Source organism: Anabrus simplex, chromosome 7, assembly GCF_040414725.1.
Source record: "Anabrus simplex isolate iqAnaSimp1 chromosome 7, ASM4041472v1, whole genome shotgun sequence".
In the NCBI taxonomy this organism is placed as follows: domain Eukaryota; kingdom Metazoa; phylum Arthropoda; class Insecta; order Orthoptera; family Tettigoniidae; genus Anabrus; species Anabrus simplex.
In genome coordinates this window covers 201,183,723-201,305,618 of record NC_090271.1, presented here as the reverse complement: position 1 = coordinate 201,305,618, position 121,896 = coordinate 201,183,723, and the positions used below count along the sequence as shown (strand labels likewise).

Below are 121,896 nucleotides of genomic sequence, written 5' to 3'. Positions count from 1 at the left end.
GAATAGCCCTAACTGTTATTCTAGACCAGGGCCTTTCAGGGTGCATGCACCGCATGTGGTGCATGCACTGTGCACGGTGCAAAAGACGACTTGGTTTGGTTGGCCAGAGTGCAGACTCCTCGATTTGGAGCAATAGTGCTTACTCTCTCTTTCCTCACGCCTGTCTCGCTCGCTCCGCCTGTCTCCCTCTGCCCCACTTGCACCGTAGCGCTCCAAATCCGGGCTGAGTTGAGCCGAGTATAGCCGAGTATAGCTGAGCTTAGCCGAGTAGCCCAGAGACGAAGCGTTGATCCGAGTCATGCCAAGCGGCACCGATGCACAGTGCACGGAGCTCTTGCACCTCGCTCTGCACGCGTGAGATTTTGGGTGTTTGAGAGGCCCTGTTCTAGACCATGCTGCTGCTGCTGCTGCTACTACTACTACTACTACTACTACTACTACTACTACTACTCTACTAAGTGAGCCTCTGCCTTAAGTATGCCCACTGCTCATTCAAAACAGCGCGTCAGAGTAGGGATCAAATAGCTAGAATACTATGATGTACCACTGTGTGTTACATACCAGCTGTATCAGAAAATGTATGAACCAGAGGAATGGCATGTTAAAGAAGAAAGTTTTCTAGCTCCCTGGCTATTTCCCGCCAATATTCAGTCAAGCTGTTATACTCGGTACGCAGCAGTAATCCCATCTATTGGAGTTGAGAGGCAGCATAAGAGACAAAGAACATCACAACAAACAATGGTCAATGTAATGTTATTGTTGATCAATGTTATGCACTTTCGATATTGTAGGCCTTCACATTTAGTTTTCTTCCGACTCTGAAATACCACTCTTATCATAGTCGGTATGTTAAAACTGAATAAAACATAAATGACCACAAATTGTGTTCTTTATAACTTTTGTTATGTAGTACTTTTCGATAGGACCAATGACATAGGTATTTAAAAATTACATTTTAGGCGCCTTCCCCTAAACTACAATTTCATCCAGGGCGAATACAATTAATTATAGTTTAGACTGTAGTTTCTTATTCCCCGACTCTATATACCAATTTTCATTAAATTCTGTTTACCTATTTTCTCGTGGCTCGGCGTCGATATGGACTTAGCAACAAAAATACAATTTAATGAATATCTGTGTTATCATAGCCAGTGCGATAAAAATGTATAAGACATAAATGGTCGGAAATTTAATTTTATATAACGTTGGTTATGTAGTATTTATCGATACAACGCTAATATAAATATTTGAGAATTAAATTTTTGGCTTCCCACTAAACTACAATTTCACTCAGTGTTAATATTAAATGATTTTTAGCCTTAGATTGTGGTGGCTCATTCTCCGACTTCACATACCAATTTTCAATGAGATAGAACCACTAATAATGCAAATATTTAAGAACTAAGTTTTAGGCCTTCCCCTAAACTACCATTTCACTCAGCGTGATTAAAATTATTTATAGCCTAGATTGTAGCGACTTATTCCCCGACTTTGTATATCAGTTTTTATCAAGATAGGACCACTAATAATATAAATATTTGAAAATTAAATTTTAGGCCTCTCCCTAAACTACCATTTCAATCAGTGTGAATAAAATTATTTATGGCCTAGATTGTAGCGACTTATTCTCCGACTTTGCATACTGATTTTCATTAAATTCTCTGTAGCCGTTTTCTAGTGATGTGTGTACATACATACATACATACATACATACATACAGACAGAAATTACGGAAACATAAAAAGTGCATTTTCTTGTTACTGTGGACATGACCGATACAGAAATACCATTCTTTTCAAATTCTGAGCAATGTACAGACAAAACTCTTATTTTATATATATAGATGACTCATACTCAATCTTATCTTCCACAGATAATCATAACACCAATGCACAGCTGCAGATGGGAAAGAAGCTACCACCTTGGGTCTAATGCCACTCAAATTTTATGAATGTCACAGGACAAAATTACTCGATTTTAACATAAAACAACAAGATTCAACACACAGCAGAGCTGTATATACACATTTTTATCCCAGTTGTATCTACACGCCTGAATTTTTTTTATTTCAAAAAGTGTTTTATTCTATGCATATATATGAAGACAAAAATCTTTTATATAAATAATAGGATAATTTTACAGCAAATCATATTATTTAAGCTCAAAAGCATCGACCAAATACACAACCATGACAAAAGACTCAAATACAGAAATCAACTGATGAACTGAGCAATACGCAAGATACGAACATTTATGTGCATGAAGTGTTATACACTGACTGACAGAGCAAATGCAACACCAAGGAGGAGTGGTTCGAAAACGGAAGAATAATTGATGTTTATTTCAAACCGATATGCAGGTTACACAATGCGCACGGCATCGACTCAGTAGGATGTAGGACCACCGCGAGCGGCGATGCACGCAGAAACACGTCGAGGTACAGAGTCAATAAGAGTGTGGATGGTGTCCTGAGGGATGGTTCTCCATTCTCTGTCAACCATTTGCCACAGTTGGTCGTCCGTACGAGGCTGGGGCAGAGTTTGCAAACGGTGTCCAATGAGATCCCACACGTGTTCGATTGGTGAGAGATCCGGAGAGTACGCTGGCCACGGAAGCATCTGTACACCTCGTAGAGCCTGTTGGGAGATGCGAGCAGTGTGTGGGCGGGCATTATCCTGCTGAAACAGAGCATTGGGCAGCCCCTGAAGGTACGGGAGTGCCACCGGCCGCAGCACATGCTGCACGTAGCGGTGGGCATTTAACGTGCCTTGAATACGCACTAGAGGTGACGTGGAATCATACGCAATAGCGCCCAAACCATGATGCCGCTTTGTCTAGTGGTAGGGCGCTCCACAGTTACTGCCGGATTTGACCTTTCTCCACGCCGACGCCACACTCGTCTGCGGTGACTATCACTGACAGAACAGAAGCGTGACTCATCGGAGAACACGACGTTCCGCCATTCCCTCATCCAAGTCGCTCTAGCCCGGCACCATGCCAGGCGTGCACGTCTATGCTGTGGAGTCAATGGTAGTCTTCTGAGCAGACGCCGGGAGTGCAGGCCTCCTTCAACCAATCGACGGGAAATTGTTCTGGTCGATATTGGAACAGCCAGGGTGTCTTGCACATGCTGAAGAATGGCGGTTGACGTGGCGTGCGGGGCTGCCACCGCTTGGCGGTGGATGCACCGATCCTCGCGTGCTGACGTCACTCGGGCTGCGCCTGGACCCCTCGCACATGCCACATGTCCCTGCGCCAACCATCTTCGCCACAGGCGCTGCACCGTGGACACATCCCTATGGGTATCGGCTGCGATTTGACGAAGCGACCAACCTGCCCTTCTCAGCCCGATCACCATACCCCTCGTAAAGTCGTCTGTCTGCTGGAAATGCCTCCGTTGGCATTCTTAGCTATACACGTGTCCTGTGGCACACGACAACACGTTCTACAATGACTGTCGGCTGAGAAATCACGGTACGAAGTGGGCCATTCGCCAACGCCATGTCCCATTTATCGTTCGCTATGTGCGCAGCACAGCGGCGCATTTCACATCATGAGCATACCTCAGTGACGTCAGTCTACCCTGCAATTGGCATAAAGTTCTGACCACTCCTTCTTGGTGTTGCATTTGCTCTGTCAGTCAGTGTATATGTTGTTTTTAGTCACATATACTTATAAGTTAGCTTTAAGTTAAGGTAGTGTTGTACAAACCAATTTTAAGTTTAAAGTATGTTATATTATAGACATATACTTACAGTGTCACACATAGTGGCACACATGTCAGTTCCCGATTGGACATGCCCCACTTGGACGTATTTAAACATTTGTTATCATATGGCATTCCCCAGACAAAGTAATAGCAATCATTGTTTGATGTACTAAATGTGAATGTATTGTTCAGCTGAGGATGACCCAAACCTGGGTGTCGAAACCAGTACTGTAGTATAATAATTATAATAAACAAGTATTGATAAGGTGGAATTCCTTTCCTATTTATAATTGTGTAATTGAACCTGGAAGACTCTGCGCTATCTTCATGTAGTCTACCGTCTTGGCGGATGCATTCATAGAATTGAACTTACGGCACGCTTCCGGGTAGGAAAGACAGTCCAAGGTCTTGATCTCTTCAATCTTCTTCTCACCGAGATATACAGGACAGTTCCGATCTCAGGGTGAATGAAGACCAGGGAAGTTAGTGCACCTGTAAAGAGTTGTGCACTCTTCTGTGCCGTGAGCTCCTCTGCCACATGTGCCGCACACAGACGGATTCGAGCAACGAGATTCCATATGCCCGAACCTCTGGCATTGATAGCAGCACATAGGAGGCCGGATGTACGGCCTCACATCGCAGTGATAAATTATTACCTTGACTTTTTCTGGTAACACTGACAATTTGAAGGAGATACCATAATGATCGCACCCGTGATAACGTCTTCGCTGTTGACTTCGCACGCATTGCGCCAGACGTGTGTCACGCCATGGTGCTTCATGTTTTCCATCAACTCATCATCAGTGTTCAAAATGAGAACACGATGGAAGATAACTCCACGAACCAGATTCAAGGGGTTGTGTTCCTCCACTTTGATGGGAATATCGCCAAAATGGCCGCCCTTGAGCAACCGATCAGTTTGCATGGCTGTGCATGTCTTTTGCAACAAACTACCATTGTGCACTTTTTCAGATATTCCAGTATGCTGTATACACTTTCTATGTGCCTACTAAACAAAATAGACTTTACCAGCTTGACGTCACTCCCATCAATTCTGGTAGCAAGCAGAAACCTAGGGAAGCTGCATCCCATTCCTTCACACTGTGCTTGTTCCCAGTGGGTAGAACCCCTCAAGAAATCAAATGTTAAAGACTTCGGTGGGGGACCACTTTGGGCAGGCTGAAGACATTTTGAAGCCATGCCCAAAATCATCCTCCCCGAATGCCACCCACTCCGATCAGAGGACTCTGTAGCTGAACCAAGCACCCAAAGCAATGCCCACTTTGTCGTAGCAGGTATTGCCCGGGGTCTGATGTTGGATTATGCCTAATACGCGATGACTGAGGTAATGAGCACTAAGGCTCCCTTCCTCCAATCACCCGCAATAGAATGTACCCCATAGCATGTACAGAGTAATCAATAGAGGCCTGGCCTGTCACCCGGTGGCCCCAGGTTTTATTCCCGGCCAGGTCAGGGGTTTTTAATTGTAAAATTAATATCCTTGGCCTGGGGACTGGCTGTTTGTGTTGTCCTTAATGTTCCTTTCCTCACATTCAACACTTTACACTTCTGCCATTTTCATAATACACGAAGGTTCCTCACATATGGTGCAAGTAGGGGCAAAAGATCCTCATAGGTCAACGCCCCGAACAAATAGCATTCTTGTTAAAAAAGCATTCGGCTGTGCGGGGACCTGGGTTGTCAGGCAGATACTACTGCACGGGTACATGGCACTCCCACCCGAAGGCTTCCCGGGGTCACCAGCGGGTTTTCGAGTGTAATTGCACATGTAAGATGCCCATCTCCGAGCAGCACGCATATCAAGTTTTTTGAATCGGTCTACAACTAACCCTCTAAAAAAATAAAAAATAAAGTGGGGACCAATGGCCACATGACCCTTTTAGTCCAACACATGATAGCAAACCACAATCCATGTTCGCGTCAAGGTCGCCCCCTTTAGTCGCCATTTACAACAGCGAGGGGATACTGGGGGTGTATTCTACACCTGTGTCCCCCACCCACAGGGGTGTTCCCCTTTTAGTCACCTTTTATGGCAGGCAGGGGATACCGTGAGTGTATTCTTCATCTGAGTCCCCCACCCACAGGTGCGTGCGTGCGTGTGTGTGTGTGAAAATGGGAAACTATGGAAAACCATCTTCAGGACTGCCGACAGTGGGGTGTAAAGAAGTACAGTACAGTATATATGAATTCATATTACAGGGCAGATTCACTTAACTTTATTTCGAGGTATCAGTGATTTATATCATTCTTTATTTTTAATTATCTACTGTTGATTTTATAACATTTTGTATTTTGGGTTGTTCTAACATATAATAACTAGAATACATTTTAACAGTTCTCTTTAAAACCCCTATCACTATATTAGGTTCATTTACCCCCATACTATTAGAAACATCGATCAGTATGACTATTTATTTCTATAATACTACTAATTACAGTTTTAACATTAAAATCAACTGTTTTATTTTAAAAAAGGACCCCTACTGATGAGTAAACATTATCTTGGTAATCGGCCAAGAACCTTCTTCCCTGTGGAATCTTACCCAAGATGTCAGTTCCGCATGCTCTCTAGTAGCTTACACATACGGAAAAGATAACCAAATTGGCCTATAGTCATGCACAGACTTTAGATCCTTCCCTGCTTTATGTTCTTGACATACAATTCTTCCCCCACTTTGTATTCTACTGCATAAGGTGAGTTAGCTCTTGCCACTCACATAGTATAAATGCCTTAATGTTTATATGAACATCACCTAGCCCATAGGTCTCAGCAAAGTGTGAATATATGTGAGGTTATCCGTCTATGAGAGGCAAGTTATAGAAACTGAAGCAACTGTAAAATGCACAACTAGAAATTGCAATGTATTCTGCAATAAAAAATTTAATTTTGTAACCAGCTTGGAAAAGCAGCACAAAACAAACAATTTGTCAGTCTCCCCTTCTTTCCCTCCCTGTTACTTTATTTTCCTTGATGTGAGACAGGAGAAATGAGTTTAAAAGAATCACAAATGAATAAATGTAAAGCTTAACCAAACATAATATTTATTTTTCTTTGTCTCAATTAAAAGGTACAGTACATAAGAGCACTACAATGACAGATCATCTGGTTTATTTACCCAGTCCACTATCCTCCGATCCCACCAGATATATGCTCCTCTTGGGGCCTCAATGTTTGCAGGAAGTAAAGCCAAGTAAATGGCAGCATCTGCACCTACAAAGAACAAAAACAATACAAAGCTTCAAAATTTTTTCATTCACAAAGGTTTTTGTAGGACATTCAATGTAGTCTAAAACACCTAAACTGACATTCTGTCACGAACAGTCCTGATCATTCAGTGTACCCAGATAAAATGAATAGGAGAATCAACACACTGACTGCCACCTGTCATGTAAAGTGCAGCATACGAAGTGTTACCAGCTACACTGCCCAGTACACCGCCACCACTTGAGTAAGCACTCTGGAGGATACAATAGCAATACCAAACTTCTGCTAACAACAATACTGTAGACTACTTTGTTATTATTACAAGGAGACTTCTCTTCTAGAATGGCCAAGTGACAACTGACTGAACAGTGATAACATACAATGTCAAACTTTCCTTCAGTACATCTAAGGATGATAATATTTTGCTAGAGCAGAGTGATCTAGATTCATCAAACAGTGAATATTATTCCAGTCCTCTAAAGATGAAGGACAGTTAACAGCATAAGTCAACCCTACCAATGTGGACAACTAACCCATGCAACATGAAAGAAATTCCATTCTCAGTGGAACAGAAAGAGCTTATATTGTTAGCTCGCCTGGTGGCCATGATCGTTAAGGCATCAAATTATGGTCTGACGCTGTGATTAGCTGGTTCGAGTCCCAGTGGTGAAGAGAAACAAAAAATGTAAGCTGGTATAGTAGGAGAGGCACTGGTATTCAATTTCTAACCATTACATTGCGTGCCAAAAGCCTGGATTCAATTCTAAACCTTTCCACAGTTATGAAGTGAAGGCATACAGCACTGTTGATGGCGATTCGCCTGTCGCCTGGAAACGTTAAGCCTTGAGCAGAACTTTTTTTAAATGTATTATTTATAGTATCTACTGTCTGTGTCAATTTTAAATGAACTATTATCTGAAGATGTCCTATGTAATGTAGGGCAAATAAGGTACTGAATAGTTGAAACTCTTACTCAATTTAAGTTGATTAGCAGTCAATATGGATTTTATCATGAAGTTTATAAACCTGGATTATTTAGTTGTTTATTCCCATTCCTTTGATGAACACATCGCTCACTTACATGAAGTTTTAAGCTACCTGAAGAGGCATGGTTCCATGGTCAACCCCAACAAGATCTCTCTGTGTTTAAAACGTATGAGTTTCCTTGGGCACACCATTTACGACTCTGGCATCAGTATGAACCCTGACAGAGTGAAGTGCATCAAAGATTTCCCTTGGCCTAAGAATGTCCATCGAGTGAGGAAATTCCTTGGTATGGTACGGTTCTATTGACAATTTTTCTGACATTTTGATTTCTTTATCAGTTGAAAATGAAGAACACCCATTTCATTTGGGATGAAAGCCAGGAAAAAGCCTTTTGCCAGTTGAAAGATGCTCATTGTAAGGCTCCTGTTTTGCACAGCCAACATTTTTTGAAAGATTTTGTCTTACAGTGTGAAGCCAGCAATATTACTGTCTTGGCTGTTCTAAATCAAACAATGAGTGATGAGTCTTGCTCCAATCGCTTATTTCAGTAAATTGCTCCACGGAGCTGAAATCCGATATTCAATTTATGGGAAGGAATGCCCGGCTGTTGTCCATACGGACAATTAAGCCTTATCTTGAATGTCTGCTAACATAAGAAAGCTTGGCAGGACATCTAGATAGGTACTGCATCTGTCAGCATTCAAATTCACTGTTGTGCATGTAAGGGGTAAAGAAAATGTTGTTGCTGATTTTCTGTCCAGAATGTTTGACGGAATCAAGACATCTGTTGATGAATCAAGAATTTTATGGATCCACCAATATTGAATATTTTAATGAACAATTAGCGTGGATCAACTACAAGAGGATTTAGAACTTCTATTTTAGCATTCACAATTTATCATTCAGTTTTTAAATGTTAAGTTTCATCTCAGCATTTTTAGCTTTTATCTCACCATTTTTATAAATTTAATTTCTTGTATCTGATATATATATAGATTACTCTAACTGATGATGTCCCCTAGGGGACAAAACATGTACTAGTTTAAGGTAACAACATGTATTGAACAGACAGATTCTTTGATGTTGATGATGATGATGATGATGATGATGATGATGATTATTATTATTATTATTATTATTATTATTATTATTATTATTATTATTATTATTATTATTGTTGTTGTTGTTTAACACTTTCAACACTACCATATTTTAATATGGACCATGGCAGGGCACTGGGTCTTTTTCCTGAATTTTAATATGATATTGCACAACAGCAAAACATAGTACTGCCCCCATTTTTCCCGAGCTAAGCCCAGCCATCGAGCGAGGAATCCCAAGGTGGACCGTTCGATCGTTGGCTATCACTTTCTAGAGGCATTTAAGGGTTGTTAAGGATTGATGACCAAGCAGGATAAAAAGAAATATTAAAACAACACTCTGACATTTATTCACATAAGCAGACAAACAAATAAAATATTCTTGCTGATATTTTTCTTTTAACATAACAGAAAACTTTCATAATATTGGATTTCTTCCTCGATTTAGAGTGACACGTGTTCATATCTCCAGCCTTACTGTGCTGTAATGAAACCAAAGAAGTAATCAGGCCACTTGCCTTTTCAAACCAAACATTTGACTGAAAGAATTAAATAAATTAACATGTGTTCAAAGCTTTACCAATTTAAAGTAGTCTCAACACGTGGTTTTAAGATGTATTCAACTGAATTTGTCATTTACAGTATTTAATAATGGTCAATGACACCAACATGAACTTCAGTAGAAAATGAAAATTGTTTCCAAAATTCTCAAAATTAATTAATCATTATTCTGATTATTATTATTATTATTATTTTCTTATCATTCAATTAACCTGTTTGATTGTCACACGATCGTGTTCTTATTAATTTTCCACTGCATCATTTACTTAATGATCATCATTAGCATTTCAGAGTAATTATTTTTAATTAATTATTAATGACTTATTTTCACAATGTTTCAAAGCAATCATGCGGCTAACGAATTTCTACCTCTGATCTTTGCATTTCATTTCTATTCAAATTAATCTTAAAGTATTTCAGATTTTTAGAAATTTACATTACCAACGTGTGAGCTAGTTAAATAAATTTTATTTACAAATCGAGTGCCTTCATAAAGTAACGAGATGATCTTTCCTTTTAAATCTCGCTAATTAAGAAAATCAATTCCTTCCTAGTCTTCCTTGACTTAACTTAATTAAACTTTCCCTTAAGGGCATGAAATTATTTCTTAAGGCGACACACAACGATGAGTGTGATCTGCGTCACAGCAAGTGCATGACCAGATCAAAATTAAATGAAATCAACATGACACAAGAGAAATATACACATTTACACACACACATTCACACTAGGGAAACACGTTTTTATGTACACTATTTACATCGAATCCTGATTTGGCAAATTTATTCATGATTTTTATTGGTGGTCGGGACGCGTAATGTCTAGCAGAAATAATCCGTGTACTGAAATTCTCCCTCATTACTGGTGGCTAGTGATCGAAGTCATGGGTATCACTTGATAGAAATACATTTCACATTTCAACGCAAGTTCATCTAATTCATGAAATTATAATGGAAGATTCTAGTAAAATCCATAAGCACTACCATCATGTGGGCTACAGGTTGAATTTACCGCAAGCGTGAGCCTTACTCGTATTATTTTTACTTCCTACTTGTGAAATACACTCGCAACACGTGCTCCAATAATTATAATCTATCTTGCGCTCCCAATACACAAGAATAAATCAAATATCACCATTAATTCATCAATTGCTCAATTATACAACAAATATCCCTCAGGATAGGCCATATTCCAGACCCTTCATGAACAGAGCACATTCCATCTCACATTTAGGAACTCTACAGTAGTTTTATGGCTCACGAGCATTTACTTCTGTTTTACCCGATCTTTAGTCAATATTATTATTATTTAAGTGATTATTACATCTACTGATCCTCATGGAATATCGTAAAATTAGATGACTTCATCATAAAAACAACAAGTGATCTTAAAAGACACTAGGTTCGACCCTATTCACTCAAAATGAACACGCAACTTCTCCGTCCGGTAACTTTCAATATTGCAAGGAAAGTAGATTTATCGTGTGGTCAATGATTATTAAATATAAAGCTCCTTAAGCATGGGAAATCATTCAAGGACAACCTACATGTCTACTCTAATAGATTCAAAATTTCATTCACACGTACCTAGTCTACCACGACACCTTAAGAAGTAGGAAAAATGAAATATTTCTAACTACAGCAATCTAATAGATCTACGACTTAAGAAGAAAGACCTCTAGTTGTACAAAAGGTAAGACAGATAAATTAAATTAAAAAGGTACTCAAGTTTTTGTGAAGTTCGATTCCCGTCGACAGTCAGTTATTTCAGCATACTCCGGCCAGTCTCCTTCCAATTACCAGAGACGCCTTATATTTTTACAGCTCCATGGAGGCTCTGCAACGGGTGTCCCTCGATGAAATTGTGTTGCCGGTGATTGCGGAATTCTTCATCTTGAAGTTCAATTCTAAGACGTCTTCCGTAGATTGCTGGTCACAAGCTGTAACTGAGATGACAAAATTAAGTATTTTGCACAAGCACACGCAGAATATAAACAGCTCGTCTACACTGTCACACTTAACTTGGCTCCTAGGCGTTTTTATTCCACAGAATTCACTAATTATTAGACTAAATTCTGGTAGAACGGGCGTCGACTTGACTTGAAAATTTTCTTTCCACGTGGTCCGGTAACGTGATGTCTCACACAGCGAAGAATATATTCAGAGAGAGCTTCAGAATAAGCGCATAAAGAGAACAAGCATTAAGAGAGCGATTCACTCGAAGCAAGGCCTTTTATCTAATTAGCCAGGGAGGCGTGTTCTTCAGCGAGAACGGTAATTGGCTGATGGTCTCCTTTAATTTGCGCAGACTATTCCAGAAACAAGCTGGGTTGTGCGCGTGCGAAGGCAGTCACGTGGTTTGGCCTGACCTTGGCATAGTCTCGCGGTGTATCTCACCCCTCTGAACGACAAAAAAAACTCGTTCTCGGCTCGCCACAACTTCCCAGATGACATGCTGCGGTTTTAAGCAGACAATAAAATTTTTGCTTTCCACTTGTTAAAATATTCGTAATATCGCCAATTTTCACGGGGACATCTCTCCCTTGGTTGGAGTATAATTTCGTTTGCAGATGAAATTATAACATAACAGTGTCCATTTCTATTGTTCCGGAAAATTGGCTGATAAATCACCTGGTAGTAATGTAGTTGAGCTCGCGACAGGTGTCCGTCCTCCTCAAGACTCGGAGTTCTTCGTTCCGCTCCTGGCATCCAGTAGCCTAGTCTCTCCATACAGGGTGTTCCATAAGTTTTATTTCCATCTTCAGTAACTTATTTTTCCCTTTTAATTAGGTGGTTACACGGTATCAGTTAGTGGTGTAGGTGTTCGGTAGAGTCTTAAATTAGCGGCATTGTGGACAGCCTCGTAAGATTTATCCAGACTTTGTATTTTATAGGAGTTGTTGCCAAAGACTTTAATGATCTTGTAGGGTCCCACAAACAATGGTGCAAATTTAGCATAAAATTTGCTCGTAGGCTCGGACACAGCAGGTCTCCTCAATAATACGTATTCGTTTAATCGGAGAGGCCGGTGAAATTTTCTCCCTTGAACCCTTCGGTTACGCCTCTCGGCGTGGCGTCTCAATGATTCCGTTGCCTTCTCAATGTTTTCCTGGGGAGTAGGTCTTACGGTTCCTGGACACTGAATGATGTGATCCCAAGATCTCACAGGGTAATTATTAAAATGAAGCACTGATGGAATTTGGGAGGTAGCTTCGTGAACAGTGCCATTAGAACACTCCATAATAATTGGAAGTACATCTACCCATTTCCAATGAGCATTCCCGCAAAATATTCTACAGAACTTGGCCAGCTCTTGCATTACACGTTCCGCTGGATTACTGGACGGATGTCTCACGGAATTTAGTACATGTTTGATGCCCAGTTGGGTCATGGCTTGCTTGAATTCGGCCGAAGTGAATTGTGGTCCGTGGTCTGTTAGTATGGCTTGAGGCTTTCCCATGTGAGGAATTATATTCCGGGTGATTCTCCACAGAACGGCTTTAGTAGTGGCCTTCTGGATTGGATATAACGTCACGTACTTGGAAAACACATCGATGGTCACAACCACATGACGGTTCCCTCGCTTAGAAGTTGGAATTTGACCGAACAAGTCCATTGCATAGAGTTCTTTCGGAGCAGATGGCAAAATAGGAATGGGACTTTGCTGTAACAAATGAGAGCTTGGTTTGACTCTCTGACAAGTGTCACACGTCCTGATGACATCATTTACAAAAGTTCTCAATCCTTCCCATGTGAATGATTCTAATATCGTGGCGACAGTCTTATCCACTCCACCATGACCTGTAATTCTATGGACGTGCCAAGTAAGAAGTTCCCGTAGCTTCGGTGGTATAACAGCTCGTAATTTCGTCCTAGCAGAGTCAATGAACTTATACAGGATTCCATTGATATAGCGGAAATTTCTAGCTTGCCTCCTTATTTTCCTAAATCCTGGCTCGTTTGGAGTAAGTTTGTCTTCAAGACAGTCAATGATAGGCCGTAACTTAAGGTCCCGTTTCTGTGCCTGTCGAAGGTAACCAAGTTTGCGTAGGAACTCGTGGTCTTCCTGTATTAACGTTATCTGATGTATCTCTGCGACTTCAGAATTAGGGTTTCGACTTAGGCAGTCGGCTAACAAGTTGTTCTTCCCGGAGCAATGTTCTAACTGGAGGTTAAATTGTTGTACAAAGAGTGTCCATCTGAAGACTCGTTCGGAAGCCATAGTTGTTTTTAACATGAAGGTTAATGCACGATGGTCAGTCCTGACAATGATGGGAAATCCGTAAATTAATTTCTGCCAATATTTAAGAGCGTAGACTATGGATAACATTTCCAGTTCAGTCACGGAGTAATGTTTTTCGTGCTTCCTTATCTTCCTGCTGACGAAAGCCAAGTATGTCCTGTTTTCAGGGTTCTCCTTATCTTCTTGGAAAAGAACAGCTCCTATCCCAATGTTTGAGGCATCAGTTTGTAGAATAAAGGGCCTAGTAAAGTCAGGGTATCCCAGCTTAACGTTGTTTGCGAGCATTTCTTTCGTCTTAGCGAAGGCTTTGTCACATTCGGCGCTCCACTTCCATCTGTTGCCCTTCTTTAGGAGATCCTGCAACGGAGCAACTGTCTGAGTGTAGTTAGGACAGTGGTTCGAAAAGAACTGGGCCATTCCCAAGAATTGTCGGACCTGTTTCACTCTCACAGGCTTAGGAAAATTACTAATGGCTTCGATCTTGACTGGGTTGGGTTTCACGCCATCGCCGTCTATGACATGTCCCAGAAATAGGATCTCGGACTTGCAAAAGTGGGATTTCTTCAGGTTCACGTGGAAGCCAGCGTCGGATAAATTCTTGAGGAGTTTCTCCAATTTAACGAAGTGTTCCTCTAATGTCTCACTCGCTAGGAGGAGATCATCAATATACCTCGTCGTAAAGGCTTTAACCTCGTCGGTTAGGCATCTTTCAAGTGCTCGGATAAGCGCGGAGCGAGCGTTATGGATTCCAAATGGTAGCCTGCAGAAAACATAGGTTTGTTGGTCGTATATGAACCCTGTCAATAGCCTGGATTTTTCTTCAAGCAGAATATGGAAGTAGGATGATGTAAAGTCAACAGAAGAGAAGTATCTCATACCCCTGAATTTTCTAATGATGTCTTTAATCGTCGGAGGCTGATCATTCTCCGGAATTAGCTTTTCGTTCACAGAACGAGCATCCAAACACAAGCGCAGTGATCCGTCTGGCTTAGACACGACTACTAAAGGGTTAATGAATGGACTGCTAGCTTTCATGACGATTCCATCCCTCTCCATTTCTTCAATAATCTTGCCGACTCTGGAGTAAAATTTTTCCGGTATCGGATACGGCTTCTTCTTGAAGGGTAGCCAGTCTGTCACAAGAAGTGAGTACTGAAAGTTGGGAATAAGACCTGGTTTGGAATCGAACAAGTTCTTATATTTAAGTAGCAAATTCTGCAGCTGGATCTGTTCCTCTTCCGTACCGATAGCTTGCCTTGACTTCTCAGAAATGAGATCGAAGGGGTGTACGTCGTTATCGCCTTCTTCTAATACTTTATCCATGGCCATTAAAATTTCCTCAGAGGCCTCATGGTCTTCGGTTTCCCTCGGAGATAAGGCGTCTGTTTCCCCGCAATAAGCATATGGATCGTTTACATCTGAAGGGTTTAACATAGCAGTCTCGGAAAAATCCGCCTTCCTGAATTGAATGGAATTTGACTGCATGTCAATCATGGCTTGGTAAGACATTAGGAAGTCTGCACCTAAAATAATGTTAAATTTAATGTTGGACATGGCTAGGAATACTTGAGGAAATATCGTCCGTCCAATCTCGACATCCAACAATGTCTGTTGTTTACACATGACAGACTTGTCCGGTATTATGCCCTTAATTTTCACATGAGATACCGGTATGACAGGTATATCATTTCTGTCCCTCAGATCTCTCAAAAATGCCGTCGAAATGACGCTAATCGTCGATCCAGTATCTATGAGACATTTTACGTGAACATTGCAGATCCGTGCTGAAATAACGGGTAAGGTGATGGTATTTCGCTGTTACACTGACCAACTTCATCCAATAAGTCTTCAGGCTTGGTAGTCCATGAGTCGACCTGTACCACAATCCATTCTTGAAGTTTAGTGATCTTGCCTTCAGGATTCAGGCTATCTCCTCTCACTGGAGATGGAGTTTTTTTTTATCGGCACCTTGGCTGTGCTCCTGACTCAAGTTGTTATGTTGGCTTCCCCGAGCCTTGGCCTCTTGATATTGAAGGCTTTCCGCCCCCACGATATCAGGGTTGGTATCCTGGGTTTGGATTGCTCTTCGCCATCGTTCGCTTTCCTGGGTCGAGTTCTGCAGGTCCTTTAGATATTTTTCCTTTTCTTCTTCTCGCCAGTCTCTCCTTCCTCTTGATTGGCGGAAGTCCTGGTTTCGTTTCCAGCTCCTTCGGTAATCTGAGTATGGTCGCTTCCTCTCGTTACGTCTGGAATATTCCCAGTTTCTAATGGGTCTATTTCTGAGTACGGGCGATCGATCACGAGGTGAATCTTGCCCTCCAGGGTTACGTTTCCACGTTCTCCCTTGGTTGACTGGTTTCGATTCCTCCTCCTTGTTCGTTGTCACCTGATGGATCTGAGGTTCCGAGTTTCGCCCCTGATGAACTGGTTCCTTGGACGTCATGTCTAATTGTCTTAGTAACGCCTCAGCCTGGATTGCAGATTGTGTATTTGAGGCTATCATGATCCTCTGCACATCTGGTGGTAACTGACGTGTGATCAACTTAACCAACTCAGGTTCTGATGGTGGTGAGTCTAGTTCTCTTAATTTTCTTAATTGACTGGACAGAAAATCCGCATATCTCGTGGGCGTAGATGATGCATATTTCCTGGCGTATAACTCCGTCCTAAGGTTGTATTGGACGTCGCTATTCCAGTACTTCTCCAGGAATGCTTTCTTGAAACTTTCGAAATCGTCAAACGAAAATCGAAATGCGACAAACCAGGTATGAACTGAGTCTTCCAGGAATTTTTCGGTGACTCTTAACTGCCTTTCTGGTGGAATTTTCGCATCGCGAAAGTAATCCTGCAGTTCCCGAATGAAGCCTTTCGGAGTCACGTTTCCTCTAACGTTATTGAATTTCTTGGGCTGGTCTTCGTGAAGACGAATTATATTTACTATTTGCGTCTGGCCAGTTGTATTCATTTGAGACGCATTTACTGTCGGCTCTGAAGAAATGTCAATTGTGTTCGCAGCGCCTGTTCCTACAGCTGCAAGTGGAGTTGACGTCTGACCCGTGCCAGTTACACGTTGCTCCAGTAACGCCTGCTTTTCTAGCAATGAGTTGGTGACCTTGCTAGTGTTCTCGTTCTGGATTTTCAGGAGATGCATTTCATGTACAAGCTCCTTAATTCCATCCGTGTACTCCTTTCGAATCCCTTCGGTTTCAGTTTTTGACTCAGTCGTGACCTTGTGTATGGCATTCATCAGGGTGGTTTTGATTGTTTTTATTTCGCCCCAACTATCCTCAAGTGACTCGTGGATATAATCCATCCGTTCTGAGTTATCGACTTGGGATGTCTCGATTTTGTCGAGAATGCCCTTTTCGACTTGTTGTAGCTTTTCGTTTAATCCAAGGAATTTCTTTGCCCAAGCCGTTTTCGTAACCTTAAGGTCCTCTGAATTTGTGTCAATCTTTTCCTCAATATTCAGGAATGATTGTTCGACTTCGCCCTTATATTTGTCGATTCCAGTTAATATGTCCTGCTGAACGTTCGCTAGTCGTTCACTGAATTCATTGGACATGCCCGCCATAGACTTGGCAATGTTTTCGTTTACTTCCTTTTTCATAGTAGCGAAATCATTTTTAACTATCACGAGCTCGCTCTGCACTGAGGCTAGCTTGCCGTTAAAAAGTTTAATGTAAGAACATATTTTTCCTAAACCTTCTTCAGTTTGGTTTTTAATGTCCGTCAATTTTTCTTCAATAGCTTCCCCGAGAGATTTTTCGAGATTTATTTGTGCGTCACTGAGATCACTGAGTCCTTTCTCTAAGTGTACCTGAGTGTCACTAAGTTTCCTCTCTAAGTGCAATTGATTTTCACTAAGTTTTTCCTCTAAGTGAGCCTGATTTTCACTAAGTTTTTTTCTCTAAGTTAGTTTGACTATTATTCAGTTCAGAGAGTCCTTTCTCTAAGTTTACCTGATTTTCACTAAGTTTTTGTTCTAAGTTAGCACTGATCCTCTCCTCCATAGCCAACAACATCTGCCTTAAGTCCTCCATAGTTACAATTATTCATTAAATGGCTATTCTGGTACTGGAAGGATTCTGATCGGAATACTGGAATGTTGGGAATCGAACTCCATCAAATTTATGAAGGCAGCGATTTGTCGATATCATGAAAGTTCCGAATTTTCACCAACATCGGTCGCAATTATGAATTTAACTTTAATTAATTATCATCGCAGCAAATTCGAATTTCTAATTACCAGCAAGAATTTTTTTTTTTTGTAAACAAAATTCATACAAGTTACATTTAACATGTGCTTATGTTAGCCACAAGAATTTGGGCGAATAAATGTGTCAGAGTCAGCCTAATTGAATTGGTCATCTGATCTTGTCAATGTCATAAACACTGGACAGCACAAGATCATTTTCGAGCTTGGATAAGCCAATCTCGAGCCCCACGTTGGGCGCCATCTTAAATGCCCCCATTTTTCCCGAGCTAAGCCCAGCCATCGAGCGAGGAATCCCAAGGTGGACCGTTCGATCGTTGGCTATCACTTTCTAGAGGCATTTAAGGGTTGTTAAGGATTGATGACCAAGCAGGATAAAAAGAAATATTAAAACAACACTCTGACATTTATTCACATAAGCAGACAAACAAATAAAATATTCTTGCTGATATTTTTCTTTTAACATAACAGAAAACTTTCATAATATTGGATTTCTTCCTCGATTTAGAGTGACACGTGTTCATATCTCCAGCCTTACTGTGCTGTAATGAAACCAAAGAAGTAATCAGGCCACTTGCCTTTTCAAACCAAACATTTGACTGAAAGAATTAAATAAATTAACATGTGTTCAAAGCTTTACCAATTTAAAGTAGTCTCAACACGTGGTTTTAAGATGTATTCAACTGAATTTGTCATTTACAGTATTTAATAATGGTCAATGACACCAACATGAACTTCAGTAGAAAATGAAAATTGTTTCCAAAATTCTCAAAATTAATTAATCATTATTCTGATTATTATTATTATTATTATTTTCTTATCATTCAATTAACCTGTTTGATTGTCACACGATCGTGTTCTTATTAATTTTCCACTGCATCATTTACTTAATGATCATCATTAGCATTTCAGAGTAATTATTTTTAATTAATTATTAATGACTTATTTTCACAATGTTTCAAAGCAATCATGCGGCTAACGAATTTCTACCTCTGATCTTTGCATTTCATTTCTATTCAAATTAATCTTAAAGTATTTCAGATTTTTAGAAATTTACATTACCAACGTGTGAGCTAGTTAAATAAATTTTATTTACAAATCGAGTGCCTTCATAAAGTAACGAGATGATCTTTCCTTTTAAATCTCGCTAATTAAGAAAATCAATTCCTTCCTAGTCTTCCTTGACTTAACTTAATTAAACTTTCCCTTAAGGGCATGAAATTATTTCTTAAGGCGACACACAACGATGAGTGTGATCTGCGTCACAGCAAGTGCATGACCAGATCAAAATTAAATGAAATCAACATGACACAAGAGAAATATACACATTTACACACACACATTCACACTAGGGAAACACGTTTTTATGTACACTATTTACATCGAATCCTGATTTGGCAAATTTATTCATGATTTTTATTGGTGGTCGGGACGCGTAATGTCTAGCAGAAATAATCCGTGTACTGAAATTCTCCCTCATTACTGGTGGCTAGTGATCGAAGTCATGGGTATCACTTGATAGAAATACATTTCACATTTCAACGCAAGTTCATCTAATTCATGAAATTATAATGGAAGATTCTAGTAAAATCCATAAGCACTACCATCATGTGGGCTACAGGTTGAATTTACCGCAAGCGTGAGCCTTACTCGTATTATTTTTACTTCCTACTTGTGAAATACACTCGCAACACGTGCTCCAATAATTATAATCTATCTTGCGCTCCCAATACACAAGAATAAATCAAATATCACCATTAATTCATCAATTGCTCAATTATACAACAAATATCCCTCAGGATAGGCCATATTCCAGACCCTTCATGAACAGAGCACATTCCATCTCACATTTAGGAACTCTACAGTAGTTTTATGGCTCACGAGCATTTACTTCTGTTTTACCCGATCTTTAGTCAATATTATTATTATTTAAGTGATTATTACATCTACTGATCCTCATGGAATATCGTAAAATTAGATGACTTCATCATAAAAACAACAAGTGATCTTAAAAGACACTAGGTTCGACCCTATTCACTCAAAATGCACACGCAACTTCTCCGTCCGGTAACTTTCAATATTGCAAGGAAAGTAGATTTATCGTGTGGTCAATGATTATTAAATATAAAGCTCCTTAAGCATGGGAAATCATTCAAGGACAACCTACATGTCTACTCTAATAGATTCAAAATTTCATTCACACGTACCTAGTCTACCACGACACCTTAAGAAGTAGGAAAAATGAAATATTTCTAACTACAGCAATCTAATAGATCTACGACTTAAGAAGAAAGACCTCTAGTTGTACAAAAGGTAAGACAGATAAATTAAATTAAAAAGGTACTCAAGTTTTTGTGAAGTTCGATTCCCGTCGACAGTCAGTTATTTCAGCATACTCCGGCCAGTCTCCTTCCAATTACCAGAGACGCCTTACATTTTTACAGTTCCATGGAGGCTCTGCAACGGGTGTCCCTCGATGAAATTGTGTTGCCGGTGATTGCGGAATTCTTCATCTTGAAGTTCAATTCTAAGACGTCTTCCGTAGATTGCTGGTCACAAGCTGTAACTGAGATGACAAAATTAAGTATTTTGCACAAGCACACGCAGAATATAAACAGCTCGTCTACACTGTCACACTTAACTTGGCTCCTAGGCGTTTTTATTCCACAGAATTCACTAATTATTAGACTAAATTCTGGTAGAACGGGCGTCGACTTGACTTGAAAATTTTCTTTCCACGTGGTCCGGTAACGTGATGTCTCACACAGCGAAGAATATATTCAGAGAGAGCTTCAGAATAAGCGCATAAAGAGAACAAGCATTAAGAGAGCGATTCACTCGAAGCAAGGCCTTTTATCTAATTAGCCAGGGAGGTGTGTTCTTCAGCGAGAACGGTAATTGGCTGATGGTCTCCTTTAATTTGCGCAGACTATTCCAGAAACAAGCTGGGTTGTGCGCGTGCGAAGGCAGTCACGTGGTTTGGCCTGACCTTGGCACAGTCTCGCGGTGTATCTCACCCCTCTGAACGACAAAAAAAACTCGTTCTCGGCTTGCCACAACTTCCCAGATGACATGCTGCGGTTTTAAGCAGACAATAAAATTTTTGCTTTCCACTTGTTAAAATATTCGTAATATCGCCAATTTTCACGGGGACAGTACATACTTAATTTTTGTATCATATGAAGATATCAGCCATCCAAAATGAAGCTGTCAATCAGGAAGTACATATCTAATGTAATTTACTTATCCTAGTCTTATGAAAAACATAAAAAATGTACGGAAAAAACTTTTACATTCAAGTTATATCAATAAGCCGGCTCAAACAACAAAAATGAATCATTTACTGTGGCTACGTAAGCAAAAAATAAATGCAATTACTTCTGAAATATAAAATTTACCCATTTAGGAATAGTTTGTTTTAGTATAGTAGCCCTGAAAACATTGGGCTATGCACAGTCCAACCTTGCACTCCTTGCACCACCATCTACTTTCTTTTCATGGTACAGGTGAACCATGAGCCTGCGTCTCTTCATCTACACAAAAAATAAGCCCAAATTTCTGGAGAGGCGAAGTATTTTTTATTGTTTATATTTGGAGTAAAATAATGCAGCTAAAAACTTGCAATCGACGTAACAAATAAAAATCTTGCCCGAATTATCACTTGATATGTGATCTGGTTCATAAACAGAGTCTTCATCGCTGTCATCTACAGTATTTCTGAACCCGCTTCTCGCAATCAAATATCCAAGATATCACTATCATTGTGTCGGCGTGAGGACATGTTTGCACAGTAACACAACTCACAGTGCGATGGATTTGGCGTGCTCAGTACCTAACACATTGAGCGCTTTGGTAGAGGCCATGGCAAGGAGAATCTATCCTTTTTATTGTTTCAGTCTGAACTTCCTGATAACTGCTGCATTCTAGTAGACACTAGATAAACTACTTCCCCCAAGCAAGGGACCAAAACCGTGTGAGATGCCAATAAACATGCACGAAAATTATGTCCATATGGTATACAGGTGCCATCCACAACCAGGAAAGCAGTTCACTCGTATCCTGTACGGGCATAATGCTGAAAGTGTTTAAGGGGTCTAACAGCTAGGTCATCGGTCCCTAATGGCACGAGGTGAAACGAAATGAAATGATAATTAAAACTTCAAAACGTGTCCACTGACTAAAATCTAAAATGAACGATGATGATAAATGACCACGAATCCAAAACAATCAGTGGATCCCATTCACAATGCCTCATATTCTGTAATTATGCTTGTTGTCCAAAGGGGTCCAAAATCCTGATCACCAGCCCCTCATTGTACTAATCACTGGTAAAGCAGTACCATGGTATTCCTCCTACAGTGGTACTAATCACAGATAATACAGACTCATGGTGATACTAATCAAAAGGTAATGTAGATCCAAGGTATGTCACACATAATGGCACCACTCACAGGTAACACAGACCCATGTTGTTCCTCACATAAGTGTACAACCCACAAGCAACGCAGACCTGTGGTGCTACAAACTTAGTGGGACTAATCATGGGCGCCGGTATTCCTCACATGGTGGAACTAATCACAGGCCAGGTATACTCATGATGTTGCTCACATAGTGGTACTAATCATAGGCAATGCAGACCCACGGTGTATCACACATTATGGTACCACCCACAGGTAACACAGACCCATGGTGTTCCTCATATGCTGGTACTGCTCATAGGGAACGCAGACCTGTTCTGAACATAGGGGAAGCAATGCAATTCAGCACAGCAGCTTCTCCCGCACAGATGCCAGTCCATGTCCCGAGCGCCCATTCCCCCGCCTCGGTGGAATGCACACGATGATACTAATCACAGACAACCCCCAGACCCATGGTGTTTCTAACATAATTGTACTAATCGTAAGTAACGTTGATCCACAGTGTTCCTCACTTAATGGTACTAATCACAAGTAATTGCATGGTTCCAATTCCATCATCCCTTGGTCGCCCCTTTTAGTCGCCTCTTACAACAGGCAGGAGTTACCGTGAGTGTACTCTTCATCTGCGTCCCCCACCGACAAGGGTGTGGTGGATCCTTTAATAGAATATCTGAGTGTATTTTAAAATATTTCAACTTGATTTTAAGTCAATGCGGATGTTACAACAGAGCTATTAAAGCTCTTTACTTGTCCCAGGATACTTTTGGAGTTTGCGCCCCCCCCCCCCCCCCCCCCCTGTAAATACCTAGCTTCAGAAAATGCCTCCATTTTTAAGTATGCAACATTTCATCAGTTGTGACTTTTCCTGGGGCATTACCCATATTTTGTTAAGCCCTCATCAAGCCCTGATCAACAGTACTGGCTTTTTAATCAACTATTTTTATGTAGCTTTCAACAGCGCTGCTTTGCACGAGTCGAATGGATATACTCCTGCAGATACGGGGTGAGTTAGCCGTGCGGTTAGGGGCTCGCAGTTGTGAGCTTGCATCCAGGAGATAGTGGGTTCAAATCCCACTGTCGGCAGCCCTGAAGATGGTTTTCTGTGGTTTCCCATTTTCACACCAGGCAAATGCTGGGGCTGTACCCTAATTAAGGCCATGGCCACTTCCGTTTAACTCCTAGTCCTTTCCTATCCCATCATTGCCATAAGACCTATCTGTGTCGGTGCGATGTAAAGCCACTAACAAAAAATACGCCTGCGGAGCTGTTTTTCAGGAGGAGTCTTACCAATCCACTAGAGCTCCAGTGGAAAATTTACTACCTTTTGCAGCCATCTTGAACTAAGGGCCAAAAAGAGAAGTGGAAAGATGCTGCTGAACATCTGAAGAAAGCAAAGGGACAAATAGTGGTCAAATTGCTTCCTGTCAGCTCAGCTGTTGACCATATCAGTGGAAAACTACGTCAACGATGGTCTACCCCCAAAAGGATTGTTGAATTATTGGGACCTGTGACTGTAAGGTTGCAGGACATTGAATCTAACAGTCAGTCAAAAGCCCCTATGTCCTTGTTAAAAATTTATCACCTCAGAGAGGTGAGACTGATACATTTCTTCATGTTTCTAAACTGTTTTTTAAATTCTATTTCTAATGTTATATGTTAAAACATGTTGCTTGACTTGAAATTATGAGTCCTATTTCTGTTTCAGAAGGTTGAAATGTATGGATATTTCAAATTGGATCGTGTACCACAGCAGAGGAATAGTCTATAACACAATTTTTTTGACAGGAAACGTAATGAATATGAATATCAGTTTATCAGGGTTGGAAGAATTTCCTCAAAAAGTTTTAAACTGACTAGTTTATGTGAAGGAAGGCAGTTGTGTATTAATGTTAAAAGTGAAAAACTCATGTATATAATACATAATGTTGGTAGGTTAAGTAAACTATAAGGTGCCTAGTTTAGTGATGCGCACACATCAACTGTTTTTCTATTTGGATAAATGAAATGCTTCTGGCTGATGAGCGGAGAAGCATTTCATTCCTGCCAGCTGTGGGAATACTGATCCAGTTTGCTTTATTCAACTGACTCAGTTAGTGTTTTGAGTTCTCTGGTCTTGAATTGAAAACTACTTTGTTAGTTTCAATTCTATGTAACTTTCTTAGTCTGTATTATTATGTCCCTTTCCTTATATTTGTCACATCTCCCCTGCCAGATGGCAGCAATTTTCCAATTTTGCAGATAATATTGTTTTATTCCTTTCCATCACTGTTGTGGTATTCTTTTGGGATTCTATCTACATTTCTGAAAGAAGGAAAAATGAAGGCTGTACTTTATAATGTAGAATTTTTACGCTATTGCCTGATTTTATCTCAATTGAAGCCATTTCCATGTTGTGGCCCGCCTACTTAAATTTCATGGTGTTGTAAGTAAAGTTAGAATATAATTTTTTTTAAATATCTTCAATGATTTTTTGTTGTGTTTCCTTGGCATTTCCCTTCTTAATTAAGAGGAGAATTCCTCAAGGCAGTATTATTGGACCTTTAAGTTTTCTTATATATATAAATGATATGCGTAAAGAAGTGGAATTAGAGATAAGGCTTTTTTGAGGATGATGTTATTCTGTACAGAGTAATAAATAAGTTACAAGATTATGAGCAACTGCAAAATGACCTCGGTAACGTTGTGAGATGGACAGCAGGCAATGGTATGATAATAAACAGAGTTAATAATCAGGTTGTGAGTTTTATAAATAGGAAAAGTCCTCTCAGTTTAAATTACTGTGTTGATGGGGAAATCATTGTAAATACCTAGGTGTTAACACAAGGAAAGATCTTCATTGGGGTAAACACATAAATGGGATTGTAAATAAAGGGTACACACCTCTGCACATGGTTATGAGGGTGTATAGGGGTTGTAGTCAGGATGTAAAGGAGAGGGCAAATATGTCTCTGGTACGACCCCAAATAGAGTATGGTTCCAGTGTATGGGACTCTCACCAGGATTACTTGATTCAAGAACTGGAAAAAATCCAAAGAAAAGCAGCTGGATTTGTTCTGGGTGATTTCCGACAAAAGAGTAGTGTTACAAAAATGTTGCAAAGTTTGGGCTGGGAAGACTCAGGAGAAAGGAGACAAGCTGCTCGACTGAGTGGTATGTAAATGTTAAAATACAAGTGTTTATTTGTAAGTTCACCTATTCAATACATAAAATACATTTATAATTAGGACTTCATCCTTGTTATAAATTCTATATTTGGTACATGTTTTGCCCGTCTACCAGGCATCACCAGCCATAATAATGTCTCAAGGTTAATTTAGTATCCTGACTTTAATCTTTAATAAGTTATATGTACTTAATTATGATCTTAAAACTAATTTACAAAAATTATATTGTAATTGAAGATTAGTTATTACATAGTATATAAAATAACAGCTTGGCTGTGAACAAGAAAATTGGCAGTTCTGTAAACTTTCAATTAAATTAATTACAATTAAATTTATGAATTCTTTTAAACACTGAATGTATAAATCTCAATAGCATCGTTCAGACTTGAAATGGTGAATGAAGGCAATTATGTTTTAAAACACTTTAAAGTGAGAAATCTGGCTAAAAGTTTCATGCAATTCCTGAACTTGTAAAATTCTTAATAGTCTTATGGGCCTTCATCTGCACATTACGTACTACTTATTTAATTATTGTAGCTATGATATTCATAAGAATTTGTAGTTTGTTTCCAATAAATTAATTATTAACAGAATGAACCATGTCATACTGATGATGTTTACTATTTAAAGACCTGAAAGTAATCAGTTGACATGGTAGAGTTTGAGGCTGGTAGTTATTTTCAAGAGCGTCAATCGAAAGGGATTTTCCCTCCCCGGCTCACCCCCCCTCCTACAACTTCCTCATTCCTACAATACAAGAAGTAGAAGCGCGGCAGCAAGCAGTCGTTATGCTGCATTAAACACCACCAGACAACCTAGCTGTAGTAAAAGGTGTAAGTGATGTACCATTAACACGACCATTTAAAAACAAGGTCCAACACACAATAATTTTCACATAGTTTTCTCTTGTTACAAACATATCAACATGTATTGGCATAAATAGCAGCAATTAATTCAACATCTAAGGTTAAAAATTAATTATCCCTTTCGACCGACGCTCTTGTAAATAACTACCAGTCTCAAACTCTACAATGTCAACTGATTACTTTCAAGTCTTTAAATAGTAAACATCATCAGTACGACATGGTTGATTACGTAGATGTTGATTCCCATAGGGAACTTAAAATATTTGTCCTGAATGAGTAAATTTATAATACCAATATAATGGTCCGTTATTGGACATTATAAATTTTCCAGCTAACTCATTCTTGGTTGCCTGCGTTTCGCCCTCGTGTGCTAAGTTGGGCTCGTCAGTTGGGACTTAGCACACCTCCCAAGACGCAAGGCTAGTGCATACCGTGGAGGCCACTGCATAGGCTACTTGAAGCCACCAGCAGTGCCAATGCACTATGAGAGCTATGTCTCATTTCCAAAAATTGATGCCTGCCTGGCCATCAGATGATGTAGATGTTGATTCCCATAGGGAACTTAAAATATTTGTCCTGAATGAGTAAATTTATAATACCAATATAATGGTCCGTTATTGGACATTATAAATTTACCTCCCTAAGTCCCAACTGACGAGCCCAACTTAGTACACGAGGGCGAAACGCAGGCAACCAAGAATGAGTTAGCTGGAAAATTTATAATGTCCAATAACGGACCATTATATTGGTATTATAAATTTACTCATTCAGGACAAATATTTTAAGTTCCCTATGGGAATCAACATCTACATCATCTGATGGCCAGGCAGGCATCAATTTTTGGAAATGAGACATAGCTCTCATAGTGCATTGGCACTGCTGGTGGCTTCAAGTAGCCTATGCAGTGGCCTCCACGGTATGCACTAGCCTTGCGTCTTGGGAGGTGTGCTAAGTCCCAACTGACGAGCCCAACTTAGCACACGAGGGCGAAACGCAGGCAACCAAGAATGAGTTAGCTGGAAAATTTATAATGTCCAATAACGGACCATTATATTGGTATTATGGTTGATTACGTCAATAATTAATTTATTGGAAACAAACTACAAATTCTTGTGAAGATCATAGCTACAATAAAATGAAATAAGGAATACGTAATGTGAAGATGAAGGCCCATAAGACTATTAAGAATTTTACAAGTTCAGGAAATGCATGAAACTTTTAGCCAGATTTCTCACCCTACACTTTAAAGTGTTTTACAACATAATTGCTTTCATTCACCATTTCAAGTCTAAATGACACTATTGAGATTTAGACATTCAGTGTTTAAAAGAATTCAAGAATTTTATTGTAATTAATCTAATTGAAAGTTTACAGAACTGTCAATTTTCTTCTTCACAGCCAAGCTGTTATTTTATATACTGTGTAATAAATAATCTTAAATTACAATATAATTATTTAAAATTATTTTTAAGACCGTAATTAAGTGCAAATAACTTATTAAAGATTAAAGTCAGGATCCTGAACTAACCTTGAGACATTATTATGGCTAATGATGCCTGGTAGATGGGCGAAACCTGTACCAAATATAGAATTTATAACAAAGATGAAGTCCTAATTATAAATGTATTTTATGTATTGAATAGGTGAACTCACAAATAAACACGTGTATTTTAACATTCATATTGAATATCAATACGGGCTCAAACATGAGAATATTTACTTGTAAGTGGTATGCTCCGAACTGTCAGTGGAATGGCAATTAGTAGACGAATAAGTTTGAGTGGTGTCTTTAAAAGTAGGAAAGATCAGAATATGAAGATAAAGTTGGAATTCAAGAAGACATATTCATCTATAGGAAGGGGAGTTACGGAATGGAATAACTTACCAAGGGAGATGTTCAATAAACTTCCAATTTCTTTGAAATCATTTAAGAAAAGGATAGGAAAACAACAGATAGGGAATCTGGCACCTGGGCGACTGCCCTAAATGCAGATCAGTAGTGATTGATTGATTGATTGACTGATTGACTGATTGATTGATTGATTGATTGATTAGTTGGTATTTTTCTGATCGGAGACGGTTAAAGTTTTATTAACATATGGTTTTATATTTGCATCAAGCTAGACATGTGGCCCTTTCTATACTTAATTTGTTGTCTCTTGGCTTATGCAATTATGATGTTTTTAATCTAGCTCAGAATTTTTGGCTGTAGTACATGACATGGTTATCATGTATGAGGGATGGATGTGTGGTCGAGTGACTGTCGACCCTTGATTTTTATCTTATTTCGTTCTCTACATCTGGGATTTTATTTGTGTGGTTTATGGCTCTGGGGAGATGAATCTCGCAGTTATGTACCTTGACCAAGTTCTTACTTCTCGAGGCTATTAGTAAGAGGTTATATTTGGTGATGAGTTGGGTACGAGATGATTTTATGATGCTATGTTTAGTGATGACAATGTCTTTGGGTACAACACTGGTTATGAATAATAAGTCATTGGTCCGCTGCTGTGATCTATCCTAGGATCTGTGAGAACACTTTGACTCCATTTGTGGGTTGCATGAATATATTCTTTTATGTCTGGTGGCCCCTGGTTGGGAGTGGACTTTTATGAATGATAAATCATATGCCATTTTTTGTGCTCCAGTGAGGATTGTTTGATTTATTTCAACTCTATTTCCTATTTCCCTCCTATTTTATTTGGTGTTTGCACTATTCTCATTATTTCTTTACGCTGGATGCCATAGAACTTTATTTAACTTCCTTTATTATTTTCCCATGACCTCCATTTCATGATTTTGATCTGAACAGACCACATTTTTCTCTCTGTAATTGGCCCTGTTTGTACATCATGTTTCCTTTTCTCTTTCTCATTTTGACATTCCGTGGAAGATGAATTGTTGGCAGGGGAATTACTCACTTATTTTGGGGTGGGTGTTGCACAGAATGGTGTGAAATTTGTACAATTGATCAAAATTTCTATAAATTTTTCAATCTTGTCTGGATTTATCAGACTATGTGATTGTTGTTAGAACTGAAGCAATCTGCTAAACTGCTGGCATTGGATTTATTTACAAGGGTTCTCTATGTGTACGTGAAGTAAGGTAAAATGTGTCCACCTATTCAATACATAAATATAACTATATTTCATAAAAATCAGTTATGTTATCATTAAAACATTCATTCATGGTACTAGTTTCAGCCTTGCTTGAGTCGTCTTCAGCGGTTACATAGATTGGCACATTTAAAATAATGAAACAAAAACATCTAAAAAAGAAAACAATTTAAAAATGAGTCTGTGGTGAAATATACTGTATCTTGAAGATTCACACCTTGTCCATCAGTCACAAAATGATGTACCGGTATCAAAAAAAAAAAAAAAAGAGTTTATTATATTAGTGGCAATGTATTAGTCACGTTGTGGAATCAGTCTTAATCTTGATTTATACTGTAACTAGTAGTGACAATATATGGTACAATAGAAAATTAAAATAAACTTAATAACATAATTACTACGGTAGGCTACCTACTACAATAGAAAGCCCTTAATAAGTTGCCTGTCGATAAACAAGATGAAATCCAGTATGAGGCCAGAAAGAAACTTTAAAAAAAAACATTGTTGACTTACAAAAAACAATATTTTGAATGATGATGATGATGATGATGATAATAATAATAATAATAATAATAATAATAATAATAATAATAATAATAATAATTTATTTTATTTATTTATTCCTGACTTACATTTGTGGGGAAGTTAGGGCTCAGAGCCCTCTCTTAAACTGAACCACTATAAACAACAAAATTTAAAAATGTAAACATAAAAGTAAGACATAGTAATTCTAAAAAGAAATAATACTATGGACAGATAATTCTAAGTTAAGCCTACATATCAGTACAGCAATTAGTGTGACAATACTAATACTAATCTATATATATAAAATAACTTGTCCTGAGTGACTGACTGACTGATTCATCATTGCTGAGCCAAAACTACTGGACATAAAGAAATTAAATTTTGGGGATACATTCATATTAACATGTAGGTGCTCGCTAATGGATATTTCGTCGCTAACGGGGTGAAAAAGGGGGGGTGGGTGAATTTTTAAAATATGGATATCAATCTCTCAAAAACTTAAAAGTTTACAGATGTAAAAATTGGTATTTGGAATCCCCTTTAAAAATAAATAAACATGTATTTTTTGTATTAAAATCTCATTAGGGGGGGATGATAAAAGGGGGAAAAGGGGTTGAACACCTATTAGGAGGATACTTATATTTCAAAAACTGAAGATGTTACAGACATGAAAATTGGTATTTGGAATCTCCTTTGAAAATATAGAAACACATATTTTTGTGTTTTTGGATAATCCGATGAAGAGGGGGTGAACATCAGTGACAAATGGGGTGAAATTTTTAAAAGACTATATCTGCAAATTATCTCAGACACATAACATATTACAGATTTGAACACTGGTATTTGGAATTTCCTGTAAAATTAAAGAAACAGAAGTATTTTTTTGGAAAATCCACTTAAGGGGAACTGAAAAGGGGGTGAAATTTGAAAATTAGCCTATCTAAAGTATATCTCAAGAACTTAATATGTTGAAGACATGAAAATTGGTATGTGGAGTCTCCTTTAAAAATAAGGAAACACGTATTCTTCAGTTTTCGGAAAAAAAAACCCTTAACGGGGGGGGGGGTGAAAGGATTGAAAAATTAGATGAATTATTTGTATGAGAATGTATATATACATACCAAGAAAATCTAAAGATGTTAAAAACGTGAAAACTGGTATTTGGAATCTGCTTTAAAAATAAGGAAACACACATTTGCGGGAGGGGGAATCAAATTGGTATAGGAGGGATAAATATGGAGATGAGTTCCTTTTATGAGGACACATATATCTCAAAAAGTGAAGATGTTACAGAAGTGATAATTAGTATTTGGAAGTTGTTTTAAAGAAAGGAGTAGTTTGTTTTTGGAAAATTCACTTGAGTGGGGAATGTGAAAGGAAATAAAAAAAAAAAGGGAATACTTTTACTGGAGAAACTTATATCTCAAAAGTGAAGGTTACGGATGTGGAAATAGAAATTTTAGAATCTCCTTTAAAAATAAAGAAACACGCATTTTGGGTGGGGGGAAACCAACTTAAGGGGCAGGGGTGGAGTGATAAAGGAGTTGAATTCTTTTTATGAGGATACTTATATCTCAAAAACTAACGATGTTACAGATGTGAAAATTAGTATTTGGAATCTCCTTTAAAAATAAAGAAACACGCATTTGGGGGGGGGGGGGGGGGTGGATCAACATGGTGGCGGGGTCGGGGAGAAAGGAGTTTAATTCCTTTTTATGTGGATACATATATCTTAAAACCGAAGATGTTACAGTCATGATAATTGGCATTTGGAAGCTCCTTTCTAAACAAAAATAACAAGTTTTTTGGTTTACGGAAAATTTACTTAAGGGGGAGGGTGAAAGGAAGTGAAAAAATTTAATTCTTTTTATGGTGAAACTTATATCTCAAAAACTTAAGGTTACACACGTGAAAATTTTTACTTGGAATCACCTTAAAAAATAAAGTAACACGAATTTTTGGAGGGGGGGGTTGAATCAACTTAAGGGGCCGGGGTGAAAAAGGAGTTGAATTCTTTTTATGAGGATACTTATATCTCAAAAACTGAAAATGTTAGAGGCATAAACATTTGTATTTGGAATCTTCTTTGAAAGTAAAGAAACAAGTGTTCTTTTGTCTATGGAAAATCTACTTAAGGGGGTGAATGAATTGAAAAATTAGTTGAAATCTTTGTGTGAGGATACTTATATCTCAAAAAATTAAAATTGTTGCCCGGCTCCATGGCTAAATGGTTAGCGTGCTGGCCGTTGGTTACAGGGGTCCCGGGTTCGATTCCCGGCAGGGTCGGGAATTTTAACCATCATTGGTTAATTTCTCTGGCACGGGGGCTGGGTGTATGTGTTATCTTCATCATCATTTCATCCTCATCACGGGAGTCACCTACGGGAGTCAAACCAAAAGACCTGCACCTGGCGAGCCAAACCCGTCCTGGGATCTCCCGGCACTAAAAGCCATACGCCATTTCATTTCAACTAAAAATGTTAAAGACGTGAACATTGGTATTTGGAATCTCATTTAAAAATGAAGAAACACGCACCTTTGGGGAGGGGGAATCAACTTAACGGGTAGGAAGGGGGGTGAAAAAGGAGTTGAATTACTTTTTTTTTTTTTGCTATTTGTTTTATGTTGCAGCGACACAGATACTGTAGGTCTTTTGGCGACGATGGGATAGGAAAGGCCTAGGAAGTGGAAGGAAGTGGCTGATGCTTTAATTAACGTACAGCCCCGGCATTTGCCTGATGTAAAAATAGGAAACCACGGAAAACCATCTTCAGGGCTGCCGACAGTGGGGCTCGAACCCGCTATCTCCCGATTACTGGATACTGACTGCAGCTATCGAGATTGGTAGTTGAATTAATTTTATGGCTATAATTATATCTCAAAAACTGAAGATGTTACAGACGTGAAAATTAGTATTTGGAATCTCCTTTAAAAATAAAGAAACACGCATTTGTTTTTTTCGGAAAATTGATGTAAGGGGTGTAGGTTTGAAAATAAGTAAATAAAGAGTTGAAATACGTTTATGAGGATACTTTATCTCAAAAGCTGAAGCTTTTACAGATGCACAGACATGAAAACTGGTATTTGAATATCCTTTAAAAATAATTAAACATGTAATTTTTGTTTTATTGTTTTTTTGCTTTAGGAAAATCCAATTGAGGAGCTGAAAAGAATTGAAAAATCAGGTGAATTTTTAAAATGACTACCAGTATATCTACATTATATGTCGTCCGGTTCCATGACTAAGTGGTTAGGATGCTGGCCTTTGGTCACAGGGGTCCCGGGTTCGATTCCTGGCAGGGTTGGGAATTTTAACCATCATTAGTTAATTTCCCTGGCATGGGGGCTGGGTGTATGTGTTGTCTTCATTATCATGTCATCCTCATCATGACGCGCAGGTCACCTACGGGTTCCAAATCAAAAGACCTGCACCTGACGAGCCGAACCCATCCTGGGATCTCCCAGCACTAAAAGCCATACGCCATTCCATTTTACATTATATGCCAAAAACTTAACATGCTAGAGACAAGAAATTTGGTATTTGGAAGGTCCTTTAAAAATACAGGAATCTGTACCTTTTTGTTTTCGGAGAGGGCACTTAACAGGGGGTGAAAAGTAGTGAAAAATAGTTGAATTATTTTTTATAAGGATACTCATATCTTAAAAACTGAAAATATTACAGACGTGAAAAATTGATATTTGGAATCTCCTTTAAAAATAAGGAAACATGCATTTTTGTTTTCGGAAAATACACTTAGATCGGGGTAGGAGGAGTACTGATCAAGGGGTTGAATTCTTTCTATGGGGATACTAATGTACATCCCAAAAACTGAATATGTTACAGATGTGGGAATGGGTATTTGGAATCTCCTTTAAAAATATAGAAACGTGTATTTATTTTTTGACTTGAGAGAAGACTGTTTCTCACAAGTAGAGTTCTATGTCACATGGTCGTCTTAGCCCCATTTCTGGGGTAAATGAAACTCAATTTTTGGGTGAGCTTTTATACTTTATGAATTTTCAGGTAGTCTCTTAGTACAATGCCGCGGAGTGATTACTCTGACCAAATTGCGAAATCCACGTGAGCAAAGCCACGAGTAATTGCTAGTAATAATAATAAATGAAGAAAACCCATTCACACAACATACACACAACGACTCGCACAACTCAGTTTTATGTTCCCAGGAAAAACTTTCGGTAGGCAGATTTGAATTTATTAGAGGAAGTAAGGTGCCGAATGTCCATTGGGAGTGTATTCCAGAGTCTTGATGCAGTAACTAAAAAAGGAATGATTGTAGGAATTCGTTTGACTTAGTGGAATTTTAAGTAGGGAACCAGAACGGGTACTAATTTCATGGAATGAGGAACGGAAACGAAAATTAGAAGAGAGGTAAGTAGGAGTGTTCATCGAGAGCACTTGGTAAACAAGTGTCATTAGGTGAAAATTCCTTCATTCATTTATGCGTAGCCATCCCAGTGTTTTGAAATAAGGTGTATCATGAGTGGCATGTCGCATGCATATCGTATGCATGAGTTTTGTGTTCCCTGAAGTCTCAAAGCTTGTTCAATGTTTAGATTGACTAGTACCATATCACAGTAGTCTAAAATTTGGAATAGTAGTGCTTGGATTAATTTTAATTTAAGGTTTTGAGGAAAAGAATTCTTGTGACGTTTCTTGCTAGTTGCTTTACGTCGCACAGATGCGTCTTATGGCGACGATGGGACAGGAAAGGCCTAGGAATGGAAAGGAAGCGGCCGTGGCCTTAAGGTACAGCCCCAGCATTTGCTTGGTGTGAAAATGGGAAATCACAGAAAACCATCTTCAGGGCTGCCGACAGTGGGGTTCAAACCCACTATCTCTCGGATGCGAGCTCACAGCTGTGCGCTCCTAACCGTATGGCAAACTCGCCCGGTTTGTGATGTTTCAAGACATATAGAGCTGCATGAACCTTTCTACATACATCGGTTACGTATTCATTCCAGGTCAGATTCTCATTGATGGAAATTCCAAGATTAGTTACATTTTTAAGGTACGGTACAGCAATGTCATTGATTATGATTGGAGGAGGATTGATATTGCTTATTACATGTAATAATTTAGAGTTTCCTATGATAATACTTCGTTTTTTACAAGGATTTAGGATTAAGTGGTTGTTTTCAGCATATCCAAATTAATATGCTGAACTGTTTCATGTAAATTGTTTGTAGTGGTGTGTTTGTATATCTGCAGATCATCAGCATATAAGTGGCAATACTGAAGTGTGGAAGATATGTCATTAATATGCAAGACGAACAGTAAGGGCCCTAGAACAGACCCTTGAGGGACACCGGATGATGATGATGATAATGATGATGATGATAATAATAATAATAATAATAATAATAATAATAATAATAATAATAATAATAATAATAATAATAATAATAATAATAATAATAATAATTTCTTCAAAACAAATTTCAAATCTTAAAAAGAAAATCAGACAGGGATAAAGGTAGTAAGTACTACTATTATAATAAATAAAGATTAACAAAACCAAAAAGTCTTTTTTCAGATGGTTCATTTACAATTATCAAAAAAGACTCTACTTCCAAAATCCATCATAATTTAAAACACAATTTTTAAAAAATTCATTTTTGTCAAGTTGTAACATTGTCAACTCACCTCTGCTGCATTTGTCACTTTCCGGTGCTTTCTTTCCGATGTCTGACATCCGCACATTGCCACAGCTATGGGACTACTGTTAGCCGATTACCTATGTCAAACCTGGATGACGTCCTCGACTCTATACTCTCCATGAACGTTTTTGGCGTTTCTAGTGCCGTGTGTCATGACTTCTCCTGTACCTCCGCTCTCCATCTGACCTATATAAGCAGCTCTCTTTGCCTACTACTTCGAGGCATTTTTCGGCTGTTGGAGAGAAGTAAATTTTTCGCACCTGTATGGGACTTATTCTTTGACCATGAGGTATTTGTCATGGTTGTACAGTTGGTTGGGAAACATCTGTTCTCTTTAAAGAATTTAATTGTAAATGTTATTTGGATGATATCCGAATTGTCACTATCACCAAGCTTTGCTATATTTCCTTCGTAGTTTGTTGTGACAAGTGTTTTAATCTTTTGTTGCTGTACTATTCTTAACTTGTTGTGTCTTGTGTTGCAATACATCTACTTTTCGTTCATCTGAACTTGCTAATTCTTGTTCATCCCCTAGTGTCCTTGTATTTTGCTGACTGCTTGTGCATTGCTATTTAAATCTTCACCCTGTGTACCATCCACAATTTATCTCTCGTTGCCCAGCACTTCAGTATGTCGCTTCCATGATCCCTTTTTATCTTTCGTAAATAAATAATAATAATAATAATAATCATAATAACAACCTACCCATCACAAACTGAAGAAGATTGTTAAAAACTTACTAACATTAACCCAGGTCTTCCGAAAGCTAAAGCTCTGTCTAAAGACCCCAAAGCCGGAGCCCCCATGAGGCCCATGATAAATTTCAGGCCCAGTTCACTTTACAAAATTTCTCAATTTATCGAACTTTTCTAAAAATGTTTTTTTCAGACCAAAAAATCAATAAGAACTACCATAGAGTTATGAAATGGTGTAAAAGATACCAAAATTCTATCATACCATTCTATCCACTCTTTTGATATAGGTAATATGGTCCCTAGCATCTCTAAAGTAGACACAATAGGCACTATTAGCAACAATTTGAAGAAATTTAGCAAATAAGCAAACCTCAAATCGAAGAATTTTTAACTATATTAAGATTAGTCCTACACAATTATTATTTTAGCTATAACATCATCATCTATCAGCAAAACGGGTTGCCCACAGGTTCTACGGATTCAGGGATTTTAGCAGATATTTATTTAGATAACCTTGAACAAGACAAAATTCTTAATAATAACTTCAATAACATATGCTATTGGGCCAGGTATGTTGATAATGTATTTGTTATAATAGACCATATACTAATGCAACCACCACTCTTGCTAACTTAATGCCTTAGAACCACACATTAAGTTTACTCTGGAATCTGAAAACCACCAATCTTTGACATTTTTAGATGTAAGCCTTACTAGACACTCTAACCATTTGTCCTATAATGTACTGTACCAGGTAAAGTTGCTGAAATAAGGAGCATGAGAAAGGTCTTAGGTTGTGTTCAATTCTTAGGAGCCGGTACAGAGAAAGGAGTTTGCAGAGCAAAATAATAGATGTTATTTTGCAAAATTAAAATTTATTCAAATGACTTCGTGAATAAATAACTTTATTATTACATCACACTGAAACTTGGAAATATCTTCTATCAAGTTTATTCTTGAATGTTTCAATCAAAATTTGAATTCTGAAAACTCTTGTGATGAAATGAAAGTTGAAAATGAACTTATTTTCTTCATGAATTTTGGTAAAGTAAATATCAATTTTCTGGAATAAACACTTGTAGTCTTTCTAGATTATTCTCTTGTAAGACCTACAGTCTCTCTAAATCATTAACTGGTAAAGCCTACAGTATTTTTAAGTTAGGAACTTCACATTATTATTATTTGTATAACCTACAGTCTCTCTAAGGTGAAATTACTTTAAATTTCCTAAAGTCTGTTTAACTTATCACTTGAAATTAATTATCACTTGAAATTAAATTACCAGTTGAAAGTAAATTGGCACTTGAAATCAGATTAGCATTTGAAGTTAAAGTATCACTTGAAAAGAATAACTGTTGCTTACGTCCGCAGGTATTACCTACCACTACCCTGCACGTCCCCCCCGGGTGGTGCTACGATCAAGATGAGACCGAACTGTCATAAACGACCTCTTGGTCATGATAACCTATATCCGTCGAACAGTCCTTCTAAGGACTATGAATTTCAAACATGGAAGATTGGCCCACAGATCAACATGTGCCAGTTTAACATCGAAGGCATTAGTAGAGCCAAGAGTGAGTACTTATCAAGCATTTTACAGAAGCACTCAGTTGACATTGTTGTACTACAGGAAACTCACACAGAGAACACTGAACAGTTATTGGCAAGGGGAAAGTTACCAGGATTTAAAATGATAGCAGCTCACGACCATGCTAAACATGGAATTGCTAGTTACATTAGAAATAACATTTGCAACTACAGCACCGTACCAGTAAGCGATCATCCAACCTATTTCTCCACCTCAGTACAAATAGAAGACATCATCGTAACGAATATTTACAAGCCACCCAATGAAACATGGCCTAATCCCATTCCCATAATATCCTCTCAAACTAACAGCATCCTTGGAGATTTCAACAGCCACCATACATCTTGGGGCTATAAGCAAGACAATGAAAATGGAACTAAGGTCTCAGAATGAGCTGAAGTAAACAACCTTGCACTGATATATGACCCCAAAGATAAGGGAATGTTTCACTCTGGCCGTTGGAAATGTGACTACAGCCCAGACCTTTGCTTTGTCTCGCACAATTTTGTGTCACCATCTTTCCGTGTTAGGAGACAAGTGCTCAATAACTTCCCGCACAGCCAGCATAGACCCATAATCTACTGAATAGGAATTCAGATTCCAGTTATACAATCTACACCCAGATCCACTGGAACTTTCAGAAAGCAGACTGGGTTGCTTATGTCAAGTCTACTGATGCCAACATCAGATGGATTAAACCTGTCCCAGAGAACTACATGAGGTTGTTGGCTTAATAAAATCAGCAGCAAAAACCTGTATTCCTAGAGGATTCCATAAAGACTATATACCGGGATGGAGTGAAGAGTCCAGCAGACTCAGTAAGGAATTTGAAGAAAATAGCAGTCACGAGAAAGCATCAGATTTACTACAATCACTTGATCTTGCTAGAAAAGAGAAGTGGGTAAAGACTATAAAAGATATGAATTTGAACTTAGGAGATAACGAGTAATAATGATAATAATTAAATGATTAATTAATTAATTCAACAAATGTGTGTCATGATTACAGTGAGAATTATTTAGTGAAATACACTCATTTGTAAACACGATCGTGTGATGATCAATGTAAATGTTACCCAGATAATACTGGAAATTAATAATAATTAATTAATCATGATCTTGGAGGCAACTCAGATTTCCATCAGAATTTCTACTGATATCATTAACAGACATTACATACCTTAGTTAATGAAATTTATCAGTATCTAACAGTGACCACGTGTTGAAATTGTAATAAATTACCGGAAAATTTAGTTTACTTTTGTTATGGAAATAATAGGCGAGATAGCTGCCTGCTAATTTCTTTTGTGAATAATTATAGGAGGCTCAGGATAAATTTTCATTTAAAATATTTTTCTTTTAATAGGCAGTAAAGGCCTAATCTTTTTAATTTTTTATTTTGATTCCAGAGCTTAACCATAGAGATGGAGGATGAAGATTATCTTTGATCGATTGTAAATTGATACTGGAAGATAAGACATCATGAAATAGCATTGTATTTAATCTCAGCAAGGATATTTTGTTGTTCAATGATGCTTGTGTCAATAAATGTCAGAATGTTGTTTAAAATTTTTTTTTTGCTTGGTCGTCACCCCTTGTTTTCTTAAATGCCTCTAGAAAACAGAAAGCCATGAACGAATGGTCCACCTTGGGATCTCTCGCTCACTGGCTGGGCTTAGCTTGGCAATAAAGGGGGCAGTACGTAATCAAAGTACAGCTATGTGAAAGGAAGTAATTTTGTTTGATGCTTCACTATTTCAGAATTAAGTACTTGTCAGATAGACACACGGCTTTAATGATAAGCTGGTTGTGGTGGAGAAGGCAAGGGGGAACAGGGGACGTGCTCACATGCGGAAGGATACTTTTCCTAAGCTCTTGAGTTGAATTTCAGTATCAAAAGCTGTGGTCCAGCTACAAGAAGATGACTCGCTGCATTCTTCAGCTCCATACTTCAGTCAGGAAGACTTCCCCCAATCTTCAAGAAGTCAAAAATTATTGCCCTTCTCAAACCAGGAAAGGATCCAACTCTCCCACAAAGCTATCAACCTATAGCTCTACTCTGCGTCACCTACAAATTTGAAAGACATACTGAACCGAATAGCACCGGCCATCGAAGCATTCCTTCCAGTTGAGCAAGTAGGATTTCGACCCGGCCGTGACTGCAATGACCAAGTACTGTCCTTGACCACATATCTGGAGGTTGGTTTTGAGAAGAAATTGAAAAGCGTCTCTGTCTTCTTAGATCTTACAGCTGCATATGACACAGTCTGGAGGGAAGGTCTTATGCTTAAACTGATTAAAGCTGTTCCTTGCTTAAAAATTACTACACTAATTGACAGAATGTTAAGCAACCGACTATTTCAAGTTCACTCAGAACACAACAGAAGCAAATTCCACAAAGTCAACAATGACTTGCCTCAAGGGTCAGTTCTATCTCCTACTCTCTTCAACTTACACATCCACGACCTGCCTGAAACAGTGTCCCGAAAGTTCATATATGCTGACAATATTTACCTTACAATTCAACGACCAAACTTCACAGAAGCTGAAATAGTTCTTAACCGACACCTTGAACTGTTGGATGACTACTTTCAAAGATGGTATCTTTATCCCAACCCACAGAAAACAGTGACATCAACATTCCATCTGAACAACGTAGAAGCTAACTACCATCCAAGGGTGTTCTTCACGGGTCATGAACTACAATACTGTGCCAATCCCAGTTACTTAGGAGTAACATTGGATAGGTCTCTTACGTACAAAAATCACCTGCAGAAAACCACCAACAAACTAAAAAGTCGAAATAACATTCTCCAACGACTGGCTGGAACTTCTTGGGGAGCAGATGGAAACACATTACGGACAACATCTCTGGTCTTGGTCTATTCTGCAGCAGAATACTGCTCTGGTGTCTGGCTTAACAGTGCTCACACACAGCTAGTAGATTCACAACTTCGTCAAACCATGCGGATCATAACTGGTACACTTCGTGCTACACCGATCCAATGGTTACCGGTTCTCAGCAATATACTACCTCCATATATCAGGAGACAGAAGGCCCTTTTTCAGCTATGGATCAGAATGCTGAAGAATGAACATCTACCTGTTCATGAGGATATCAGACAGAAATACAAACGCCTGAAGTCTCGCCGGCCTGCTTGGAAGACTGCCGTGAAGATAACATCCAGCGACTTCAAATCCACCTCTAAATGGTCAACAGAGTGGTCTTTATCCCCACCTCAGGCAATAGTGGATATTAATAACCCATCCACAAAACTGGCAGGTTTCAATCTGCCACGCTGCACCTGGAGTAAACTAAATCGCATGAGATGTGGAGTAAGTAGAACAGCATCTACTTTACACACCTGGGGCTGGTCAGTTTCTCTATACTGTGTCTGTGGGGAGGTTTGACAAACAATGAAACATGTAGTGCAGGAATGTCCACTCCGTGCTTTCACTGGCACCATGGAAGACCTCAACTCAGCAACACCCGAAGCAGTGAACTGGGTGGCGGGTTTGGACATTCACATTTAGTGCAATGTACATCACTCGCACTCAATGTATATATATGAACTGTCAGAGTTGATAGGTGGATAGTGATGTAAATATATTGTGTTTTCTTCTCGTTCTTTCAAACTTTGTAAATTGCTTTCTTTGACTGTATAGATATGATAATTTGTATTATTTACTTTGTACTTATCTTTCACTGGTTCTGTAAATAGTTTATAGGTTGTCATTATTCATCAGACGCCATATAATACAAGAATAAAGTGCCTTTTCTGGGAGTTCGTAAATGTCTAGTGCTATGAATGGTTTCAAAATAATCACTGCTTTCAAAAGTTTAAAGCTAAATGCACCCATATCACCTGAATGTTCATGACGCTGAAACTGGAGAATGCAGTTCTACGAACAGCATTTGGAACTCCATCAATGTTGTGAACACCATGTTGTACCACGTTCCATTTCCCACGCTGTATCACATACCATATCCCATGCTGTACCACGTACCATCTCCCACGTTGAGTCAGGTGTTAGGTTGATATGAGGATTAAACACTCGATTAAGATTTCTGGTGTCACTTAATTGTGAAGACACACGTTTAGGTTTTCCATTCTGACCTCTTTGCTCATATATTTGTTTCGCAATCTGCTTTCCTTATCTTTCCTCTCATACTTCTTAGGTATTTAAATTTGATGGCCTGAATTCTACTCTCCTCCCTACTTGTTCAGGTCTCAGCTGCATAAGTCATAATGGGTGCATAATACATTTGGTACACTATTTCTTCACACATCCTTGGTACTTCCTTACGCTAGACAAGGGTTCTAACACTCCAGAGGAATGCATTGACCTGTTGCACCCTCTTGCTAATCTCCATGTCCAGCCTTGTATTCTGCATTAATTCACTCCCTAGATTTTGAAACTCTTAACAATTTTGAGGCTTTGACCACTTATCATCATCATCATCATCATCATCATCATCATCATCATCATCATCATCATCATCATCATCATCATCATCATCATCATCATTATTAATTGATTAACATTATTAACAAGTGTAAAAAAATTATGTTAAATTTATGTGTATACCAACATAATAGTTTTTAAATATTTGAATTTATATTCATACTAGTCCAGCTACAGTACACTTGTCATCACTTGTCATCATATAGGCTTTTATTACGATGGGTTCGCCACTCCCAAAGGCATTTTAGAGCTACTGTCAGCCGAAACTTGTAGGCCGCTCCTAACATGGAGAACAGACACCTTTTGTAGCCGCTCCTCTGGAGTACAGACGCAACAGCTGACATAGGGTTTCAGTGGCATTTCCTTCACTGAGGGCCTATTTCCCTTCTATAAGGACTCCTTCGCCCTTAGCCGTTGGTCCTATAGTGGAACAGGCTATTTATCGCCGCCCCACACTCGGTGTGGAGACACTGGCTGAATGGTTTACTCCATTACCATAGCAGATTTAACTGGCCAGACTGGGAGTGCTTAAACTTTAAGAAGAGATTGATATAGCAAAGCTCAAATGGTTTGGACACATGATGAGAATGCCAGGAGAGAGAATATCAAAGAGAACATTCATGGATAAAGAGACTGCAAAGAGGCCTAGGGGATGGCCTAGAAAGAGATGGAGGAGCTCTGTTGTGGACTGTATTGCAAATACAGGAGTCGATAGAAATAAAGTACTAGAAGAGGAATGGTGGAAAGATCGAGTAAGGTGGAGGGCATTGGTACACTACCCTACCCAAAGAGAATCTGAAAAAGGGAATGGATGAAGAAGAAGAAAAAGACTAGTCCAGCTAGGAGTGCACTGCTTCATCCTTGTCTTCATGTCCGCTGGCTTGTTTACCGGTAACATTCAGTTACGCAAGGCTCTGGTGATGTCACTGGCTTTTGTGGAACTGTACTTGTAGTCTATTTTTTTTTTTTTTTTTTTTTTTTTTTTTTACAGTCTGGTCTTATGGTCAAATAGGTCTTATGATGACAATGGGATATGAAAGAGTTAGGAGTTGGAAGGAAGCGACCATGTCCTTAATAAGGTACAGCCCAAGCATTTGCCTGATGTGAAAATGGGAAACCACAAAAAAACCGAGAGCTGCCAACAGTGGGGTTCGAACCCACTATCTCCCGAATACAAGCTTACAGCTGCGCGCCCCTAACTGCACGGCCAACTCGCTCAGTCATCACATATTATTATGAATAATGAAGCGAGAGCAGCTTGTAAAAGTAAAACAAAAAGGAGGCGCATCAGAAATGGTTTGGAACAAGGACTCATGAAGACACAGCACTGTACGAAGATGAAAGAAACAGAACCCAGGAAAAGAATGAACTCTGTTATGGAGGGGAAAATAAGTAGAGGGAGACAAAGACGATGATGGTTAGACTAAGTTTCTAACAATTTAAAGATAAGGGGTATAGACTTAATGATGCCACAGAGCTATTTAAAATAGAGGATTGTAGAGGTGGTTAATAAATTCACAAAGGCCCGCAGAGTGAATGCTGAAAGGCATGACAGTCTATTAATGAAGATGTATGCAGATTTTTTATTAATATTATTATTATTTTGGAAATCATTTAAGGGATATTTAATGAGCACTAATAAATTATATTATAATTTAATGAAGTTTGGATTGTGTTTTATAGTTATGTTATTTAATTTAATAGAGTGAACAGTAGGGAATCATTAACGTGTGTGTGATCATTTAGGTTATTCTGGTTGCAAAAGCCACTGATATTATCCACATAAACACAAGAACAGAAGGAAAAAGATTTTTATAATAGGATGGTTTTTGAGAGAATAATATGAAGTTGTGCAACAGTAAATGAAATGTTTGTTCACATGTTCTTATCTCCAACAAAAGACCTTTTCAACCCATAGTAACTTTAATGAACAAAATTACAAGTACAGTGGAACCTAGGATGAGATCGTGGGTCCGAGCCCCACCGCCGGCAGCCCCGAAGACGGCCCCCCGCGGCCCCCCACCCTCACACCAGGCAAACTCCGGGGCTGCACCCCAACCAAGGCCACAGCCGCTTCCCTCCACTTCCTAGGCCCTTCCCATCCCATCGCCGCCACAAGACCCACCTGCGTCGGTGCGACGTAAAGCAAAAAAAAAAACAACAACCTAGGATTGCGAGCATAATTCGTTCCGGCAACATGCTTGTAATCCAAAGCGCTCGTATATCAAAGCAAGTTTTCACATAAGAAACAATTGAAATGCGGATGATTTGTCCACAACACAAAAATACTTATTCGCATACCGTTTCTAAAACAAAATATACCGTAAAAAAATGAAAGTGAACTTAAAGTTCAAGTGACAATTAATTGTGAGCGTTAAAAATACACTATCTGATAAAGTGAAAATTAGCAAATCACTGGTAAACAGTACTCAGAATCGCACTTTGAATCATAGTCTGTTATGTAAAATTCAAAGTAATAATCACACTTTGATATAATTATGGCTTTTGAGTGAAATTAAAGCACAGTCTGAAACATTTATGGTTTTGAAGCACACATCAATGTTCGAAAGTTTCCACAGTTTTAGGTAGTCACACTTTCTAAGCACAGTTCAAGTAATATGAGTTTTTGAAACACTATTCATATGACTTATACTATTTACACATGAGAATAATGTTTCTGTCAGAACACGTTGTACTTGGTTCAAAATAAAACCTGAAGTTCAAAACTTTTCGGAATATCAAGTGTCAGTTTAGTCCATGTACTACACAAATAAAGTGTTTTCAAATGTTTCTAATTATTACTAACACAAATATTAAGGGGATATTATGTGTTGTTTCACTTCACTGGAGTTAATATTTCAAAGAATTGCAATAGAATGTCCTTAAGATTTACTAAGTTATTTGATACCACTGTTCAAATACAAGTAATATTTGGGAAAAATTGTCCCCACTCGGTTACGACAAATACTAAGTTCCGAGTTCTCCAAATATCCTAAGTTCTGATATGTCACTGTCCAATGTTAAACCTTCATTCTAGCAAACGCTGAAATTTTACTAAGTTTGGAGATGTCACCGAAAATATTCGAATTCAACTTAGCACAAGCTGGATTTTCTAAATCCGTAGCACTGCAGAAATTTTTTAAGTCACCGAAAATATTAAGAGTACAACTTAGCACACGCTGGATTTTTCTAAGTCCGTAGCACTATAGAAATTTTATAAGTCATCAAAAATATTAGATTCCGTCTTAGTACACGCTGGATTTTTTCGAAGTCCGTAGCACTGCAGAAATGTTATAAGTCAACGACTAACTTTGTGTAAATTTCTATAAAATAATTTTCCGCCTTGTCAGTACTTTATACACTTTATTCTATTTAATTACCGTACATGTACATGTTTCGAGAGCCTCTGCTCTCTTCCTCAGCGGTGCCAAATACTAATTATCTTAGGACTATGGTTCATTGGTATCATATTTCAATTATATATTAAAATATATGAATTTTAAATTAGTTACAATATTACTCTAACTTTTTCTTTTGCCCATTTACATTGTCATTTGTGACATATTTTACCAGAATTTTACCAATCATCAATGATAAAATCTAATTAAATTAATCTCTCTATGTTAATTTATGTCCTTATTAATATCTGTAAATAGTAACTCTTTCTTCATCTTCATCTTTCTGATTCATAAGAAGTCTAGAAAATTAAAGCAGACGTTAAGAAAGAAGAGAGAAGAAATATTTTTAAAAAATGACGAACTTCATAAATGTAGTTTATTAATTTAATTTACAAAGTGGCTATTTATTATTTGTTATTTTATAATTCAGGATAGAGATAGATTTATAGATTTTATAGAAGATGAAGAAAGAGTTACTATTTTCAGATATTAATAAGGACATAAATTAACATAGAGAGATTAATTTAATTAGATTTTATCACTGATGATTGGTAAAATTCTGGTAAAATATGTCACAAATGACAATGTAAATGGGCAAAAGAAAAACTTAGAATAATATTGTAACTAATTTAAAATTCATATATTTTAATATATAATTGAAACATGATACCAATGAACCATAGTCCTAAGATAATTAGTATTTGGCACCGCTGAGGAAGAGAGCAGAGGCTCTCGAAACATGTACATGTACGGTAATTAAATAGAATAAAGTGTATAAAGTATTGACAAGGCGGAAAATTATTTTATAGAAATTTGTATATAAGTCAATACGGACCAAAATGGTGAAAATACCGGGCGAGTTGGCCGTGCGTGTAGAGGCGCGCGGCTGTGAGCTTGCATCCGGGAGATAGTAGGTTCGAATCCCACTATCGGCAGCCCTGAAAATGGTTTTCCGTGGTTTCCCATTTTCACACCAGGCAAATGCTGGGGCTGTACCTTAATTAAGGCCACGGCCGCTTCCTTCCAACTCCTAGGCCTTTCCTATCCCATCGTCGCCATAAGACCTATCTGTGTCGGTGCGACGTAAAGCCCATAGCAAAAAAAAAAAAAAAAAAAAAGGTGAAAATAGTAAATTCTAACTTCGTGTAACGCAACAAACTTTCAGGTTCGACACCTGCACACGGCGACCGTACAATCGATCATAGTTGAGTTGTAGATTGCAACTGATTATACCTGTCTCGTCGTGGCTCTTATATACCCAAAGTCGAGGCTGGCGGTCTGCTTCTCGCGAGAAAATATGTTTCCTTTCCACCTCAAAATCTTGAAAATCTGTAGGTCAATTTAAAATATGAGCTTTATGGTGATATGCTTTATTATTTTGTAGCTAAAAGGGTTTAGCAGATATAAAATATGTTCTCATACGTTCTGAACTGGTGAGCTGGCTGCACGTGGAGATTACATCATCCGGCCTGCTCCCCGCCTGTGACGTAGCACTCTCCCTCTCACACACATAACTTGCAGCTGTATCTCAAACATTCACTTTGCACGTTGTGCCCCGTGGTAGCACGGTCACATATTATTTTCCCAGCGGCTCAATTTCTTCTCAGGGTATTCCATGTCTCTCATAAAATCTGTGATCTTACATTTGGTCGCGCTTAACGTGAGCTCTGAAGAGTATCAGTCCATCGCAGACGTATCACCGAAGTATTAATTCATATGAGAGTACCGACTACCGAAAACCTCGAAAAAATTCTTAGCATTCGTCAATCCATTCAATTGCTTAGGCCTATTTAACTTAACAACTAACTTATGAGCTAAGCGTTCCGAGAAAGAATTCATTACACAGACACATTCTAGAAAAATAATATAATAGTATTTATTGAAATAAAATATCAGGCTCCGAATAATTAATGTGAATTTGGGTAGTAGTATCTTGATATCATATACGCATAATAGTTCAGAGTCAGCGCTGGCTCAAAATAAAAGAAATGTAATTTGAATTTCAGACTATTTACACACTCACATACTCAAATTTATGTTTTTGTTCATTCATATTCAATATTTCTATTTTATGTTCCATATTTACAATTATTTTGATATTATTATTCTGAAATGAGATCAAAATGACCCTTAATATGTACACCTGATCACTGAGCAATCACATTCTTGCTTAAAATACTTCTTTAGCTTGACGTAAATACTGTCATGTTAATTGTATTATCTATTCCCAACACACTCAAGTCAGTTACTTCTGAATCAAACATATAGTTCACCATAATGAAGCATAATAATAATTAAATAGATTAAAATCAGATTGCAAATATAAAACCAGGCATATCTTTGGGTATATGCCTCTGAAATAAACCCTAGCATGAGTATGAACTCATAAAATTGCTCTCCTAAGTTGGCATTCATAAATCTGAACTCTGATTATATAGTCCTTCTTCTTTAATACGCTTCAATAACAGCTTACGGGCTAAGGCAATACCTTCCTAGTGCCTGTGAGACACGGCTCCTAACCTACCACTTCCCTACTCATTATATTTTCTAAGAACGTCGTCTCAAAATAATCTCTGTTTTAAAAGAAATAAATCACCTAACTACCTATTTACGTAGTTTCTGATCCACACACACATCTACCTCAGGTTCAATATGCCTTCCTTTTCTCACATTATACAATATCTCGTATCCTTACGGGCTACTAAACTCATATGGTCAGTTAGAATGAAAATAACACGCATTCATGTTTCAAAGTATGTCACCACATCAAAGAATATCATAATTACACTTGGTCATGAGCGCATATAACATGTCAATGAACTCTTGTATTTAATACACAACCTTTACAACTGTCAGATAAATACTGTCATGAATCTCAATTCTACTACGGCACATATCAATCTTACCTCAAATACGTCATCCGCGCAATGTACTCTCTTTCACGTACTCTTTTTATTTCAACACGGCATCTCTCCTCATATTAACGTAACATAGCGTTTCCTCAGCAAATAGCAATTCATATCAACACCGAGGCACATAAATAAATATCCGCGTTTCAATATTCCTTACTAGACTCCGTCGAATAATCACATTACAACTTCATTTCAATGTACTACTATCACTTCATTTGCATACTCTTTACCATAAACATATCGCCGATTACTTTTGTGCCACTACACTAAGCATCTCAGAATTGCCTTTTTATAAAACGCATTTCAATAACCTTGTATATTTTAACATAAGACAGAGTTCAATGCCCTCATTCAACAGACCAAAGAGTATGTAACTCAAATACAATCATATCTGCCGCACGGGTCAAATGTGACATAACCATTGTACAATTAAAACGAGATCTATTTAAGTTCCAACAATGTGTGTTAACTCATTGCTATCAGATATTAGAAAAACACTTCTTTCATTTACTCATGCCACTTTATACTATTTCTGACCAAGTACGGTAGCGCGTATATAATGTAATATAGATCTTATTCTACACTGCCATCTTATATTAAAGCCTTAAATATCTCAGACTTCACTTGAATAATTCACTCACATTCTTAATTAAGTAGTTAATATCTCCAATTAATCGACACACGCCGAGGTTGGAGTGTGGATGCAGATCAAAAAGGAACTACGTAACTAGATAAAAATGTAAGGACTTAGCTCGTTAGATGTTATATGTGTGTGGTCCAGTAGTCGCTCCAGTGCTTGGATGGGGTTAGACCCGCGGTTGAGATCCGGGTCTGGTCACCCTCCGTCCACGCGTTTGGAATCGGCTCCTGGTGGGTTGAGATTCTCGCTCGTCATGGTCTGAACATCAGGTTAGACATCGCCTTCCACGTCATCGGCTGGTCGTCTGGTTGGCCGTTGCCTTCCTCCGCCGTAGGTTGGTCATCTGGTTAGGATGTACCTTTCCCCAGTTCAGTCCATCTTGTAGATTTAGCAAACAGTCATTACTTCAGTTCTGTAGGCATCAAAGATATACATTTCGACGAAGAATTCAGTCATAATAAATTCCATTTTTATAATTTTTAATTTTCAGTTGATATACTCTTCTTTGTTCTTTGGGATGAAGTTTTTGCTTTGGTCGGAATTAAGTTCTCCGTATACGCGAATTTATGTATCTGCCTTTCTCTGTAGAACTCCAAATTCACTCTCGTTCTTCTTAAATTGAGCAGGAATAATCCTCTTCCCGATTGAAATTGTCGCTCCTCTTTTACAGTTGGTCCTCCTTTCCCAAAACGTGGGATGGTTGCTTACGGGACCCTGTTAAGATGTAGATCTCCGTATTTTATTTATTTATTTAATTTTTTTTATTCCTCGGCTCTTCTTATATCGTCCAGGGGTGAATTATTTCGTCAGTTTCTGAACGACGATCGTAAATCTTTGATATCCTCTTCTTAATCCTTCTATTATCTTCCGATACGAAGTTCGACTTGCAGTTGTGTCCTTCCTTTACCGATGCAAATTTTTAAGAGTGAAGTTTTTTAACAATCACCTCGCTGCTACATTTTTTTCAAACAATACAGTTGACCCTTTACTGTCCCGTAGTGCCTTCCAAAATGGTCCATTCCGTGACTACATCGCCTTCTATAACATCACATTACTGAGAAGTTCATTTTATCTGATAGATCGCATGGGCCATACCTTCCTACGCCGCCATTTTGCAATCGGTCTACGAGATGCGAACGGGCACAACGTTGTCTTCAAGTGCTAGTGCCTTCATGTCGCAAATAAATTGCAAATTAAAAATACAATGTGCCAGGCCGTAGGCATTCCTGGTACAGTATATATAGAAAACCTACACAAACTGCAAACACTAATCAGCAAGACTCTTTACATACACATTCACACAAAAAAAGCTGCTTATTACAGCTTTCACCATCCCTTTATCCAAAAGAGATCTTAAAAAAGAACTGAACACTATTCGTGCAATAGCTAAAAATAACGGGTACAGCAGACACTTTATTGATAAAATAATTAATAAGATATAGAACTGATCTTCATCCATCTTAACCAAAGAAACGTGAATGAAACTACATATACTGAAAGACCATGTGCCTTTATTGAACTGATTACAATATGGGATGAAAGAGACAAGGCCGTTGACAGTTACAGGTGGAATGTTGGCACACACACACACCCAGCTGCAATGCATGTCCTTATGCAGTTCGGAATGGTGTCAAACAGCCTTTGGATCCACTCCTGAGGCAAGCTCACCAACAGTTGTTGCAGCTGTCCCTCCAGATTCGCAGGTTGGTACTGGGACGGAGTCCCCTTCCAATGTCGTCCCATACGTTTTCAATGATGAAGAGGCCCGGGGATCTTGCTGGCCACGGGAGGACCTCAACATGCTCCAGGTAGTTCATAGACACATGTGCTGAATTGTCCCAGAGTGCTGTGCCATAATGGGTAGGATGTGCGGACGCAGAATGCCTGTGACGTATCGCTGTGCTGTCAAAGTCTGCCGAAGCACTATTAGAGGTGACCTGAACGCATATCCTATGGCTCTCCACATCATGATGCCAGGGACTACACCTGTGTCTTTCCGCAATATGGGCAGGATCTGCCCTCCGCCTTTGACGCCGCCAAACCTGCACAAGATGGGATGGTCATTGGAGGTTATGGAGAAGCGGGACTCATCACTGAACACGATGCGTCGCAAGTCGTCCTCTGTCCCTGCCTCCCGGGCAAGGCACCACTCCAAATACAGGCACTGTTGTTCTGGTGGTCAATGGCAACCGACGCATGGGCGGTAGGATCCCAATCTGGTGAATGCAAGTCGAGACATTGTGTGGGAACTCACAGGATGTTGTAGTTTCCAGTACCTGTTCGTGGATGGCGGGTGCCAAAGTTATGGTATTCCACAATGCCTAGTATTTCATTATAGATTTCTCAATTCTGAAGTCTATAAACTTAAGTGTAATAAATGTGACGCAACACATGTGGATCAAAGAGGCAGAAACTTCACTATGCGTTAATTAGAACATTTGAGGTCCTCCCTCAGGATGATATTTCTTGGTCGATCCGAACCTGCACATCGTGATTGGGTGCCCTCATGTACTCATTGAGTCCAACATTGGGCCACTGTGACATCTGAATGGCCCACATGCCTGCCGCACTGTACGTAGTCCTCTCCGCATGTCTTGCTTAACTGTATGACTCACAGCAATTGACTGATAACAACTTATCAACAACAGGACGGTGCCATCATGAATGCACTCTGCTGGGGGGCGGTTTCTACACATTACAAATCCTTGTAAATCTAATCATTTACTCACACATCAATGGTATGCATGCATACCGTAATGAGATAATATTGGACCACTCCTTCTGGGTGCTTAACTTTTTTTTTTTTTTTGTTAGAAATATAATCTGAATATAGCCTTTAAAACCAGTAAGGCCGGGCTGAGTGGCTCAGACGGTTAAGGCGCTGGCCTTCTAACCCCAACTTGGCAGGTTCGATCCTGGCTCAGTCCGGTGGTATTTGAAGGTGCTCAAATACGACAGCCCCGTGTCGGTAGATTTATTGGCACGTTAAAGAACTCCTGCGGGACTAAATTCCGGCACCTCGGCGTCTCCGAAGACCTTAAAAAAGTAGTTAGTGGGACGTAAAACAAATAACATTATTATTATTAAAACCAGTAAGAATTCTTCCATTGTTTATAACGTACATTTAATCAACCCTCATAATAGATTTCTCAATTCTGGAGTCTATGAACTTTAGTGTAATAAATGTGACACAACATATGTGGATCAAATGGGCAGAAATTTCACTATGCGTTAATTAGAACATGTTAACGCTAAAAAATACAACTGTTTTCTGCCATGAACCAACATATGTTTGACTCCAACCATCAGTTCAATCCATTAATCAAGACATGGACATCTTGAAGGTCACAGAAAAAGGCACTCGGCTCAATATTCTCGAAAACTGCTTTATCCACTTGGAACAATATTTCAATCCTAATTACAATTTAAATGAAATATCTGAAAAGCCTAATATTTTATTTGATATAATCATTCCTATTTATTAAAAAATTATACGAACAAGAATTCCATTATTCCTACCAGCCTCTCACCCCCCCCCCCCCCAAACATCCCCTCACCGCTTCACACACACACATACACACACCCCCCCTCCATCCCTCCTGCAACATGAATTCTTACCGCCAGCCTCCGCTTCGACTTAGCAATCAATGTGGCACACACTGCCATTGGTGAAAGATGCCCTTGAAACTCTATGAGGGAGTAAGTCTCGTATAATATATCTTTTCATTTCCACTTCTAAATAACTGTTTCATTCTCTTTTATCCTTTCTTATCCACACATCTATTCTGGTACATATGTGATCCATATCATCATCCTTAAACGTCTGCTAGGCCACCGTTTCCACTGTACTAATTCATAGATATCACCCTCAGCTAATTTTCAATTTTACCGTATACTGTCACTACTAGTTACAGTATAAATCAAGATTAAGACTGATTCCACAACGTGACCAATACAGTGTTACTAACTTAATAAACATTTCTTCTGTACATCATTTTGCGACTGATGGATAAAGTACCAATCTTCAAGATATATTTCAAACGAAATATTCAAGGCCGGCGCGCATCAGATAATACAGTTCCAATACTCACTTTAAAAGTGTTTTCTAAAAAAATGTTTTGTGTGTGTCAATGTTTTTAACCCCTCAGTGTCGCAGCCATTTAAAGAGCTCCCTACCCCGCGGCCGGATGAGATTTCAACTACGCGCGACAGAAATACATTGATTCACTTCAAGCGTTACTACAAGTATAAGAGTAGCCCGACATTCACGAAATTTGGAATTCCTTATGATAGAACTATGTATATGCAGATAATTACATAATTGTTTCACATTTCCTTAGTAATTTAGTTTCATGTGATAGAGTTCGAAGCACTCTTCGAGACAGAGACCCAAGTCACACTCCTGGCAGCAGTACACCGACGTCTTCTTTTCACCGTGTTTTGAACATATGATACAACGTCTCTGAGGTTTGGATTTCTCACTCTTGGGTGCTAATTTCCTGGTAAAATGTCTTTCCTACAACCTTGGAACTGTATTATCTGAGGTGCGCCGGCCTTGAATATTTCGTTCCCCGCCCGAGCAAGTGTATTTTGTAAGCAAACCTTCCATCAGCTGAACCCGATAAGATAACTGCTCAATGTTTGTCCCTGTGACTTGTCTGAATATTATTAGAGAATTTAGGAATCAGAATTCACTGTTGAAAACTTCCCTTTGACCTGTATAATTATCCATAGCCTCCCACACAAAATTTCCAAGTACTGGTTCCTCCTGCATCCGCTACAGTCACATCATCTATTCCATTATCACTGCTGCTAATACTGTCACTACTACTTTCGACTAAACTTTTGTCTGAATTATACAACATTTCAAGCACTTTACTATCAATCAAACCACAGCCGGAGCTAGCCGTTGAGGGTGGCGCGTCACACGGACTGATGAAGCTGCAGCGAGACCAAAAGCAGCAGGATGAAACTGAATGAGGGGAATACCATTTATGACAAAAAAAGCAACTTGATACATATTTCAGATAAAAGGTCAAAACATTGTCTTTCAAATGAGATATATACCATGAACAACTGGTTCTCGTATCGTATGACAGAAAGCAGTACTAACTCATGCCTACACAGTGCGCTCGTGGAGAGTTATGAAAATATTAAAAACTGAGAAATAAAGACAAGTATAATAAATAAACTGCACTCTTAATGGAAAATTAGAGCAAAGAACATCGTGCAAAAAGACAAACTTCTCAGAATATCAATTTTTTATTTTATTCTTTGGGAAAGAATGAACCAAACAGACTTTTTTAAACAGCAGAGATTAGTGCTCAGACTTACTTGACAAATACTTATCCTTGCAAAAAGAACTACATTTTAACGATTTCCAATTCTTATTTACAATACTGATAAACTGGAATATGTCTTCTTGGAAACAAAACAATTTGCATATCCATAACTCGAAAACTCTTCGCGCTATAGCCATAAATGCGAAACCATGTATGGCTCTATATCACGTATAGAGGTCGGCGGCTACGGAAGAAAAGAGGGTCTATACCACGTATAGAGGTCGGCGCTGAGGGGTTAATGTGCCAATCTGACTATGTATTGGCTGAAGATGACCCAAGCATTCCATGAATTAATGTCTTAATAAGAATATAATCAATTTTTACACAATATTGTAATATTCGACATTAAAATTTACTTTATTTACTTTGATTATATGGATGTGTGTGTGCTCACCATCTTATGAAACAAACTAATTTGCTGTGAGTAACCCTGTATTTTTCTTTACGATTTGTTTGAGACCTATCCATTTTATTTTATTTATTCTTGATTTAACCAGCTCTCTTTTTGTTTTTAATAAACTTCATGTTTTAAATCCTTTTTTATTTAGTAGCTTGACTTGCCCTAGATAGATTTTTGTTTATTTATTAGGGATTTATTTATTAAGGATAACTGGGTTCAAATTCTGCCAGTGTCTTAGTCTGCTCTGGATGATATCCATCGGCTTAGCCTATATTAATACACCAGCTTCTTCTGCTGTGTTTGCAATCTCTGTTTCTGTTTATGTTTTATGACTGATTGTGATTATTCTCCCATATTGACTGGGTAGTTGGTCCATCTCAAAGCTAATTTTCTTTAAAACAGAGCCAATAATTTTAGAGCAAAGTTAAAGTATTTGTTTGCAATTTTAACCAAGAAATACAGAAGATAAGAACAGAATTGACTCTAACAAGAATAACATTTATTTATGCACTAAAAATACCTTGTTCTGGGGTTAGATCACCCTTGTTGCTGCTCATATCTGTTTGCACATAACCAGGATGTACAGCATTCACAACAATGTCTTGTCGAGGATCACTGTTAAAGGCACGCTGTTGAATGAATGTCAGGGCACTAACACCAACTTTGGATACTTGATAACAGCTATTTGGCCATCCTTCAGCCTGATGGTTTCCCTCTTCTACAGACCTAATAAGGAAATAAGACAAATTCATATAGGAACTAAAAAAAGACACTGTGACTTTTATTTATATTGTGTCAATCTTTCTTTTGAATCAAGTCAGCCAAAGCAGATTTAAAATAGTGAAACATGTAAATGTTACCCATTAATGGGGAAAACAGTTTTTAATTATACAAATAGCCAGCAAGCAAAAACTTATTCTAAATTTAGTCATATATATACCAGTACTGATAAATAACTTTACCAAACGGTCAAATAAATGAGTATGGATTCAGTAGTTGTATTCCGAGCCCCTAATTCCTGTGAGTATGCAAGGAATTAACAATTCTGGAGCTGTTATGACAGGAGGTGATGCAGGATACACAAACAGCTAGAACTACTGTTCTGTTGAAGGAACATTGGTAAACCCATATGGAAAAGGGCGTTAAATACAGCACAGTATCCTCTGCCTATTGTAAGAGGTAACCAATCGGGGGAACTCCAGGACTCTCAACTTGGGAACCAGAAGCCTAATGACCTAGATGTTAGGCCCCCCTTAAAACAACAACAATCCAACTTGGATGTGTGCGTGCAGGACCACGGAGAGTTTGACACTGTTTCCAGTTGTTCGTGCCAGGTGCCTCACTTTCATCTTCACTATCTAACCTTGATCAGACAACTCTTGTTCCCTTCCGACCCCAATGGTATTAGGTTTGTGTGGTCTAGGAAGTCTTATTTTCATTCCTTTCCTTGACCTTATCTTTCTTTAGTCAGTACCCTCACGGTCATAAACTTTCCATTTTTTCTTTTGATTAATGTTAAGAGTTATGGTTTCCTAGATGTACTACCCCCACAGAACATTGGCTCTCTAATCCCATGGTTGGGCAAACTTATTCTTCTTTTTCTTTTGCCACTTTTTTATTTTAATTTTATTTTTACAATTGGCTCCAGAAAAAAAAACCACCAATTAAAAGTCAATAAGAAAGAATTGATCTTGAAGGGTTTCAACCTGTCATATCATAAAGAACACAAACTTTTCTACAGCATGATATTTCTGATGTGATTGCTACAAGACTTCAAGAACAAGTGTTTTTTTTTTTTAAATATATTTTCCTTATGATTTTTGGTCACATTTGTGAAATTCACTTTTAATTTTAAAGCCACCAATGATAACAGGACTTACAGCCAAATGCAAACAGTGGCCAATAAGAGATATACCCCCAGCAACTCATAGCGACCAGTTAAGAAAAGTACTTTTGACATTCGCAGCAACATCCTGAAATGGTGAGAGTTCCAAAACAATTTTTAAGTTCTGCAACCAATGACTAAAATCGGGAGAAATAATCAACTGATTGGGAGGTTGGAAAACAATGTAAAAATCAGGAGTCTCACACCTAAATCGGGAGTTGGGAGGAATACTCCTGATGCTGAACGTATACCCAGGTGGTAGCTTCTGACCTGAAAACTTGGCCCGCCCTAGTGATAATAAGGGTTGTCACTTGGCCCCCCCTACTGATAATGAGGGCTGTCAATTAGTTTCTTTCCTCTGGACATAAAGGGAGCGTGTTGTTTAAAAGACAAAGTGAGTGCTGTCAAGAGCAAGGCTGTCATATTTTGCATTGATTATTTAAACATATTATTACCAAGAAAAAATATAAAGATCTGATCATGAACCACTGCACAAACTAATATCGCACAATATTTTGTCTTGTGCATAACCCATGCAGTGGTTGCAGATGTCAGAAGGAAGGAAGAAAAAAAGAAAGAAAAACAGAGAGAAGGAATTGGCAAATAAACTCTACAAAGAACTTTCAAATGATTGCCATAAACATACAAATAGGTCTCCCAAAATACTAAACTTAAATTCATATTAAAGTTGGCCTATTAAAATATTACTTTTATACTGCCAATATCAGTGACTTGCTTTCAGTAAAGAAAGGATCAAATCAGCTAATATCCGTAACAGGTATGCTGTAGAGGAGATCACAGCCTCATTCAGACACAAAGTGTTGTGACTCCCTCCACATCACTGCACTTTAAACCCCACAAAAATGATCTGGTCTCAACTGAAGTTGTACGTCCGGAAAAGTAATGTTACCCCAAATCTGAGTGCCAGCCCTGGCTGCCTCCAGCATTCAATACCATAATACGCTTGCCTCACGTACTGGTGCTTTCAACATGCAATTACAAGTTTCATTATTCCACCCTTTCTTCACAATGTCATGAGTGTCATATGAAGTTTCATTTAGATAGACAACTCTGCACCCCTCGGAACGCAACTTCCGGAGACGGTCTATGAATTTATATCGCCAAGCTACTATTCTAGCAGATTCCATTACAGTCTGGTTTTTCCTCAGAAAACAGAAATAAAACCAATGTTTTATTAACAGTTGCCGTAGAGTGTTTTTTCATAAGGAAAACCAAACACACACACTTTTCAAATGTTTTAATAGTTCCTGTATGGTTAGTGTCTTACTTTTAGTAAAGAATGTATATACTTCGCATCTCACCAAGTCACAGCAAAAATCATCAATTTTATTAAAAGTAACCCTATTATTACCACACTTTTTCAGAGTTGTAGGACCCATTTTTTACAATTTTACTAGTAGTTTTCCTGTTAAATTTCAAAATTTTAGCTGTCTTCGAAATATAACCTTTGGGTACGTCGTTCTTCGTAACGTATTCGTATGCGTTACATACCAGCCATTGACTTTGCTTGCCTGAAGTTTTAGTCTCCTTTCTTTTCTCCACAGAACTACTACTACCCGGCTGAGTATCACTTGCAGGCACAGAACCACTACTACTCGGTTGAGCATCACTCACGGACACGGAACCACTGCTACTCGGTCGAGTATCACTGGCACGCACGGAACCATTATTACTTGGTCGACTAGTGCTTGGTTGACGATCATTTGCGTGCACTGGCAGATTTAATTCAAGATCTACTGATGCGTTAATTTCCAGGTTTGATTCCCACATTATTGCATGCAGCTAAGTGAAAAGCAATACACTTCACAAATATTAATAAAGTAAGTAAACTCGTGTCCTCATCCCGACGTGGTGCAGCTCTTTTCAGGCATACTCCCATTGGAGGTGAGCTGCATGTACCATTTTAACCACATACCCTCGTGCCATTCTTAAATTTCTGGCAGTACCAGGAATCGAACCCGGACCTCCCGAAGGACGGCAGCTAATAGTGCTAACCGTTACGCTACGGAGGCGGACACAAATATTAATTAATGAAGCAAACAAATATTCCAAGACTTTCAAACAGCTAACAAAGCACATGTGAATTGTCTGAACTGAAAAAAAAAAAAAAAAAAAAAGATACAGATGTCTATTTAATGAAAGAAATGAAAACCTACAACCTGTTTTCCAGTCAATGACCGGGTCAGGGATGGGATGAATGAAGCCCCCAACTTGCAGCGAGGATAGGAATTGTGCCGGCTGCCGAGGCCTGTCGCACTCCTCTGGGGCAATGATTAATGACCGACAGATGAAATGAAATGATAGTGGAGAGTGTTGCTGGAATGAAAGATGACAGGGAAAACTGGAGTACCCGGAGAAAAACCTGTCTCGCCTCCACTTTGTCCAGCACAAATCTCACATGGAGTGACCAGGATTTGAACCACAGTATCCAGCAGTGAGAGACCGGCACGCTGCCGCCTGAGCCACAGAGGCTCAAGGATGTCTATTTAATAAGAGGTGCTATGCGACAGAGTTGTAAGGATTTCTTGTTAGGGAATGAGAACTTCCATTTTAAAGCCTACTACCGTCATAAATCACCCCCTGCTGGGGCAGCGAGTGGGAGGGTAGATCAAACGTTTCCCAAACTGTTTGAATACCGCTGGGTAAGTGTAGCCATTTGCAGTTATATGCGTGTTTGTATCATGGAAGAATGAATATATAAAAGAAAGTGACCAAATTTCTTTTTTGAACACTGCATAACAGAAAAAACATGACAGGTTTATGCCTAACATCTTTTCCTATGGTATAGCTCCTTCATGCAAACAATAAGCAAATAAGTACTTCAGATATGGTACTATATCCCAATCCATTGTCTTTAGTATATCCCCTATAATCTTATCACCGAGCTCGATAGCTGCATTTGCTTAAGTGCAGCCAGTATCCAGTATTTGGGAGATAGTGGTTTCAAACTCCACTGTCGGCAACCCTGAAGATGGTTTTCCGTGGTTTCCCATTTTCACACCAGGAAAATGCTGGGGGTGGATCTTAATTGAGTCCACGGCTGCTTCCTTCGCACTCCTAGCCTTTTCCTGTCACATCATCGCCATAAGACCTATCTGTCTCCATGCGACGTAAAACAGCTTGTAAAAAAAAAAATCTTATCAATTCCAGGCGCTTTTCTAGTTTTCAACTTTTGTATCATATTGTAAATGTTGTTGTTATCATATGTAAATTTTAATACTTCTTTAGTATTAGTCACCTCCTCCGCCAATATAGTTGGTCCGTTACTGGACATTATAAATTTTCCAGCGAACTCCTTCCTGGTTGCCAGAGTTTTGCCCCAGTGTGCTAAGTTGGGCTCATCAGTTGGTAAATAGCACACCTACCAAGATACATGGCTTACCGTGGAGGTCACTGCGTAGGCTACTTGGAGCCACCGGCAACATAACCTCCTCTATAAAGATCAGTTCAGTTGAAATGAAAGGATATTTCATTATCAACCTAAGTTAACCTAACCTTGGCTTGTCTTGTCTGGTCTTGCCTACGCAGTGACTGCTTATATTTTTAACAAGATAATGGACAGCTTATGTTAATAAGCTCATAATCTGGAAAGTTTCCGCTTTTCCTTGGTTTAAACTACATTGTAGCGTATGTCTGTTTCTAAAATTGTCTCATATTTAGGGATGTACAGTAATGAATTATTCTGGAGATTATTTCCTCTTTGTGTTTACTGCATATAAGTTGGGACGCAGTTTCTTCATACACACTTGTCGACTTGCGCCATCCGTGTTTTTCTTCTAGAAAGCTTCTTCAGTTACAGATAAAAATTTTGTACAAGCATTCGCATATATTACCTTTTTGCTCATTCTAAAATGTAATGAACTCATGTAAAAAAACTGCATTGCATGCAGAGTGACAAAGGGCATCTGTATACACAGAACACTCTGAAAACTTTGAAAAGCCTTTTGTGATAAATGTAGTTACATAAAAATATATACATTCAACTGCTTCAAATATACAATAATCATGAAAAACTATTTCATCACAGTCTCATAAATGCTGACTGTCCAGTTTATTCTTTAAATTACTTATTGGTGATGAGACTTTATGAGCTCAATAAACACTTGTTAAGTCATTGATAATATAAGTTCCTTTATTTTTGTATTTGGTTTACGTCACACCTCAGACAGTCTTTATGGCAATGATGGGATAGGACAGGACTAGAACCGGATAGAAAATGACCATGACCTTAATTGTGGTACAGTCCCAGCATTTGCCTGGTGTGAAAGTAGGAAAGCAATGAAAACCATCTTCAGGGCTGTCAACAAGTGCAGCTCGAATTCACTATTTTCCAAATACAAGCTAACAGCTACACACCAAGAACCACATAACCAATTCACTTGGTAATATAAGGATTATCTTCATTCTGTAGTGTGTCACAATTCCTGAATGATGGTGGCTTTAATAAAATGTGCACAAATGGCAATTTACACAACTGTAAAAATGTTGGATGATTATTCTGGAAACCAAGTGATTTTATAATTCTGAAGAACTTTTTGGAGGAATCCTGATTGAATTTTTCAGATAATACATAGTTCAATAACGCACCATTCTACTGAACATTTTGAAATATGCATAGCTGATTTAAGGTTTCCCTATACTATGTTACTAATTAAGAAAATGTTCTTATAATTCTTTCTGAAACTAATCCAGTCATTTTAATCCTTCTTCAATTGCTTTAAAAACTGTACTATATTTTCTTATTGCTTCTGAGTTAAATTTTCTATTTAAAGTGTCAAAGGAATAGTTCATTTTTAAAGTAAAAGTGGTTGTCTCAGTATTCTCTAATCAATAAGCATATCGTGTTGAATAACATATAAATCCACCGGCAGCTGAATTAATAAATGATTGTAATATATACAGTATGTTATTCTCCATTTTTCATCTGAAATTTTAGGATTTACTTGTGCCTAGGTCAAATTAGGACATATTCTTAGAAGAGTTGCAGGTGCTATGTCATCAGCAAACAATCTTTCATAGTGACACCACATCATAATGTTTCCCTCAATAATTAACTGTTTATTTTATGTAGACTGTTTCATATGCACATAAAGAGATAGGGTGCATCAGAAAAGAATACATTTCTATCATCATCTGATGGATTTGTAAAGGAATTATTTAAACGTTCCTTCTTCCCTCTTTTTTTTTTTTTTTTTTTTGCTAGTGGCTTTACGTTGCACTGACACAGATAGGTCTTATGGCGATGATGGAATAGGAAAGGCATAGGAGTTGGAAGGAAGCGGCTGTGGCCTTAATTAAGGTACAGCCCCAGCATTTGCCTGGTGTGAAAATGGGAAACCACGGAAAACTATCTTCAGGTCTGCCGACAGTGGAATTCGAACCCACTATCTCCCGGATTCAAGCTCACAGCCGCACGCCTCTAACCGCATGGCCAATTCGCCTGGTTACCAAGTTCTTTCAATCCTGCTTTGTTTCACTGACACGTGCTCCAGATATTATCATCATCATCATCATCATCATCATCATTATTATTATTATTATTATTATTATTATTAATAACAGTAAACAATACTCTGACACCAGGTAACATTTCAGCAATCCACATATTAACATATTATGTATTGGAAGAAGGAATCAGGCCGTAGGTCTTGATTAGGCCCACAGAACACACTTCCATCTAGCGGATGCCACTGAACTAAGTGACATTAAAGGGACAAGCTTTCAAATAGCTAGAAGCAGACCACTTTTATCACCTATCCTTCTAACACCATGCCTCCATTATTGATACTTACATTGAGGTTAGTTTCTTGATGGTTATGTCTCGTGATTTCTATATGTAACTAGTCAAGTTGGCAGCAGTGATGAGCCATTAAAAAAGAGAACAGTGCGGTGATATTTGCTTTTTAGTGTATAGCCTTATGTGATGAGTATTATATGAGGCAAGATTTCTATAATTTGCTTATTGTAACTATGACATTTATGTTTAGGACCTATTCTCTGGTTTTAACAATTCAACAACAGTAACAACAATATTAAACACTTTCATCCATTAATCTACCTCACGAACTATGTTATGGTCTCAAAATGCCTCGTAAAATATGTAATAAGATCAACTTACTTAACAAATGCATTCATAAGTCCAGAAAGCTGCTCTTCTGTTAGACTTGAGCTAGATAACTTGTCTCTTAACTTCTGTCCAGGGATACGACTCAAATGTCCATAAGAGCTCGAAAGATTTACCACTCGAGCATGAGGTCGTAACAATGGAAATAAAGTATGACATGTGGCCAACAGAGAGAAGTAATTTACAGCAATTGTATTCTTTGCTTGCTCAGCAAATGGTTCTGTTGCATCTACCTATCAAAATATACAAAAATAAATCAGAATACCATTACTTTATGATCATAATAAAATTTCAGAAGAGGAATTATATTAAATTTCCTAAAATACCTTGTATGCTATAGCAGCATTATTAACCAACACATCTAAACCACCGTAATTCTCCTGGAGGTACTTTTTGAAGTTGTTCAGGCTCTTCTGGTCAGTAATATCCAACTGATGGAATTTTGGTTTCAATCCAAGCTGAAAAGACATTTGAAAAACCACTGTATCTTCAGTCATTTTTATACAACTAACTTATTCATAATTTTTTTTTTTTTTTTTTTTTTTTTTTTTTTTTTTTTTTTACAATTTGCTTTATGCTACACCAACACAGATAGGTCTTATGGTGACGATGGGATAGGAAAGGGCTAGGAGTGGAAAGGAAGCAACCGTGGCCTTATAGGTACAGTGATGTGAAAATGGGAAACCACAGAAAAACCATCTTCAGATCTGTCAACAGTGGGGTTTGAAGCCATTATCTCCCGAATGCAAGCTCACAGCTGCGCGACCCTAACCGCACGATCAACTTGCTCGGTTCATAACATTTCACCAGTAGCCTATAAAAGAACATGAGTTTGCTTCAGAGGGAGGGGGGATGAAACTTATAAAGCTGTTGATACCAACATGTAGCTAATTACAATTAACTCTCGAGTCCATTGTTAGATCGTGCTGATTGTCTTCACCGCTTCACAGATAGCAGTAACATAATCATGATTTGAGTACTTGTATAATGTGTGTGTATTTGGATGATATATTCAGTATTAACTAGTAAAACCTCCTCTCTTGTGCCATTAAAAATTAAATTAGGCTTACAAAACGCTGATTTTGTGAACATTTCTGTTGCTATTTTCTTTCAGTAAATTGTTGTCGCTTAATGAATACTGTAATGAAAGTTTGCCTCATTATTTTGTTCTTGCATTCTTTACCAGTAAGCATCGATGGCTCAGGTGGCAACTTGCCAGTCTCTCACTGCTGGGTTCCATGTTTCAAAACCCGGTCACTTCATGTGAGATTTGTGCTAGACACAGCAGAGGCCGGACAGGTTTCTCTCTGGGTACTCCAGTTTTCCCTGTCATCTATCATTCCAGCAAAACTCTCCAATACCATCTCATTTCATCTGTCAATCATTAACCATTGCCCCAGAGAAGTGTGACAGGTTTTGCCAGCTGGCACAGTTCCTATCCTCGCTGTTAAATGGGGGCTTCATTCAATCCAATCCTGACCTGGTTGAATGACTGGAAACAGGCAGTGGATTTTCATTCTTTACCAGTCAGTTTCTAACTTCAAATACCTTGGAAGTATCATTTCAAAAGATAACACAGTAAACCAAGAAATATGTAATAGGACTCAGAAAGCTTCTGAATTTTATTTTTAAATGAGAAATCTACTTTGGGATGATAAAATACCCCCAGAAAACAAAACTGACTATGTTTTATACCTACTTCATTCCAATTCTCACTTTTTTTTTTTTTTTTTTTTTTTTTTTTTTTTTTTGCTATTGGCTTTACGTCGCACCGACACAGATATGTCTTATGGCGACGATGGGACAGGAAAGGGCTAGGAGTGGGAAGGAAGTGGCCGAGGCCTTAATTAAGGTACAGCCCCAGCATTTGCCTGGTGTGAAAATGGGAAACCACGGAAAACCATCTTCAGGGCTTCCGACAGCGGGATTCAAACCTACTATCTCCCGAATACTGGATACTGGCCGCACTTATGCAACTGCAGCTATCGCAACATAAAGATAATTGAGAAGTCTCTACCTTATCAATACATTAATTTATTTACTTTAAAGTAGTAAATTCAGTCAGTACCGGTTTCGATCCCTATGGGATCATCCTCAGCTGACATACAGAGAAATAGTTACAAACATCACATATGAAAGATTACACCTTGTAAAACTAGTCCAATTAAATCAGACGTTAAAAGTTGTTTGTTAAAATATTAGTGAGTATATCTTTGGTTAAAAGCACCTGTTGTGTGAGGCATATGACCCCACTATGTCTACACTATTATACATTAAATGGATTTTACATTTGTTTACATTAGTGTTTAAGATATTATACTTAATATAATTGATCCATTTGATTCAAACATTCAAAATTGCTTATTAAAATAATAAATATGTCTATCTTTGGCTTAAAAGAACCAGGTTTGAACTGTGTATGTTTAAGATGTGGTGCACACTGTACTAGGTACCATGTTTTAAATTGTAAACAGCGATCAGAATCACTGGTGAAATTTTGCAACGAAGACTAATGTTCTATATAGTAATTCTTTGCACATTTATTTATTTATTTTATTTATTTCAAAAGAGGCACCTGAGCCAAGGCTCATAATGGTGCAGTACAAATAATTACATTTGGCAACAAAGATGAGATTTGAGAACATCAGCTTCTAGGACAAAAATATAATATACTGTACAATTAATAATTATAATATTAATTACATTTGGCAACAAAGATGAGATTTTAGAACATCAGCTTCTAGGACAAAAGTATAATATACTGTACAATGAAGAATAATAAAAATAATATTAAGGTATCCTAGTGATAGAAACCAAATATGAACAGCAGTGATATAGTATACTAAATCAGTACTCTATAGGCTTGGCATTTTTACTTTTAGAAAATTAACAAGCTTGGTTTTAAAGATGGGTAAGTTAGCGGCTTCTCGAATATGCTCAGGAAGGCTATTGAAAAACTTTACAGAAAAATGCCATAAAGAATTAGTGCCATACTTAGTAGACTTCAATGATTTACAGTGAATTTTAGTAGATCCTCTTGTACTGTATGAATGTATGTCAGAATTCAAGTTGCAAAGTGTGTTCGAATGAGTTTGTCCATTTTTCAATTTATACAACATAATAGCTGAAGCTTTTTTACGAAGACCATCTAGTGACAGCACATTACAATACTGGTAGACCTGTATGGTTGGTGTTAAGGTGGGTAAGTTGAAGAGTATTTTCAGTGCTCTTTTCTGTAAGATACTGATCTTTTCAAATTGTTCTTTACTGCAACATGCCCAGATATGAATCATATAATTCAGGTGGCTTTCAATTAGTGCATGATAAATACTCTTCAACAGTCCATGAGAAACTTTGTATTTTAATCGGCTGAGTACACCAATAGCAGGAGTTATTCTATCACACAGCATTGTGATGTGATTCTCCCAAGTTAGCGACTCATCTATGCAAAGTCCTAGAAATTTGGTTGATTGAACACGAGGTACCACTTGGTCATAGAAACTCAAGTTGATGTCCAGAGGAAATGTACATAATGGTTTGTGAAATATGATATAATTAGTTTTATTATGATTAATTCTTAGTCGGTTGGTAGTAAGCCAGGTCTGAATTAAAGATATGTCATGTTGCATCTTTTCTTCAAGATTATATGTACAATTCCCTGTGTAGAAAATATTTGTGTCATCAGCAAATAATGACAACTTGCCGAACAGCGGCAAGTTACCAATATCATTGACAAATACAAGAAATAATATTGGTGCTAGAACAGAACCTTGAGGCACACCAGTTGTTATAGTCTGTAACGTGCTTTCTGCTCCCATACAACTAACGAACTGTACCCTGTCTCTGAGATAATCTGTAAACCAGTTAAGTGCTAAACCTCTAACCCCTGCTGCTTCCAACTTCAGTAATAAAATGTTATGGTCAACTGTGTCAAATGCTTTCTGAAGATCTATAAAAAGGCCTGATGCTACCATACATGAGTCTAAGGACTCCTGTAACTTAATAATAATGTCTTCCACAGCATTGTAGGTACTAGAGTTAGGCAAAAATCCGTACTGGTATGGATAAAAATAGTCATTACATTGTAGGTATTTTAATAGCCTATCTTTGACCACTATCTCTAGGATTTTTGACACAATGGGAAGGACTGATATAGGTCTGTAGTTATTAACATCGAATTTATCAGACCCTTTATACACAGGAATGACCTTGGCAATTTTTAACTCACATGGAACAATACCTTCACTTAACGATTTGTTGATTAACTTCGTAATGCATGGAATTAAATGCACAGCTAGACTCTTAAGTAGGTTATTACTAACACCATACACATCACTACAGCTGCTATTTTTTAATTTTTTTATTATTTCCGCAACTTCAAGGTCATTAGTAGGTTTCAAAAACAATGAATTACTTGGCCCATTTCCAATATTAGGTGATTTGTGGGTAGGAGTATTGGTAGCTAACTTTTTTCCTATATTAATAAAGTGGTCATTGAATAATTTTGATATTTCTACTGGACAAGTCACAATATTATCTTGAACTTTGAGTTGGAAATTCCTGTTTTTGTTAAAATTTGATGTTAAGATTTCATTGACAATTTTCCAAGGATTGTTTTTGGCATTACTTAATCTATTTATGAAATATGCATTTTCCAACTGTCTTTTAAGCTTTGTTACCTGATTACATAATAGTTTATAGTCATTTATCAATTGCTGTGATGCATAATCACAGCCCATTTTTACTCTAAGTTGTTGTCTTTTTATTTTACCGTAAAGTTTATTCTTTTGATCAATGAGGCTGGAAAGTGTATCATTCATCCATGGGCAATATTGCCTACCTTTGAATGTCTTATTATTTGCTTTATAATTCTGATTTATAGGCCTACTGCTACTATTGGCTTCCTGCAGATAATTGTTAAGTTTATTTACTATCACATCACAACTATCACCTTCACTGATGATCAGAGGATTGGTAGACATATAAGCATTCATGTTCTTCACATTACATGTTTTTGGTTTCAAGTATGAAATTTCTGTTCTCACTTTCGATAACAAATTTATATCGCAGACTAATAAATTATGATCACTATAATCATTAATTATATTATACAGTTTGCACCTGTACAGCTTATTGACATAAACATGATCTAACAGACTAGCTGTACTGTTAGTAATCCTGGTGGGAAACCTGCTGTTACATGGATTTTGGTTATAGCATTCACATAACCTCTTAAGTTCAGACGCTAGTAGACTCGGCTGAAGTTTGTCAATATTGAAATCTCCTACAGTAAAACACATATAATTACTATATTTATTCCATATATCCTCAAGTACATTAAGAAACTCTTTGGAAAATTTCAAATGGGGATTATAACATCCCAAAATAAGAATATCCCTCTCCAGACCGCTGACATTGTGCGCGTTAAATAAATTATTAAAAAGTACATTGTTGTTAAGGCATATCATTACACTGTGCCTATATTATTGAACATGGAATGAAGTTTGCACTTATACACAGTAATAATTGTAAATTTGTTGTAATGTCTTGAAAATATTTGTTATTTGAGGCTTATCACTTCATTGTATCTGATCTATGAAATGTCAATAGGATTATTTACACTTTTTGCATTGATATTTAGGATGTTTCACTTTTGTATAACTAGTCCAATTGGAACAAACATGAAATGCTTATTGAAATGGAACTTTCTTGGCTAAAAAATGCTTGTTATATGATATGTGTTACCTCATGCACCTATTTTGTTGTGCATAAAATGAGGTTTACACTTGTTAACATTAGTACTATGAGATTGTTATCGTCTATAGTATATACATGAAATTTTTTTTTGATGTGACATGGCAAGCCGGTTAAAAGTAGATAAAATAGTAAACTAATGGAATAGGTCCAGTTTCTTATTCATACTGTTTGTTTTTACCACTTTGCACTAGTAAATTAACAAACAACTTTTAACGTCTGATGTAATTGGACTAGTTTTACAAGGTGTAATCTTTCATATGTGATGTTTTTGTAACTATTTCTTTGTGTGTCAGCTGAGGATGATCCCATAGGGATCAAAACCGGTACTGACTGAATTTACTACTTTAAAGTAAATAAATTAATGTATTGATAAGGTGGAGACTTCTCAATTATCTTTATGTTGTAGTAGCAATCAATACGGAGATGAAGCTAATAGACTATGCAGCTATCGAGCTCGGTAATTCTCACATATGGACTGGAAACATGTACCCTGCATAACATGACAAATAGTAAAATCCAGTTAACAGAAATGAAATTCATCAGAACAATGGACCAAAAGACCAGGAAGGACAAGATTAAAAATGAAACAAACAGGAAGGAGGCTGGCATCAAAATACCTGTTATCGAGTTTTTAGGAAGGTGCAGGCTACAATGGTTTGGACACGTTATGAGGATTGATGGAACAAGAACATCAAGGAATTACTTTGGCAGAGAAATGAAAGGAGAGAGGCCAGTTGGGAGACCAAGGAATAGATGGATAGACACAGTGAAATCAGAGGTCAGCAAGAGGAATGCCAAGTGGGAGGACATAGAGGAACAGAAACTATACTTTGACAGGAAGAAGTGGCAAGCGCTTATACACCACACTGGGGAAACTGGAGCTGGAAAATGATGATGATGATGATCATCATGATGATCATGATGATGGCCAGTCTTTCTGCAACCCTACATTTCCTATCCGTGCACAACTGAGAGGCTGGAAATGGAATAATTTCATTTGTATATTTCTGTGAATTTTCTAACGTAGTGCATTATAATTTTGGCATTTTTATCTCCATATGGTATAGATCTGAAACTTGGATAATAAAGTGATACCCCTTATTTCATATGTGGAATTTTGCAGTCTGGCTTTTAATAAGACTTGTTATTTCACACAACACAAACTTCTTGTAAATGTTCTCATTGTTCATTTTAATGTGAGTCTTCTTTGAGGTGTGAGCTTATGCACACAACAAAACAATATGCTATACAGATACCAGGCATCAGATCATTATATGCAACTTAATAACAACTGTACATGAAAACAAAAATACATGAACTATAATGCAATGGGAATGAAAATAATTGAACTATACTATAATTGCAGGGAATGGGGTTAAGCTAGGATATGGGAACATGGAGCCTAGCGGAGCATGACTGGATATGCCTCATATTAGAAGTGCACTGCACTGTCTGTCTTTGGAATTAAGAATGGTAACTACTAGTCGGTCACCTTGGTTGGCACCAAAATTTACTATTGAGTTTCATCTCTATCCTATTATATCCTCTTTGGTTTGCCTACTGGACTTGGCATAGCAAAATATTTGACTCTGCAGACCATGTTGTTGCTATCCAAACTTTACTGCCTAGGTTTCTCCAACAATACTCCGAGATGGATGGAAGTCTACTTACATGAATATCAATGTGTCCTTAATCAAGATACCTTTTCCATAATGGATACATGCAAGGGCAGGCACCCAAAGGTCAGTTCTGGCTCCTTTGGTATTTTCAGTTTTTATCCATGGCCTAACGAAAAAACTAGCAAACTGTAAATATCACATTTATGATGGAGATATACAATTAAACACTCACACAAAACCAGCAGATGTTTTAACAGCAATTGAACAAATAAACATGGATCCTGAAGCAGCAAGCAATTGGTCTTTCTACCATGGACTTCAACTTAACCCAGACAAATCCCAAACCATAGCAACAGCCCACCCAAGACTCGTTTCTACAACGACCCCATATCCTTCCCTGACGTACAACTTCAAAACCAAGTTTTGCCTTTTTCAATCAATTAATCAATACTGATCTACATTTAGGACAGTCGCCCAGGTGGCAGATTCCCTATCTGTTGTTTTCCTAGCCTTTTCTTAAATGATTTCAAAGAAATTGGATATTTATTGAAGCCTGCCTGGTGGCCGTGATCGTTAAGGCGCTGAAGCCTAAACGGTCTACCACCGTGGTTAGCCGGTTCGAGTCCCGTTGGTCGAAAAAAAATTACCATCAGAATGTTGGCCGGCAGGGTAGGGGAGGTGGTGGTATACAATCACTAATCACTAGACTGGGTACCAAAAGCCTGGATTAAATTCCAAACCTCTCCAGGCATATGACACTGTTGATGGTGATTTGTCCATCAGATGGAGATGTTAAGCCTTGAGTAGACCCCTTGGTGCTATTCGACAGGAGTAGGCTATGTGCTGGTACTGGGTTTCACCCTCTCCCTACTATTATATATCACGTCATTAATTTCATTTCATTAACTCCTCTGATGAGGTTGACGTCAGGAAGGGCATCTGGTCATAAAAACCCGCCACGACAAATTCATCTCACCTCATACCCGAACCCGTAGAGAAACGGAACAAGGGTTCGACAAACAAACATCTCCGTTGGTTATTCCAATTCATAACTTCCCTTCCTATAAATGAATATTTGCCCCAATTTGTCTTGAATTCTAACTTTATCTTCATATTGTGATCTTTCCTACTTTTAAAGACACAACTCAAACTTATTCGTATACTAATGTCATTCTACGCCATCTCTCCGTTGACTGCTCGCAACATACCACTTATGATACAGATGTTGATTCCCATGGGTAACCTGTGCTATTTACCAACTGATAAGCCCAATTTAGCACACTGGGGCAAAACGCTGGCAACCAGGAATGAGTTAGCTGGAAAATGTATAATGTCCAATAACGGACCATTTATATTGGTACTGCATACCACTTAGTCGAGCAGCTCATCTTCTTTCTCCCAAGTCTTCCCAGCTCAAACTTTACAACATTTTTGTAACACTACTCTTTTGTTGGAAATCACCCAGAACAAATTGAGCTGCTTTTCTTTGGATTTTTTCCAGTTCTTGAATCAAGTAATCCTGGTGAGGGTCCCATACACTGCAACCATACTCTAGTTGAGCTCTTACCAGAGACTTATATGCCCTCACCTTTACATCCTTACTACAACCACTAAACACTCTCATAACCATCTGCAGAGATCTGTCCCCTTTATTTACAATCCCATTTATGTGATTACCGCAATGAATGTCTTTCCTTATACTATCACCTAGGTACTTACAATGATCCCCTTAAGGAACTTTCACCCCATCAACACAGTAATTAAAACTGAGAGGAATTTTCCTATTTTTGAAACTCACAACCTGACTTTTAATCCTGTTTATCATCATATCATTGCCTACTGTCCATCTCACAATATTATTGAGGTCATTTTGCAGTTGCTCACAAGCTTGTAACTTATTTATTGCTCTGTACAGAATAACATCATCTGCAAAAAGCCTTATCTCTGATTCCACTTCTTTACTCATATAATTTATATATATAAGAAAACATAAAGGCCCAATTATATTGCCTATAATATTGCCTTGAGGAATTCCCCTCTTAATTATTACAGGGACAGATAAAACTTCACCTACTCTAATTCTCTGAGTTCTGTTTTCTAGAAATATAGCCACACAGTCAGTCACTCTTTTTTCTAGTCCAATTACACTCATTTTTGCCAGTAGTCTCCCATGATCTACCCTATCAAATGCCTTAGATAGATCAATCGCAGTACAGTCCATTTGACCTCCTGAATCCGGGATATCTGCTATACGTACAGTAGGTGGTTTGAAAAGTTCTCGGAATGCAGGGGCGGCCGTACATTATGTGCTGAAGTGCTGCAGCACACTGGTTATTGGAAAAATAAATTAGTTTAAAAATATTATCCACAATAAAATACAGTGCATTGAAAAAGACGTCAGCCAAAGAATAGGAAATTATTCAACACCCCTCACAACCAGGTAACTACTGGTGTGCTCCACGCCGGGTGCTGTGTGGTCACAGCTCAGCGAGAGCTAAGCTTTTAGCCAGAAACCAGGAACTCTGCCCTTTGCGCATGCGTGCCCAACAAAGAGAATGTGTTCCGATAGGCTGTGGAAACAACAGCCAAGACATCACTTCACAGCGATTCTTCGTTCGACCACAGGTGTGCAGGCGCACAACTGTCTCCTGCCATGAAACTTTTTCCAGAATGTGCGACATTATTCAAAAAAGATCCACAGAAATTATGCTTGTGAATAAGAATTCTGGATTGTAAAGTCATGACAAATTATTCAAGTCGAACTCAGTGAAAACTTATATCGTTATGAACATTTCAACAATGCATTGAACATTATGTAAATCATGACAAATTATTCAAGTCGAACTCAGTGAAAACTTATATCGTTATGAACATTTCAACAATGCATTGAACATTATGTAATACGGTGAACATACTGTTATATTTAAATATAGGTGTTACTGAGTGTTTAATTATATAGTTTTATAGCTTTTTATGAGGAATGTGTATGTGTGTTGGGGTTGTTTGCGTGTTTGTTCAGTGTTGAAAACGAAGTGAAGAGCCTCTTGAAAACCACATACCAGTATGTTTCTAAATATTTTTTATTTTTTGGAATTGAGATGCGTTACAGCACACAACTGATTTTCTGCACCAGCCGCCACTGTCGGAATGTACTACAATTAAGTATCTTACCTCGGTGGAACTGCTTTTATTTTTCAACATAGTCTCCCTGTAGACTAATGCATTTGGTCCAGCGATGTTCCAATGCCTTGCTCCCATCTCGAAAATGAGATTCCTCCAGGCCTGCAAAATACCTCTCCAATTCGGGTGTCAGTTCTTCCCTTGTAGAAAATCTCCATCCACCGAGGAAAATTTTCAGCTTGGGGAATAGATGAAAGTCTGTTGGTGCCAAATCAGGTGAATAAGGTGGATGTGGCAACAATTCGTACCCCAGTTCATGAAGTTTTGCCATGGCAATAACACCTGAGTGCGGCGGAGTGTTGTCCTGATGAAAGATGACCTTTTTCCTTGCCAAACCAGGCTTTGTTTCGGGTATCTTTTCCTGTAGTTGGTCTAGGAGGTTTGCATAGTATTGCCCCGTAATTGTTTGGCCAGTAGGAAGATAATCTATCAGCAGAATGCCTTTTGCATCCCAGAAAACTGAGGCCATGACCTTTCCAGCCGAACACACTGCCTTTGCTTTCTTTGGTGGTGGTGAATCAGCATGTTTCCACTGCTTTGACTGATGTTTTGTCTCTGGGGTATAGTAGTGGACCCACGTTTCATCTGTAGTCACAAACCAGGCAAAAAATCTTGTTGGTTGCACTGAAAACGGGCCAGACTTTGTTCGGACATTTCCAATCTGGTGCGTTTATTGTTCAATGCGGATAATTTTTTCATACCCAATTCTTTGCTTAAAATACAATATACCCGTTCAGAAGACATCCCTACAGCTTCAGCAATCTCCGCACTTTCAGTCGACGATCCTCCATGACCATTTATGCACTTTTCCGATAAATTCTGGGGTCGTAACACTTTTTGGCCATCCACTATGCGGATCATCATCCAAGCTCTCCCGACCAAATTTAAACTCGCTGGTCCACTTGGTACCAGTTGAAAATGAAGGAGCAGAGTCCCACAGTGTGTTCTGAAAGTCAGCATGAATTTCCTTTGCTTTCATACCTTTCTTTACAAAGTATTTAATCACTGCTCAAATCTCAGGTTTTTCCATTGTCACAAATCACTACTCGGGAACAACAAACAGTCGTCACTACCACACTCCTGCAGCTAGAGCACTGACGCGCCACGTGTTCACTCACAAAGGATGTGTGATTATTCCGCGGGAACCTTGTTGCTCTAGCACTGATATCTAACGGTGATTCTGAGAACTTTTCAAACCGTCTTCATATCTTGCTGGAATCCTACAAGCTGAGCTTCAGTGGAACAACCTTTCCTAAACCCAAACTGCCTTGTATCAAACCAGTTTATAATTTTAAACATGTCTAATATAATCAGAAAGAATGCTTTCCCAAAGCTTAATGCAATGCATGTCAAACTTACTGGCCTGTAATTTTCAGCTTTATGTCTATCACCCTTTCCTTTATACACAGAGGCTACTATAGCAACTCTCCATTCATTTGGTATAACTCCTTCATGCAAACAATAATCAATTAAGTACTTCAGATATGGTACTATATTTCAACCCATTGTCTTTAATATATCCCCAAAAATCTTATCAATTCCAGCCGCTTTTCTAGTTTTCAACTTTTGTATCATATTGTAAATGTTGTTGTTATCATATGTAAATGTTAATACTTCTTTAGTATTAGTCACCTCCTTTATCTGGGTATTATCCTTGTAAACCAACAATCTTTACATACTGGTGACTGAATACTTCTGCCTCTTGAAGATTCTCGCATACATACTCCCCTTCATTTATGATTCCTGGAATGTCCTTCTTGGAACCTGTTTCTGCCCTGAGGTACCTATATATACTCTTCCATTTTTCACTAAAATTTATATGACTGCCCATCATGCTTGCCATCATGTTATTCTTAGCTGACTTCACTGCTAACTTCAATTTCCTAGTAAGTTCCTTCCTTCAATTTTTTCTTACTTCCACAGCCATTTCTAATTCTATTTCTTTCCAACCTGCACCTCCTTCTTAGTCTCTTTACTTCTCTGTTATAATATAATGGATCTTTACCACATTCCTTGAAAATTGCTTTAAACCCATCCCAGAGTTTCTTTACATTTTTATTTACCGTTTCCACCAATCATAGTGTCCGACTCGTTGGCTGAATAGTCAGCGTACTGGCCTTTGGTTCAGAGGGTCCCGGGTTCGATTCCCGGACGGATCGGGAATTTTAACCTTCACTGGTTAATTCCAGTGGCCTGGGGGCTGGGTGTTAGTGCTGTCCCCAACATCCCTGCAACTCACATACCACACATAACACTATCCTCCAACACAATAACACACAGTTACCTACACATGGCAGATGCCACCCACCCTCTTCGGAGGGTCTGCCTTACAAGGGCTGCACTCGGCTAGAAATAGCCACACAAAATTAAAATCAATCATAGTTACTTTTTAAAAACTCCCTCATGCCTGTTTTATTAGCCATATGGTACTGCCTAATAGACCTAATTTTAATACCTTCCTTTCTTTCACATTTATTTTTAACTACGACAAAAACAATTTTGTGATCACTAATACCATCTATTACTATGGTTTCTCTATAGAGCTCATCTAGTTTTACCAGCACCACATCCAGAATATTATGCCCTCTAGTTGGTTCCATCACTTTCTAAATCAGATGCCCTTGCCATATTATACTCCGTACGGCTCTAATTCTAAATTGACGTTTTAGCAGATTTTGGCTCTGTCTGGTGGTTATGCGCTGAAGCATAGACATCCAACCAATCCCAAGCTGCCATTCATATCGATTTATATCGGCAGAGCACGATCTCGAAACCTAGTTGCCAACTCTAATATTTACATTCACCACGTGGTTAACCTATCTCGCTCAGAGTGTGTGATATTCGGTACGGTTCGCGATCTTTTGCATTTTCCTTCAATATTTAGTGTGTTTTTCATATTGTTGGAGGGTTTCAGTGACTCTGAGATCAGTAGAGTGTTCCCTTTGTAGGCCATAACCTCCTTTCTGTGCCAGCCATTAGCCGTTAGTGATGTATTATTTCCTCATTCTCTTTTATTGTTAATAATATATTCTCTTTTAGTGCCAGATATTGTTAGAAAGTGTAGTTCTTGTGAATTTGTTTTCAATCCATATTCATTCGTTTTTCTGAGTATGTATTACAATTTAAAAGGGCTGTTTACCGCGGTCATATTGCATCAGTTGTTCTCGCAGGCGTAGCGCGCTGGCAACAGAGGAAAGAAGATGCTCATTTGTTTTGTGAAACTTCAATTTAGAAGTAAGGCCGTGCGGAGTATAACTTATTTGCCATTTGTTGTTCATGTTTCCTGTCATTCGCATTACCTTCCCATTTGACATTTGGTAAATTGAGATCAAGCGCTACTATCACGTTCCTTTCCACATCGTGTCCCACATAGCTGATTGTCATATAAAATAATTCTGAGTCAACATCAGTGCTACCCTTTCCTGCTTTGTACACTCCAAAGACATTAAGTTGCCTATTATCTTTAGAGATGAGCCTTACACATCTTTAACTTTTTTGTAGCTTACAAATTCTTCTTTCACCAGAATGAGTACTCCCCCTCCTACCATTCCTATCCTATTTCTAAGATACACACTCCAGTTCCGTGATAATATTTCTGCATCCATTATGTCATTTCTCAGCCATGATTCAACTCCTGTTACAATATCTGGTAAGTATATACCTATTAAATTACTTAGCAAATGCACTCATTCAATTACTGTAGTAGTAGTAGTAGTAGTAATAATAATAATAATAATAATAATAATAATAATAATAATAATAATAATAATAATAATAATAATAATAATAATAATAATAATAATAGTTTACGGGGGAGTGTGGGAAATCTTTCATGAGACAGTTGTGAGGGTCCGCACTCCACAAGTGTGAGATTCCTACTCACTAAAACCCACACACCCTTTTCCCACGACGTATATCTCCGCCCCGGAACCGCTCTCTAGTAGCCTATAAAAGAACTTAGGATACCGGTATTCAAGAAGTTTGCTTCAGAAAGGGGTGGGGGATGAAACTTATAGAGCTTTTGATACCAACCTGTAACTAGTTACAATTAACTCTCGAGTCCCATGCAGTGTCCTACATAAGAGGCTTGCAGTGGTGTCTCAACGGCGCACTAGCCACAAATACAGTAGAGACAATACACGACACTGAGCGAGATATCGAGGGACAGCTATTGGAGCTCACTCTAGCGGATAGACCTGAACGGTACTGATTCTGTCATAAGAGCACGTGTATTTTTGTGTGAAGTTTTTGGTGTTATTTATGCGTTTTCAGTGAGTTGACATAATTAAATAGTAGCGTGTGTCATTCCTTGATATCTCCTCTCAACATGAGGGGAAAGGTATGTGCTGTGTTTGGCTGCAGTAATTACGAAGTAGAAAAAAATGCGCGCTCGTTCTTCAGGTTCCCTCGTGACAAGAACATGTAAGTAATATTGTGTTTGCATATATATTCTTCCAGTGATAGAGATTTTTATAGTACTTCATAATCTTCTGACCTGCTCGACCCATGTTTTAACGGGCTTAAAATATAATACGCATATTTTATTGTATAGTGCAGCAGTTAACCTTCAATACCAATGTGTTGTTGTAGGTGTGATCTGTGGGTTTTGAAATGTCACAGAAGCGATTTGGATAAAGTGTACAAGAAAGAAGGGACGTTACGCTTTTATAAGAATTATAAGATCTGTTCAGATCATTTCCAGGCCAGCGACTTTAAAAATCCTCGACTATACAGCCAAGGGTATGTTACATTTTTACTCTAATTGTACGTAAATATTCCTCAAAAAATCACTATCGACAACATTTTCAAACTTTTCTTTCTTTTATCGCTCTTCTCAGATTAAATCCGGGATTTTATAGATTTTCTTTCTGTTAGTGGGCTTCATGTTAAGAGGAAAAATTGTCCAGCTATAAAATGTTAATTCATTGCATCATATGTGTAAGGAATGTGCCGATATTTTTATTGACAAATGTCTTAATGTGATGATACATTGTTTTTAAATGAGGAAAAAAGACAAATCCAACCGTAAGATTTCAGGCAGGTATGCTAAAGCTAAAAAAGTAATGCATAAATGAAAGATCAAGCCATGTCACAGCAGTCCATTTCACACCTTCTTTATATGTCTAATTTCAGTCTTTGAATAATAACCTTTTAAATAATTCTTCATTCATTTATCCAGAATTGCTTTAGCAACTTCGAAGTTAATATCTCAATACAACTGTCTTTCTAGACGTAATTTATTTATCCATTTCCGTATATACATTTCCATTGATATTTGAATTTAGCGCGATTTGTTCAGGTCAAGTCACTAGGAGCGCCACCGTCGAATTGTCTCCCATTTTAGCAAGGCGAAATCCGTAAGTGTCGTGTATTGTCTCTACTGTATTTGCTAGCCACCAGCGTCTTGGTAAGCTGGAAAGGTATAGCTATCCAACTGATGAGCCCACTGCTACACTGGGGCGAAACGCTGGTAATTTCATGATTGAAAAAGCCCAAAAAGCCCAAAGAACTTAAATAAAAAGAACAATTATCATCTCAGAGCAATGTTTTCCCGTGGATAAATCCTGTAAATAGCTTCTTCTTTCTCAAACAGCAGATTCATACGCCCCTCGAAGCGACGAGCTTTAAATAACGCAAGAGGTGGGGTGGGGTGAAAGCTGTATGGTTTGTCATTCATATTAACGGTGGACGAAGACGTAAGCAATGATTATCTATTGTAAAATTTACGTATTAGCTTGCGCATAATAAACTACCTCGTTCATCTGAACGAAGTGCCGCGAGAGCTGTTTCCACGACTTTTGCTCATGAATCATTTGAACGGCTCAAGGCGACCGAACGGTATCGAATGAACCAAAATGAACTAGTTCAAGCAAATGAACTTGCTGGACCCATCCCTGGCGCCAACTTCCAGGATGCCAACGTCGAATAATTAAGAGAAAAGACCACTCGTTCTTATAGGTTAGGATATAGTCTGGAAGCGAAGAAAAGGGGTCTGGGGGCGCAGGATATAACCCGGAGTCCAGCTAAAATATGACAAAAATGATGGTTTTCCGGCGCAAAACATGGCAAATTCAAACTGCACGGTTTTCTTAGTTTTACCGAATGTAGCAGCGCAGGAGCCACACATGCGATTTCCATCGAGCAAAATATAAAACTTCTTTCCATGTAAGCTGACCTGAGCAGCGCCGACCAATGGGAAAACAGAAAATAGCCTCGCACAAATTTCTCTCCGTTTTAATTCTTTTTATATAAGAATACTTCTACGGGCGGATTTTCTATGATTTTTCATCCGCGATTGCTCTACGGTAGCACCATCGCACCAGCAAACCTTTTTTTTTTTTTTTCAACCGTGAATTTTGCGACAACACCATCTTACGTATTCAGTAGGCTACCTACCTCTTGCAATTTGGAGACAGCCCCCACGCCTCTTGAAATATCTCTGGCTGTCAAGTATACAACGCCATCGAACTTTTTGCAAAGACCCTTCACAATTTCAAATCCAATGCCCTTGTTCCCACCAGTAACCTGAAAATAAAGGTGCAATATGTTTACAAACAGCATCTGATAATGTCAACCCAGTATTTAACGATTTCATACGTTCCCAAACGAACATACCACAGCAACTTTAGAAGAAGCCATTTCAAGAAACCTCACGTGATCAGTAGAGATGGCAAAAAAATAACGTAGCAGTTACTTTGTCACAATTACATGCATGTAACTGTTACTGACAAATGTAACGAGGACAAAAAATAACAGGTTACCGAGCTTCGAGCATTCTATTTCTATGCTCGAAGTTACCGAGTAATGACAACAGAATAACGTACTAATGAAAACAGTAACTGGGAAGCGGGAACTGTCACTGCAGCTTACAGACACAGAATGTCACCTTCAGAGTTCAGATAGTACGCATGCTTAAAGTCAAATACACTATGCAGCCAATAGCCAACAGAGAAGCCTGCTGTGTTGTCAAGGCTGTTTCACAATCTACTGCCTTGGCCTCTGCTACTGGCTACTGCCAATGCTCAACCCCTGATCAATGGTCTCCATTGATTAGTTCGTGAGATGTCGCCACAGCTTCGGCAACTTCCATGCTGTCTCCATTCCAACAGATACCGGCAGCCTAAACGACACAAACGACGTACTTCTCGTGAAGTAGGATTCTCGTAGTTACAACACTCCGCAATACTCATTCTCTTTGTTATAAGCTACAAATACAGTACGCGCACGTATGTCCTTCTCTTTGCACTATACCGGTACTAAAATTTATAGTCAGAAATGGAGTGGAGCAAGGATATTACTCTGGACTTAATGATATAATAGAAAGGCCTTGTTTGTGGGATGTCTCATCAAAGGAATTCAGAGATAAAGCGAAGGAAGCCGGCAATTTCCAGGAACTCGAAATAATCTAAAATTGTTCCCGCGAGTGCACCGAAATATATAGGCTACTAGCGTCCCTCCGCTCCCAGTACGGTAAGTCGAGAACTGTAAAAAAGTTCAGAAAAGTCGCGGGCGGCAGCGGACGAAGTTTATACTTCATAGTGGTTTGCTTTTGAAGCAAAAAGCAGGATGAGGGGAGGAAATGTGCCTAATAAAACTGCATTTCTAAATCATAACAGAAAGCAACAGTGGCAATAACAAAGGCCAAATACTCTTCATCTCTTATTTTATTTTTGCTACTGGCTTTACGTCGCACCGACAAAGATAGGTCTTATGGCGACGATGGGATAGGGAAGGCCTAGGATTTGGAAGGAAACGACCGTGGCCTTAATTAAGATACAGCCCCAGCCTGGTGTGAAAATGGGAAACCATGGAAAACCTTCTTCAGGGCTGCCGACAGTGGGATTCGAACCCACTATCTCCAAAATGCAAGCTCACAGCCGCGTGTCCCTAACCGCACGGCCAACTCGCCCGGTAATCCTCTTCATCTGAGTCCATTGTCCTTGTTTAAAATACTAGACACCACGTAAATGTAGGCCTATTACCACAAATTGATACAATGAACTATCTGTATATAGAGAAAGGAAGTCAAGTTTAACATGTTTATTAAGTGTGGACACAATGTTAAATGAAACAGAATTCAACATTTAACGTTTAACATGTTGATGGTGTCACCAGTTAACATTTAACACTTTTATCATTCAACATGTTGTTGTTAAATGTTAATCAGTGGAGACCGGCCTTAAGGTTTAGCAAATTAAAGTCCGGCTTTGTGGCTAAATGGATAGAATGCTTGCATTTGGTCCGATGGCGCCGGTTCAATTCTTGGAATCAACCCAACCCCCTTATACTGTTAATTCCCCTGGCTTGGTGACTGGGTGTTTATGACGTCTTCGCCATTCATTTTATCCTCATTACGTCACCACCAATCCTATACAGATGCCATAAAAATGTTGAATTTTACAGCGGTCGTACCCATCGTTCACTGGTTAATTAGATTCCTCAGGGGATCAGTGGTGGTGTCCTACTCATGATCACGGGTTCGATTCCAACCAACAAAAGAGAACACCAAACCTGAAAGTTTGCATTTCATGTTAGCAGATCTACCAATAAAAAAGAAAACTATATTGCTCCTATAACAGCAGCCCTGAAATGTCTTCCTACAAGGATGTAGAAGTAAACGGGAGTGAAATACCAGCACTTTGTTATCTATATAATTACCAGTAAGTGTAAGTCAGAAGTATGAGGTGAAGAAGCATATACGATGAGTAACGCATGGTTGATAGCAGTGGCGATCTGACGGACCGAAGCCTAGCACACCAATCTCCTGTCCCAGCTCCTAATCCGATATAGCCTACAGCAGCAAACCGTGCGAGGCGAGTCGAGGGGAGAGAGACGAGAATCTGGGTTGCAATATGACTCCGATGTCTTGCTCTCAGAAGTACGTGCGACGTTTTTTCTCACTTCTTTCAAGTTTTGTAAATGGAACAATGTGTCAGATGCTTACATTATAATGTAACTCAACTGAGGTTTGAGTTTGACTGATAGCCTTAGTAGCCCTCAGTATACACCACTGACTATAGGGTATTTAAGTTGCTGCTGTCATCTGGTAACTAAAGTGTAAACTGTTTATGTCATATTCAACTGCTCAGGGGTAATAGTTGACTCAGACCAGTGGCGGCTCGTGACATTTTACTCTGGCAGGGCTGTGCCGCCATGTCTTTCCCCTCCCCAATCGGTCCGGTTTTCACTGACCAGCACCACGATACTTTTAGATGAATAATAATAATAATAATAATAATAATAATAATAATAATAATAATAATAATAATAATAATAATAATAATAATAATAATAATCCGATGACACTGGATGAATAGAAATCTGCTTGTACTACAACATTAATTAAGTAATTAACTACACTACAATGGCATTTATGCACACACTTTAACAGACTAAAAGGTAATGCAATCCCGACTATTATGGCATAGCACTGTTTCATTCATCACAATCACACTTGATAATAACAACATTCATGAAAACAGATAAATAGTGCACTCCCGAATTTCTCTCTCCTTGCTCAAATTTCAAAGCATGACAACGTGTTTAACAATTTGACCATCCTACAAATAGTGTCGTCACGTTACGGTTATATTGATGTATTCATTGTTTTGTAAAATGTTTTGGAATTAATCTCTAACACCAATTAATATAAGACGAGGGGGAAAAGCCTAGGTACATTTTAATGTGGTCGGCAATGTTGCTGAGGGCTCTGCCGTTCAGCGATTACACCTGCCTGCTCTCTTCTTACGTCTGACAAGCCATATCGTTCCTCCAGGCTCCTCCCACACCCCACACACTTGTAAACTCTTGGGACCTACCGAGGGCTCTGCCGGACAGATCATACCCGCCTGCACTCTTCCTTCCCCTGACAAGCCTACATCGTAGTGATGGGACATTCGATTCATTTGATTCCGTTCACGTTACTGAATCGATACAATGATCCGATTCACGGCACATTTGAGTCACTGCTCCTACTGCACCTGTGTAGTATGTACTGGTAAGACAGCTGCAACAGCATTCAGTGCTCGCTGCTGCCATCTGGTCTTCACACAATAAACTCCTTTCTTAGAAAAAAATGCTAGTCACTCTAATACATCGGTTTCCGGCGACGCAGGATGGGAAAGGTCTGAGATTACAAAGGTATCAGCCATGGCCTTAGTTAAGGTATAGTCCCAGCATTTCCTGGTGTGAAAATAGGGAACTACGGAAAACCATCTTAACGGCTGCCGACGGTGGGATTCGAACCCACCATCCCCCGAATGCAAGCGCATAGCTACACGATACTAACCGCACGTCCAACTCGCTCAGTCATTTTTGAAACTATGCATTTTTCTATCAGCAGAGGATTTTTTAAATCGTCATATTTTGCATAGGCTACCCGAGATGAACAGTAGCCCACTGGTTTTCTGATTCAACATACTGTTGGTTAAGTTATTGCGTCAGTCGGCTCACTTACTGTCCACATATTATTGAAGTCTTGTGCAACGATGTGACATACGAACTGAGAGAGTACTGAGTCGTTTTTCCCAATATAAAATAGGTACTATTGAGTGGTCATGAGCATGACTCATAGTCATACGACAGGCTAGAGTCGAGTTTAATTAATTGGCAAATCTCAACTAAGTTATAATTCTAAGATTCATTAAACTATTAAAATAATAGTATAACTAATAGCCTACTTACTTCATAGCTACTTTAGAATTATGTTTTGACTACCTTTTTAACACTGCAAATAAATCCATCTATTATTTAAACCTTCCTGTAAGAAGAGGACAGTAAATACAATGAACTCTCTCTCTCTCTCTCTCTCTCTCTCTCTCTCTCTCTCTGTGTGTGTGTGTGTGTGTGTGTGTGTGTGTGTGTGTGTGTGTGTGTGTGTGTGTGTCACTGATCCGTGACTGCGTACGATTCTTTCGGTGTGCCATGACTCGCTGTAGCGTAAGCTCGCCTCTCCGCCAGTGTCCAGTGTGCCGATGAAATGTAAAATGAAATGCCGTATGGCTTTTAGTGCCGGGATATCCCAGGAGGGGTCTGGCTCACCAAGGTGCAGGTCTTTCTATTTGCACCTGTAGGCGACCTGCGCGTCGTGATGAGGATGAAACGATGATGAAGACAACACATACACCCAGCCCCCGTGCCGTAGGAATTAACCAATTAAGGTTAAAATCCCAGGTCCAGCCGAGAATCGAACCCGGGACCCTCTGAACCGAAGGCCAGTACGCTGATCGTTCAGCAAACGAGTCGGACTGTGTGCACGATTCTTTCGGTGTGCTATAGCTCACACGTATGTCTAACTGCAGCGGAAGCTCGGCTCTCCGCCAGAGTCCAGTGTGTCGATAAAGAGCCGTGTGTATCTTGTGTCTCACTGAGCCGTGCTGTGCGCACGATTCTTTCGGTGTGCCATGGTTCACTGTCTCGCTGCAGCGGAAGCTCGGCTCCCTGCCAACGTCCAGTGTCCCGCTACTGAGCCGTGAGTGCGCCACTCAGCACTGTGCTGGGAGTAAGCTGAATCGTGTGCCGTGAGCTCGCCGTTCTTGTGAATCGATTTACTCGGTCACTTGAATGAATCGATACACTGCTTCGAATCGTGCATTCAGTAGCCAACACTAAGTCTGAGGAGCTGGAGTGCAATGACATTTTGTCGTTGACTCTTCATCACTACTTGTAACGACTGTTTTTGTCTTCTTTTTATACAGTGATTTTAAAGAAGAAGCTGCACTTTCCTGGGTGTTACCATTTACAGCCGCAACCTTATCAATAATATTATCTTCATGAGCAATGCTCTTTCCGGCTGGAACATCAAGTCGCTTTCTCCGTTTCTTAGCAACCTTTCCATCAGTAGACTCTCCCCTTTTTAACTGAAGGTGTTCAAGAAATGATGCATCCACAGCTTCCCAAAAATCTCCAGGAGAAGGGATTCTTTCCAACACCTCAGATGCATTAAAAGGATTTATCCCACACTTACGACATCCAGACTTCAAAGTTTCCGTTGCCTTGCTGGAAATGGCTTCCATCAATTCTTTCAAAAGTCTTGGGAAAGTATCCTTTGGAAGGACTGATTGTCGTAAACCTTCAGATGTATCTTTCCAATTTGTTAATAGTCTCCTCCATGCTACCTTCAGAGGATGGAAGAAGGCCACATCAAGAGGTTGTGTCATATGCGTGCAGTTGGGTGGTAGGCACGCAAAATAAATATTCTCTTCACGGCATCGTGAGGAAAACAACGGGAAATTACCTCACTCCTCATGACCCTAGTACGCCTCTTCAGTGACGCCTAGGCTATTTATGACAGCTTTTGGCGGAGCTGCAGAGGATCAAACCAGCCTTCGGGCTGACTACCCAACATACGGCATCGTTGCAAAAATGTGAGATAAATATGAGAGTTTAAGTTGTCTTCGATAAGCACTTTTTTACCACTCTGTTTCTTTAGTTTAGGTAGCACTAAAGAAAAGAACCGAGCCTCAAATGTAGCTGAATCAAACCATCCTGAGGTGGTATGATTGTAACGACAGTCTTTCGGACTATTTTCTGTCCATGTTGACCACATATGTTGAGACCTATAGACCACATACGGCGGAATGAGTTCTCCAGCAGCATTACCACACATGATGATAGAAGTAGAACTCTTTGAAGTGTTACAAATAGTCTCAGGATACTTTGCGCCACGATGCACAATGACTTTCTTCTTACCCGGATCATCCGTTAAGTTTGTTTCATACCGAGCTCGATAGCTGCAGTCGCTTAAGTGCGGCCAGTATCCAGTATTCGGGAGATAGTAGGTTCGAACCCCACTGTCGGCAGCCCTGAAAATAGTTTTCCGTGGTTTTCCATTTTCACACCAGGCAAATGCTGGTGTTGTACCTTAATTAAGGCCACGGCCTCTTCCTTCCCACTCCTAGCCCCTTCCTGTCCCATCGTCGCCATAAGACCTATCTGTGTCGGTGCGACGTAAAGCAGGTAGCAAAAAAAAAAAGTTTGTTTCATCATAATTGTACAGATTTTCTGGTGGAACATCATCTACAACTGGTTTCAAATTCTCAAAATAATCAACAATTGTATCTCTGTCCAATGGTGCTCTTTTTCTTTTAATATTAGCTGCAAATCTAAGATTTAACTGCGGGTTTCTCTTCAAAAAACATTTCATCCAGTCGTTCCGTGGCATGTTCCCTTTGAACTTTTTCACCTTACTTCCAGTACGCTCAAGGTAGGTCTGGATAATAAATCTCAAATCAGTTACAGTCAACGGAAAACCGAAAGCATTTGTAAATATCGGTGGAGGCCCAGGTGACTGAGAGTGAACATTTTAAGTTTATTTATTATAGTCCTGCGTGGGATTCCGTGATGTAAGGAAGCCTTTCTTTGTGACATGGTTTCATTTCTTATTGCTGTCGACATTCTTGTAGTGTTTCAGCCGAATAGTCAGCATATCTTCTTGCCCCCAACTTCCTTCGGTACATTCGAGGCATCTTAAAAAAAAAGAAAAAAAAGTTACATTCATTGAAGGTCTTGAAGTACTTTGCTCCATTTCTGTTGTGTTGCACAGTAAACCCTCATGGCGGCAAAATATACATGTCTTGATAAAAATTAGGTTATGATGGATCGTACGGTATGTTCGTAAATATAAATATAAAAACATTTACGGCATTAGAAAAGCTTTCTGTGTTATGAATGATAGTAAGTACTTACCACAGTATTCCTATTGGGAATGTTCCTATAAATAGATTTTTCACACAGATATTTCGTTCACAACCGAACTCCCACAGAAACGACAGCAGACAGGTTAGACAACCTTAAAATCCGATGATAATTTACCGTCCTGTGAACGCTGCTGATGTACTCTATTTGACTGAGAGTGGAACTATCATGCTGTGATTCATTCCATTCCAACAGCTGGCATCGGATCTTTTTCCCGAAATGGTGCAAAGTTAACCCCAAGGAGCAAAGTAACCCCAGTTGACGGTACTGTAAATAATTGGTACCCCGGAGACACGACACGGGTAATCACATTCCGCTTGTTAATTTATTGCGCGTGAGTTCGCATCCGGGAGATAGTGGGTTCGAACCCCACTGTCGGCAGCCCTGAAGATGGTTTTCCGTGGTTTCCTCATTTTCACACCAGGCAAATGCTGGGGCTGTACTTTAATTAAGGCCACGGCCACTTCCTTCCCTTTTCTAAGCCTTTCCTGTCCCATCGTCGCCAAAAGACCTATCTGTGTCGGTGCGACGTAAAGCAACTAGCAAAAAAAAAAAAAAAAAAAAAATCGCATCTTATTAACAACATATGGAATATTAAAACTTCAAATTATAAATGTGAATACTATTTTTCCCACTTCTAATGTCCCGAATCTTCCGGAAAATACTACCCGACTTTGTCATAATATCAACTAGAAGTATTTGCATACTGACCGGTCGCGAACAAGTGGCCGTGGCGATAATCATATGCTCGTGCTTCCTGTGACTGAATCACAGATAAAAGTCACAGATATGCCTATCACCGCTATTCTGAAATATCAGTTAAGCTCATCTCTAAGTGAAAGACACCCTAGGTCTCGCAACCTAATACCGTCGGGGTCGGAAAAGAACAAGAGTTGTATAGACAGGATAGATAAATAAGGACGTTTTGTGAGGTCATCGGACGATAGTAAAAGTGAAGTACGAGAAGGGATGTTATACCGGTACTATTACATCATAAAGGCACATTCCATGCTTCGGCTGGACAAGCATGGAGTCACGTACCGTACCATGATCATAGCTGGTTTCGGTGTTGCTATCACATCATGCAAGGAGAAAAGAGAGAGAGAGAGTGTTCGTTCATACTGGGGGAGACCACAACGCCACATCACATGAGGGGCTCGTTGATGGAAATAAGCTAGATTTAGAGGGGAAAAGCTACAGCGGGAATATTGTTATTTTGCCGCTAAACGTTGTATTAAATAAGCTAGATTTAGCTGGGGGAGAAATCTAAGTTAGCAAAACTGTCACTGATTAGGTGATTACCTGATTAGATTAGGACAACTCTTCATCTCTAGTTTCGAGTGTCGATTCTCGAGTACGCTCAAGAGAAAGTGCCATCGAGACCTCGAAGATTGATTGAGGATGAAGACAAGTATCTCGAATGGCATGTGCACTTATATGTGATTTTTTACTAGCACTGTTAACGGAGCGGAGGCTCTGTTCGCTTTTAATCGGTACCTCCGGAGAACCTCCGATTGAATGACAAGCGCGTAGTTTGAACTTGGTACGGGAGAAATGAACGATCATTTGTACAGGAACTTATAACTTGTCGCTATTATTGTGCGGAACTACGCCCTTCCGTTAATACTTTAATTACGGTATTTGGTGATATTACAGATAGCATTCTTACGTACAAACATATGTATCAGAACCTCCGACTGAATGACAAGCGCAGAGTGTGAACTTGGTACGAGAGAAATGACCGCACAGTTTTACAGGAAATTTATAACTTATCGCTATTATTGCGCGAAAGTACGCCCCTCCGTTAAGTTAATACTTGGATTATTTGGCGGTATTTCAGATACCAAGCTACATAACCCAAACCGCGCGACCTTTTGCTGGTTGAGTCAAATAATACAGTAGAGACAATACGTGACACTCAGCGAGATATCGAGGGACAGCTATTAGAGCTCTCTCTACAGGGTAGACCTGAGAACTACTGATTCTGTCATAAGAGCACGTGTATTTGTGTGTGAAGTTTTCGGTGTTATTTATGCGTTTTATGTGAGTTGACATAATTAAATAGTAGCGTGTGTCATTCCTTGATATCTCCTCTCAACATGAGGGGAAAGGTATGTGCTGTGTTTGGCTGCAGTAACTATGAAGTAGAGAAGAATGCGCGGTCGTTCTTCATGTTCCCTCGTGACAAGAAAATGTAAGTAATATTGTGTTTGCATATATATTCTTCCAGTGACAGAGATTCTTATAGTACTTCATAATCTTCTGACCTGCTCGACCCATGTTTTAACTGGCTTAAAATGTAATACGGATATTTTATTGTATAGTGCAGCAGTTAACCTTCAATACCGATGTGTTGTTGTAGGTGTGATCTGTGGGTTTTGAAATGTCACAGAAGTGATTTGGATAAGGTGTACAAGTTCGATTCTTAGTTGTTGTTGAATTTCTGGACTCCAAAACTTTCTTAGGAACGCTGCCTTAAATTCCTCATAGCTGTGGAAAGTATATTTGAAAGCTTGGAACCAGATGTTCGGGTTTCCGTCTAGATGTTTTTCTATCACGCGCAGCTTCTTATCCTCTTGAATTCTACCTTCGCGAAAATGTTCCTCAATATCTCTGAGAAATTGCTTAGGTGAGATTTTTGATGTGTTGTCAAAGTGCTTTGGGCGATCGTCGTAAGTTTTTATGACGTTTATTATGGTTGGACTTTCATTTTGACTGCTTCCATTTACCAAATCTATGCTCTGCCTACTTGGATCCAGTGTTCTTGACGGTGTAGTCTCCCTCTCATTAATCTGAATCTCTATCGCTTTTTGCCGTTCACTATAATTTGAAATAACGGATTTCGTTGTCTGGTTTTCTATCTTAATTTCTTGCATCTCCTTCCTAATCTGCCTTAACTCCTCTTCCGTCTTCTCCATCTTCTGGTCCGCCTCATTCTTATCGGTCTCGATCTTCTCTTTTAACTCATTAATTTTACCGGTCACCGTGCCAGCAGCCTGATCGAATTTCTCCTCCAATTCTTGATGTCTGACCTTCAATCCTTCCATGCCGCTTGTTATTTCACTCAATTCGTCCCATTTCTTCTCATTACTGACTTTTAGTTCTTGGAGATCGTTGGTCAGTTTGCTAATCTCCTCATCCTTCAACTTCTTGATGATTTCCTGGCTTTCTGTAACCTGTCCTTTAATTCTGTCCATTTCTTCGTGTATCTGCTTGTTTCTATTCTCCATACTCTGAGTCATTTCGGCTAGCCTATTCTGTATTTCCAATCGAGTTTTTGTGTTGTCTTTCTTTATTTCTTCCTGTTTCTTTCTGATTTCTTCTGTCAACTCTCTCTGTTTATCCTCTTGCTTTCTATTCAGCTCTTGCAACAATTCTTGCTGTTCCTTTTTCCTTTCTTCACGTTGCTTTTGTTGCCACTCCTCCAGTTTCTCTTCTTGTTCTCTACGGAACTCCTTTAAGAGTTCTTGTTGTTCCTTTTTCCTCTCTTCACGTTGCTTTTGTTCTTTCTCTGCCCGTCTCCTATCCTTCTCTTCTTCCTGTTTCTTTTCTTTCTCTTCACGTTCTTGTTTTTCCTTCTGTCTCTCTTCTTCTTGTTTCTTTATATATTCTAGGAACCACCACGGCATTCCTTCATGCTTTTCCTGTGCTCTTTTCATTTCTTCTTCTTGTTCCCTTCTGGTTTGCATTCTTCCCTGAGTTGCCATTATCTCGTCAATTTCAGTAATATTTCGAATAATTCTCTAATTTCCTAACCAACTCTAATTTTCAAAGTTCTCTAATATCACACAGTGTCAATAAATATGTGAAATATTTTTCAATTTCTAAATCTAAAATACCCTTAAAGCTAGCAATCAAGTCTTATATACTAAATATTCACTTAGTTTCTCAAATTATTTAAAATATAGACCTTCCTGAAGATCGATATCATCCTACCAGTTAAAGTATGAGCAACTTCCCAACGAAATCAGATCATTTTCCTTTGAATTCATTTCAGAAATACTTTCCCAAAAAGAGAAAAATAATTACCCACCATGTGGTATTCGTCATTTGCTTGCATACTAACAATTAATCCAAATATTAAGAATAAATTCAATCATATTTTAAAATAAAAAAAATGAAATGTGAAGACCTACAATTATTTCAATAAAAAGGATAAAATATCCTCCTATCACTCCATCTAACAATCTACTTCTGGAAAATATTCATACTTAAACATCATTTTCTCAATACTTAATTATCAGTTTCTCATCTGAGCCTATTTTCTTGACAAATCTCCAAGTATCTCCTTCACCAACCGCATGTTGGGCTCTTTTGCTTCCCACAACGTTCCGCAATATCATTCTCTTTTGACCTCAGCTCAGAGTGTCAAAAATAACTGGCTTATTTTTGGATGCCCATTACATTGCAGTCTTCGATGCCTTTCTCCATCTATCTCTTTATCAACTACTACCTTTCTCTTCAGATCCCCATGTTGGTTCAGCAGTAAGTTATCGGGCTATTTACTCGGGTCTAACTCTCAATTAAATAATCGTTCCCGCGGTGTCTTTCTCTTCAATTGCCCCACTGTTGAGCGACAAATTTTATAACTGCACCCTACGGGTCAGGGTGACCACAGTATTTTCCCAACTAGTCAGTTACATATCTCAGGGTATTCATGCCTCCAGAAAAATGGTTAATTTTTCTATGTTTTGGTTTAACGTGTGTTCAAAGAGAAAGTAACGGCATCATACGCGGTTCAGAATTACGTAATTCAACGCCCAGTAGTGGATTTTGCGAACGTAAACATCAGTCAACCTTTCGGAAAAAACACATCCGCATAACGAGAACCTTACTCACTAAGTACAACTACTGACTACCATTATAAATGAAAACTCATTCCATTCTGTAAAAATTAATCAAGAAACACATTTATTAAACTATCAAGATTCGCGAAAGAAATGGTTAATGTCAAATATTGCTCATAATCTTCAAATTATCAATCTAATAAACAAATATTTTAATTACTGAATCAAATATTCTAGGTCAGCGCTGCCTTACTCCTAAATTAAGTTTACATATCTTGACATTCTGGGTCGCGTATTCCTGAAATGAATTATTGCTTTGTTTCATCTTCCTATTAAAATTTACATCTGGTCACTTAAGTATATATTACATCAAAGTCTTCAGACCACGGTCAAGATTCGGTATATCAATAAGTTATTCTATCACTCACGGTGTTAATTATACACCCTCATCAAAAATATAACCATAACATTGTTCAAGTTATCGCGGAAATGAACTGAATTTGAATAAAGTGTCCTGAATACAAATATCAGTGACCTAAGTTACATTGAAAATTATCTGAGTTCGTTGGTGCAGACTACAGTGAAGAAAATGAAATATTGAATGACGCACTAAGTTTCTCGGTCCGATTGCCACTTAAATTACGGCTCCTAACTAAATATTCGCTCTAATAATATTTCAGATCAACAAAACATCGATGATATCCTACGTAAATCTCAAATAATTTCCCTACTCTAGCTAGATAATTTCTTATGTAACGTATTCCAGTTCAATATACATATAGCCAATAAGCATTTTTCATACATAGATGTGCAAATGCCTACATAAAGATATTTCAACACTACATTATCATACTAGTTGCATACAAGTTTGATCTTCCACGCAATTACCATTCATTCAGAATATGATACAATCATGTATTCATTTACCCATCACCGGTTGTTATTATTGTCAAACCACTTTCACACTTCATTAAAATATGCGTAATTTTATTGTCCATACCTTGCTATAGTTCCTCCCTGGGGCATACTTATATTCCGTAGTCGCTTTACATGTGCTCCTATATCGCACATTATATATATCATATACGTTTTACTCCCTGTTAATCTGCGCAATATATCATTTAAAATACCATATATACTTCCATTATTTCATTATTAACCTTCAATTCAATCCATATTTAATTCATTTAACATCTATAATTACCGCGTTTAACCTCCAATATTAATTAAACACAACGATACGTATCACTCCAATAGCGCAGAATTCGTTCCTCAAAACGCATTTTGTCATACAATTCAACATATAACCCCAAATTCAGTATCTATTCTTTCAATATATTCACACAGCAAAGAGTATGGTAATTTAACTTAACCAATTCAAACATGCATCCCTCTGTGACGTAACTGGGTTTGACTGGTATTACATCACTCAAGGATCTTTCTAACCAACCGGGATTCTTTGAAAACAGCTGTTACACTATGTCACATTTTAAATCGTATTCCTTCATCCTTGGATAAGATAATGTAGTAAACACGTTACCATTCTGTCACGAGATATCGTCTTAAATATTTCACACTGCACTTTCTTATATTCACTGCACACTTAATTATCTCACGCTTAGGCTATTCAGATCTATTGCATATACTGGTAATACTCTACATAAGAAATTATACTACTTAATACTATTACTTAGCTCGCCATTCAACATCTCGGGCCTTAGTTGCTCTTCGGTCTGGTCGCAGGCCCTGGATTGGGAACTGGGCAGGATCTCCACCACTGGTATCTCAAGTAGAGTGACCTCCTCCACACGGGTCGGGTGGTTTTAACAGCCAGGATGACATCTCCCTCCAGGTTGGTCTATGCCGATTTAGCAAGCCATCATCTGTTCAGGAACACAGTAGACAATATGCGTCGATTCTGGAAAATATGAATTCATCATGGTTCTGCGTAGTATAAATATATTTTTTATAATGATTGCTCCTTTATTTAGGCTGTCCTTGCTATTATTTCCACTTAATATAGCTCAACCTCGAGCTCTCACGTCTCAATCCACTTCTTGTTTCCAAATGACTTTGCGTCTAAGTATTTGGATGGACTTTTCAAAACTTCTGGATTTTATTCCCTCTTTACGGTATTTCAACGTTTATCTCTTCGTTTCGTTTAATATTTCCGTCCTCTCGGCTTAAAATTTCACGTTAGATATTGCAAATCTTGCTTATTTTTGAGAGCGATGTTCGGGATATCTTGTCCTTCCCACGTCAATTTTTTAAGTCAGTTTTTATAATAATCTGTTTGATCCTTCTTATTTTTTTAAAAAACAATTCTATCGATTCTACACCATTGTACACCGCCTTCATAGTGGTAGGTTTAAGTTAGTCATGGCCTTCTAGCATACATCAATATCGATATCCTATTACACATTTCTTTGCCTTGGCTGGCCTCTACCTTCCGTAGGCGCCATTTTTAATACGTCCAGTAAATGCATCGGGTACAGTAATTTATTTATCCATTCGTATGTGCATTTCAATTGATATTTGAATTTAGCGCGACTTTTCAGGTCAAGTCACTAGGTGCGCCACCGTCGAATTGTCTCCCATTTTAACAAGGCTGAATCCGTAAGTGTCGCGTATTGTCTCTACTGTATTTGGTTGAGTGTACGCCTGGTTGAACCAATTCCATAAACTGTTTGGCTCCTGTCCTCATCGCTATTGGATAGAATCGGGACAGAATTATATTCACCCGTGATGGTCCCCACTGGCGGCAGTCCTGAGAATGTTTTTTCCGTGGTTTTCCAATCACCTGCACTAAAAGGAATGCCAGAACACTTTCTAGTATAGGCAACGGCCACCAACCCCCTCACCTTCATCGAACATCTCCTTCACCACATAAAATCTCCCTGGTCTGAGATACGGTGTTACCGTCTAGGGCAGGGATGGCAAACCTTTACGGACTAGCGTGTCAATTAAGGTCTCTTTCATTACTTTGCACTGTCTAGTGTGCCATACTTTAACAAACCAAACCCCATGGCGCAAGAGTATCAAAGGGCCTTGGACTACCAAGCGACTGCTGCTCAGCCCGAAACCTGCAGATTATGAGCATGGTCAGCACGACGAATCCTCTCGGCCATTATTCTTGGTTTTCTAGACCGGGACCACCATCTTACCATCAGATAGCTCCTCAATTGTGATCACGTAGGCTAAGTGGACCTCGAACCAGCCCTCAGATCCAGGTAAAAATCCATGACCTTGACGGGAATCGAACCCAGGGCCTCCGGGTAAGAGGTAGGCACGCTACCCCTACACCGCGGGGCAGACATATTTTCTTTTAACAACATCATGAAACCCATGCAAACTCATGTCCTCATCCCGAGGTGGTGCAGCTCTTTTCAGGAACACCCCCATTGGAGGTGAGCTGCATGTACCATTTCAACCACATGCCAGCCCTCCTGCCATTCTTAATTTTCTGGCAGTACCAGGAATCGAACCCAGGCCCCCGAGGACGGCAGCTAATAACACTAACCGTTACGCTACGGAGGCGGACATGAAACCCATCATCTGACTTCATTTAGGTATTAGATTGCATTTCATATAAATCAATTTGACGGAATGTTTCATGATTTTATTTTGCAAACATCGCTGAAAGTTATATTTAAAAACAGGGAAATTTTATCAATAAGATATATTTTTGCTTTAGCCGAATAAAATTTGTAAAAACATGTGACCATAGAATTGAGCCACACTTCGTTATTAAAGCGTAATATTAAAATATGTTATGTTGATAAACTTCATTCATAAGCTTTGTGGAACTACGTGGGGTTCTTCGGCAAGCGTTTTACGGTCTTCAGCTTTAGGCTTGGTATATTCAAGTGCTGAGTACTGTGCTCCAGTATGGATGAACAGTCATCACACAAAACTCATTGATACTGAACTGAATTCCACTATGCGCATAATAACTGGCACAATTCAATCTACACCAACTCATTGGTTCCCGCTTCTATCTGAAAAAATGCCATCTGATTTACGCAGATCCACTGCTCTTATCAAGGAATTCAATAAAATCTTAAGGAACCCTGATCTACCTGTACATGAAGATCTACGAACTATCAACCAAAACAGATTACGTTCACGCCATCCAACTTTATGTAACGCCTTAGACATGGTTGCTAGAAGCTACAACCCAACTACAGAGTAGAAAAGACTGTGGGAAGCAGCAACGGAGACGCACCTGCACAGTATGTTCTCGAATGCCAAACTTCCAAGTGGATTCCAACTACCACGTAAAACATGGTCTGTTCTGAACAGAATAAAAACAGGCCATGGCAGATGCAGAGACATGCTGTTTAAATGGAACAAGTTGCCGACACTCGCATGTGACTGTGGAGCTGCACGACAAACCATACATCATATTGTCAGAGAGTGTAAAAGGCGGTCATACACAGGCAGCAAAGTGGATTTCCTGATGGCAACTCCAGAAGCAATACAGTGGATCAGTTATCTTGACATTCAGTTGTAGGGAGCCTTTTCTTGTTCATTGTTTTCTTGTTATGTAAATATGTATATAATTTATATCTGAACTCAACTTGATTGTATGGGCCATACGCTAAATAAATAAATGTTATGTTGATAGATTTCTAACATATTTATTACATGTTAAAAACATTAAAATATGTAGTTCATTTCCTGACGTGCCACAGAAGTTGTGTTTAAGTGTCTCCTAGTGGCACGCGTGTCATAGGTTCGCCATCCCTGGTCTAGGAGGTCCGCCGTCCCAAACAGGGTCGGAATGAAAACTTGGGTGGTAGTAGTAGTTCAGGGGCATAGCCAAGTGAGGTTTTTTATTTTTGCTATTTGTTCGGGGCTTTGACCCATGTGGATCTTTTGCCCCTACTGGCACCATATTGTATGAACCTGCATGTAATTAGAATGGTGGTAGTGTGGAATGTTGTGTGAAATGTTGTGGAAGATTAAGGACGTCACAAACACCCAGTCCCTAGGCCAGGGATACTAATCATTACAATTTAAAACCCCTGACCCGGCCGGGAATCGAACCCAGGGCCGCCGGGTCACGGGCGGACGCGTTGCGCCCTACACCGCGGGGCCAAGTGAGGGTTAGAACCCCCCACCATGGAATGTTTACAAAAGGAAAACAAACAAAAACTAACAATAAACTAAACAAACATTCTCACAGACTAGAACTAACAGGCATGTTGAATCTATTTTCAAAGAAGCCTCGAAAGTTGGATTTTAGATTGTAAACTGAACATAACTTACCATTCGCTGTAAAACTATTCACTTTGATCATATTGTTTTTATTCTGTTCTTTAATGTAAGATTTTGTATTGTACTGCAATCTGAATATCAACATAATTCACATGCATCAGTGTCCTTATAATAACAAGTCTTGCATGCGCGCACCACACATGCACAAGCACCTTCATAGTGTTCTATCATCATTTTGTAACTATAACTCCGCCCCATCGGCCGATCCTGGCTATGCTACTGTAATATCCTCTTTCGTTGAATCCTATGTTCAACCCATACACTTGCGAACAGCTGAAAGTTTCTAGTGCTCTTAACGGAGCGGTGGTGCATTTTCACTCGGAACTCGGAATTCAAGAGGACAAATTGTGGCAAATATTCATTTATAGGAAGAGGAGTTGGGGATTGGAATAATTTACCAAAAGAGATGTTTAATAAATTTCCAAATTCATTGCAATTATTGAAGAAAAGACTAGTTAAAAAAAACAGGTAGAGACTGCCTAAATGCAGATCATGGTGACTGACTGATTATGATTCACTGTGCCGTGTTTTACAGTGCAGGACTTACAGACTTGAACTCTTCCGTCAGCTCGTAACAAATCATTCTATTTTTCTGGTCACATCTGTTGCGTTTTTGACATGTATCCAGAAACTAAAAAGGAATTCAAAAGCAAATTGAACCTACTGTATTCTGGCACCAATGTAATGGGAATATTTCAATAATAATAATAATAATAATAATAATAATAATAATAATAATAATAATAATAATAATAATAATAATAATAATAAAAAAGCAGAGTATTGTATAAATTCTTCATGGGTAGGGCCTACACTTTTCTGAGAAGCAACTGGACCTATGTAGATATAATGTTTGTTGTAAATATTCAAAGGGCTTGTATCTAAATGAGATATGAATTATTATAATTATGTCGACGATAATTTATTTTAATGCGAGGATGCATTCATTCTTCTGAATGACTATACATTCTGTGTTAAGGGGCATTGTATGGAATATCGGTGATATCGATTAATTTCTGTGTATGCAGTCAACGCTTTTTATAGGGTGCCTACATTCATGGGCATAAGTTTGAAATTACAGCCCAATAAGTCCGTACAGTCGGAGCTAGATCTACTGCTGCATCTTACGGTAGGGTTCACATCCGGGTAAGTGGTATTGGTTTTTGTTTTAAAAAGAAGTACAACTAGGTAACCATCCCCTCTGAAAATATTAAGTGGGAACAAAAATCCAATAAAATATGTTAATTTATTCAACAATGTAATTGAAAAATGATTAAAAAGCATCACTTTATTATGCTGAAATGGATGCAAACATTTCAAAAGGGAATGTAAGTTCCCTGTGTAACAGAACACTCAAAATGTATATGCACTTTATACTGTATATCCACTCTCACACACGAAGCAAATGACGAGATCAGCAGTATTCTTGTCATTGTCTTGGCTATGAGTTTGAGTGTCACCTGAAGGCTGACGTTCTGTCTTAGGTCAGAGAAATCCATGCAGTCTGTGAGTATGTGGGCCACGGTGAATTTGGCACCACAAGAACACACTGAGGTGTCTTCCCTCTATGAGGTACGAATGCGTAGCAGGCACATGTTTTCCATAAGGGTCCCTCCTGGTGCTTGGCATAGGCGAACAAAAATATAATTGCATTTCCGAAATGTTTACAATGTTTACTTCCTTTGAAGTATTTAAATGATTGTAATTCATTCTAAACCTGTCAGGGCTAGCGAGGATGAGTACAGTGGTACTCCAAAGAGTATGTGAGACTCCATCACTAACAAGCAGCAAGACTGGAGACTAGCGCTGTGAAGAGGAGGCGGCCCTTCTGTTGATTGAATCGGATAATGCGATTACAGCGCTCCTCCAGTGATCTCCGGTACCACCGATGGAGGCAAAGCAGTTACAGAGCTTCGGAGGTTAATCAGAGGGCCGCCTCACGTTCGTAAATCAATCAGAAAATGTGTTACTATCAAACCATCCACTAGGGCTATTTGAGTAGGGGCAGCCGTTTGGCCCATTTTCAGTCCATGTTGTCCACAAATGAGCTGATTTGTACACAACAAAAGGGGGTAACATTTCCCCTCGGTGTTTCCAGCAAACATGATAGAAATGCTGCTTTTGGAGGAATTACAAATATTTTCAGGGTATTTTGACCTTCTTTTTGTAAGAACTCTCTTCTTTCTGGGATCATCGGTAAGATTACTCTTATTGATGTTTCAGATGTTGCTTGCAGGCACATCTTCCAATTCAACACGCAAATGTTGAACATATTCTCTGAGAACTCCCTCATCAACGGCAGCTCTACATCTTTTAATGTTAGTTGCAAACCGCGCAGTAAGCTCAGGGTGCCGTTTGGTAAAACCCAAGACACATTCATGACCTGGACAGTTGTCCCTAAATTTGGCCACTTTACGTCCCTGTCTGGCAAGGTAAGACTTCACTACCATTCTCAGTTCTAAAGGAGTCACAGGAAAGCCAAATTCACTCAGCTGCAAAATACATCTTACAAATTCTGCTTCTTCATCATCCGTGAAAATTTGAGGGAATCCTGGACGTGAAATACTACAATTATTTAACTTCAATTTAATAATTAATGTCCTTCTTGGAATATTAAATTCTTCTGCTGCTTTTTGCTGAGACATCTCTTTATTCCTAATGGCTGCTTAGCCTCCTGTTCGCAGCAGTAGACCTAGCTCCGACTGTACGGACTTATTGGGTTGTAATTTCAAACTTATGCCCATGAATGTAGGCACCCTATAAAAAGCGTTGACTGCATACACAGAAATTAATCGATATCACCGATATTCCATACAATGCCCCTTAACACAGAATGTATAGTCATTCAGAAGAATGAATGCATCCTCGCATTAAAATAAATTATCGTCGACATAATTATAATAATTCATATCTCATTTAGATACAAGCCCTTTGAATATTTACAACAAACATTATATCTACATAGGTCCAGTTGCTTCTCAGAAAAGTGTAGGCCCTACCCATGAAGAATTTATACAATACTCTGCTTTATTATTATTATTATTATTATTATTATTATTATTATTATTATTATTATTACTATTATTATTATTATTATTATTATTATTATTATTATTATTATTATTATTATTATTATTATTATTATTATTATTATTATTATTATTATTATATTATTATTGAAATATTCCCATTACATTGGTGCCAGAATACAGTAGGTTCAATTTGCATTTGAATTCCTTTTTAGTTTCTGGATACATGTCAAAAATGCAACAGATGTGACCAGAAAAATAGAATGATTTGTTACGAGCTGACGGAAGAGTTCAAGTCTGTAAGTCCTGCACTGTAAAACACGGCACAGTTGAATCATAATCAGTCAATCACCATGATCTGCATTTAGGCAGTCCCTACCTGTTTTTTTAACTAGTCTTTTCTTCAATAATTGCAATGAATTTGGAGACTAAAAAGCAGGAAGGGAGAAAGGTGGTGATCTGTGATAATGTACTGTCACATTTGACAACAAATGTTCTGCAGCTGTGCTCTGAAAATAACATTTCATTTATCTGTCTACTAGCCAACAGTACCTATATTACACAGCCTTTGGACATATCATTCTTTTAGCCCATGAAAGTAGCCTGGAGACAGATCCTTACAGAGTGGAAGGGGAGCAAGGAAGGATTCAAAGAAACTGTCTTGCAAAAACAGCCCTTCCCTTTCCTTTTACAAATACTAATTGATGTACTACATCCAAACTCAGCAAAAAACCTAAGATCAGGTTTCAGAAAGTGTGGTATACATCCCATCGATGTTAATCAACTTCTCTCCTGTCTTCCTTCATGGATGTATGACAAAGATACAGTTCAAGATTCTTTCATCAAGGCCCTTCAGAACAAGAGAGCTGAGTGGACTGCTGGTGGTACCAGTAACAGAGGAAGGAGGAGGAAACTTCAAGTGACTCCTGATAAAAGTGTGACTGGAAAGAAGCCCAAGGGTATAGAGAAAAAGAAAAAGAGGCGCACTGACAAAACCCACGACAGTAGTTCAGAAGATGATGCTGAAACTATCTCCCTTAAAGATTCATCAGAATATAATAATTATTATTTTGTGCGGTTATTTCTAGCCGAGTGCAGTCCTTGTAAGGCAGACCCTCCGATGAGGGTGGGCGGCATCTGCCATGTGTAGGTGACTGTGTGTTATTGTGGTGGAGGACAGTGTTATGTGTGGTGTGTGAGTTGCAGGGATGTTGGGGACAGCACAAACACCCAGCCCCCAGGCCATTGGAATTAACCACCGAAGGTTAAAATCCCCGACCCGGCCGGGAATCGAACCCGGGACCCTCTGAACAGAAGGCCAGTATGCTGACCATTCATCCAATGAGTCAGACCATCAGAAGATGAAAACTTCGAAGAGTACCATCAATCACAATCCCTTCTATTGTCTGAGGAAGAAGAGGAGGATACTCATGCCATAAACGGGCCTAAAGTGACCGGACCGGAATTTGGTGACATTGTTTGAACTGTGGGGCAGTATGTAGTTTTTAAATATGAAGGGGAATATTTTCCCAGCAAGATTACCGACCTGTACAATGAGGGTGCTAATATAAGTGCAATGCAGAAATCGCTGAAGTCATGGATGTGGGCTACACCAAAAGATGAAATGACTTATGATTTGGAAGATATAGATGGTAGCATTCAGCCTCGAAAAATGTTAAGCTGATGGGGACTCTTCTCTGTTCCTGAATTAGACAGATTTTGGGATTGAGTTCCATGTCACTCTGCTTTATGTTTTTTTTTAATTTTATTTTTTGCTATTTGTTTTACGTCGCACCGACACAGATAGGTCTTATGGTGACGATGGGATAGGATAGGCCTAGGAATGGGAAGGAAGTGGCCGTGGCCTTAATTAATGTACAGCCCCAGCATTTGCCTGGTGTGAAAATGGGAAACCACGGAAAACCATCTTCAGGGCTGCCGACAGTGGGGTTCGAACCCACTATCTCCCCGATTACTGGATACTGGCCGCACTTAAGCGACTGCAGCTATCGAGCTCGGTGCTTTATGTTTTATGACTGTATGTTTTTTAATTGCAACAAGGCCAATTTAGTGGACGGAACTAATTCTAACATGTTTCTCTTTCTTTCCGAAATGTATTTTGTGTTAAATCATACACTTGGCAAGATTTGGACAGTAAAATATCTTTGACTGTCCATAAATGAATGATAGTGTCCATGAGTTCAAGTATGATTTAGATCTACTGTTAGGTGATGTAGATAGGCTGGATAGTATTAATAATTGAAAATAACAATTTAAATATGTAATAATATTACTCCATTAATTTAGGTAGTTTCCATGACTGTTAATGTCATTTTTTCAAATTATGTGACTATGTACTGTATGTTATGGTTAAGTGTAAGAGAGGGCCATGAGCCCTAACTTTGAAAACAAACAAACAAACAAACAAACAAACAAACAAACAAACAAACAAACAAACAAACAAACAAACAAACAAACAAACAAATAAATAAATAAATAAATAAATAAATAAATAAATAAATAAATAAATAAATAAATAAATAAATAAATAAATAAATAAATAAATAAATAAATAAATAGGGCCTTGGATTTGAGTTTTTTTACAGGTTTCTGTTTGTGGAGTGCAGCTTTTGCCAAGGAGGACTGGAAGTGTGTGTAGTTTTTCTATTTCTTTTGTTGTGATGTGGATTCCTGTTCGTCGAAGCGGTTAGTCAGGTTAACTTTGTATGTGTCTTTTTATGTGATTGTCGCTTGTTCTGTAATTTGGTATTCCGTTCCCTCATTGCGAAAAATGAAGTCACCATGGAAGTTAGAAGATAGTGCCTAAAAGATCACATAGTTCGTGTTTATTCTTTTCTGGTTACTAACCTTTCAACTCGTGGTCACATTTTTAATCAAACAAAATTTATCAGTAGAAATGGAAATCTTATGGAAAATGTTGTATGCTCATAGTTATATTTCTATATCAATAATATATTTGTCAGTTAAGACTTTACGGCCAACAAAATGGCTACTAGTTATCTTTGCTTCACTAGTTCCACCTTTCAACATTACAATATTACTTTACGGCCAGCATCATGGCTGCTAGTAGGCTACCGGTACAGAGATAAATTATTATATAAATAAGTGCCCCTGCATAGGGTTACTAGGTGAAACCTGGTCAACAGTCTCAAAGGCGGAAGAGGAATCTGATTCCCAACAACGGAGAGAGCGGAAGAGCCCAGTGGAGTTCACCACAAATTAAAAATCAAATAAAAATCCAAAAGCGACTGTTCCCAAATCGGGCGGCCTTTGGTCAGCGTCTGTCTCCATGTAAGGGGCGGCTGTGAATAATCCTCCAGGGTTAACAACTTCGGTTGTAACAAAAGGTGACTCTAGAAGTCACCCCCAGAATTCAAAGAATTATCAATCATGGAAAAGTGTGATGTCAAACTGTTGGAATGTTGAAGTTTTCTCATAAAAAATAAAATGTCATGTATCATATCTTGTACATATTTTAGGAATACAACATTGAGGTTATGTGTTGGTAATTCATATTAATTTAGTCAAGTGGTTTATCTTCATTTGTTTTATTCTTTGGACATTTATGAATTGTTATGTGTGTGTGTGTGTGTGTGTGTGTGTGTGTGTGTGTGTGTGTGTGTGTGTGTGTAAGTCAGTTGTAGTCAACAGCTCGTAATAAATGGATGTGTCATGAAGCTGGTGTTTCAATGGTATAAGTTTTGTCCTAAACGCGGTGTAAGCGAGCAGAAATGAAGATATTTTCAACAGGTTATGGGCCCAGAGCTCCAGAGCGCCAAAACGTCGCAGTAAATTTCGGTCAATATAAGTGGAAATGGAGCAACGAGAATTAACGTCGGACGAAGCAAGTTGTGACATTATTGACGGTAAAAATGGCGACCTCGTGGACCGGTGAAGAAACACTGAATAGGAATGTGGCCAAGCTTACAGTGGAGAACTATTTTTCGTGGGCATTAAAGGTGAAACAAGAGCTGTTGTTGAAAGATGTATGGGAATCAGTAATAGGGTACGAGGATACGCCAGGTTGTCAACTGCCTCAGACGGAAACGAGACGACGAGCGCGAAACAATGTGATCGCGTTAGCGGTTATTTTCAAATATGTCGGAGAAGATTTTGAAAGTGACATTGCAGATATTGAATCAGCGAAAAGGGCATGGGAAAAACTGGACGAGTTGTGCAATGACGGAGGGCTAGTGAATGGTGCTATGACCTTGAAACAGTTAACTCATTTTGCGAAGCCGAAGGACATGAGTGTTCAAGAATACTTCGCAAAAATAAATCAACTTTGGAGGAGAACTAGTAAAGCCGGATACGAATTCACAGATCAACAAGTTGCAGGAATGATCATCGGAAATCTTACAGACGAATATGCAGCTTGTATACCTTCCTTGGAAGCTGATTTGGCGAAACTGACTATCTCGAAGGTGAAGGCGAGATTACTCACGGAGGAAAGCAGAAGGAAACTTCAGCAAAATGGAGGAAAGGCTTATGACACTGGAGAACGTGAGGAGGATGAAGCTCAAGCCATGGTTGTTCAACAGAAGCGAGATATCAAGAAAGAAGACGTGGGACGAGGAAAATATAGTTGCTACAATTGCAGTAAACAGGGACATGTATCTAAATATTGTCGCAGTACCCAAAAGTGCTTCAATTGTGGTAAGTCAGGACATTATTCAAAAGTATGTCCAACAATGAAGAGTGGCGAACCATCGCAGGAGAGTAAATCAGTGAATGCGAGTGGAAAACTGGTAAACTCAGAAATTATACATGTAGTAGATAAGGCGATGAGCATGGTCGTTTCTGTGGGAGCTGAGAAAATTAAAGATTGGTTGTTCAATTTAGGTGCGTCCCATCATATGTGTCCAACAAAGGAGATGTTTACAGACATGTTAACAAATGTAACCGGGAATGTAGAAATAGGAGATAACAGTAAGCTAGATATTAAAGGTATAGGTAAGGTAAAAGTAAAAATGTCCACAGGATGGACAATTACTTTTACAGACGTGTTGTATGTACCAAACTTAGGTGCAAATTTAATATCAGTTGGTAAGTTAACCAGCAAAGGTTTCAAAGTAGGATTTGCAGGTGAGAAAGCAGTGGTTGTAGATAAGAATGGAGATGAAACATTGTTTGTTGCAAACAGGAGGAATGATGTGTATGTAGTAAAAATAGAGGGGAGAAATGATATTGTAGCTGTGAATGACTGTGATCAAATGATAGATCAAGAATGTAATAACAATGTAGTATTTAAAAGTGTTGGGCAGGTTAGGTTGTGGCATGAGAGATACGGACATGCACATTCTGAAGCCTTGTTTAAATTGCCTATGTTAGAATTGAAAAGGAGTAATGACATTAATACTCGTTCTGTATGCATTCAGGGGAAACTAACTAACAAGGGAGTACCTAAGTCTTGTGAGCGTAAGGTAGAAAAACCACTTGATGTTGTGCACACTGATGTAATTGGAAAAATTAGTCCACCATCACTTGGGAAAGCTCAGTATGTTGTAACCATGATTGATGAATACTCCAGATTTAATGTGGCTGTATGTATGAAAAATAAGGATGAAGTATTAGAGGTGTTTAATAGGTATCAGGCAAATGCAGAAAAGTTACATGGTGTAGGAATTAAGGTGGTGCAATCTGACAATGGTACAGAGTATACATGTAGCAGGTTTGAAGCACAATTGCAAAAATGTGGTATTACTCATAGGAGGTCAGTACCGTACACTCCACAACAAAATGGATTAGCAGAGAGGCAGAATAGAACGATGTTTGATACTGTTAGATGTCTATCGATCCAGTCAGGGTTACCAAAGGAATTCTGGGGAGAAGCGGTAATGACAGCAGTGTACTTGAGAAACAGGTGCCCATCCTCAGCAATAAATTTTCAGATACCGTATGAACTGTGGTTCAATAGGAAGTTGGATCAGGAAGAAATAGGTAGATTGAAAGTATTTGGATGTCAGGCATGGGCTGTGAGGGCAGACAGCAGGAAGTTAGATCCCAGAGCAGACCATGCGTTATGATAGGGTACGAGACAGGTACTAAAGATGGATATAGGTTATGGAGTCTTGAAAGGGAAAGAGTAATAGTGAGGAGAAGTGTCGTATTTGAGGAGCAGATATTTCCCTTTAAGGTGAAAAGTCCTGGAATTGATATCAAGGAAAAGATAAATGTACCAAAGGCAGAGGGTAGTGAAACATACTTTGACATACTGTGCACTGAAGATCCAGAGATAAAATTAGGGACTGAGTTAGACACAGAGGACGGAGAGGAAACGTTGGCTGTTGAGCCAACGACCGGAGAGGAACAACTAGAGGTTGAGTCTATAGCAATACAAGAGCCAGGTAATAGTCTGAGAAGGTCAATAAGACAGAGGAAAGGTAAGACTTGTGCAGATTGTAAGGCAGTGATGGAAGTTAGGCATGCAAATATAGTAGAACCTAGAACAGTTGAGGAGGCTATGTCAAGCCAAGAGTCTGGTAACTGGATGGAGGCCATGAAAGTGGAGATCAATGAGATGAGAAAGAAGGATGTTTGGGAAATTGTAAAAAGACCAGAAAATGTCAAGATAATTAGTTCTAAGTGGGTGTTTTCATTGAAATATGACAGTGAGGGTAACATTCAGAAATATAAAGCCAGGTTGGTTGCCCAAGGTTTTAAGAGACAGATGAACCTTAGTTTTGATGAAACATTTAGTCCTGTTATAAAGAGGAAAACAATGAGACTGTTAATAGGTATTGCAGTACGTAGAGGCTGGACTGTAGAACATCTAGATGTAACTAGTGCTTACTTAAATAGTGAAATCAGTTGTACTGTATACATGGAGCAACCAGAATTGTTCATAGAAAAGGATGTCCAAAACTATGTATGTAAATTGAAGAAAAGCATCTATGGACTACCTAATTCGAGTAAAGACTGGAATGCTTGTGTTGATGCTATAATTAGAAGACTAGATTTTAAGAGATGTATCAAAGAACCATGTGTGTATGTAAAGGAGTGTTGTATTATTGGCTTGTATGTTGATGACATTATTGCAATAGGTAACAAAGAGGTTGTTAAGTTGGTTAAAATAACGTTGGCAGATGAGTTAGAGATTAAAGGTCTAGGAAAAGCTACAAACTTATTGTCAATAAAAATAGAACAGACAAAAGAAGGGGTTATGTTGAGTCAAAGTTTATACATTGACAAATTACTTGCTGATTTTTCCATGAGGGACTGTAAACCGAGTAAGACTGTTTTACCAAGTGGGTATTCAGCAGCTGAAAATGATGAGCAGGAATTTGATTGTACCATTTATCGCAGTGCAGTAGGAAGTTTGCTATATTTGTCAAATAATACTAGACCTGACATTGCATTTGCGGTAAGTAAAGTTAGTCAGAATTGTCAAAAACCTAAGATTAAAGATTGGAAAGAAGTGAAGCATATCATGAGATATTTATGTGGTACTAGAGATTTAAAGTTGTGTTTCAAAAATTGTGAGGAGTCGGTACAAGTGTTCTGTGATGCAGATTGGGCAGGAGATACTAAGTCTAGAAGATCAGTGAGTGGTTATGTAACCACTGTGGCAGGGGGAGCAGTATCATGGTACAGTAAGAAACAGAGTTGTATTGCTAGATCTACCATGGATGCGGAATACATGGCAATGGCAGAGGTATCTCGAGAAGTAACTTGGATGAAAGATTTGCTATCAGAGCTAGGACTGGAAAGCTTTATGGATATACCTTGTAAAGTTTTTGCTGACAATGCAGCAGCTATTAAATTGAGTAAAAATGATTTTGTGAGTGAAAGGTCAAAACATATTGACATCATGTACCATGTATGTAGAGAACTGGTAGAAAAGGGGTTAATTGAGTTTGTATATGTAGCATCAGAGAGAAATGCTGCAGACTTGTTCACAAAGAATTTATCAAGCAACAAGCTTCAGAGTTTGTATAAGCTTATAGGTTTGCGATGAGAGGACAATTGATTGAGGTGTTGTATTTTTATTTTTTTGAGAAAAGGGGGGAGTGTTGGAATGTTGAAGTTTTCTCATAAAAAATAAAATGTCATGTATCATATCTTGTACATATTTTAGGAATACAACATTGAGGTTATGTGTTGGTAATTCATATTAATTTAGTCAAGTGGTTTATCTTCATTTGTTTTATTCTTTGGACATTTTTGAATTGCTATGTGTGTGTGTGTGTAAGTCAGTTGTAGTCAACAGCTCGTAATAAATGGATGTGTCATGAAGCTGGTGTTTCAATGGTATAAGTTTTGTCCTAAACGCGGTGTAAGCGAGCAGAAATGAAGATATTTTCAACACAAACTAATTACCCCATGTGCACATAAGTGCGCAAGCAGACATTTGGATTCTGGGGAGTCTGCAACGTCACGCAAAGACGAATCGGAGAGTCTTGAAAGCTCAAACAAAATAAAATACAGGAAAGCAAACTATTTAGCCACTTTTAATGCAAATTCACTTTTGAAAGTGGGGAAACTTAAGACTGTAATAGACACATTAAATGAACATAGAATCATCATAACGGCTGTGCAAGAGACCAGATTCTTGGATGAGGACAGCTTTGAATCAGGAGGATTCAGGATACTTAAGGGGAAGATGGGGACAAGAGTTATGAAAAATGTTCCCCATCTTGGGACAGGTTTTGTAATCGACAACAAAGTTATGACTCCATTACAAGCTTTGAGTCTACATCTGAAAGGCTATCAACACTCACATTTAAGTCCACGAACAAAGTATATACAATTGTGAATGTTCACACCCCTATAAACATTGACAACAAAAAGAATAAGGAGAAGGTGGAACTATTCTGGGATAAACTAGATGACACGATCCAGAAGATACCCGATAAACATAACGTCATCCTTCTAGGGGATTTTAATGCCCAAGTGGGGAGAGAGAAAAGGTTCAGGCATATAGTGCGATGTTACCCAGCACATAACAGGACCAACCAAAATTATGTCAGGCTCATCGAATTATGCCAGGCACACAATTTGGTCCTGAAGTCAACCAGCTTTAAGAAATTGCCAAGAAAACAAAAGACGTGGGTATCACCTAACCCTTCCTGGGAGAATTCCAGTTAGATCATGTTGCGATAAAGCGGAAATTTCATAAGGAAATCCAAAATGTTAGGGTTCTCAGAGGGGTCAATCTTGACTCGGACTACTACTTATCTAAATTGAAACTGAAGATCATCCCCAAGATTAACTTTCAAAGGAAAAACCTTGCACGAAGGAGATATGATCCGGAAAAAATAAAGGAGAACAAGGAGAACTGGAGCAAGTTAACCAGCGACCTAGGAGGTCAGGAGTGGAAGTAAATGGAGAAGAGCCTTATAACCAAGGCAGAGAAGCTTGCGCCTGTTACCAGGATGAAGAAGCACAAATGGTGGAACGAAGAGTGTGATAGACTACTTGATATGAGGAAGAAGGTGTGGCACATCTGGCAAACCAAAAAGGATGAGAGTGTCTGGCAACACTTTGTGGAAACTAGGAAGATGGTGTCCAAGGGGATCAAGAAAGTTAAGAAGGAACAAGGAGACCAACTACTCAGGAAGATAAATGATGACTTTGCTAAGAACAACATGAGAAACTATTATCGGATCTTCAGGGAGAAGCTAAACAGATACGACCCCCCAACTCTCCAATTTCAGGACAAAAAAGGAAACATGGCATATAGTAATGGGGGCTACTGTAAAATACTAGCAGAATATTTCAAGGAACTTCTGAAGTGCGAAGAACCACACCAAAAGATGGCATTCGATGGTGGACCAAAGTCATCCCCCAACCCTGACTCTAAACCCCCATCTATAAGCGAGATCCAGACAATACTAACTCATATGGAAAATAACAAGGCATCAGGGTAAAATCAGATAACAGCTGAATTATGGAAGTTTGCAAGCAAAAATGCAATTGTCTCACTCCAAAAACTTTTTGAAGAGATATGGAAGAATGAGGTTATTCCAGAAGAATGGAAAGTGGCCCTGATACACCCTCTTCACAAAAAAGGTTCGAAATCAGATCCCAACAACTACAGAGGGATTTCACTGGTGGATGTGACATACGAGATATTGTCCAGAGCATTACTGCAAAGAGCTGAACCTCAGTTGGATTGCCAACTTGGGGAGTATCAGGCAGGGTTTAGGAAAGGAAGATCTTGCCCGGAACAGATCTTAAACCTCAGAAACATTTTAGCATACCAGAAGCAGAGGGCGAAACCGTATATAGTGACTTTTGTAGACTTCCATAAATCTTATGATTCCATAGATTGAGTGTCGTTGTTCAATATTTTGAAGGAGTTTGGCTTGGACGGGAAAACTTTAAACATCATCAAGGAGACACTCATGAATATGTCCTCTAAAGTCAGATTCTTGGGCAAACTATCAGAACCTTCTGAGGTCAGAACAGGGGTCCGGCAAGGGGATGGTTTCTCCCCTCTGTTGTTCAACTGTGCACTTGAAAAAGTTGTGAGGGAATGGAATGCAAGAACGAGAGTGGGAATAAGACTTGGAACACAAAACAAAGGAATCATGATTAAGTGTTTGGCATTTGCTGATGACTTGGCGCTGCTCGCAGAAACATGGGAGGAAGCAAAATAACAAATCGCCGAATTACAAGAGCAGGCGGGGAAGATAGGACTTAAGATTTCTTTCGAAAAGACGAAGATCATGACGAATATACTTGACACTCCTAAACGAATTAAAGCAGGAGTTCAAAAAATAGAGGTGGTGAAGAGTTTCAAGTACCTAGGGGAATGGATTGAATGGAACAACCTTGAAGGGAAAGCAATGGAAGCGAGAAGGACCAAAATAGAACTAGCTTTCCAGAAAACCAAAAACACATACAATAAGAAAGCCCTCTCTTGGAACACCAAAATAAGGCATTATAACACAATAATTAAGCCGGAAGCACTCTATGCAGCAGAGACACTAGTCATGGGGAGGAAAGGGCAAATAGAGAAATTGGAAATCAAGGAGAGGAAAATATTGAGGAAGATCATGGGTCCCAAATTCCAAAATAACAAACAAGTTTTTTATAGAAACGAATCCCTCTGCGTAAAGTCGGAGAGACTCTCGGATACCATGAGGAAAAGGAGGATTGATTTCTATGGACACATATTCCGAATGAATCCTGACAGATTAACTAAACAGATCTTTGACTTCTTTTACAAAAAAAAAAAAAAAAAAAACTAAACCCAATTGGTTCAAGGAAGTTGAAAAGGATCTGAGAGATCTTAAGATTACCAAACTCATGTTAAAGAATGGTACAGCCAAAACCGTGACCAAAGACAAAACTAAGAGGTTCCAAGTTAAGAACAACACCAGAAAAACGATTCAGATATCAGAGGAGGAAAGGAGGAGGAGATCAGTTAGAATGAAGAACTATTGGGAGAAGAAAAGAGCAGAAGCATCTAAGAAGTGATTGATCTGGCGTACCCCAAAGATGGGTGATTCGAAATGATAAATAAATAAATAAACAAACAAACAAACAAATAAATAAATAAATAAAATAAATAAATAAATAAAATAAATAAATAAAAAGTTTCCTTCATTTCTATTGCCATACATAGCTCCATACTCCATCTAATTCATCAACTTTAGACATCTGGTGCTAGGTATCCCCTCATCAAGATAATTTTGCCCCATTTTAATAAATAATAACATAAATTTATTGAAATGGTTTTCTTAATATATAAGTACACCGATTCCTCGTAAGATATCTATTACTGAATGAAATAATTAAAAAACAATAATGTTTGATAAACCATCTTTTGCAGCTCTTTTTGTTTAAAGTGTGAAATAAGTGGAGCAAAGTAAACCCATCTTACGGTATCGAACATGACTGATATAAATTAAAGAAGGCTGTTCATAGACATCACGACCCAGTCAATTAATAAATCAATCAATCATCATTGATTTGCATTTAGGACTGTTGTCCAGGTGACATATTTTCTATCAATTGTTTACATAGTCTTTTCTTAAATGATTTCACAGAACTTGGAAATGTATCAAACATTTCCTAGGTAAAATTATTCCATTCCCTAATTTCTCTCCCAATAAATGAATATTTGCCCCAATTAAATCTCTTGATTTTCAGCTTCCTTTAAAAGCTCCACCCAAGCTTATTCGTCTACTAATGTCATTCCATGCTCCAGTAGCTTAGCCAGGATCGGCCGATTGGAGGGGGGTTATAGTTACAAAATGACGACAGAACACAACGAAGGTGCTTGTGCGTGTGCGGTGCGCACATGCATTACTTGTAGTTATAAGAATGCTGATATAAGTGAATTATGTTGATGTTCAGATTGCAGTACACTAGGTACAAAACTTTATATTAAAATACAGGACAAGAACAATATGATCAAGGTCAACAGTTTTACAGCAAATGGCATGTTCAGGTTACAATCTAAAATAAAATTCTTGAGGCTTCTTAGAAAATAGATTCAACAGATCTGTTGGTTCTACAATTATGTCTATGAATGTTTATTTAGTTTATTGTTTATTGACAGTTCCTGACAATTTTATTTTTGTAAAATTTCCATAGGGGGTTCTAACCCCCAGTGACAGCCCCCCCCCCCCCCCCCCCCCTCCCCTCCCGGCTACAGCGCTGCTATGCTTTCCGCTCGGGTTGCTTGATGTGGGTGTCGTATTTTTGCCGTGGACGGCCGGATGATGGAATTTTCATTCTAAATTGTCAACTCTGTGAGGTTGCCCAATGCCAAATAACCTAAATTATAGCTGAATGCTGCACGAGGAAAGAAACACACTTCTTCTTGTTTAGTTTTTGGACATTGGCAGCAGTAGACCTAGCTCCGGTGTACGGACTTATTGGGCTGTTATTTCAAACATGCCAATGAATGTACGCATCCTATAAAAAGCGTTGACTACATACACAGAAATTAATGTATATCACCAATATTCCATACAATACCCCTTAACACAGAACGTATAATCATTCAAAAAAATTAATGCATCCTCGCATTAAAATGAACTATCATCAACATAATTATAATTCATATCTCATTTAGATACAAGCCCTTTGAATATTTACAATAAACATTATATCTACATAGGTTCAATTGTTTCTCAGAAAAGTGTAGGCCCTACCTGTAAAGAATTTATACAATACTCTGCTTTATTATTATTATTATTATTATTATTATTATTATTATTATTATTATTATTATTATTATTATTATTATTATTATGGAAATATTCCCATTACATTGGTGCCAGAATACAGTAGATTCAATTTGCATTTGAATTCCTTTTTAATTTCTGGATATATGTTTGGAGAACTTCTCAAGCCGTACATAGATAATGGGGCATCCATCAAGAATTCATCGCAGTTTATTGGCATTTTATCCAATCTGCATGTTTCTCCTGGTGATATTCTAGTCAGTTTTGATATTGTGTCTCTGTTCACTAGGGTTCCAATCATGGACACCTTGTCTCTGTTGGATAAAATCTTTCCTGGTGACATTGTTAATCTGTTTCACCTTGTCCTCACCACCACATATTTCAGTTTTCATGGTACAATATACGAACAAACGGATGGGGTTGCCATGGGATCGCCATTGGCACCAGTCATCGCTAATTTCTATATGCAAGATTTTGAAGGGCGTTGTCTTCAATCTTGCACGCTCAAGCCTTCCATCTGGTTGAGATATGTCGATGACATATTTGTTATCTGGCCCCATGGTGAACACGAATTATCCATATTTTTGGATCACTTGAACAGCATACATCCGAACATTAAATTTACCATGGAGACTGAACGTGGAGGATGTTTTCTGTTCTTGGATGTTTTGGTTTCTAAGAAATCAGATGGAACTTTAGGTCATTCGGTTTACCGTAAACCTACCCATACTAATAGATATCTTCATGGGTCCTCTCATCACCATCCTTGCCAAAAGCGTGCTATGCTTAACACTCTTATCAGCTGAGCAAGGGAGGTTTGTGAGGAGGATAAATTAAATGGTGAACTTGAGTTCCTAACCAGAACATTTCTGAGCAATGGCTATTCAAGGAGACAGATTGATGAAGTGCTACATCCTAAGCCAAAAGACAGATTGTCATGTGATTCTCGTCCTTTGAGTCTGGCCTTCTTGCTATACGTACAATCTGTCACGGATAGGATTGGCAATATTCTCAGAAAGCAGAATATCAAGACCATTTTTAAGCCTAATATCATCATAGGCAATTGTTTGCGATCTGTCAAAGATCCTATTGGTTTAAACTGCGCTGGAATATATATGATTCCTTGCTCCTGTGGATCAGTTTACGTTGGCCAAACATGTAGGAAAGTAGCAACAAGGGTTAAAGAACATCGCAGACACTTACATCTTTGCCAGCCAGAGAAGTCTGCTGTGGCAGAACATGCCATACATAATGACCATCAAATAATTTTTGATGCAACTTCTGTAATTTGTAAAGAGAAACTTTTTATTCCCAGAATCATTCGTGAGGCGATAGTAATTGCTAAACGCCTGAATAATTTCAACAAAGGTGACGGCTATATACTGAGTAGATCATGGCTACCCTCCATAGTTAACTCGTCAACATCTTTCTCCGTGACTCTGGAGGCCCTGGAATGAACTATATTTCTAACAGGGTCTCTCTATCTTGGGTCTGGTTACTATGGTGTGACAGTAGCCATTTTGTTTTGTTGTAGCTCTGAAGACGATCCTGGTCGCAGGATCGAAACGCGTCAGCTGGTATTTAATATTGCACGACCTAATATCCCCAAATAATTATCATAATGTCATTTAGTGGTTGTGAAAGTCTACGTATTAATACTATCTTTGTTTCTCTTATTGAATCCCGCTACTTTACACAGGCAAAAGTAACAGTCCCTGGTATGGTCCTGGGGCTCGCACCAAACCATTTCTATCCCAAATGGAAGGGCCTTACGTTTCCCAATGCTCCACTGTCGTAGGTTTTCAAGGCACGTTTTACAAATTACTTGTCCAAGTCTTCTAATTTTACCTTAAAATGTGCATAATATATATGTTTCACTGATGCAGTTATTAGCCTACTCTGTCCCTTCATAATATAACACCCACACACGTAATAGAATGAGTCTGGCTTATCCACACATCTTCTTCTAATTCCTGACACACTTGCCATTTTCGCAACACAACACAGTATAAAAAGGTCAGACTTCTGCCACACTCACGACACAACTGACTGGCTTCACTGTATTGCCGCTACCACGAACTAAAAATAGACTCTATTATCTGACTAATTCAATGGAAGGGACATAGTCGGTGGAAGAGATTTGGATTGACAAACGTATGCAACATTAACAAAGCAAACTACAGCCATTTTAACAACAGCCGATTCGCTGTTATCACAAAGCAGCACTGTGCCGCAGTGACACATTTTCAGACTCTAAATGGCAAAATAACATGAAAACTAGATGTGATACAATAGAACCAATTACATTTCTGAAATCAGGAGACCTTATTTAGTTAAAATCACATATCAGATGCTTTTCCACAAAAATCATGCTGGGTAGTGAATTAATTAATTTGAAAGTCACTGGGCTTATAACCCAAAACCACCATCAACAGATAATAGTGAAGATGAAAGCTAGTTACTTCAATTTCCTACATAATTCTTGTATTCCTTGGAATTAATTATTGCCTCTACATATCCTTATTCTAAAATTTGGAGTCAGAGTTATGCTCCTTAGAAATCTGAATGTTTCCCAAAGGCTCCTAATACGAACCACATTAGGGTCTAATTGTAAGAAGTATGTACAAAAATTGTTTAGATTTGGAAATAATAAGTGGAGATAAAGCTGGACAGAGAGCTATTATAGTTCTTTCGAATAGCACAAAGGGTTCTGCTCCAGGCTTTACATTCCCTTTATTATTCAAGTATTTAGAATTTATTTTAATGGTTCATTAAAACATATTTTTTCTTTCTTTTTTCTTTTTCCCTTCTGCTTGAGAGTTAAGATGGGATGGATGCCCCTTAAAACAACAACTACCACCACTGCCATTCCTACAGCTGAGTTAATTTTGTCAGGAAGATGGAGAATGCATCACCAGAGGTATTTACCATGCCAACAACTTTAACATTTAGCTACCTCAGCAAAGACTGAATCTGTGAACTTGAGATTATGATTCAGACACTCTACCTTTGATCGTCTGAGGCAGCTACATGTAGAAATATATCAACAAAGACAGCAGTCTTGGGGGTATGGTAGATATTACAGTTTGTTCCATATTTCTTTCTTAAGCATTTAAACTAAATTTGTATGCAACTTTTGTTGCTCTTCTTTGATGGTTTGAAACTTCTCATTACTTCAGTCATTTGTGCACATAAAAAGATACTTGTCTTCACTGTAATTACAAGCAACTATCAAATCCAGAATGACATAAAAAACTGCTGAAAGTAGCAACATCTCGACATGTAAATTTATATAAAACATATACACATTTTCTTTTTTGGAAGATAAGAACATGGAATTTACATGTGGTACATCAACAATCAACTATCTCTTTATATTTTACTAGTTGTTCCATGTCATTGATGGGACAGTCAGTTAGCATGCACACTATTATATTTTTTTCAACCCCTCATGTTGTTCCCAAGATTCTGAGACATGTAGGTGGGCATACCTCCCCTGTCAGCATCTTGACATGATGTACTTGCTTCCTGTCTCTCAATGGCCTTTTTGCACTATTGCTGCTCTTGATTTGATCTCTTCCTCCTGGTATAAAAACCAAACATCAGGTTAATATTTATAAAACAGACAGATGCACAAAGCCTTTAAACATTGCCAGAATGACCTCCATACAGTTGGTTTTCAGCTCTTGGACTTAAACATGGCGGCCACTGATATTTCTTTTACTTTTCACTGTATTGGAAAAAAGTACAGAACTTAAAAATTTTGTAAATAAATTTTGTCATGGGCAATTAAAATACGAGATGGTTCAGACCCCATCTGAAGCTCTTACCTGCTGAATTTCTTTTGAACATCTTATAGCTATGATTCTACTTGCCTGTATCCTAAACTTACAGTAAATATCAACTTTCATGAAAATCCAGCTATCTTCTTTCCTGTGATGCTGTAACATATAAACAGAGGAATATACAAAAATTAAACAGAACCTGACATTATTTGTCCTGTCCAGATTCATGGCCTGTATGGAGTTGGCTTTTACGGTAAGAAAACCAAATATCAAGTTCATAGTCAAAACGTACAGAGAGAAAGACAATTTTATATATACAATATACCCTGTGTCAGTATTTTCTTAGCTCAAGAAAACTTGTTCTGTAATTTCATCATTTACAAACAAGCTTGCAGCCTTGAAGACACCTGCTACATACTGAGCAAAATATTTTTGCTCTAGCTCTTCACTGGGTATCCTAATAACCCTCTTTCCATTTAGACAGCTATTAAGTATTGCACCAAGGAATCCTTGATCTACCTGTTCTGTTCCATTGAACAGGTTGTTTCTTTATGAGTAATGGATCGATTCCGAGCCCTTACAGTATTTTCCACTTTAAATTTCATTCTGATCCTCAAGTTTATCTTCAACACAAGATCATTGCACAGTATCATCCCTTTCCCATTGTTTAGTGTTGTTTCCTGGCATCTCCTGTTTGATGTATAAAGAATTAATTGATGATTGATTGATGTTTGTTGTTTAAAGGGGCCTAACATCGAGGTCATCGGCCCCAAAAGAATTAATTAATTAATTAAAGCGACTATATTGTGGTGAAGCTAGGGCTCCCGGCCCTTTCTTACATCTAACCACTTCATATATATAAATTACTAATTTACAATAAATTTTTACATATAATTTAAACATATGAAATCTATACAACCTAAAGTATAAACTAAACTAACTAAATTAAGTAAAGTATAACTAAAATATAAACTAGAACACATTACAATGAACAACCATATTCACTCTCATTCACGCATCCCATTCACACTTGAGAAAAACTGGAAGTGCTTATAAGATGACGCTGGCAAAGGATTTTAAAGTTTGTCGTACATGTCCAATAGCGGACCAGCTGTATTGGTATTATAAATGTACTCATTTGGAACAAATATTTCAGGTTCCCTATGGGAATCAACATCTTTATCATCTGATGGTCAGGAAGGCATCAGTTTTTGAAAATGAGACAAAGTCTCTCATAGTGCATTGGCACTGCTGGTGGCTCCAAATAGCCTATGCAGTGGTCACCATAGCAATCCAAGTCAGTATTCCGCTGTCTACTCCAGTGGTCAAGATAGCAAGTAGTACGGGAACTAACAAGAAGCTAGAAAATGAAAACAAGCAGCAGGGAGCCGAGAAAGAACCAGGCGCTCTCGCTGCGGGATATGATCCAACGAGGTATGAAATTCCGCCACCAGGGGCTTCATCAGACTTCGTGAATACAAAGACGAAGTTGAACCAGCCAGCCAAAGATGTCGCTTCAAGCGCGACAGATTCAGAAGGAGCCATGTACAAATACGGCCCAACTACTCTAGAGGTCGCTAAACGCTCTCCAACTGGAGCAAGGAAGAAATACGGAAGAAGAACACCAGATGCCGTCACCCGTAACCGTGAAAGTTTCGACTCCACGATAAGAGATCGCTCTGTATCTCCAGCCTCATCTATGGAAGACGAAACTATTCGAATGCCGAGAAGGAAGATTGACAGGGACTCGCCAAGCCCAGAGGACAGAAAACGCGGAGCTATTCAACGAGAGCCAAGTGTATCAACGGGGAGTACATACACCCCATTCTCCAATGCAGAAAACCCATCACCAAGGGGCATGTCGCCGCTTAACATCAATACTACAGACATTACGGCTCCATTTCACCTACCAGCTGAAAACCGCTTGCCAGGCTTTATGCCTCTATCTACTCTGAGCTACGCAGAAGCTGCCCGGAACCCAGCACTACCAAATCAATTAAGACTTCAGAGCGGAACTACTATGGGTACAGGAGTACCAACTCAATTCTATATAATTAAATTAAAGCACTTGGACCCCGATAAAAACCAGCCAAAGGCCATCCACTCTATAATAACAAGATTTCTACCGAACGTGCAGAAAGAATACAACTTAGAAATACAAAGAAGTAAGGACTATCACAACATCAAGACTTCCAGACCATTCTATTCCATTCTGGTCAACTCTATCGGACTAGCACACTTCGGCAAACACACCATACCCCAAAATATGGCCGTGCAACCTAGGCGCAATACACCACCTATCAAGAAGTTAGTAAAATAACCACCTAATCGATACTTTATTATTGCCTCAGGCAAAATTGAATATAAATTAGCACTTACAGGACATGTTTCGACCACTTAGTGGTCCTCTTCAGCTGTATAAAGAAAGAATTGAGAAGAAAAATCATTAGGACAATAAGCACAGCTGAAGAGGACCATTAAGTGGTCGAAACATGTCCTGTAAGTGCTAATTTATATTCAGTTTTGCCTGAGGCAATAATAAAGTATCGATTAGGTGGTTATTTTACTAACTTCTTGATTATATTCAACGATACGGTCATGAAATGGACAACTTGTAATACACCACCTACGCGCCTAGCGCCCACATTATCAGTTGTGGCATACGGTGTTGATCGTAGTTACTCAAAGGATGAGGTTGCAGCCCAACTACAACAACAAGGGCTGCAAATTTTTAAAACTATACGCATCAGGAACGACAGAGGACCAACCTCACTAATTCGAATCCTGTCACGTGACACCTCAACCCTGGACCAGCTGCTATGAGATGGCGCCCTCATCTATGCCAAATGCCACTGTGTGGAGCCATCAAGGTCGTCCCCGCCACAACGTAGATGCTGTGAACGCTGCCAAGGATACGACCATCTACCCAACCAGCCGTGCTTCCGAGACCAAGTGTGCGCCATCTGCAGTGGTAATCACTCATCAGCTAGCTGCACTAATAAGGCTTCACCGAAGTGCAGTACATGCAAGGAAAACCACCTAACTTTTTCTGCTAAATGTAGGGGCAAACCTCAACCCATCCCATCCCATCCCAACCTGAAACCATCCTACCCATAACACCCCAACCTTTACCTCCACTCTCCCTCCCCCCTCCATGGAGAACATCCTCAGATTCATCACCCTAGTCCTACAGAATGTTCTACCTTTCCAACGTGCCCATGTACTTGATCAGGTTCAATTAGCGGCTCGGTTGGTATTCCAGACTCAACTGGATGCCACGTATTGACAGCAACACTCCTTTTTCTTCAAATACTATGCAATATATACAATATTATAATACAAACAGGTTCCTTTCCACCCCACTGGGGACATGGAAAATCCTACTATTCTTAAAGCCCAACAAACTACCTTCCCAGATAACTTCATACCATCCAATAAGCTTGTTGCCAGTACTAAGTAAAATATTAGAAATCATCCTAGCCCGTAGAATCTATTTCTTCTTAAATTCCCTTCAACTTATTCCACAATTACAAGCTGGTTTCCGCCCACAACATTCTACACAAGATCACCTCTTTCATATCTCAGCATCCCTTACAGCATATCTCCCACCTAAGAAACGAGCCACATTAATCAGTTTAGACATAGAAAAAGCATCCGACAAAGTATGGATCTCAGGACTCATTTTTAAATTACGACATCTACCACTACCTACCACAATCATCCGTTTCCTAGCTAACTTCCTTAACCGACATAGTGCTCAAATAACCATCCACAACACCCTATCATATAAATTTCCCTTATTAGCTGGAGTACCACAAGGCAGCCCCCTGAGCCACCTATTATACGTCCTATACTGTACAGACATCCCCCAACCCTCACCCCCACTCAAACAATATCAATTTGCAGATGACACGGCAATCCTCGCCCTTGGATCTAACAACCGCTCCCTCCAATCATGCATACAACCCTAAATCCACCAACTCGAACAATGGCTAAATCTTTGGCAAATCAAAATTAACGTTAACAAAACCCAATTTATAGTTTTTAGAAACAGCAACCATAGATACCGATCCACTAACAAAATTCACCTCACACTTAATAATCAACCGCTTACAGAAATCTCAACCCTGAAATACCAAGGTATCACGTTTCAAAACAATCTAAAATGGAATGTACACTTTCATAATATTTATAAAAAGGCATACAGCAGGTTCAACCTCTTACGCTGGTTGAAAGGTCAAACCTGGGGACTAAAAACCAATTAAATTATAAACACTTATAAAGTTTTTGTTCGACCTATCATAACCTATGCCTCCCTAAC

General features: G+C 38.6%; 1 protein-coding gene across 1 annotated transcript; it reads right to left on the bottom strand.

Moving 5' to 3' along the window:
* Window positions 1–6,755: 6,755 nt before the first annotated feature.
* On the bottom strand, window positions 6,756–80,502 carry LOC136877037 (carbonyl reductase [NADPH] 1). The gene is made up of 6 exons (XM_067150838.2): window positions 80,452–80,502; window positions 80,233–80,361; window positions 63,607–63,738; window positions 63,275–63,513; window positions 55,771–55,976; window positions 6,756–6,941 (listed from the first exon to the last, which is right to left on the bottom strand). Exons 1-6 carry the CDS (start codon window positions 80,473–80,475, stop codon window positions 6,817–6,819), a joined length of 855 nt encoding a protein of 284 aa, XP_067006939.1. The 5' UTR covers window positions 80,476–80,502; the 3' UTR covers window positions 6,756–6,816.
* Between the last annotated feature and the right edge of the window lie 41,394 nt (window positions 80,503–121,896).

Bases quoted from the DNA above. Each gene is read 5' to 3' on its own strand.
- LOC136877037 (XM_067150838.2), bottom strand. From the start codon at position 80,475: ATGGCTTCTTCTAAAGTTGCTGTG. The intron at 63,739-80,232 runs GTAGGTAGCCTA...ATGTCTTTTCAG, and splicing joins CTGTCTCCAAATTGCAAGAG to CTTGGATTGAAACCAAAATT. The intron at 55,977-63,274 runs GTAAGTTGATCT...TTTCCTTATTAG, and splicing joins CTTATGAATGCATTTGTTAA to GTCTGTAGAAGAGGGAAACC.